This window comes from Panulirus ornatus, chromosome 66 (genome assembly GCF_036320965.1).
Source record: "Panulirus ornatus isolate Po-2019 chromosome 66, ASM3632096v1, whole genome shotgun sequence".
Lineage (NCBI taxonomy): Eukaryota > Metazoa > Arthropoda > Malacostraca > Decapoda > Palinuridae > Panulirus > Panulirus ornatus.
Genome location: NC_092289.1, coordinates 15,629,918 through 15,774,096, shown reverse-complemented (window position 1 = coordinate 15,774,096; position 144,179 = coordinate 15,629,918). Strand labels below are relative to the sequence as shown.

The 144,179-nt window shown below is 42.1% G+C and overlaps 3 protein-coding genes across 7 annotated transcripts in view; all 3 read right to left on the bottom strand.

Moving 5' to 3' along the window:
• The window catches only part of LOC139746711 (inactive CLIP domain-containing serine protease A3-like), a 54,810-nt gene extending 33,403 nt beyond the window's left edge, over nt 1-21,407 (bottom strand). Inside the window, exons 1-2 of one of the 3 annotated variants that reach the window (XM_071658194.1) lie at nt 21,163-21,407; nt 20,238-20,339 (exon numbers count right to left, since the gene is read on the bottom strand). The gene's annotated coding sequence lies outside the window, so the exon portion shown is untranslated. Of the gene's footprint in view, nt 1-20,237; nt 20,340-21,162 lie in introns of those variants that run through there. The other 2 variants (XM_071658195.1, XM_071658193.1) reach the window with 2 other exon arrangements.
• A 19,954-nt stretch (nt 21,408-41,361) lies between these two features.
• Nucleotides 41,362-120,610, bottom strand: LOC139746835 (transmembrane protein 104). 2 transcript variants are annotated; one of them, XM_071658430.1, is made up of 12 exons: nt 120,426-120,610; nt 113,534-113,655; nt 77,981-78,065; nt 63,098-63,218; nt 62,583-62,672; nt 60,467-60,566; nt 58,264-58,363; nt 58,047-58,140; nt 54,755-54,939; nt 53,300-53,458; nt 48,162-48,401; nt 41,362-43,269 (listed from the first exon to the last, which is right to left on the bottom strand). In XM_071658430.1, the coding sequence occupies exons 1-12, from the start codon at nt 120,471-120,473 to the stop codon at nt 43,081-43,083; spliced, it is 1,533 nt and encodes a 510-aa protein (XP_071514531.1). In that variant the 5' UTR covers nt 120,474-120,610; the 3' UTR covers nt 41,362-43,080. The 2 variants fall into 2 exon arrangements, with proteins under 2 accessions (XP_071514531.1, XP_071514532.1); XM_071658431.1 differs by lacking the exons at nt 77,981-78,065; nt 113,534-113,655; nt 120,426-120,610 and adding an exon at nt 77,759-77,974 and having other exon boundaries at nt 42,932-43,269.
• A 6,609-nt stretch (nt 120,611-127,219) lies between these two features.
• LOC139746750 (actin, clone 403) lies at nt 127,220-130,045 on the bottom strand. Of its 2 annotated transcripts, none has more exons than XM_071658254.1 (3): nt 129,751-130,045; nt 128,632-128,769; nt 127,220-128,340 (listed from the first exon to the last, which is right to left on the bottom strand). In XM_071658254.1, the coding sequence occupies exons 2-3, from the start codon at nt 128,755-128,757 to the stop codon at nt 127,336-127,338; spliced, it is 1,131 nt and encodes a 376-aa protein (XP_071514355.1). In that variant the 5' UTR covers nt 128,758-128,769; nt 129,751-130,045; the 3' UTR covers nt 127,220-127,335. The 2 variants fall into 2 exon arrangements, with proteins under 2 accessions (XP_071514355.1, XP_071514356.1); XM_071658255.1 differs by lacking the exon at nt 129,751-130,045 and adding an exon at nt 129,039-129,199.
• Between the last annotated feature and the right edge of the window lie 14,134 nt (nt 130,046-144,179).

Below are 144,179 nucleotides of genomic sequence, written 5' to 3'. Positions count from 1 at the left end.
TGTTGACGAGGTTGAGGCGCAATTGCGGCCGCCAGTGGCATCATGCGTGAAGGCCAACACAACACCAGCCCTCCGGGAGGAGGAGTTGGGATGGTGGTGGTGAAGTGGTCCAGTTTTTATCACATCCTGTGTATTGCGGAGGGTCGAACCGAGACTAGTCTCCGATGGGAGGGGAGGAAGGGGTGTTCGTGGAGAGAGAGGCGTCCCTCGCGTCTCTATGTTTTTAACTTTAAAAATTTTAAGATTCAAGAACAGGGAGAGAGAGAGAGTCCAGGTCACCCCCGACGGTGTATATTGTTCTAGTTCAGGTCCTCCCACGGTACATCGGAACTCGCCCAGGTCCTGAGGTGTACCAGTAGGGGCTCCTCCCATCTCGACTGCACAGAATACACCGTCCCAGTGGTATACCTGAGCCGCACAGCGCTACTCTCGCATGCTGGGTTGAGCACAAGGGGCTCCAATTACGGGGAAATACCAGTGAGCAAATCCGCTGTGGTGAAGGCTTTGTTTATCTTTGGTTTCTGGACTTCCACTGGAAATTACCTGCAGCTGTGAACACCTGGCACGACCCTGGGGGGGAATGATGGTGCGTCCATTGAGCAAGAAGGGGACGACCGACCCGGAAACCCTCCACGATAGACGTGACTAAGGGGATGCTTGAGAAGAAGAAGAAAAAAAAAGAATAGTATCCAACACGACTAAATCGGGACGACATTTTGATGCAGGAGGAGGTTATCTTCTGTTGTTCTCTCGTGTGTTTGGTGTGTACTGGACCGGAGGGAGGGTCACTGACCATCAGGCATAAGATGGTCCATCCGGGTTTACAACACACACACACACACACACACACTATTACATTCGTAGGTGTTACTGGACTCTACCTGCTGGAGGTTACAGTGAACAGTCGACTTTTTTACGGGGCTTCATCATCGTCAGTTGACGAAAAGGAGTACAAAGAAGTCCATTGCCGTCCCCGTTGCAAAGTGGAGCGCAGCCTGACGCCGAAGGAGCCTCTGGGAAAGTGACCATGGAGTAAAACCAGGGCCCTTCAAGTGGTATATATATGTACCGTGTCCTTATTGCTAAGCATGTGTATTGAGACACACACACACACACACACAAGCCTAAGATAGGTACCCATCTGTCGACCAACACTGATGGGAGGATGAACACCTGGGTTGGTTGTAGACCGATTGCCACGCCCAGGATTCGAACCCATGCCGGTCCGACCCCAGGCTGGCCCGTGGTGTCTCATGGTCAGTAACGTGTGTGTGTGTGTGTGTGTACTGTCTGGTAATGGCCTCTATTCACTAACGTCGAGTAACCAAGTTGGGGGCTTTTTGATCTTCGACAGTTACACCTCCTCTGCACTATCGTGTACGATCCTAAGATACGAGCCACAGTGACCACTGGCGGCAACAGTATGTGTGTGTGTGGAGAGAGAGAGAGAGAGAGAGAGAGAGAGAGAGAGAGAGAGAGAGAGAGAGTCAGAGTTCTACGGGCCTAAGATAAATGGCGCGCAGAATTTGTATAGCTTGCATATTAAGTTCGCTCTTCCATCTACCTCCGCTTCTCTCCAACTCGACGTATGTCTCCCTCCCTGTGGTCAAATCCTCACACAAGCATCTTTTAGACGGTTATACTTTGTCTTCGCTCCAGAGGACGAGTGTGGGCTCAGACATGTCGCCCAGGGACCAACATTTTCCGCCACGCTTGGCAGGTAAGTTTATCCAAGTCTTGTAGTCGACATGAAAGTCATTCGGAGCAAATGGCAGTGTATATCCCGTCTGTGGCCTGCACGAGTTTTAGAAGGTACACAGTCAGTCAAAGGCAGTTATATATATATATATATATATATATATATATATATATATATATATAATCCCTGGAGGGATAGGGGAGAAAGAATACTTCCCACGTATTCCCTGCGTGTCGTAGAAGGCGACTAAAAGGAGAGGGAGCGGGAGGTTGGAAGTCCTCCCCTATTCTTTTTTTTTTTTTTTTTTTGATTTTCCAAAAGAAGGAACAGAGAAGGGGGCCAGGTGAGGATATTCCCTCAAAGGCCCAGTCCTCTGTTCTTAACGCTACCTCGCTAACGAGGGAAATGGCGAATAGTATGAAAGAAATATATATATATATATATATATATATATTAGTACAGGAGGATCTATAAAGGAAGGATTACATATACACTACGAACATCGAGCAATGTGTGACTCAAAGACCTCATTTTCCACTTGGATGATGCTCATAAAGGCGATAATCCTGCAGGTGTACCATGCTGTAACGACCGGCCGCCGGCCCCGTCAGATGCGAGAGTGACATCACTTTATGGGCCGCGTGTGTATACGAGCACAACCGAAGAAATTGCGAGTACAATCATCGCACACCGTAATAACCTCGTTTGGTATACACGCCGAGGCGTACCTCAAGGTTAAACATTCCTTTTCGTTTTGATGTTAGGAGCTACAGACTCTACAGGCTACGGACGTAGCTCCGGCCGGGCTCCTGTTGGCAAAGATCGTTCCTGACGAAAAAGAGTTAACTCAAACGATCCGTTGGCGCGTCGTGCCATCATCAGCCTAGCCAGTGTGTGCACTGGCTGATCGACGGCGAGCCCCGACACACCCACACACACCACACCCACACACACACACCACACACACACACCACACTCACACCCACACACCACACCCACACACACCACACACACACCACACCCACCACACCCACACACACCACACACACACACACACACCACACCCACACACACACACCACACACACCAACCACACCACACACACACACACACACCACACCCACACACACACACACCACACACACAGAGCTTCCAGCTTGTGGCTTCGTCGTTACCTGAGGAACTCCCAGGGAACTCCCCAGAAACTCCGCCATCCTTGATCGCTACCTCGTCAGCAACAACAGTTGCTGCCTCCTCCTCCTCCTCTTCCTCATCATCCTACTGCTCCTCAAAACGCTCTCTCTCTCTCTCTCTCTCTCTCTCTCTCTCTCTCTCTCTCTCTCTCTCTCTCTCTCTCAACGAAGACCGTGTTAAGAAGTTTTGCCATCGCTTCCCCCGCCTGTCCATTACTTCTTCACATTCCCACCTCCTCTGGGACCACTGGATCAGTCTAAACAAAACTTGACAGTGACGGATCTTCTGCGGTTCCTCCACCCCCAACATTCAATATGGCCGCTGTTCCTTAAAGATGATACTTCTCAAGATAGCCACAATGTCGTCCTTTAAGGTCATACTTGACCTGTGGTTAGATACATTCTGAACAGATATTTGATGTATATAGTACAGAATCAAGTTTATTTAAGAATCTTTGATATATTGTTTCGCCTATTTTGACCTATTTTGTCAAAAAAAAAAAAAACCCTAAGTCACTTTACACCAAATTGGTTAGAGGGGGGTCCGTGGACGGTCCTCTTTCAAAATTGTGTTAGATGACTCGGAGACCACCACCCAATATGGCCACTGTTGGTAGAAATCTGTCACCAAACAGCCATAACTATTTCGTCTTTCTTTACGGCAGACAACGAGCCATGACTTATGTTTCACGGCAGAATATGGCCCATTAACTTGATGCATGGCGGAACTAAACATTAACTCTCAGTTCCATGAGAGAGAGAGAGAGAGAGAGAGAGAGAGAGAGAGAGAGAGAGAGAGAGAGAGAGAGAGAAGGGTACTTCTCACACCCCAGGTCAGTGTGAGAGGAGAGTACCTCTCTCACATCCCAGGCCAGTGTGAGAGAGAGAGTACCTCTCTCACATCCCAGGCCAGTGTGAGAGAGAGTACCTCTCTCATATCCCAGGCCAGTGTGAGAGAGAGAGTACCTCTCTCATATCCCAGGCTAGTGTGAGAGAGGAGAGTACCTCTCTCACACTCCAGGCCAGTGTGAGAGCGGAGAGTACTCTCTCACATCCCAGGCCAGTGTGAGAGCGGAGAGTACCTCTCTCACATCCCAGGCCAGTGTGAGAGAGGAGAGTACCTCTCTCACACACCCCAGGCCAGCGTGAAGAAGGAGAGCGCATCATGTATCCTATGTCTCCAAACTCATTGTAAACCACCACCAGCCTCCCACACACCCCTCGCTGGCCAGCCACGTCCCCCTTGCGTCTGGAACCACCATGGGGGGGCCGGGAAATTGCTGTACACAAACGAGATACCGTACAACACGTCCCACTTTGTCGCCCAGTGTCATGACGCCTCACGTCATATGCAGGAATCCATGAGGAAACGCGTCACAGCCAACACAGTTATGCTGTGCATACAATGGCGTGGGTGGTGAGTGTGTGTGTGTCATCCGCAAAACATCTCGACTTTGGCACGTTTCTGCTGGTAGTTCTGAGAGTGTATTTAGCAAGGGATGGGGGGAGGTCGTGCTACACACACACACAAAGCTCCTCCTCTCCATACACAAAGAGAGGAGAAAACTCTGCAGGTGGTGGTGTTCTGTCATATCCGTTTCTTGGATCTGGGTGAAGTGCAGTGTAACCCACATTTCTATTAACCTTTCTGCACATCCAGTTTATTTCGTCGTACAACAAAGATCTAAAGCTCACGTATACATAAAGCTCACGTATACATAAGGCTCACGTATACATAAAGCTCACGTATACATAAAGCTCACGTATACATAAAGCTCACGTATACATAAAGCTCACGTATACACAAGGCTCACGTATACACAAGGCTCACGTATACACAAGGCTCACGTATACATAAAGCTCACGTATACATTAAGTTCACGTATACATTAAGCTCACGTACACATATTTAGACTATACGTTTCACGGTTGCTAATCTAAGCAGATGTTTATTTCTGTTAGACATTCTAAGCAGAGAAAGTAGGCGAAATACATGGACCTAGCAACTAAACTACACTCCTCTATTGAACACGTCAACCAGCAGTACTACCGTCACTTCTGTAACAACCCATAATGATACAGACGCAAGTCTCTTTTCACGTCCACTGTATCTGTTACAGCGAGTAGGCAACTTAGGCACCAAACGTAATCTTTGCACTAGTAGAAAAAAAAAAAAAGTGGGAAAGAAAATTCCTGACGTGTGCTGTACTGTCTACATAAAAAGATATTTCATCTCGGACAAACGTAACGTACCATTTTGTAACTTTCGTCATGTTCCGACACCACACAAATCGACATGCATGACGTGAGCAGCTTTGCCTCAGGGTCTGGGTGGACAGTGTCCCTCTCGTTATCGTCCACGTAACGCGAGTCTTTGTCGCAAATGGTCGTCGTATCCTGTAGGTCAGCACAGGTGTGGGGAGTGCAAAAATCTCAGCCAAGCCAGCTTACCACGGCTTGTAGAGGGTACAAATAGATCGGGGGCTTTGACCTCTCTTTTTTTCAAGCCCACATGCAGGGAGAATCATGTTTATCACTTGACGCGGATGATAAGGTAAAGATTAGAGAGAGAGAGAGAGAGAGAGAGAGAGAGAGAGAGAGAGAGAGAGAGAGAGAGAGAGAGAGAGAGAGAGTCTCTATCTCTCCCGCGAGATGTAGGAAGGGTTGACAGGTCCCGAATCCATGTGAATATCTGGTTCCGATCCGGCGTATTAGAAACTCCGTGTCACAAGGCTGCAGTCTTAGGCAGCTGGAAGGAGGAGGAACGCAAGCACGAGAGGATGAACCCCCCTTCTCATGGTGACGTGGTGCGTCAGCAGCTGATGCTCATCAGCACGTGGAGCGGATCATCTCACGAGAGCCACCTGTGGTCGCCTCCTTCTTGGAAGTCGACTACACTGTGCAACAGAACGAACGTTCCCAACCAGCCACAACACGGACCTCACGGGGGTTTTACTACACCTCCTTGAGGGGGACTTTTCCCTTTGTGAGGAGGAGGAGGAGGGTTCCCGTTCCCGAGGGTTCCCCCAAGACTTTGATGAAATGATCCTGCGAACTTTTGTATAAAGTTCCTGTTTTGACTTCAAATTTTTTTTGCAGCCCCGTCGCAGCCAGCCAGGCCGTAGTAGTGGCTTCCTGCCCTTCCCTCCCTCTCCTCCTCCTCAGGGTGCTGGCCAGAGGTTAACTATAGTTGCACTCCTCACCGTCCGTCTCTCCCACCCGACCCACCCCAGCTAGTACACTTCCTCCTCCTCCTCCTCCTCCTCCTCTCCCTCTCTCTCTCCTCCCTCCCTCTTAAGCGCTGCCCGGGATTCCCTCCGCCACACCTCCACACGCCTCCAGCCTCAGGTCACACCTTACGAGACCATCCGTCGATTCACTGACCCTCCACCACCTGCAGCGAGTTCTCCGCTCAACTGCCCTCACGCATACAACGTGCAGTCCGGGGGCGAGTGCTGTTGGTGGGAGGCTGTAGCTAAGCCCTGTATGCAGTCCTGACCCAACGTGGGTAACTCTAAACAGGTCCCCGTGCATGGCTGTATCCCTGTGCATGTCTCTGTCCTCGTGCATGGCTCTGACCTCGTACATGGCTGTGTTCCCGTGCATGGCTCTGTCTCCATGCATGGCTCTGTCCCCATGCATGGCTTTGATATCACTCGTTTCCCTCTTTCTGGTCACTGTCGATTGGTGGACTTGACATCCGTTGAATGGCGATGGTTCCTCAGGTCTCCCTCCGTCCACATGCAGTCTCGACCTTCCAGCCGCGCCCTTCTTCTGGAGAGGTGTCTTCCAGCACCCGAGAACGTCTCTCTCTCTCTCTCTCTCTCTCTCTCTCTCTCTCTCTCTCTCTCGATGAGGCAGAGTCTTTCCTTCCTCTCTTCATAGCTCGCTCCACTCAGGTACCAACCACTCTGTGTGCATTCCTTTAGGCCAGTTCCAGCAGCAGTTCCACTTCGGCCTCCTTAAGTGAGGTGGTCGAATATTTTTTTTTTTTTTTTGGCCTCCCTCACGATCCTCCCCCCTCAGATGAAGTGCTGGAGACGTAGTGCAGCGTAAATGTCAACAATCCTAAGGGAGGTCCCCGTCTCTCTCTCTCTCTCTCTCTCTCTCTCTATCTATCTATCTATCTATCTATCTCCTGCCTCGTTCGGCAAAACCGTTCACAGCGGTGGTCTCAGCAACCGAGCCCCTGACAAGAGAACTATCCATCCTCTCTCTCTCTCTCTCCTCCCTCCCTCCCACATGCCACCTCCTCCCTCCCTCCCCGATACGCAAGGCCTTTGTTCTCCTCCCACTTACGCACCAGTCAAGTCACCCGGAGTAACAACATGTTGGTTACAGCTCACCATCTCCACTCTCCTTTGAGGGGGTCGAGTATCAAAAAAGGTTTTCTTGGAAGACCGAGAATTAATGAAGGGTCCCACCTGCCCAGTTTATCCTAGGTTGTTGCTCACACACGAACCCGAGTAGATTCGTGACGAAAGATTCTCTCTCTCTCTCTCTCTCTCTCTCTCTCTCTCTCTCTCTCTCTCTCTCTCTCTCTCTCTAGCTCTCTCTGAATCCGTATCACTTCCCACTGCGGCAACTTGGTGACTGTGGCTAGCATTAGTGGCGATAGTGTCCGCCCACTGTGTAACGTACTTGAGTCATGGTTATACCATCACATACGAACCACTGTGACGACGAGCACAATTGCGAGAAGGTCTTCTCCGGGTGTTGTCTTACCCCTCCCCTCTCAACATCACTCGCTACACACAGTTACGCATGCCCAGGTCCCCTTTATCTTGGGGGGAGGGAGTTGCGCTCCCAGCAGGAACAGAGTAAGACAGGCTTCCTGCTAAGGGGGTAAGAAAGTGGTGTGTGTGTGTGTGTGTGTGTGTGTGTGTGTCCGTCCTTCGTTTGATGATGATGACGATGACGTCCCGTTCAAGGCAGTTCCTCGCTCGCGGGGGTCACCCTTTTTTGCAGGTAGTTTCCGTAAGTAGAGAGAGAGAGAGAGAGAGAGAGAGAGAGAGAGAGAGAGAGAGAGAGAGAGAGAGAGAATCAGCAGGCAGAGACGTCGCGATCCCCGGAGGCGCCGGCAGGTAATTAACTGATAGAATTTTCCTTGTTGGCTCCGTCGACGGAACTGCTGCTGCAGCAGCTGCTGGTGGTGGGAGGGAGGAGGAGAACAAAACCAGGTGTTCCGTCCTCCCACGGCCGTCGCCCAGGTATTCTCCGGGGGACTTTGGAGCCGTCGTCCATCGACGCCAAACAACTAATGGCTGGGTTCTGCACACACACACACACGTCGAGAACCTGCCACCCCCGGAGGGCGGCATGGCCGTGCGAGGCCATCGGGTCCCTCAAGCTATGTCTTCCCCCCCCCCAGACATCACGGCGAACTCCACCCGTAGGGGAGGGAGAGACGCATATCAACTGCTGCAGGAGGACGGAAGGCACCTGGAGAACTGACGCTACGAGTCATGACGAAATATATTCGAGCTTTTATTCACTTAGAGAAAAAAAAATGAGTTTTTGACGATAAACTTCGCTGTCTTTTTTTTTCCCCTACAAAACTCGAACGTTTACTTCACTTAAGGGATATCGGCTTGCCTCCAGACGTGAAATTTACAAGCGATCCTGAATCTATCAAACACACACACACACACACACAGACACACACAAAAGAAGGAACATATTCCGTGGGTGTTGTTGGGGAAACATTTCCGTGCAAACGCGAAATCTGCATTGTGTGCGAGTCTTTAACAATTTAACAATAAATTAACAAATCACAAAATACCCTTGTGTGTGTGTGTGCGTGTGTGTGTGTCTAGCTACAGACATACATACAGATATAATAGCATTTAGACAGACCACTTTGTACTTGTGTCACGAAAAGTTTCTAATATTTGTGTAGAGGGAGGAGTGACTCGTTTTGTAAGTAGGTAGATAGGTGGATAGGTAGGTAGGTAAGTAGGTAAGCAGGCAGGTGGGTTGGCAGGTAGGTGTGTAGGCAGGTACGTAAGCAGGCAGGCAGGTAGGTAGGTGTGTTGGCAGGTAGGTGTGTAGGCAGGTACGTAAGCAGGCAGGTAGGTAGGTAGGTAGGTGTGTTGGCAGGTAGGTGTGTAGGCAGGTACGTAAGCAGGCAGGTAGGTAGGTAGGTAGGTGTGTTGGCAGGTAGGTGGGTACGTAAGCAAGCAGGTAGGTAGGTACGTACGTATGCAGGCAGGTAGGTAGGAAACCAGGTAGGTAGGCATGTAGGTAGGTAAGCAGTCAGTTAGGTAGGTAGGTGCACTTGCTCAATGGACCCAGCGGCTGGTGGGAAGCAGCGATAATGGGACTCTGGCAGGGTCCCAGCCACAGACCCAGGTAACTGACCACACAGCCACAGACCCAGGTAACTGACCACACAGCCACAGACCCAGGTAACTGACCACACAGCCACAGACCCAGGTAACTGACCACACAGCCACAGACCCAGGTAACTGACCACACAGCCACAGACCCAGGTAACTGACCACACAGCCACAGACCCAGGCAACTGACCACACAGCCACAGACCCAGGCAACTGACCACACAGCCACAGACCCAGGCAACTGACCACACAGCCACAGACCCAGGCAACTGACCACACAGCCACAGACCCAGGTAACTGACCACACAGCCACAGACCCAGGTAACTGACCACACAGCCACAGACCCAGGTAACTGACCACACAGCCACAGAAAAGACGAGAGCAGAGAGAGGAAGGTAGAGCGCCATGTCATTGGTCAACATGAATCTGTTCACAGCCTTAAAAAAAAAATGAAGGTTCTGGCAGTCTTCTCTTGAGGCATTCCCCAAAATTGGGTTACGTTCAGCGTTGTTCTTTGTTTTGTCCTTAAGAAGGGATTATGTACTTAAGGTCGCACCCTCTAGTGCCCGTAAGAGAGAGAGAGAGAGAGAGAGAGAGAGAGAGAGAGAGACAACATGGTAGTAAGAACGTAACGAGGGCACGATGAGGGAGAAGAGAGGGCGCGCTCGCGGAAGCACACACACACACACACCTGGCTCCCTAGCGTTAACAGCTGCTTGTACCAACGGGTGTGTGTGTGTGCCTCTCTCTCTCTCTCTCTCTCTCTCTCTCTCTCTCTCTCTCTCTCTCTCTCTCTCTCTCTCTCTCTCTCTCTCTCTCTATCTCCTCGAGGATCCGAGATTTCCGAATGTCTTCCGCAACCCAGCCTAGTGCCCGTCACACAGACACACGCACACCCTCCAGATGCTTGCTCGAACGCTCTCTCGCTGGCCCATCAGGTGCGCCTCGCGGGCACACGTCACAACAATGGTAGCTCACACGTCATCAAGGCAGCTGGAAACAGATGTTTGTGGTGTGTGTGTGTGTAAGGCGAGGTCGTTTTACCTGGAGAGCCGCCCTGGGCATCGCAATCCAGCGACCTCTCTTATCTACGTAGGCAGAGCACCGGAGCACTAAAGGCACGAAAACCTTTAGTCCATGCCAAGCCTCGGGGTTGTGTCGTCGTGATCAAGGGTCGTTCAGCGAGCGTAGCTTAGCTATGTAGTGACCGTCACATGACGCATCACATGCGGGTCCAGATACGTGGGAGGGTGACGGAAGGAGACATGAGGGGGGGGGGGGATGGGGTCTCAGGACACATGGGTGGGTGACGGAATGACACATGAGGGGGAGGATGGGGTCTCAGGACACATGGGTGGGTGACGGAGACCAGAGGAGGGGGTGTCTCAGGACACATGGGTGGGTGACGGAGACCAGAGGAGGGGGTGTCTCAGGACACATGGGTGGGTGACGGAATGACACATGAGGGGGAGGATGGTGTCCCAGGACACATGGGCGGGTGACGGAATGACACATGAGGGGGAGGAGGGCGTCTCAGGACACATGAGTGGGTGACGGAAGGACACATGAGGGGGAGGAGGGCGTCTCAGGACACATGAGTGGGTGACGGAAGGACACATGAGGGGGAGAGAGGGTGTCTCAGAACACATGCGAAGAGCGACAGCAGGACACAGGAGCGTCTGGGGTCGTCCGGTGACACATGGGAGGGTGATTTTTTTTTTTCAGGATACACGAGAGAGAGAGAGAGAGAGAGAGAGAGAGAGAGAGAGAGAGAGAGAGAGTTAACAGTAGCACACTTAAGGACAAGGCGAGAGGCAAGATATTATCTTAGTTATATGTCTCAAAAGTCGATAGCACAATACACCCTGGCTTCCTAGCCGGTCCTTCCCTCCACACAAACACACACACACACACACACACACACACACAGACACATCGCTGCTGCTCGTGTTGGCTGGGCGAGAGCAGCAGAGCCAAATAAAACATCTGTGTCACGGTGGACCACAGCCACTGCTCGCTAACTTCCGGCACACTGGAGCGTGGCGCATAATCATCACACACACACACACACACTCACTTTCCTCTTGTTTCCTCCCCCCCACCTCTCTCTCTCTCTCTCTCTCTCTCTCTCTCTCTCTCTCTCTCTCTCTCTCTGGGGAAACATCACCTCCACCTTCCCCTCTCCCCCCATGGCGGGAGGCGAAATGACAAGGGTCATTGTCCATGCTACCAATCACCAATTGGGGGAGAGAGAGGGGTGGCATTTCCTTGGAACAAATTGGATGACGTGTAGTAACGAAGGTCTTCCTGTGATTAGAATCTTTTTTTTTTGTTAATGCAAATGTATGTTGTTTTCACTATTTCCCCAGTTCAAGCCTGGCCTGTTCAGGGTCTGACTCATCGGTGTAACGAGTAATATTCTCTCTCTCTCTCTCTCTCTCTCTCTCTCTCTCTCTCTCTCTCTCTCTCTCTCTCTCTCTCTCTCTCTCTCACACACACTGGAGGCGAGGCCATGAGACAGACTTGCTCAGCGACCCCAGCGAACCAGCAGCAACGAGGCCTTCAAACCAGTATCTTCGCCCCTTTTAACAACCATCCCAACCCCCCTTAACAACCATCAAAATCCCCTTAAACACCATCCCAAGCCCCTTAACAACCATCCTACACCCCATTAACCACTATCCCACGCCCCTTAAACATTCCAAGCCCATAAATCATCTGCAGCCCATTAACAACCATCCCACGCCCCCTTAACCATCCCACGCCCCCTTGAACCATCCCACGCCCCCGTAACAACCATCCCACGCTCCCTCCTCAGCACCACACCCCATTAACCACTATCCAACGCCCCTTAAACATTCCAAGCGCATTAATCATCTGAAGCCCATTAACAACCATCCCACGCCCCCTTAACCATCCCACGCTCCGTAACAACCATCCCACGCCCCCGTAACAACCATCCCACGCCCCCTTAACCATCCCACGCCCCTTTTAACCATCCCACGCCCCCGTAACAACCATCCCACGCCCCCGTAACCATCCCACGCCCCCGTAACAACCATCCCACGCCACAGTAACAACCATCCCATGCCCCCGTAACAACCATCCCACGCCCCCTAACACCCATCCCACGCCCCTTTAACCATCCCACGCCCCCCTAACACCCATCCCACGCTTCCTCCTCAGCATCACTTACCCAAACTATAACCCGAGTCTTCAGTGTACCTTCCCGCCTCCCTCTGGTCAGTCAGGTTGTTGCATCGAACATTCATATTTTGTTGTTACTCTCGCGACAGCTCTATTTACACCTGGAGCACGACGGTACGACCCTTGTGCACGACGGTACGACCCTTGTGCACGACGGTACGACCCTTGTGCACGACGGTACGACCCTTGTGCACGACGGTACGACCCTTGTGCACGACGGTACGACCCTTGAGCACGACGGTACGACCCTTGAGCACGACGGTATGACCCTTGATCATGAACGGTATGACCCTTGAGCACGATGGTACGACTCTTTTGCACGACGGTACGACCCTTGAGCACGACGGTACGACCCTTGAGCACGACGGTACGACCCTTGAGCACGACGGTACGACCCTTGAGCACGACGGTACGACCCCTTAAGCACGACGGTATAACCCTTCAGCAAGAAGGTACGACCCCTTGAGCACGACGGTACGACCCTTCACCATGAGGGTACGACGATTTGGCACGATCGTATAACCCTTAAGCGCGACGGTATGATCCGGCACGACGGTTGTAAACCAGCACGACCGACAGTACGACCTTTCCCGCACGACCTTACGACGCCTGTGTACGATGGCCTGCATGGTGGTCCGTCGATCCGATCCTCAAACGCCAGATAGAAAAAAAAAAATAAGTGGCTATCGTGTCCAATATAACGAACCACACCACTGCCACATGCAAATGAAATGTCCCCCCAGCAAAATCAGGACCAGACTCTACAATCAAACCCGTCCCATAAAGTGAGCGCCCGACCATGCCCTTAGTCGAGTGTACTCAGACTTACAAAACACACGCGCGCGTGCGCACATACATACTACTACTACTATTTGCAGGTCGACACAGCCGCCACCATGTGTTGTATCCTTTCCTACGTTGGAGGCTCCAGTCACGAACAGAAGTCCACATCGAGGACGCATCTTTACCGAAATGTAAGAGGAAGATTATGGAAGGGAAATAGAAAGAGACATGGGATAGTATTTGAGAATTTTGGAGGAAGTGAAAACCCTGTCTTTTAATATGTGCCAGGTTATAGTATGGTTATTGGGAAAGACGTGTAGAGTGTTCCAAAACTTGGAGGTGTAGGGAAAGAAACAGTTATCAAAACAGCCACACTACGTGACGCAGTGGCTTGCCAGGTATCGCGTGGTCTAGCTAGTGTTGAGGGGGGGTGGCACACAAGCAGCCAGCTCTCGGGTTCAAAATCCAAAGTAATACCTATGGAAGAGGAAAAGTGAACCAACATTGCGGCGTAAGACAAGAGGGAGGGTCAGGTTTGGAAGTTAGCCTGGGCGAGCTTACGAGTCGGACCGCTTTCGACTTGACACTGTCGAGTAAGAATGTAAAGCTAGAACTATTCCAGATTTGAGGGCAGTACTCCACACGAGGATGGATCAATCCTTTGTATCAACGGAGAAACTGTTCAGATGAAACGAAAGTTCGACATCGTGAGAGGACACCCAGTTTCTTAAGAGGCAGACTCAGCTATTTCCGTAATATGGGGTTTCCAAGAAATTACTTTCATAGAGTCGACAGGTGGAGGTACAAAACAGTCAAAGGAGAGACGAGAGTCGTGAAGAGTCTTCGATAGAGAGATGGGTAGAAACTGAGTCTTGGAGGCTTTAAACTCAACTAGATTTCGTCTTCTTCACCGAGATTACTTACTCCAAATCTAAGTTTACCAAGGAAGCTGTATGTTCGGATACTTCGTGCGCACACATCCCTCCGCTCCTGTGTACGAATGAAGGTCACCTGTACGTGAACGGTGTTCTTATCTCGGCGGTTCAGTATAGCCAACACGACCCAACATCCTACCGGGGTTCCCCAAGGCTGGCGTCTGTACCCTCTCTCACACCAGTCAGGCAACACCACACCCCCCCGGTAACCCCACAGGTCCTACAGGCTAGCAACCAAGAGCAGTCCAAACAACAACAACAATCCCCCCCAAACCCCGCCTTGCCCCTACGTGAATACCCCGCCACGCTAATCTGCTGTACCCCCCCTGCCTCGCACAACTTTCCGGGTATAGGACTGCCACTAGGGGTAGACACCCGGTATGGGAGGATTGTGTCGTCTGGGTCAGAATTCATGAAATGCAATGTTCCCGTCGACCGTTGGATGTGCCGTGTGCACCACCTGCACACCTGCCCCCCCACCTCATTGCTCCCACGGGGCGTCCCGTGGGACCGGAAGTATACCCAAGGGTCATTGGGGGCAAAGCCCGAAGCAAGCCCAAGGGTCAGGGGGGCGACACCTGAAACAAGCATTTGGTTCAGGGACAACGTCTGAAGAAAGCCCAAGGGTAAGGGGGATAATTCCTGAAGCAAACCTCACCCCTACACATCCTTGGAGAGCAGAAACCCTCTTGGATGACCTACTGTGCATACATTTTTATAAGACTGGGATGCTATAGGGTTCCTTGCACTCGCTGGCGTCCCCACACACACACACACCACCTTCAAGTGACCGAACCACCAGGCAGATTACCAAATTCAGTAGTTACCCACCGCGCCATCGAGGCTTCAGAGTCACCGACAGTGGAATGTTGGTCCATCATGGAAGATGAGGTAAAATGGATTTCGATAATGACCCCCTCTGCTCCCTGTGGCGATTCCTCCTCGCGCGTTCCTTCTTAAGTTATTCTGTCGTAAGTCCAGCTCACCCATCCAGAGAATAGAGTCCCACAACCCTAACACACACACACTCACCTTAAACCTTGTCATCAGCACTTTTTTTAAAAGTACGTTTTCCCGTTGTCTGAGTTACCCGCCTAAATTTAAAAAGCTGCATCACGAAAGGTAACAGAATTCGCAGTGAGCAGCACAACCTCATACAAATTATCATTCTACCTAGACGATACATCTGAGGCTTTGCATAAAGATTGTAAGTATGACTTAAGTACAAGAAATGTCGAACTACTTAGAGACTAGGTTTCCTAAAATGGACAACATTCCTCAAACCTATGTATTTTAAAGTCGACCATCTTTTCCGTCATCATTCTAACATTCCATGTACAAAAACAATCATATCCTATATCTCATATCATTCATGTAACATAACTCCCGGTTCACAGCGAGCCACTTACATACAGATAATGTAAATATAAGAATTATCAACACCTTAAGAAATGCGTAAAAAAAAAAAAGATATTCTCGGTTGGTGGATGGAACAGCTTGACGTTGACGGCAACTGTTGGACTTCAATGCCACAAGAGCCGACCGCTCCACGGGAATGACCCTTCCCTCCCTCATGACATGACATGAATAACGTCATTTCACTCTTAATTTTATTTTGTTAAAAGTGACAGTCATAACCCCGGTTCCAATCATTTGTACAGCTTTTACCTTAAAAGTTGCGTCACACATATGAGAAATAATCTTTTGATTTAGTTACGCACAATTAGCCATTTCTTTGCTTCTAGCACATACACACACACACTCGAAAAAGCTGACTGATATGGTTCAGGTGACCTGCAGCAAAGACTGACATTGGATGAAGTTGGGTTCAGACCTGGTAAACCATACGAAACGAGTGCATTTCGTCCTCATTCTGCGGCAAGAATCCAGAGGTGATAAAGGCGTCTGACAACCAAAGGGCTTGGTGTCACCTTGAGCGTCCTCCCTTCCCCCACCCGCACAAAACCAGATCCCGGGCGGCCACCCCCATCCCCCCACTATAGTCTTCCACTCACCACCGCCTCCAGTCTAGTAATTTACCTTGGCTGAAGTGCCGATTAACTTTAAGATGCACCCACTGCTTATAGCTTCCAATCTGGTAACGAGGAAGATACTCGGAATTTAGGAAAAATTTTAAAGTGTGTATGCAATTATGATAAAGGTTTTTGATAGAGGTACCCTAATCTCGTAAATCTATAGCCATACAATACTTCAAATTTTTTCTATTCATCCAGCAATATCACCTTCCCAAACCAACTTATTCCATTCATGAACAACTATACCACAAAAATACTTTACATATTACTGGCACAATGTATTATGACCTTTGGTTTTTTTTCATCTTTCCAAGAACTGTTTACATCATGAAACTGATCTGGGAACTGAGTTTACGGCCAAGTTCCCATTTACTCTCGTCTCTTCCATGAATGGCAAGTTTGTGGCCACTCAACTTCTCGCTTTACCAAGTTCTCTTAATTTTGGTACCATCTTTACTGCCTTTCTCTAGCATAGACCTTCTCTATCATTGGCCTGTCTATAGAGTACGCTCGTTTTCCACTCCGTCACTCTGCCTCACTTTAGCGTCTATTGAACAGCATTTCAATTGAAGAAGTCTGTCTTGTGCAAGTGTAAACATCTTCAAAAGATGGTGAAACTTCATCAGAATCATGAGTTTTATTTAATGACTCAGACCTCTTAGTGTTGATAATGTCAAGTTTCTTTCCTCCATTTTCATCTCACTAGTGATAAGGCTATAATGTCTTCCACCTTGAAAACACTTGAGCTTGTTATTCACTTCCTCGACATATTCTTACTCATCCTCAATTATTGTTCCCTGTGACAGATTCCTTAACCTTTTCAAGTGACAGTCTATTACTGACGAAGTTATGGAGAAGTTTTGGATTGCCATCTTCCCGTTTCCAAAATATTCTTTTGACAATTCTTTGTTCCTCCTGTCTTCGTCCTGGTAAGGTGGTATGGGAGTGTAGACTCCATCTCTTTGCCAATGCACATCTTGATGCTCCTTTGCATTTTCAAGTCTCTATATACCATTCTTCCATCTTTCATAACCTTCCCTCTCTGTAGTTGAGGCTAAAGATACACAAAGTTCCCACTCCATTGCAAACTTCACGGAACTTTTTGCCACAAAACAACGTTTTCAGTGTCCTCCTTACCATGCTTGTTACTTCGCACAAAAAATCCCGTATAATCTTGTTACAATATACATAACACCAAGAAAAAAAAAAAATTAAAGATCCCTAGACCCCAATCTAATTCAATGATGGTGGCTGTGTTTACAAAAACTCCCTGATCCCCCTAGACCCCAATCTAGTTCAATGATGGTGGCTGTTTACAAAAACTCCCTGATCCCCCTAGACCCCAATCTAGTTCAATGATGGTGGCTGTTTACAAAAACTCCCTGATCCCCCTAGACCCCAATCTAGTTCAATGATGGTGGCTGTTTTGCAAAAACTCCCTGAAGGTGTCCGCTTCCTGTGGGGTGGCGGGGGGAGAAAACGCTGGGCCCGTCAAATGTTGTGACGTCACTTGAAGGCAATACGTCAAGGTTCGACTACCCAGGACAGGAAATCGAGGCATCCAGTGTATTTTTCAAATACCACACACACACACTGCTGCATTGAATGGCCATTCTCCTTCACTCCTCTCTCGTGAAAACGACTTTGAGAGCCTAGTCATGAAGAGCTAATTTACCAGCTATTTATGAAAGGTCTCTAGGGAGAATAACATTATCTAACACGAACAAAACGACCCTTCCATGGAAGACGAGTTAGAAAAAATAAAAAATCAAGAATGGACACTACTCAGGGGTAACATTACTCAACGGAACAGCCGTGTATGCGTCACTATGACGGACTTGAATGTAAACTTGGGAAGTCTTGTAGAGGGAGTTTGACCTTGAAGTATTTAATACACCTTCAAGTTTTAGAGCATTTATGATATATTGAATAACTAATATCTCTGGAATCAGGTTATCAACCTCCCAGTACCGCAAGCATCACACCACAACCATAAATGACCATCACAGAGCACCACAACATATCACAATCCCTACCAAACCACCATGCGAGCAGCATTCAACACACCATCGACCGAATGGAGATTCCTTATGTTACCTATAAACCGCCAAATACTGGCTGCAACCTGGATGACAGTTCGTACAGTTTTCTCTTTCTCGAACTATGTAATCTACCAGTGTTCGAATGAAATTAGCAATGGTCACGTCTAGTATTCATTTTTTCTTTGTCAAATTGATCAGCAAACGTTGGTATAGTAAGTTATTACGAGCATAGTTCGTCAGTCATGGCTCACTGGTTGAATTACCCGTCACAGTGACGACACAGATGTACGGCGCCTACACGATTGGCCGACATCCTACATAGTGCCCACGAGTCCGTCCCGATGATTGGCTGCGATCTCTGCATTCGCTAAGCGACTGGATGACATTAATAGTGACGTCACATAGGCCACATGCATAGTGAGTTATGTGGTCTTGGAATTATCTTTAACACCTGAAGAACGTGTTAAAGTTTTTTTTTTGTGAATGTAAATTAGGTTGACAGCCTTAATGAATGACCCTGGCAATTGATAGGCTTAAAGCCCAAACCACCAATCATCAAGGGTGTTGGTGCAAGACCGTCCCATTAATAGGGCATGATCTCCCCATCTACTGACCCCTCCCTCACTGCACTAGACTGATTTACCCCTTATATACCTCATCTTCATTACACAATCCTCATACCATTTTCACAACCCTTCATTACATACCAATCATCCTCATACCTCCTCTTCACTACCCTCTCCTCAGACCTTTCTTAACCCTATCCCTATCTGTCCAAAACCATCACCCTCATCTGCATACCTTTCATTTATCTCTTCCCTTGTCCTTTTGCGTTAAAACCCTCACGCCCACATTTCTCATCCTCGTAACCTTCAAACTTTCCTTGTTCACACACCTCTGTCTCACCGATTGCTTCACCTTCCCATCCTTTATTTCCACAAACCTCACCATGACACAGACCCTTGAATACCTCGTACTCAAACTTTCCAGGCAGCACCGTGACAAGCCATTTCACCTATCGATGTTCACATATAAAGAAATCTACTTACACATCTGATTACGACCCACAGAAACTGAAGTGGAGACTGCATGCGATAGGAAGCGTATACGTTACACACCATCCGTAAGCTACCCACTATATATATTATCCCTGGGGATAGGGGATTAAGAATACTTCCCACGTATTCCCTGCGTGTCGTAGAAGGCGACTAAAAGGGGAGGGAGCGGGGGCTGGAAATCCTCCCCTCTCTTTTTTTTTTTTTTTTTAATTTTCCAAAAGAAGGAACAGAGGGGGCCAGGTGAGGATATTCCAAAAAAGGCCCAGTCCTCTGTTCTTAACGCTACCTCGCTACCGCGGGAAATGGCGAATAGTTTAAATATATATATATATATATATATATATATATATATATATATATATATATATATATATATATATTACTGGATAGCTGGAGTACAGGTACTTAAAACACGAGATTTCCCGCACCGGCTAGGATTACCCCTTACCCCTTCCACACTGGTAAGTGGCTCTATACTTTAATTAAAACAACCCTCTGCCTATTTGAACGTAGCCACTCCTTCCCCGTCCCTTACAACTAGGTCGTCAAATGCGCTTATACTGGACTGTAAATACACAAGGTATCATTGCTAGTGTTTGATATCTTGGAGAAAAAAAAAATTGGTGGAATCAGTGCCGTGGGGTTGCAGAATAATTTCTTATTCCATGACTAACAATAGATCAGTCTCTTGTCTTTTCCTTTTCCCTTTCTTTACTCTATATTTCAATCAAGGCCTGGCCTTGACGTGGACTATTGTCTAACTGGAGCCTTCGGGGGCGGGGGAGTCCAGCCCAACACCTTTCCATGCATTTTCATATCTTTCGCACCGCATCTCAAGGAACCCCATCAACAAATCGATACCAACACATTTCCAACCCCTTAAAAAAAAAAAAAAATAGAATTTTCCTTCCTGCCAAGTCACCAAACAAGAACGATATTCAATACCTTTATCTCCGGCCGGTAGTCAAGTGGATAGCGTTCTTCTGTGACTGTAGGTCCTCTCCAAGGCTACTTGGTCATGTCGCGGGGGGATGGTGTTCCGGATCCTGTGACAAATGTCTATATAAACATAGGAATCATTCAAGTGATGCTTGTAGTTGTATGTCTCAATCTTTGGACCAAAGAGCAATGTCCAGAATTTTGGACAGAATACTCCTTTTTCTTTTTTTTTTGGTTGTCATAGTTTACATCCGATATGAAAGATAGAATGACATTCATTTCTGTATTATGTAGTCATATTCACTACCATATTCTACCGAAAAAAAAATATGCATTAGAGGTTAACACGTAAGTATATATATTTTCTACATTTAGCCCACTGAACATACCTAACCTAGAATACAAATGTGATAACAGCTGTTCACCTGCGTCCCACAAAATGCAAGACAGCGCTACAATGAAGAAAAAATTCACATACTCGAGCAAACACGATTTGCAGCAATTAATTTTATAATTAACCGTAAATTGAAAGCTTTTCCGTCAGTGATGGAAAATAATACTCGATACGGTAACGTATTATTCTACCTTTAGATTCCATACCTTAGAAGGACATGCTATTATCTAAAGGCTAGAGAAAAGTTAGAAGCCTCTCAAATGAAGCGTTTAATCAATACATTCATAGAGGGAGCAGGTGAACCCACCTTCCTGTAGGAGGAGCACCGGCACACTGACGAACGGCCGTGAACTCATTACGAAAAAGCAAGATTCCGAAAAAAAAAAAAAAATTAATCTACATACATCCATACTCAGAATAACCTTCGGTATTAAATGTCACTAACTGTAACCCGTACACGATATAATACGTAGCATATATCGTACAACGAGCAACATGTTATATAAACAGATGCTGTCCTGTGCAACAGACACTCACGTTTAACCCCGACGCTGGTCCACTGTCAGTCGTCTGCTCGGGCTAAGGATATCACGATCAGTTTTTCTCTTGACGCGCCTATGTAATTTCCGTAATGTCCACCTTGTTCGAGGCTGCCAGTTGATGAAGTCGATGAAATATGCTTCGCAGACACGATCAAAATGGCGGCTGGTTCCAATGATATGGCGAAAAGTTCCGCTAATCTTCACCCCGTCACGTATTATGGGGGTTTCTGACGGTAACCACAGGAGACGGACTGTGGTGGTGTGAGACTCCCTTCCCTACCCTCCAACCACAGTGCAGGAACCGTAGAAACAATCGTTCGCCAACATACAAACGACTGAATTGCTGCTCGAGATGCTTGTTGCACTTCAAATTACAGGAAACCATAAATATATCTGAAGATTGCATGACAACACACGCACACATGAGTGGTTTGTCTCCCCTTTTTTTTTTTATTTAACACTACTAGGAATTTATGCTCAAAGTTGATAGACCAGTTTTTCTTTCTGAAGAACGACAGGAACTTTGGTGCGTTCAAGCTGACACACGAGAGCGTTTCCATAACTTGCAATTTTTTTGGTCACGACGTAAAATACATTCTTGGGACCGGCGGCTGGCGAGAGTAACATCAAATTATTCTTTTACCTAATTTACTTTTTCCAGTTTAAAAGGACTTGCACTTGCTTATTCCACATATTCTACCAATTTCAAACTAAAATTTCTTAGCATTTTGAAACTACCGCAATACAATAAGAAATCTCTGCGTACAAACATAGGCTTTTTAAACAAAAGTGTCTTTTAAATAAATGCGTTGAGAGGTATTAAAATCTTCTCTCTCGGGTGGGTTAAACTTAAAAGAACTTTTATTGTTATACGCCATTGGCTGAAACAAAAATTATCAAACGATAATTGATACTACTAATTTTCTGAGTTATTTATTTTCATACTAGCTGTTTATGGATTTAAAGATATAAATTAGATATTCTGTGAGGCTTGGAAGAGGATGGTAGGCCTCAGGTACATGACAGGCAGTGGATGAGTATAATTGAGGCCAAGGTTGGATTGTCCCTGACGAGATGTCCAATGGTCATTAAGGCGGGAGAAACCATTTTGAATAAACAGAAAAAAATAGGAAATCTTTAAATCTCTAGTAAAGCAATTTTTTCGGCATTTATATTTTTAAATGCTAATATGAACACAGTTATCACTTTCTTTTAATTTAACGAATTCTGGTTGAATAACCCTACCTAATACTAGAAATCAAATCCAATAACATATACACACATACAGGACCTCACTACGCGTCCTACAGATCACCACTTTTTTCTTCAAACACAATTGCCTATGAACTGTTATTATCTACCAGTACTACTACACACACAATATATATATATATATATATATATATATATATATATATATATATATATATATATATATATATATATATATATATATTCATGAGTCTGGATTTTTTTCTCCCATTTGTCTTTAAGGACACCGTCCATACTAGGGTATCAGCCAAAGAGACAGACGGAGACAGACATAGAACCAGTGATCAATGATTCAATCGGGTTTTGAGAATCGTTTGACCATCATATATGAGGCGGTCGACTCCGCCTGCCCGGGAGGTGGGCTCAGTACAACAGTACAAGGTTAAGCGGAAGATCTGATGAGGTTAGTACACCAGAGGCGTGGGGACAGTGAGTGACGTAAGCCGAACACCGACGTGGCTTGACGCTAGAAATTTTCTTGGGATTCAACCCTGGAAATACTCCCCCGAGTATTACCTAAACCGTATTACCTTTTATTTCTGGCGTAATCTTTGCCAGAACCTCTTATCTAAGCCAGACCCGAGCATTTTATTTCCTCTCTTTCTCTTACATATTCACAAGAAAATCACGTACAGAGTCTACTCCATCACATACAACGCCGGAAAAAAAAAAATAATTCTAATCAGTAGAGGACAGTGAAGATATTCTCCAGGATTACGACACCAACAGCCGCCTGGTGGCCAGCCCAGGCACCTACCTGGACTTCCCCAGGACGAGTCTTCCAGCACCGGCACCCGAGAGTGTTGCCGCCACCGCCACCACTAACACCTCAGACCAGGACGCCCACCTTACCCCTTCCACTGGGTATAGAGTCTCCCCACTCGTTGTCGGGGCTGTTTCCATGCCTCCGCCACTGTCATGGCTCCAGGGAAATAATAATTCTGTTGCATAACTGTGCCAAGACTGTCTAGTCATTGAAACCCCCATGGCGGTGGTCGGCCGATGATGCCACACCTTAAGATTCGATTGCTCCACGTTCCTCCTAACTTATAAATCCTTTTTCTTTTTCTTTTTTTTACGTTTTTATAACGATTTCTCCACGCCCACTTCAGTGGGATTTACCCTCCAAGGGCAGTATTGACTTGTGATACAGGTGTGTGTGTGTGTGTGTGTGTGGTTATAGGCTCGAGGCATTGGTAAAACTCAGGTTATCAGGCTGGAGCCAAGGGTTGAACTTAAGTTACAGGCTGAAGTCACGGGGGGCAAAACTCAAGTTACAGGCTCAAGTCATGGGCTGGTCTTAGGTTTGAGGCTTGAGTCATGGGTAGAACTCAGGTTTAGAGGCTTGAGTCACAGAATGAAAAAAAAATGAAAACGCGAGATGAAGAAAAGAGGTGAACTAAAGGGGGGGGGGGGGGGGAGAATGATGTACTGTGTATGAGTAACTTGGATTCATAACAAGTCGAACATGTTTCAAAGTGCACAGACGAAGCCAAGTACATTACGTTCCAAAGGGCACATACGAAGCCTAGTGTTCTGCGTTCCAAAGTGCACAGACGAAGCCAAGTACATTACGTTCCAAAGGGCACATACGAAGCCTAGTGCATTATGTTCCAAAGTGCACAGACGAAGCCAAGTACATTACGTTCCAAAGGGCACATACGAAGCCTAGTGCATTATGTTCCAAAGTGCACAGACGAAGCCAAGTACATTACGTTCCAAAGGGCACATACGAAGCCTAGTGCATTATGTTCCAAAGGGCACAGACGAAGCCTAGTGTTCTGCGTTCCAAAGTGCACAGACGAAGCCTAGTCAATGTTCTAAAGTGCCTAGTATAATAATTTCATGCAATCTTGCAATCAATGGAAACTTAAGACGAATCAGTTCCCTAAACTCCTACAACTTGCTGTCCTCGTCATGGTAAAAAAAAAAATGAATAAAAAACTATGAGAAACATGAAGCATCTGTTGAGAAATTTAGAGATTGACTTTCAAGGTTTATACTCCAGCGAAGCCCAAACTAAGCGTCCAATGATGTACAATGGACAAACAAATGCCAGTTAACGTGTTTACGGCCGCATTGTCAATTAAAAGCACACATTATGTGACAGCCAAAGGCTAGCCTTGAATGTTTCACCTGAGAATGATTGATACAAGTGTGTCAGGCTTGGAAGAGAAACGAAGGTGAGCGTGAGTGGGGGAAAGTGACCTGGATATTCTTCCAGACGTTCACTGGGATGAAAATGACTAAACAAGGGTGGGTTTGTATGTCACTGTTTTGTCTTGGAGTAGACAAATGAGTAACCTGGTAGTATGCAATATATATATTTTTGGTCTATCAAAAGCTGGACTCGAACTTGGTCCCTGACACGCACTAAAAGAACACCATTGAGCATGAAAGTACGATCGCATGACCTTTGACCTGACCCTAAAGGATCTGGTCACACCCGTCGTGCTTCATAGGTTGTTTTCTCATGGCGGGAGAGACAGTCCGGCTCAAATGCCATTTCATGACGAGCACCACCACGAGAACAAGGGTTCGCATCCCCCGCGGCCGCATGAGAGCTGCCAAGTCCATTGTTACCCAGTGTATCATTACCGTCCATCCAGTGGTATGAGGTTCCATATCATCAAACAAAAATTACGCTGCATTTTAGACGATATTATATGGGATTATCATTATTACTTCAGGACTACTTTATCAAATGATTCTGGTGTTACCTTCGGACCCATTTTTCTCAAGGCTTCTGTAGCTTGAAGGCCGCGCTACACTCAGCAGCAGAGACAGGATGGACTCCTTTTAAAACAAGTGTTGTAATGAGACTGTACTTTATGTCGACTGACAATGATGAAGTCATCAAAGGTGTAAAATCTCGAGCAGGACGAGTCCGGTAACACCAGAACGTGTGTTCTGAATAGTCGATATTCCTACATACCTTGTTGGCAGTGCTGGAGACAGGCACATGAGGTCGTGGTGTGTTCCAAGTCCCTCACTTCACTCTTTAAGTAGGCAGAAGACGCCGCCCTCACACTGGTCGGTCAAGCATTCCCGAGCCTTCTCTCATATCAAGCGTCTCCTCTCGTATGGTAATTTGCCAGTCACTTTTACAGTGTAACTACTGTGACAGGTAAATACCTTATTTTACGACAGATTTTCATATTCCTTTTTGTCTTGCTGGCAAACAAAAAAAAAATCGTTTTTCTCCAGTAGGAAAAATCTGGAAGGCCAGAGAATGCACCATATATTATTACTCATCCTCTGAATCTGTTCAGGTCCGTGACTACGGTAATGTCGCAGAAGGTAGAGCTTTTGTATGTTTGTTGTCTCAACCTTAGTATGTGGACGAGGCTTAGGGAAGCCATCATGAGGGCGAGATGTTATGGCTACCACGACGCGACGCTGGCTACTAGTGGAGGAGGAGGTTTCTGAAGATGCTTATCGGAAGGATTTGTCCCCAAGACCAGTACCCCTACTAGGTGTTACTGCCATCCCCCATCCTCATCCTCTAATTAACATATATATTCAGGAGAAAGTCATGTCTTAGAGGAGTACCAGTGAAGTTGCAACGAGAGCTGGGGGCGCCAAACGAGCAAAAGTCCACTAACCACTCGGCCAACGGAGACGCTGACACCGAAAACCTAGTCGTTTTCATGACTTCACCTGTTGATACTCACCCTGAAACCTTTCTTCGATGCATTCGTATGATGGTAGGGAAACTGTCATATCCTCAAGGGACTGCGGCTGGTGATCTTGACTAGATACCCAGAGGGATGGCTCCAGTTTGGGTTAAGCTGTACAGATACGGCCACACGGATAACGGGAGTTTCCTACTTGACAGGTTGGGTCTCTTACCACATTCTTGGTTGTAGACTCACTGGAAATGGATATAAAACAACTTGAATTTGGAATCCACCGACCCATGCTCTGCCTCTCTTGATGTTTTCCTGTCCTTTCCAACCAATCTTTTTTTTTAGATGATCTATCCGCATGTAATGCGGTCAAGGTACACCATGGACTTATTGTTGTGCTTGGTTGTGTAGCTAGGCGCTGGTTTCAGAAATGTATGCTTGAGAGGTAAGAGAATGGGTGTATGCAAATTAGACCATTGTCTCTGTGTTCCCTATGCAGCACTCGTATTCACAACAATGTATAATGAACTGGGCATAGGTTTATGAGTGATCTTTTTATCCTTGTGTAACTTTATACATTTCAGAGAGAGATTTACAGCCCCAGTCTTTTGTTATACCTGTACCATATGTGTGTATGTTTTAAAGCAGTTAGAATTTCCAACTGGTGTGTGCACAGTGTATATGCAGAAGGACGTCCAATCAAGTCATCTGCAACTGCAGAAAACAAAGCAGGTTTGTAATAATAATTCTGGACATTTCTGTATCGTGACAAAATAAAGCTTGCGAATTTCGTTTTGTTTACTGACTGAAGATCTGCGTTAGACTGAGGTGCCCATAGGGTTGGGAGAGGTGGGTTCCTCTCGTTCCCATTACTGTCCTAATTTGTGGTGGACCTTGGGAGGCAGGCTCCCATCTCAGGAATGCTCGCACCCAGACTTCACGAACGTGGCGAGTACTGAGGTTAGCAGCTAGTACTTCATTCCCAGGAGGGTCTACATTAGTATATTATAGTAAAACTTGATCATATCATACTCCAGCTTTTTTTCTTACTGACTTCACCTTCCATACAACTCTTGTTTGTATGACTAACACATATCTATCACTAGTATTTTTGTAATATAACTATTCTTTGTCCATTTTCCTTTCGCTCCAAGTGATTCCTTTTCACCTCCTCTTTCGGGTTTTGAAGCTTTTTTACATTGCTGACAGCACCTCTCAGCTGACAAGGTGAACGTGGTCTAGTCAGATTAACGTCTGTATGCAGGTTCTTTGTGGGATCTACACTCTTATGGGCAGCAACAGTTCTGCTGTATTTGTCGAACGCCTTAAAGTGTCACTGCTTACACCCCCCTAACTAACACGGGTTGGCAAATGGTGACACGTGTATAATAAGGTACAATGGGCTTCGACTGGAACTGCTTAAAACAACCGGTCAGGTCAGAGGTAAACTCAAGTCATGCCCAAAGGATCGTACCGTCGCGTTCAAGAGGCCTCGATCTCTTTTGGACCAGGATGTTGGAACATAAATTATCCTTGAACATTCACTGGTCTTAACCGTAGCATATGACTGCTAGCAAGGAGGTGCTCAGCGTATGCTGTCGTTGTCCTGGGTTGGCGGTGTGTGACTGTTGATACTGATGTGACCAGAGCACCATAACAGACGCGTTCGCAGTGAGTCAGAGCGACGTCAGAAGTGATCCGTAAAGTCTTCAAGCTTGGGAAAACGTAATCATCACTAACGTCTTGATCTTCAGTCTCCTTGGTTCTTTGTGTTTACATCCTTCCTCGCTCGGGCGTAGGCCAAAGCTAAGAAGGTAAAGAAAAAGAAATATATGTAAAGAAGGAAAGCTAGGACCAGGTAATGACAGTGGCCTAGGCACTATATAGTGGGTTCGACGACGGGGCTACAAGCCTACGTCGCACAGCAAGAGATGTGAACAAAAATTAAGATCATACCAGCAACCTAGACTGATGGGGATCCCACGACGAAACATCCTGGACAGCAATAACCAAATCAGAATCATCCATATCAAGAACATCCAAACTACAAATATGCTAACCAGAATGGGTGCGAAACAACCAGAACAAGAGATAAGTCCTATGGAGAAACAAAAACACTCCATGGAACAACCATAGCAAGACAAAAATAATCAAGCTAAAACAACCTATAGAGCAACTGCGACAGCAAGAATAGAATTGAAGTAAAAACAAAGTAAAATGGAGAAGCATCCACAACATGAAACAACCTGAAGACAGAACGCAACCTGAAAAGCAACTAAAAGTAGAAACAACCACCCTTGAAGCAAACAAATCAAGAAACAACCAATGAAAAAAGAAAGTCAGATGAGAAACAAACAGCGAGACAACCTGAAGGAAAGCAACCAAAGCATGAAACAATCTGACGATAAACAACTCAAACAAGATACAAAGATACACAGCTAAACAGAGGGAAACAACAGATAGAAACACAGTAAGAAACTATCCAAACGCGAAACCTGAAATAAACAGCTGAAACACGGAAACAAACCTACAAACTATGCAAGAAACTGCCCAAAGAAACAACGAAGAGACCCAAACAAAGCCAGAATCAATCTGCCTAGAGATATCTCGTTAGACAAACAACCTCAACATGAAGAATGTGGCTATACAGCAAAAGCAAGAAACAACATGTACTGAGAATCCCAATCCACTTAAACAACTTTTAGAAAAACAACTGGAGCGGAAACAACTGTGCAAGATACATGATCAAAAACAACCACGGACCTGATACAACCTTAGAGAAACCACGAAATCAGAAACAAGAGAATATGAGGGTGAGGTCATGATCAGTGAAATAGGATGATGAACACCAATAATGACAAGAACATAAAGGAAATGAAAATGTACGCTTACAGGAGGCGGAGTCACCATCACGATGAGGGTGAGGATAGGTGTTTCCCATGGTGGTTCAGCGTCCAAGGTCCCTACAAAGCTGCATACAATGTTTCCTTGTTAAGAGAAGACAGACAGCTAGAGAGTGACGAGGCAGCATAAAAGCTTGCTGGTATGGTTTAACTATGGTGGTTGATACATTGAGAATCCTGAAAAGCAATTGATCTTCAAAATTATTGCATTTCATAACTTTTGAAGAAAAAAAAAGTTAGATAAGTTTATGTAGCATTTGTTATTATTATTCTATTGTGTTGCATTTCTCTGCGTTCGTTTATGATTTTCCAAAAGATTAATTACAATAATAATAATAATAATAATAATAATAACAATAATGGATAAAGTACGAATTCAGGTGAATATTGACTTTTGCTTTGTTAAACTCTTCCAGTAACAATGTGGTATATTTGATGATACCTGCTGCAAAATATCAAATTATTTGAAAAATAAAATAACATTATCCACAAGAGATACCACAAATAAGGAATATTTCCCCGGTGGTAACTTCCGGCAGAAGTATGGGACTGCAGGAAGTGAGTCACCCTTGGCTCCCTTCCTCCAGCAGCCATCCTATTCTTCCACCATCACCACAACACACCATGCTCAACAGGCACTAGACCACCAACAGCACACCTTCTTCACCCTTAACAACCACCATCACTCTCAACAAACACCAGCACAGCTCTCTTAAAATCCACAAACACACTTCCCTCAGCACACTTTTTAACACCCACCCATTCCACAACAACCACTAGCCTACCTCACTCAGTAAAACCATTAGGACATCTCCCAAACAACTACCAGCACATCTAATAGTCACCATTACACTTTTGTCAACAGTTAGTAACATATCTCCCTTAACAAACACCAGAACATGTTCCTCAACATCCATCAGCTCAAGCAATCACCAGCAAACCTCCTTCAACAAACACCAGCAGACTTTCCTCAGCATCCACCAGCACACCTCACTTACAGCCATCTGCATACCCTCAACAACCAGGAACACCTTACCTATCATTCATGAACACTCCACATACAACCCTCTCACAGACAAGAACATCAGTACACCTACCTCAACAATCACAAGCATACCTCCCCATCAACCACTTGAACACCTTAACCACCACCACCAGCACACCTCATAGCTCCCACCGACCTGGTACTCTGACTAACAGGTAGTATACCTCCTTAACTACTAATCCACCACCCTCTCCACTGACCACTTACCTAAAGCTTTCACAATCAGCTCACCTTCCAGGTAACAACAAGCTCATCTGTCTAGAATAAGAAAGGCTATTTCCTCAACAGTTACATGCAATCATCCCTGGCAGCTACCAGACCACCTTCCCAATAATCACCAACTTAAAAACTTTGATTATCATCAGCCAACACCCATAAACTATCAACTTCATTCCCATAAGAACTTAGGGCACGTCTCTGCCAATAACTTTCAGCCCACATTCTCAAATTATAGACCCCACCTTTCCAACAACTCCCAGCCCACTTCTTTAAGCAAGAGGAATCCAACTTCCTCTGCAAATACATGCCAACCTATCCATACACAAGTGGTTCACTGGCTTTACTAACCATTCCTATTCACTTATTCTCATCAGCAGCTCACCCACCTCTTACATCAAGAAGTTTGCAGTGGTGACAGAGGTGTTGGTGAAGGTCGTATCGGCATAGGTGGTACCTGGTAGTGGTACCTGGTAGTAAAAGACATGGTGGTGGTCAAAAATTCTAGCACAATACTTAACACATTGCTTGCCAATGCTATATGAAAAAAAGGTAAAATTCATACATCTCAGGTGAAAATCCTACATTGGAGAGTTTAAAGAAATAGGAAAGTGGATTTGAAAATGGTGGAAAAGATATTAGTGTTTAGTAAAGGAGAGCACTGAAGATCTTGATTAAATTTTAGGAATATTTGAGGGGAAATTTAGAGATGGGAACTTTGGCAAAATAGCCATCAATGGGAGACATTATGAAGTAGTCCATTATATGTATACATCCTAAGAAGGTATTTGAAGCAGCAGATAATTCTAAATAATCAGTCAGTCCTAAGAAGGAATATGACAATAAAACTGTATAATTTCCAGGATATATTTATACTGAAAATTATAAAAAACACACCTGCATATGTACTTAAATATACTATAGGTTGCTACATATCACATAAATTGTCTGCTGTAGGTACAGACGGGTGCTCCATCAGGCTTCTCATCACACACTTCATCTTTCTGTCTAGTGGAATGTGAAATGTATGGCACTGTATTCTACCATATACAATGAGTTCAATTCCTCAACTTCAGTAATCGTTTCAAAATGTATAACTAAACTTAAAGACAAAAAGCGTGACATTACCTTGGCCTGACACAACAAATGTATTTTATCCAACAGCAACTATGATGTAACGGAAACTCGTTAGCTTTATTTGAAGTGTATACAACTTTCATGATCATTCTTTCACTATTACCTCATATATTTCTGACCTTACTTACGTTATATTTCAATTATATCATTGTAACTATAAGGGCAGCAGATTCTAAAAGCCTATATGACCCACATTCTAATCCTGTCTTTCTAGGACAGGTTTCTATTTTATTCTGATAATTGTTTTTTAATTTCTGGAAGGGTACGTATGAAAAATAGCAAAATATTCTAATGCAACTATATACATTCCTGAAAGTAAGTTGTAGCTCTGATTTTACAAATACTGGCCTAAAAATCAACAAAATGCTACATAACTAACAAAATGTAGAGTGAAAGTGGCTTTCTTTAATCTATCATAAAGCATGGTTTAATCATTATGGCTTAACAGTACATGTGAAATAGCAATAACATTTAATACATCTCTCCCAATGAATACTGACAAAATGTTTTTGGCACCATTTTAATACAACACATAAGGCCATACAGAGGCCTCTTCTTTCTGAGAACACCACTCCATAAGATTGCGAAACCTGCAATTACAGTGATAAACTAACTCTGTATCAATATGAAGTAACTATGATTGAAAAGAAAAATGAATTAGAATATAAAGTATAAATATACCTACATGTATTTTTTTCATATATATTCGCCATTTCTCGCATTAGCATCAAGAACAGATGACTGAGCCTTAAAGGGAAAAATTCTCACTTGGCCCCCTTCTATGTTCCATCTTTCGGAATAGCAAAACAGGAGGGGAGGATTTCCAGTGCCCTGCTCCCATCCCTTTTAATCGCCTTTTACAACAAGCAGGGAATACATGGGAAGCATTCTTTCTCCCCTATCCCTAGGGGTAGGATGTAGATTTTTTTTCACACATATTTGCCATTTCCTGCATTAGCGAGGTAGCGCTAAGAACAGATAGATAGAAGGGGGCCAGGTGAGGATATTCCCTCAAAGGTCCAGTCTGTTCTTAACACTACCTCGCTAATGCGGGAAATGGCTAATAGTATGAAAGAGAAAGATGTGGTGACAAGTGTCTAAATATGAATATGGTGAACAAAAAGTGAATATCAACCACATATGCAGAACAGAAAATTCTCATTTCTGAATAAACTGAGTATCTTGTACCCACATGGCAAAATAAAAACCTGAAATATTTAATTTACAACAAAAGTGGTTTCAGTAGTAAAAATAAAATGTTTAACTGCTGAGAGTAGCTACCACATTGAGAAGTCCTAAAAACAGCTGAGTTCAGAAAGCAAAGAAATCCATTTTGAATTACAGCAGGAAATGCATTCTATACAATTTCCAACACGTTAATCTGAAAGGTTTACACATTTTTCTATTCATTTATGGGAATGAATAAGAGCCACTGGACTCAATGGAATGATGTAAATGGTCATCAGCTTTGCTAAAAAGGATGAATTATAAACACAGGATGCAAATCAGGAAGTAAACTTACTTTCTGATATAAGAATTGAATGTATGAGAATCTGATAGGTGAATATGAGCAAACATATGTACAAAATAATATGACTACATTTAAATTATAACAATACTTCTTTTTTAACCGGGAGGCTCCATTCATGGAGAAAGTCCAAATCAAGGTTAATGAAAAGGAAAAATAAGAGACAAGGGAAAGTATGTACGAGTTTCTGAGGAAGTGAAAAAACCTGTTTTTTAAAATGTACTGGCTCACAGATAATGGTAAAGACATGAGAAGGTAGAGAGATCCAAAGCTTTAAGGTGTAGGGAAAAAAGTTTTCAAAACAGCCCACCCTTGAGTTGCCAATGGCCACATAGTAATCATGTGACACAGCAGTTTGCCAAGTATTGCATGGTTTAACTAGTGGTGGAGGCACACATGCTGCCAGCTCTCAAGAACAAAAACCGAAGTAATACCTACTGAGGAGGGAAAGTGAACCAACATTACAGCATAGGGCAAGTGGATCAAGTATTTAAGTTAGCCTGGGAGAGATGATACGTAAGACCGCTTTTGACAACTCTGTCAAGTAAGGACACAGAGCTAAGACTATCCCAGACGTAAGAGTAGGACTCCATACAAGGACGGATCAATCTTTTATATAAATGGAGCAACTGTTTAGATGAAAAGAGAGTTCGACATTTTAATAGGACTGCCTGTTTCTTGAAGGCAGACTTGGCAACTTCCATACTGTGGGGTTTCCAAGATATAATACAACATTCATTAAGAGGTGGAATTACAGAATCATTAAAGGTAAGAAGAAATTTGAGAGGAATTTTTGATAAAGAAATGGGCAAAAACTGGGTCTTGGAGGCATTAAATTTAACCAGATTTCATCTATCCCATTGAGATATCCTGTCCATGTCTGAGTTTATTGAGGAAGTTGTATCAGGATGAGATGCAGGAGTGACAGAAGGATAAGCAGAATTGAAGGATATGGAGGAATGCAGAGTTCATTTGTCAACATATGAGTGTATCTGAATATATGTAGAAGAAAGGAAACTTTTGGTAAAACGGAGAGTACCAAGTATGCTCACTGAGTTAAGAAGTGGAATTACTGACCCAATGAATGAGAAAGGAAAGGTATGATGAAATTTTGAGAAACAGATGGCAGAAACTGAGTCTTGAATGCAAAAAATTAACTAGATTTTGTGTACCACATTAAGATATCCAAGTATGAGTCTCACAAGCAATTTGTGTGAAGACAAGATGCAGATTGAATGAGGGAAGAATGAGCAGAAATGAAGAAGGTGGAATAATGCAGTGTTGAGTTGTCAATAAATGAGGGCTTTTATTATTTGTAAAAGAAAGTAAATTGTTAACAAAAATGAAAAAGATGTGGAGACAGGACAGAACCTTGTAGGACACCACTGTTGATGGAGAAAGGGAAAAAGGCTGATCCATCAACAACTACAGGGATAGATTGGCCAGAGTGGAAGCTAGATATGTGGAAGCAGAGTAAGGGAGAGCTTGGACTGTGATGTAACACCCAGTCAAGAGCATTGGATACATCAAGCACAACTGCAAAGTACACCCCAAAATCTCTCAGGGATGATAAGACATGAGTAAAACAGGAAACAATATCAACAGCAGATGTTGCCTTACAGAAGCCATACTGGTGATCTGAGAGAAGACTGCAAGATTCAAGATGTCTAAGGATATGGGAGTTGAGGAGAAATTCAGACTTTGGAAATGATAGATGTCAAAGCAACAAAATGTAAGAATGGTCACCCTTCTTATGCATGGAATGTACCAACTCATGCTTCCAAAAATAAGGAAAAGTTCTGTTTTTTGAACAGAGATGGAACAGATGAGCAGGCACAGGTACAAGTTCAATGGCACATCTTTTCATTATATGTCGATGGATGCCATCAGAACCTTAGCCTTGCTTGTGTCCAGAGAAAGCAGAACTTTTTGCAAAGTTTGAAAAGAGATTCCACAGAGAGGCATAGGATTAGTAAGAGGAGCATCAGGGGATGAAGGAATGTTACAGTCATCAAAGACAGAAAGACAGCTATAATACTGTAAAATGGAAAGGTAGAGTGACAGCTGTTGTTAGTGATATCCACAGCTAAAGAATAAAAAGACCTATCAATGGATGAAGGGTAGACATTTTCACACTTCCTTTGAATAAATGAACTTTTTGCCACCTGGATAACAAGTTTACTGTGATTAAAGGCAGTGATAAATGGTGAATGGAAGTCAGAGGAAGGAGAAATTTTCCAAGCCCAATATACCTGATCCCTTGCCTGAATGGCTTAAGAACTAGTTGACACAAGGATTGGAAGAAGAGGTTGTTTTGGACAAAGAGGGGATAGGTGCTTCCATGCCCGCACTAATGGCAAAAATGTCAAAGTTTCAAAATCAAATAGCTTTTGGTGATGAGAGTCCACATATGTCAGGTGTCTTTCAGAAAACTCTTAATATTAACTGCCAACCTATAACCATATAACATTAAAATATTAGTCTCATGGTGACATCCCCATTTAAACTGTTCATAGTAGCAACTTCGATATTTTCTATTGAAGTGAAACTGAAACATCTTTGTCATGTAATAAATACTGGATATCTTAGTAAGCTGTGGAAGAACACCCATGGACACGGAAAATCATGACATAATCTTGATTCTTCTTTCTTTCCACAATCATTAATGAAAATGTTGCTTTTCATCTTCCAAACAATAGCACACTTGACATTCTCCTTGTAGGAATCATAAGTTTTAACATCTGTTTGTACCTCTTAACCGAGTTCTACAGACAGTCTTCTTTTTCACCTCCCCTCCTTTTATTTCACATAATCCCTGGTCTTGATTAGGATTAACGTCTATGACTGGAAGTTTCAACACGAGAAAAATCATGTGTACGTGTAGGAAGAGAGGAAAGTGATTGGTTCTCAGTCAATGTAGGTTTGCGGCAGGGGTGTGTGATGTCTCCATGGTTGTTTAATTTGTTTATGGATGGGGTTGTTAGGGAGGTGAATGCAAGAGCTTTGGAAAGAGGGGCAAGTATGCAGTCTGTTTTGGATGTGAGAGCTTGGGAAGTGAGTCAGTTGTTGTTCGCTGATGATACAGCTCTGTTGGCTGATTCGTGTGAGAAACTGCAGAAGCTGGTGACTGAATTTGGTAAAGTGTGTGAAAAAAGAAAGCTGAGAGTAAACGTGAATAAGAGCAAGGTTATTAGGCACAGTAGGGTTGAGGGACAAGTCAACTGGGAGGTAAGTCTGAATGGAGAAAAACTGAAGGAAGTGAAGTGTTTTAGATATCTGGGAGTGGATTTGGCAGCGGATGGAACCATGGAAGCGGAAGTGAATCATAGGGTGGGGGAGGGGGCGAAAGTTCTGGGTGCGTTGAAGAATGTGTGGATGTTGAGAACATTATCTTGGAAAGCAAAAATGGGTATGTTTGAAGGAATGGTGGTTCCAACAATGTTATATGGTTGTGAGGCATGGGCTATAGATAGAGTTCTGCGGTGGAGGGTGGATGTGCTGGAAATGAGATGTTTGAGGGCAATATGTGGTGTGAGGTGGTTTGATCGAGTAAGTAATAACAGGGTAAGAGAGATGTGTAGTAATAATAATAAAAAGTGTGGTTGAGAGAGCAGAAGAGGGTGTTTTGAAATGGTTTGGTCACATGGAGAGAATGAGTGAGGAAAGATTGACCAAGTGGATATATGTGTAAGAGGTGGAGGGAATGAGATGAAGTGGGAGACCAAATTGGAGGTGGAAAGATGGAGTGAAAAAGATTTTGAGTGATCGGGGCCTGAACATGCAGGAGAGTGAAAGGCGGGCAAGGAATAGAGTGAATTGGATCGATGTGGTATACCGGGGTTAACGTGCTGTCAGTGGATTGAATCAGGGCTTGTGAAGCGTCCGGGGTAAACCATGGAAAGTTGTGTGGGGCCTAGATGTGGAAAGGGAGCTGTGGTTTCGGGCATTATTGCATGGCAGCTAGAGACTGAGTGTGAACAAATGGGGCCTTTGTTGTCTTTTCCTAGCGCTACCTCGCACACATGAGGGGGGGATGGGGATGGTATTCCATGTGTGGTGAGGTGGCGATGGGAATGAATAAAGGCAGACAGTGAGAACTGTATGCATGGGTATATATGTATGTGTGTGTGTGTGTATATATATGTGTACATTGAGATGTATAGGTATGTATATTTGCGTGTGTGGACGTGTATGTATATACATGTGTATGGGGGTGGGTTGGGCCATTTCTTTCGTCTGTTTCCTTGCGCTACCTCGCAAATGCGGGAGACAGCGACAAAGCAAAATAATAATAAAAATATATATATATATATATATATACATTTTCTACAATGGACTGAACTAGGGTATATGAAGTGCCTGGGGTAAACTATGGAAAGGTCTTTGGGCCTGGTTGTGGAAAAAGAGCTGTGATTTCAAGGCATTACAAATGACAGCTAGAGAATAGATAAGAGCTGATGTGGCCTTTGATTGTTTCTTGTGCTACCTAGCTGGAGCTAATAACCTTGTTTTTATTCACATTTACTCTCTACTTTCTTTCACACACACTTCCAAACTCAGACACATACTTTTGCAGTTTCTCACCTGAATCTGCCAACAATGCTGCATCATCAGCAAACAACTGACTCACTTGCCAGGTTCCCCTCATCCCTACAGAATGCACACTCATCCCTCTTTCTAAGATCCTTATGTTTACCTCTCTCACAACCCCATCCATAAACAAATTAAATAGCCATAGTGACACTGTATACTCCTGCTGCAGACCCACCTTCACCTGTAACCAGTCATCCTCCCCTCGACCTACTTACACACACACACACACACACACACAACCTTATTTTCTTGATAAAAACTCAATGTTTCTAATAGCTTCCCTTCCACACCATTTATTCCAAACATCTACCATAGACCACCTCTATCAACCCTATCAAGTATTTCTCAGACATACTTTAAAGCAAACACCTGATCACTATATCTTTCACCACTCCACAAACCACATTGTTCTTCCCTAGTTTGATGATCTATACATGCCATCACTCTTCCATACATCTTTATTGGCACACTCAACAAAGTCATAACTTTCTAATTTGACCACTCACCTATGTTTCTCTTGCCTTTATATAGTGGCACTATATATGCATTCTGTCAATCCTCAGGTACCTCACCATAATCCATATTTACATTGAAAATACTAACTAATCAGTCAACAAAAGTTACCTCATATGTTAAGAAATTCAACTGCAGTACAATCCACACCAGATGCCTTGACACATTTCGTCTTACACAAGGGTGAAGAATGAAAGAATGCAAGCTAATCTAGATTGTGTGGAAAGGTGGAGGAGAGGACTAAGATAGTGGGGAGTTAGTATAATGCAAAATATATGTTAATACAAGGATATTTTTAGCATGTTTTCCTATAGGGTATGTTCTTGTACACAAGGAATGGCATAATAGATATCACTTGAGTTATGATACAAGATTACTCTTGGTATGTACCAGGATTAATCCTCTCTGCTTATACATATGTTTAGGGATCAGTGTTATCTAACTAATTTTCTATTGGATACACAAATGAAAATCTTCCACAAGTATATGGATTTCCACATTTTTTTGCCACCACAAATGTTGTCTACATGAATTAAACAAATAAGGAGAAAAATGGTGGAGGGCTGTCTTCTACAACATCGTGAAGATTTCTTTATATTTTGTTTACATGTTAATTAACAGCAATTCTTGTTTCCAATTTCTCTCACCAAAAATAAAGCATTTCAGTATGAGTAGGAAAAATGTTCAATGTTTTATAGCAAAAGAGGAAGTCTGCATTTCAAGTTTCTTTCAAAGGCTGGCAAGAACTCTGTCTTCAACACTCTTGTGACTCAACTTTTATATGTAAATAAGCCTATTGTAACACGGTAAGCTTTTTACTAAACAAAATTACTTCTAGATCTTAACATTACATCTAATGTTATGCTGCATGTTACCCTAATGTTTGTAGATTGGACTAATTTAGATATGTCCTGTCTTTTACAAATCGAATATTATGGTAAACTCTAAAAAAGACAAATAAAAATAGATGGCATTTTCAGTATCTAAAATGAAGCATAAAAGATATATGAAGACTAACAAATTACCACTGAATGAAGAAATCATTAACTTTTTGTTCATACTTTTAAAGAATGCACATGTTTACTTTAATAACTTTGTGCTAAATATCATATTTTGACTAGGTACATAATATAATACAATGTTTACAAAGAAAAAATCAATGAGCTTCATCCCTTCATTCCCTAATAGGGGCCTTACTTCTCTATCCTTATAGGACCTGAACATCCCCCATACCCAGTCTATTCAAATTTCATCTTGTGCCTTGAATGCTTGATTATCAGTCATAACACCTGTTTACATAACTGGGTACAATATTTAATTATGGAACCCCTGCATAAAGCGTAAATTCAGGGCTAGCATATAATAAAGCCAGAAGTTACTAATGATCCTTCATGTGTAGAGCTTTAATACAGTTAATACTAAGATAGTGCTCGATTCTATTACACATCATAAAATGAAACTAATAGCAGGCATTTGTGGTATTGTTTAAATATTTCTATTCATACTGTCATGGTTAATATGAATACTGTTGCCATTTGTACATATTATATACAATATTTTGACAATATATTACATTCAAAAGTCTTGGGGAAAATCAAATTCATATCTTAACGAGCTATGATAAAAGAAGTCAACAAAATCACTACATAATATCACTTTAAGTGTTAATACTGTACATATGATACGGATGCATAAATGACATTAACATTATGTAAGCATGTCTCAGTAAAGCTTTGAATTCAACCTACAAAGAAAACTTGCTTTCATGAAAAGGAGACTTCAATGTCTTAAAAACCCATTGCCCCTCTGCTTAAAAGTCTGCCAGAAGTGCTAACCATGCTGTTGTCTTTGGTAAGACATACCATTCCCAGACAGGGAGGAAAAATGCAAAGACACTCCCACACCAAATTTTCAAAAGTGCCACAGATACTTGTCTGTTCACCAAACACATGACTGATGAAAATAACAGTATGAAGTCCCTTTGGGAATGAGATTTCCTAGTCAGAGAATATGGCATCTGCACCACAGTAGGTTTTCCCTGCATGCCAATCAGCACAATTTGTACAATTCCAATATCATCCATTTAACATAAAGAAGTTTGAAGAGAATTTTCAACTGTCAAGCTCAAAATAACCAACAAATGTGTAGAAATAGAATCTTATCATATTAACTCTGCATCATCAAACTTTTTTGGAAACACCTTAATACATGTATATTACTTGAAAAACCTACTCAACATTAATAATCAGACTTAAGTGTAACAACAAATGAGAATCTTTTCACTGATGTCATGGTTGGAGAAAGGCTTGGTGCAGGTGATCAAAAACAAATCACTTTTGATGCAGCTTAAAAAAAATATATGATCTTAAAAAAATGCCAGGATTTTGATCTACCACTTGCTTTTCATAGGATAAGCTGGGATGGCTTTGTAAATGATATGGATATAGCTAGGAAAAATTGAGAAATATATTCAAAGTAGGAGCAACATGTACCAATGCATACTACACACCAAGAGTCATTTTTTAGAAGTCAGCAAAAATAGTGGAACATAAATAAGGATTTGCTTGCTCTCAATGGTAGCTGTCTCTTCTTTTTGCTTCACCCACAGGTGGACTACTGGCATTCTGTCCACAAACATACAATCTCTCCTTGTGAAACACAACACTTGACATCACTAAACTCACTCAGCTCATTCTACCTTTGGCAAAATGTTAGGAGCATTAGATAGAAGTAGTAGTTAGGAACATTTAGGCTGAAGCATTAGGTAGAAACATTAAGTAATAGCAAGGAACATTAGGGTGGAGCAATAGGTAGATGTAGTCAGTAGGAACATTAGGTAGGAACCTCTGCAAACACTGTGGTGAAGTTGCTCTCTGCAGTGGCAATAGAGCTCACTAGTTATGGAGACCCTATTGCCATGGCAGCTTCCTTGAGGGAGTTCCAGTTGGAAACAGGAGTCAGAGATACAGACAGATAGAAAAATCAGAGAACAATAACCAACATGATAGATTAAATTATACAAACACTTTTGCACTCGAGGGGGGGGACCTCCCACTACTTCCAAAGTAAGGTAAATGAGGCACATACTGCGCAGCATAGTCAACAACATGTAAATGTTTATGATAATTATACTGCAAATATGTGATAATGAAATTGGTTTTAAATTTTGTTATTGGCATTTGTTTGCCATCAATCGTTCTATAATACTTTATACACCAAATAGAAATCTCAAATCAGCATCACCATTACAGCCAGTTTGTTGAGATACAGGCTATTCCTCACATGTAAATGTTTACCATTAATCTGAACTTGAGATGCTGTTACTGGTCTTTAATTTTTTCCAGTTTTTCTTAAAATATTTTTCTGTAATTCTGTATACATTGAACAGTAATCTTTTATCATCACCATTATACTGAGTCCATAGAAATGTATCCTACTTCAAATGCATACATACTCATGATAATCATTAAAGTCTAATGTTATTTTAGGTCTAACTTTTTTTCACATGCACTTGTTCATAAATGATTGCTCTGCAGTATCATGTACATCAAATAGTAAATCTTATAACACCATATAAAATGGGTTTGTTGAGATGAATGCCACTGCTAACACATGAATGTTTATAATCATCAATTTGAGGTGTCATTTTTGGTCTTACATTGTTAATTTATGCACCCGTTTGTAAATATTTGCTCTATAATATCATATACACCAGCCAGTAAATCTGAAAATGAATCCCTTACACTGAGTCACCATTAAAGTGAGTTTGTTGAGATTTTGCTGATTTTGGTCTAACAATACCAGTTTCCCATGCAATTGTATACAATAATTATCAATCAGTGACTTTGTTTTTGGCCTTACATTATTTTCTCTACAAGAATTTGTTTGCAAATAGCAAGCAAGTATGAGGAATGAATGTATACTTTTCCCCTAAAATTCTGATTTGCTCTCCTGTTATTTATGTATTTCATCCCAATAACACTTCCATCTAAGACTTTATATTCAGCTTTTTTTTTGCCCTCCATTCACTGTTATTTTCTGGCTGAATTATATGTGAAGATTTTAATACTGGTCAAAATCATGAAAAAATGCAAAGTACTGAGGACTTAAAAAAAACTGCAAAGAGACCAACACAAAACAGAGCAGTGGCCAGACCAATGGGTACTGAAATTTAACCCAGAAAACAAAAACTGGAAAGAAGTTAAACATTCAAAAAAATTAATAACATCCTAAGTCAAACAAATTACAAGAATCATCTTGTGAAAACTGATATCTAGCTTAACTTGTCATCAGAGCATTATGTTAGAAGGGTAGGGAGGAAGACAAGCTTATTTTGCTTGATTTCAAAATTCATTAGAATACTGATCTCAGTGGAAAAGTCACACAGGAACTATACCAAATTTCAATGGAATGAGTTATACAGATAGGAAAGAAGGGGAGACATGAAGGATAACTGGATCATGAAGAACATTAATACATAACAGTTCTTTGGAGACAGAAGAGAATCCAAAATAATGGGAGATAATTGGAAATCAGGCAGAAAAAGTGGAAAGAGGGACACGATGAAGCAAAAGACTTTCAAACACATGGAATACGCTAAATGAGGAGGTAGCAAGTACCACTGGAAAATTCAAAAACCTGTTATAATAGTATAGCAAGGAAGGAAGATATGGATCCCTATGAGTGTAAAGCTTCCTTCCCATACACACAAACAGGTGACAACACAAACAACCACACAAACACAAATTTGAAAAAAAAAAATCTTCACTTTACCAGCCTTATTTCTCAAAGAAATATGTTTCTTACATATTTTATGTACTATTACTTGTTGCTTGTTGAGGTCACTTGTATTAAGGTATTTCAAGTTAACTTGCAGAGTAATAATGTTTCATAGCATACTTGATACAAATCATTGGATACATGAGCATCAGTAGTAACTTGTTTCCTTATAGCTTACCTTGTATCATATTTATAATACATCAACCACTTGAGTATGTGTATAAAATATAATTCTAATTATAAAAATCTAAACTATCATTGTTAATGTAATTATTATCATTTTAAAAAATATCAACAACTATTTCTCTCTATGCTCCTCAATTAAGTAAATTGTGACAAATGCCTGACACAATGCAGCCCACACACAAATCATGATGAGCCAAGCAGGGTGTTGCAGTGGTGAAGAAAATGGGTTCTTCACTCCCATGCCAATATGTTGCAGTGTCATCTTGCGAGAATAGTAGACCAAGGTGGCTGGCACAACATACTAGAAGAAATGACAAAAGGAGAGCACTTAAGATTCTTCTTAAAATATATGATATAAAGAAATGTTTACATCAAACTCCTCCTCCCATTAATGGTTCACCTAACCATATGCAAGACTCATCTGCTCTAAAAATTCATTTACAGCAACTCATACTGCTCTTAAAATTCATTTACACCATCTCATCCTGAAGTATTAAAAAAATTGATTTTCATTTATCTTACATAAGTAGATGTGATGACAGCTGCTGCTACTTAGTTTCTGTCACCTTAACTTAGGGGAATTACGTGACCATATTCACACGACTTTTCCAGTGTACTAATTTCCAGTGTACTCATGTACTAACTTTCTGTTTTAACAAAACTCTTTTGCTGGGATTATGAATGTTGCAGTATGATCTCTGACAATGCGATTTGCTAGCAAACCATCTGTTCAAACTTAAACTTCTTTTTTGGGGGGGAGAAGGGGATACTGTTGCTCTCATATTCTTTCAATACTTGCCCACCTCTCACCTGCATACTCTCATATAATGAACTTGCACCACCTTAGTTTTGGTCCTCTTCAATGTAGAGTCAGCAATAAAGCCTGCTTTCCCCAACAGTGTTAAAAAACAAAAAAAAATTTCAGACTAATGTTCTCCCATCTACCCTTCGCTGGCAGTCCTGCTTCTCTCGTTACTGTCATTCGGCAGATCATTTTTAAATGCATAACATAATACAAGAAATTTCTGTGATTATCTACTGAATACAGCTTTAAAATATGAACAGGAAAATGCATCATGTCACATTTGTTCTTGGATGATTGAATTTTTGAGCCATATAGTTGTGTTATGATAAAAAAGATCTTGAAGTTACTCTTATTGTTTTATAGGTGTGTTATTTTCAATATCAATATCATAATTCATGGGAAAAAGAGACAAGGTTCAGATAACAGTTTCACTTTAATAAATGATATAAGCATGCCAATGTCATCATCATTCACCCTCTGAGGCATGGATGATACCAGCTCCTCTGTCGAGGTATGTCCAACCGGCTTTGTAGGCCTTCCCACTCCAACATCGCATTAGCTGTGCACCAGCTACAGCAGTTATTGTTGGACAAATTTTGGCCAATTTTTGTTTACAAAGGCTGCCTAGACATTTTCTATTGGGTTCAGGATTTCATTGGATGTGGCAACAGTGTAAATTCTGGGTGCAGCATGAACGAGTTTTTGACAACCCACAATGAGTAGACAGGATTATTGTCTTCAACCAGGTAGAAAGGTGTTCCTTTCAGGATTATCACTCTCACTGATGGTAGAAGACTTTCATCCAAAATGTTGGCATATTTCTCTCCTGTGAACTGACCGGGTCTGACATCTAGCAGCCCTCCAACACCTGCTGAATGAATCCAACTGAACATCATAACATTTAATCTGTCACTTCTGTGGGTTCCACAACATACTCTGAGTGAAAGAGTGATGGAGTGAAGCTGTAAACTAGCTTACCTGGTATCATTTTGGTGCCAAACTTGATTCATCTTCCCTTTGTCTGTGCTGCACATCTTCTAGTCAAAGAAAATAACAATTTCCCAAAAGTCTCCTGGCTTGTCCACATATTTCGGAGCATAATCCATTCACTTTTCCATTTGCCCTTCTTTCAACTTGGATTTCTTTGCTGAAATACAGCTATGGAGATCTACTGTATGCATTCTGCTTCAGATGGGTTGGGTGTGCAACAGATTCCCTGGTAGTTCCTGATGGTGGCAGCAGCAAAAGGAGCAATGGTGATTATAGCTACTTGTGATCCTGCTCACGCATTGTGCAGCGAGGTCAACTGCTCTGAGGCTGACTGTAGATGCTGCCCACTTCTTCAAAATGCCTAATCCATAAGCCTACAGTAAGCCTTAAATCATCAAGGTGCTTTGACACCTGAGGCCTTGATTGCAAAGAGCAGTAACTGATGTGTGTGTGCTTGGCAAGTTTCTGTGTAATAATGACACTATCTTGAAAGGAAATGTTGAGGTTGATTCTGATTGTCACAGCAATGTTTCAAAAGGAAGAGCATATCCAAAGAAAAATGACAAAAACATTCTAACCTAAATACCTGTATTTTCTTACCAAGTAAATCAATTGTGTATAGTATATTTCATTCATCATTCATTTTTTTCTTTGTGGCTACTGAGATGGATTGTGGTATATGTTTTGAATTCCAGCAGTTTGATTCCATACAGCTGAAGCATGATGAACAAGGAAAGAATATCTATAACAGTGACAAGAAATAAACCTTGTAATCACCCCAGTGTATTTCAAAGATATCTGATGCCTGTTCTGATTCACACATCTCATGATATTACAGATTTGTTCATTATTCATTAAATTTCTACTCATTTAAAACCAATTTCCTGAAGTTCAAACTTAAATAAGAAAATATGATGAAAAGTATATATCTAAGTTTCCTGTTTCATCAATGTTTATGATCCTTTACAAAATGGTCTTACATATAAAATTAGTGTAAATCAATGAGAAATTGGTAGATTTCAACAATCAAGAATATGAACATGACTAATACAGCAAGGTATTAGTGCTCATTTCAAAATGTACCTGACCCTGGGGGTAAAGCTCATTTCTTACTGATTGAACAACTCTTGTTTCTATTGTAATATTCATCATCACTCTGTGTCTATTCTTTCTTCATGTCAATGTTACTTTAATGGTTTTTCCTCGTAACCTACGAGTTTCTCACCTGCATATTTCACATTTCCTTTGAATTCACTACACTCCTCACTTCAAAACACCCCAGAATTGTACCCAAACAAAAGACAATCTTGTCCACCTGATTCTGTACCATATGTTCGATGTTTTATCCCTATCCATTCTTACCTTCTCTTGCTTTTAAATGTATTCATATTAAATTTCTCTTCTAGCTCACCATCATTAAATCTTATATATTTACTCCAATGCAGCAATTTTGTATAGATATAGACTATCTGAACTGATGAAGTCTATATGACTTCTTTGGGTTAAATTTGGAGCAAGGTAGAGATGCATTATTTCACCATACAATATTTTTAGTGTTGGTGTAGCGATGAGATAAGGGCACCTAGCTCTAGTAAAAGAGTCTTCATCAATGATGAAAAGGAGCAAAGTCACCCTCCCACTTAAATGGAAAATAAATTTCACTGTTTGTTGCCCCTTTACAACACTGTATTACTGCTACATTCTAACATCTAGTTTTCTAGATTACTCAATACACTGTTCACCTGGCACTAATTCAAAATAAGAATCAAAAGATGAGGTGAAAGTGTACTAATGCTAGTGTAAGTGTTTAGGCAAGCTCAGGGAGTCTTTAATACTCTCATTCTCACTATCACTCCTCTTTTTTTTTATTTAGCAAATTTATTGATTTTTTTACTACACTGCAGGCTCCAGCCATGGTCAAAAGACCAAATCAAGGCTGGGCCTTAATTGAAATATGGAGAGGTTAAAGAGAAGGAAAAAGAAGAGACAAAGGAAAGTAATTACTAATTTTAAAGGAAGTGAAAAGCCTGTCTTTTAGAAAGTGCCAGGTCATAGCTATCAGGAAAGACATAAAAGGGTAATCTTCCGAAGCTTCGAGGTGTATGGTAAGAAAACAGTTATCAAAATGGCCTCATCTGAGTCACTAATTCCATATAAGGGTATTTTACAATGCTGCAGGATTGTAACACTGTTGTGCTTTATGTCTTGACATCTTCAAAAAACAATGACCTGTAGAAAACTAAATATATAGACTTATTGCATGATAACACTGCTTAGGTGATAACTAGTTGGAAAGAACTTGTTTGGTGGCTTTGCTGCAAGCATGTGGAATTAAAATTTTACTGATTGTTTATACACAAGTCACCAGCAGAGAAATAATAAATTTCTTATAACTATGGGTCATCAGTAGTGACAGGTTTCAGCACCTATATAACAGCTATATTTTTTGTGTTAGTGACATTAGACAGCCAGCAATATATTCAAACTGAATCTTAGCATGATGCGGAACAGCCTTGATTCATGATTTGTGCTACATTCAGCATATCCTGGATGAGCATTACAAATTCACAAAAACTGTCAGTGCATTTGTCAGGATCTCTCTCACTTGGATTACCATGTGCTGCTTGTGGCCAGGTTGTAAACTGCTTAACAAACTGAATATTTCTCACTAAAATGTATAAAGCTTGAGCTAATAGGTGTAAAAGACTTATGTGTGCGACCCCACCTTGATTTCATACAAGCAATTAAGTATATAACCCCTCTGAAGCACTTGCATAAGTAAGCTCTCCACTACCCCCCCCCAAAAAAAAAAAAAAATTTCTTTAGCAACATTGTGAGTCAGTCTCCAATTGTAACTGCTCTGCTGACCAAGGAAATAAATAGGGCTCCTTAACGTGGTATTGCTGATTTTCTTATAATCTTTTTAAGAGAAAAGCAATTTTTTCTTAACATGCAATATGGCACTTCATATGGAAAGGGAGCTGTGGTTTCGGGCATTATTGCATGACAGCTAGAGACTGAGTATGAACGAATGGGGCCTTTGTTGTCTTTTCCTAGCGCTACCTCGCACACATGAGGGGGGAGGGGGATGGTATTCCATGTGTGGTGAGGTGGTGATGGGAATGAATAAAGGCAGACAGTGTGAATTGTGTGCATGGGTATATATGTATGTGTCTGTATGTGTATATATATGTGTACATTGAGATGTATAGGCATGTATATTTGCGTGTGTGGACGTGTATGTATATACATGTGTATGGGGGTGGGTTGGGCCATTTCTTTCGTCTGTGTCCTTGCGCTACCTCGCAAATGCGGGAGACAGCGACAAAGCAAAATAAATAAAATAAATAATGGCACTACAAGTCAGTTATAGAATCATAAGATAATCCATGACTTACCTGTATAAATGAGCCTGCATAGGCACCAGTAATGCCAACTAAGATCTCCACATCCGATGTAATGAGACCTACTAAGGTAGGAGGGATAATGGCTAGGAGTGGAAAAAGGCAGCGTGTTGTGAAGAAAGAATATCGACGGCTTTCACGTAGGCACAATCCCTTTAGGTTATTACGCAGTGTAATTGCAATGATTGGAAAGTTTGTGCTCAAGGTGAACACAGGGAACATCAGTAGAAACACCTGGAAATTGAAGAGATAAAACATAATATTACCCTTTCAGTTTACACTGCATTTATACAAGTTGACATCCATGAATACATAACACTGAAAGGTCATCAAAAAGGAAATTAACTGATTTTAAGAACCTTTTGATTAAGCTTCCATGCAAATTACAGAGGAAAGAATGTTGCTCCAGCAGCTGACTTGGGCAGGTGGGTGACATTATGGACTGTTGCAGTCACAGACTGACTTGGGGGGGACCATGTGAATGAGGAAATAGTTGACCCTATGGGAGAGAAGTAATCAAAATGGCGGGGGCTTTGTACCTACCATAAGATCCCATGTAGTGATGCTTTAAGAAGTGGCATCTCAAACTTACAAAAGTTGAGAATTATGGCACAAGCTCATATAACGACTTGTGAGACGTTGTAGCTAAAGACCTGAAACTACGTTTTCAATGCATTAAGCATTCTTCTTTCTTCAATTATAATATATTTCTGGATAATCAAAGCTATTTCTAAATGCATCATGCATTTCACAATAATGTCACAGTAAAATGATTTTCCATTTGCATCCAACCCATTGGCAAAATGCATTTCAGGTTGCATCACTCCCAGCAGTTTTCAGTTTGCACACAAAAACACCTCTCCATGAAGAATGTTCTTGTCATGGTTTGTCCTACCTCCAAAATAAATGTAGCCATTCAAGTGTGTCTACCAAGAATAATAAAAGTGATCAGAGGAGCACAGGATGTAAGGCAATCACACTAGATGTGAAGTTACAAGTATGTAAAAGGTTTGATTACAGCCAGAAACACATGGCTATTGCTAAGTCTATGGAGCTTAATCATTGAACTGTAGCCTATCACTTTAGTTCAACAAGGACTAAAAGTGTAACTGAAAAAAAGATAAGGATAAGGTAGAGATACTTGAATGGTTGACTGAGAAGCTCTGGTAAGCTGAGAGTGAAGCATTAAAACAGATGCTACAGATTGTGCAAAACAGTAAGGACATAATGAGCAAAAAAAGGGAATTATGGTGGAATAAGGATTTGAGGATATTAGCTGATGGAAACAAAAGCTTGGATAAGGTTAAACTCTACAGAGAACAGCGATAAATCAAGAGAAGAGTAAAATCACAGCCCTATATGGAATAAAAACAAAGATCTCAAACAGATAATAAAAGCATTTAAGAGAGACTGCATTTCCTCGTCTGTTTCCTTGTGCTACCTCGCTAAAGTGCGAGATGGTGGTTAAGTATAATAAATAATATCTATTTATTTTGCTTTGTCGCTGTCTCCCGCGTTAGCGAGGCAGCGCAAGGAAACAGACGAAAGAATGGCCCAACCCACCCACATACACATCCACACGCAAATATACATACCTATACATCTCAATGTACACATATATATACACACACAGACATATACATATATACACATGTACATAATTCATACTGTCTGCCTTTATCTATTCCCATCGCCACCTCGCCACACATGAAATAACAACCCCCTCCCCCTCATGTGTGTGAGGTAGCGCTAGGAAAAGACAACAAAGGCCACATTCGTTCACACTCAGTCTCTAGCTGTCATGTAATAATGCACCGAAACCACAGCTCCCTTTCCACATCCATGCCCCACAGAACTTTCCATGGTTTACCCCAGACGCGTCACATGCCCTAGTTCAATCCACTGACAGGACGTCGACCCCGGTATACCACATTGTTCCAATTCACTCTATTCCTTGCACGCCTTTCACCCTCCTGCATGTTCAGGCCCCAATCACTCAAAATCTTTTTCACTCCATCTTTCCATCTCCAATTTGGTCTACCACTTCTCCTCGTTCCCTCCACCTCTGACACATATATCCCCTTGGTCAATCTTTCCTCACTCATTCTCTCTATGTGACCAAACCATTTCAAAACACCCTCTTCTGCTCTCTCAACCACACTCTTTTTATTACCACACATCTCTCTTACCCTATTACTACTTACTCGATCAAACCACCTCCCACCACATATTGTCCTCAAACATCTCATTTCCAGCACATCCACCCTCCTCCACACAACTCTATCTATAGCCCACGCCTCAACCATATACCATTGGTGGAACCACTATTCCTTTAAACATACCCATTTTGGCTCGACATCCACACATTCTTCAACGCGCCCAAAACTTTCGCCCCCTCACCCACCCTATGATTCACTTCTGCTTCCATGGTTCCAACTGCTGCCAAATCCACTCCAAGATATCTAAAACGTTTTACTTCCTCCAGTTTTTCTCCATTTAAACTTACCTCCCAATTGACTTGTCCCTCAACCCTACTGTACCTAACAACCATGCTCTTATTCACATTTACTCTCTGCTTTCTTCTTTCACACACTTTACTAAACTCAGTCACCAGCTTCTGCAGTTTCTCACACAAATCAGCCACCAACGCTGTATCATCAGCGAATAACAACTGACTCACTTCCCAAGCTCTCTCATCCACAACAGGCAGCATACTTGCCCTCATTCCAAAACTCTTGCATTCACCTCCCTAACAACCCCATCCATAAACAAATTAAACAACCATGGAGACATCACGCACCCCTGCCGCAAACCAACATTCACTGAGAACCAATCACTTTCCTCTCTTTCTACACGTACACATGCCTTACATCCTCGATAAAAACTTTTCACTGCTTCTAACAACTTGCCTCCCACACCATATATTCTTAATACCTTCCACAGAACATCTCTATCAACTCTATCATATGCCTTCTCCAGATCCATAAATGCCACATGCAAATCCATTTGCTTTTCTAAGTACTTCTCACATACATTCTTCAAAGCAAACACCTGATCCACACATCCTCTACCACTTCTGAAACCACACTGCTCTTCCCCAATCTGATGCTCTGTACATGCCTTCACCCTCTTAATCAATACCCTCACATATAATTTCCCAGGAATACTCAACAAACTTATACCTCTGTAATTTGAGCATTCACTTTTATCCCCTTTGCCTTTGTACAATGGCACTATGTAAGCATTCCAACAATCCTCAGGTACCTCACCATGAGTCATACATACATTAAATAACCTTACCAACCAGTCAACAATACAGTCACCCCCTTATTAATTAAATTCCACTGCAATACCATCCAAACCCGCTGCCTTGCCGGCTTTCATCTTCTGCAAAGCTTTTACTACCTCTTCTCTGTTAACCAAATCATTCTCCCTAACCCTCTCACTTTGCACACCACCTCGACCAAAACTTCCTAAATCTGCCACTCTATCATCAAACACATTCAACAAAACTTCAAAATACTAACTCCATCTTCTCACATCACCACTACTTGTTATCACCTTCCCATTTGCCCCTTCACTGATGTTCCCATTTGTTCCCTTGTCTTACGTGCTTAATTTACCTCCTTCCAAAACATCTTTTTATTCTCCCTAAAATGTAATAATACTCTCTCACCCCAACTCTCATTTGTCCTCTTTTTCACCTCTTGCGCCTTTCTCTTGACCTCCTGCCTCTTTCTTTTATACATCTCCCATTTTATACATTTCCCTGCAAAAATTGTCCAAATGCCTCTCTCTTCTATTTCACTAATAATCTTACTTCTTCATCCCACCACTCACTACCCTTTCTGAGGTAAGACATGGATATTGTTGAAATATTATCAGAGTTTAGGCAAGTGCAGATTATATGTAAGAGGAAACCATTAAAATGGAGGTGAGAAAAACAGCTCTGCTCCAAAAGGTAGGGGTACAGTTGATACGGAAAGACAAGTGAAATAGTATTGATTAGACATGAAACCATAGTTGAAAGGATTTGAAAACTGTGTTTGGAAATATGGAAAAGTGGTTGTTTATTTGATGGCTGGATGATGGAAGTAATAGTTATGCTCTATAAAGTGGAGGGATAGAAGTGTTTGTCACAATTACAGAGAAATAAACTCTGTTAGCACACCTGGTAAGGTGGATGGTAAGGCTGTGATTGATCATGTTTAAAGGGCTATTCAAACTTTTATGGGCAAAAGATAAGGTGAAATATGGAGGAGAAAGGGCACAATATAGATTTCTGCACTTAGGCAGAGGGAGAAGAAAGAATGGAAAGTATTCAATGATGAACAGCAATGTGGTGGAGTGGGGGATATGAAAGATGTGGAACATACTCTACTATAAGCATACAAAACCTGTCATATTAATATATTGGTTGATGATGTGTATATGGGTGACACTTTATTCTTAAGAGATTATGAACCTGGCAAGGGTGAAAAATAATGGAAATCATATAACCATAGATAATATCTGAAAATGTAAGAGTACTAATGTGGTACAGTTATTTGAACATAATGGATGTGGAAAGCATGACTTAAGAAATATAAATAAATAGAAATATCTGCAAGGCCATCAGATATCATTACACAGGAAAACACAAGGTAAAACAAAAAAAATGGAAAATTAGTCAGTAAAACGTTCTAAGAGATATATCTCACAGGAATAAAAAAAAAGTTTCATACATATTCGCCATTTCCTGCATCAGTGAGGTAACGTTAAGAACAGAGGACTGAACCTCAGATGGAATATCCTCACTTGGCCCTCTTCTCTGTTCCTTCTTTTGGAAAACTGAAAACAAGAGGGGAGGATTTCCAGCACCCCACTCCCTCCCCTTTTAGTTACCTTCTACGACACACAGGAAATACGTGGGACGTATTCTTCTCCCCTATCCCCAGGGATAAGGAATAAACATATGTAAGCATCAACTCTGGAGAGCAGAAGCAGTTCTTCATGGCTTGCTTTCCCCTTAAAAAAGTCATACAGAATACAGAATGACTAAAAAAGAAATCCTTGAATAAAATAAACAATGAAGAATGAATTATACAAATTTCATTAAAGAACAAGAATGGTAAGATGATTTAAATCATTACCTGCAAACAGTAAACTATAACAGATGTTTCGCCACTCTTGCATCTGTCTGGCTGAAAGTTGAGGGTGTAGAGGTCATTGAGGTATGAAAAGGCAAAGATCCCAGTGAAGGCCAAGAGGTAGTAGAACATCAGGATAAGCAGGTAGTCAGCTGCTAATAGCTGTAATGGGAAAGCATAATTTCTTTGTCATAAATACATTAAAAAACAAGCCAAATCTAAGATCAAAATCACAACAGAGTACTTGTATATGGCTCTCAAAATATTAAGTATAATGCCAATCTTTCAACAGAATCATAGACTACACTCAAATATGTTCGTGAATGATGCTACAGACATGAAAGAAGTAAAGAATGATGAGGATTGCAGACACCTTACAAATTCCAAAACCATGCTCATGCATGGTTAATGAAATTCAATCCAAGCAGATGCACAGTAATAAAAACAACAAATTGAAAGGCCTTGATAGGAATGTCATTTATTAGGAAATACATATGCTGTGGGGATCTATGTAAGAGAACTTGAGAATTCACATTGTACCTGATCTGCTGTCAAAGTTCAGCCTTAAAAGTACTATGGAGGAGACAAAATGTCTGCTAGCAAATATTAGAATTTAAGTACATGGATAATGGAATGTAGGCAAATATTAAAATTCTAGTACATGGACAGTGAAATGTTTGGCTAACTATTCATCACATAATTCATGTCAAAACTACAGTATGATTCAATATCTGGTTGCTGAGCCTTAAGAACAAATAAATAATAGAGAAGGCCTACTGAAAGGCTGAATTACAGTAAATGGGCAGAGGACATAAGTTTGCACATCATGGAAGAGGAAAAGTAAGGCATATGTTGATAACCATCTTCAAGTTTCTTAACCAGTTTGATACTGATGGAACAGTGCTTTGATAGATGCAAAAGCTGAACAACCAGAGACTATAATATGAAACTAGGCAATTATCTTGATGGAAAAGAAAATGAAGAAGTACTCACTTCCAGAGTAAATGAAGAAGAGAATAAGCAAAAGATGAGGCCCTGAGTGCAGGGCATCCTCCTCATACTATGAAAGTAACTGTATGCACATACATTATAGTCACACACACAAGCCTTCTGTGTGTTTACAGGGTGAGTGACAATTCATATCTCCAGATTACAGAAACAACAAAGCATTTAACATGTTTTCTTGGGATGTTGATAATATGTCTTTCAGTACTCTTGAGCTTTTCTCTTATACTCTGATGCTAACCCAAAAGGGAGTGGTCACTCAAAAATATGGGTGCTTCCAAGCAAAATCTCTATAATCATATTTAGACATGAAACTTAAACAAAAATGGTATCTGGCTGAAGGGCACCATGCAATTGTCTTCACAATCAGATATGAAGAATGACATTTATTAGGATGGTCCAACACTCAAATACTGTGGAGGTGATATACATGACTGTTTTCTTAAAACTTACCTTTAATATTGATCTCTTTTCACTGATAGGAGTGATGAGTGCAGGTAAAGAGTGGTGACACATGAAACTGTAAACACACACTCCAAACAGCTGTGGCAATTTAGTAATATCTGCTGTTGGTGGATGACCATCACCCTTTTTCTCAGCTAAAAGCACAATAGCCCATGCGATCATGATGCCCATTGCTGAGGAATTGAAATTGTGTAACTGGTGGTTTTTCTGGGAAAGACTATTGTGAAGGGGTATTAGGAATACAAACAAAACATTACGAAATTTAAGGAGTGGTAATGGATATATCATGAGTTTAAAATTTCAAAATCATACTAAGAATTATCAAAACCAACACGCCATAACAGTGCACAAGTGATAAACTACATCTTGTCTCATTTAAAGGTAGCCATAAAATTTCCTAGAATTACTTGTATTTAGACATTAATCTAATCTGCTGAAAATGTGACCCCCAATCTGCCACCGACGAAACTGACAACAAAGAATGGTACTTCATACTTACCCACTTTTCCTGTTTTAGCGGACATAGTCTCCAGAACATACTAACAATGGACTCATTTGCACACATCCAGTCTATATCATGTTTTATGTACTGAAACCTGAAACTACCAACCCCAGCCAGGTCCTACAAACTATCTTATGGTTAACCTTAACTGCTTCATAAGCCTTGATTCATTACATTGCTCCAACACAAAACATGGCTCCAATTCATTCCATCCAATATATGCCTCTTCAGGGTTCAATATTTTATGATATCTTTAACTCCATCCTTCCATCTTCTCAGTCTTCCCTTAACCTTTGCTCCCTCCACTTCTGACTTGTAGATTCTCTCTCAGTCAATCTATGCTCATCCTCTCCATGTACTTAAACCATTTTAGTACAACCTTTTCAGCCCTTTTAATCACAGTGTGCTTACCATGTACCTGTCTGACAATATTGTTTCTTACACAGTCAATCCACTCCATGCATTTAACCTCCAGCAATTTCAACCTCTTCTTTTCTTTTTGGTTCAATGCCCACACAATGCGGTTAAGACTGCAGCGACCCACTGTCGTTCCACAAAGTGTCATCTCACTGATGATGCCTTGACTGAGTGGCAGTTGATGGAGTGTGACCTCACCTGACCTAATAATCCTCAGGGAAAGTGGTTGGTGACCCAACATTGAATATGGACACCCATATTCAATGTTCAGCAGTGACAAATCAAAAGAAGCAGTTGTACTTATAGATGACCAAACCTTTTCCATATGATGAGCCACTCTCAGTTACCAGCAAGGCAGTCAGGCAGTTGACTGGCTCTAGATAACTCTGGTACCTAACTCAAGACTCATTCTGCCCTTAAGCAACTCCTCCATCAGTAGAAGTCACAAAATGACTCCTGACATTTCATCTTCCAGATAGGTTTCATTGTGATGCCTCATCTCCAACATCCATCTTTGGCAAGAATCCTGTGGGACATTGTCTCCTCCTATCACGAGGAGTAACTGCAACAACAAGAGACCTACAGCCAAACCCATGGCACTCCTGCAGCCAAAGCACAAACCAGTAGCTGATGCACACTCCAGGAGCTACAGTACATGCTGCATCCACCTCCTACAGGAACTCCACATAGACTTAGCAGACATGCACTTCTCCCATGCACTCCTCCTTCATTTGGTGTCCACGAGCATCAAGGGTCCCTGCTAAGCCTGTCTCATATTACTTGACCTGCCTTACTTTACCTTTCTTCACCTAATAGTGCACCTCCAGTAGCTCACTGTCCCTGAGCTATCTCACTTAGCTGATCTTAAACAATAAAGCATTATTGTTGTTGCTTAAGTTTCCATGTCCCTCTCTCAGTTATACACACTCTAAGGTGCAATTTTACTGTACTGCAATGTATATGTTTTGTTTCAAGAAAAAAAAAAATTCTAATGGTTAGGTAAAAAAAGTAAATACACTTGTATAAAAACTGTGAAGTGCCTTTGTGCATACAATGTTTCCAGGTGTTCCATACACATATGCACTACAAAGTGTAAATATGTATGAAGAGAACATTTATCACTGACAAGAGGAAAATAACATAATTGAAGAGTGAAATGTAGCATAAGAAGGGTACATTGCTCTTGTGTATGTTATTTGTTTCAAAAAATTTACTTTCAAAAGGGTAAAAAAGTTATACACTACACTGCAGAGACTGTAATATTTTCCTGTGCATGAAAAAATTTGTTTTGGGGGGGTATGATAAAAAAAATCTATTGAAAATGTATGAAACAGTGTAAGCATATGTGTATCTATATAAACAGTAGACCTTATATCAACACAAAGTGGAAAACTATAACACATTTGCATAATGAAATGTGTATATATTACATAGTAAGGGGGTTACATCATATAGGTAGCTAAGTCACAGTCTAAATATTTATTCATTATGGAAGCTCACCACACATAGATAAATGTTTGATCTTATACATATGTTTAAGAAAAAAGTACTTTTCTAATGAGTGAATAAAATAGAATAAAGATGATATGTAAAGATTCTGGTGTTCCACTGTGTGTACAACAAAGCTTCTGGGTGTACCACTCACAAAGACATTTCTGAAAATATGTACTTAACACTAAAAGTAGGTAAATATATATTCATGTATGTAAATATATGAACTGGAAAATTGTACAGTATAAAATAAATGCATAGTTGCACCCTGAATATTTATTCATTTGGGAAGCTCACCACATACATTAATAAGGTTTTGCTATGTTGTACACCCCCTTCCCAACATACTTCCGAGTTCCATTCTGACCAACCAGTCAGATCTCAGGACACAAGTCGGACACATGTCAACAAAGCATGTAGAACTTGTATACCTGTATGGCATTCTTTTATCCAAATCAATTTCTATCATGATCATCTCGTTTTTATTAACCAGCTTTATCATGTGATCCTGTAGTTTATCTTAAAAGTTTCATTTACAATTCTTTAGTTCATATTTCATAATTCTTATCTATATTTTTTCCCAGTCGTATATACGGATGATCGTAAGTCACTTATGTCATAAGTAGGGGATCAGGTGTGTATGTCATTTCTTTCAGAAAAAAATAGCTATTTGAATTGATAAGGCAAATAAATCAATAGATTTTTCTTCCTGAAATAAGCTGCTCATGGGGTACATATTATTTGCTTCAAGCTACTGAAGTTAATGGCTGAAATAATGGTGGAAACAAAAAAAATTCATCTATAACCCAGTGTAATTTGATGATGAATTTTTCATTCTGCATGAATCAACATAAATGTATCTGGACTCACCTAACCATCTAGTAAATGTAGTCAAAATTTGCATATATTTTGTTTTCGTAAGATTGCAGAATACAAATGGACCCATGACACCAACGAAGGCTGCCTGAAATAAGCATAAATAGATTGAAATATAATGAACAACTAAAAATCATAACATTATTATCTTCTATATAATCAGGATCCCCATACAGCAGGTCAAAGTAATGTCTAGCTACGAAATACTTACAGTGCAGAGTCTGTACATTTCTAATCTTGTTAAATCCGAATCCTTAAAACATGGATCCAAATCTATTAGCTCCTTTGTACAATTCTTTGGTACGTAGTCACTGTTGGGAGAAGAGAAACTGTAATAAATCATCAACATAAAACTGCTTTGATTTACATCAAAATGTGCAATGTACAGCAAAGAAATAATCTAACCCATATATCTAATCCTATTACATCCGAAAGTAGCTTCTGTCAACTGTATCTACAATGGCTTATTACCATGGTCACCGGGATATTTACATTCTTTATGTATGAAGCTTTCTTTCCCTTACTGGCAGCTCAACAGTACTCATCTGTTTCTTGGAATCTTCATCTTTCATCAAACCAGTCAACATACAACCTTGTGCTGTTTTATTACATTTTCTATGAATTTTCAATGAAAAACATGGGCTCATCACTGTGGCAAGATTAGTGTATTAATCTATTTAGAATACATGTTAGAGTGCATGCAGACATATACAGTCTATGGGTCTACATGGACCATTTATGTATATGTACTATACTGTAGTGACTGATTACAATACACAACACAGAAACTCTCTAACCCAAAATGTGGGAAAAAAAGGGGAGATTGATTAAAAAAAAAAAAAACTATTCAGTGTAAGGGGAAAGCTGTTCCCAGACCAATATGCTCATAAAATCAGGGTAACACAAAATTTCTGAGAAAATAGTGCAGGTGGAAGGTGACAGGTGCTGAAACTTTTTCAGCATTTGTAAGCAGTTATAATTAAGAGAGAATTTTCTAAGTATGACACTACAAAATTTATACACATGAAAAGAAACTTCTTTCTATAATGAGACTGTACAAACTAAAAGGACTATGCTTCTCATCTTTGCTAGGTCTGGCTCTACTGGTCAACCAATGCCTAGAGAAACTATTGATATGAACAATTAATTTCTCTAATTGCTTAACTACCCATCAATGAGAGGACCAATAAGAAGCCAGTGTCTGAAACCTTCATGTCAAAATCCTACCAATCATGCCACCAGCCAACCTTAAGTTGTTTTTCAAGATACGGTTCATGGCCAAAGAAAACAGATGAATGTCCCATTCTTTCAGGTTCATACAACTTTGTTGTATTTAAGAGAAAGATAATGACCTAAAACAAATCTGAACATGCTAATAATGCTACGACAGTTTATTCTTACAAGCACAACCTGCCAGCATTTTCGATTAAGCATGATAGAAACTAACACCAACCCAACATTAATTTTCTCCAACTCAAGGTGTAATACATATGCTGACTTTTTTCATTTAAAGGAAATTCATCAGCTGGTAAGTTAAAGAAGAGTGAAGAGTCAACAAAAATGACGTATTACATAACCCAAAGAATGGTTAGCTGGGAATTGGAACTAGGCCCATACTCTTCTACAGTTTCTATAGATTTTTGTTTTTCATTCAATACAGTCTTAGTCAATATAGCTTATTTTAAAGTGACTGACTTGAAACTAACCTGGTGATATCTATACTAACCTTTACATTCAACAGTCAAGAAATTCCTTGTAATATTCTTAAAAACAGCAGACATTCTTCTCTAGATTATAGTTTATTCACTAAGCAGTTGGTTACACTTCAACTTAAAATCACAGATGTTTCACACTGAAGCACTGAAAGGGAGTCCCATACACATCAACAAACTTCACACTGTACTTCAAAAACTGCCATTTCTTTTTTCTGTCTTAAACTTGATTAGCTGCTTTTACTTTACCCTTCATTTATTATATAACTTAAGGAGTGATCACAGACTGTGAAGTAAATGCTGGAGGATGCTCATTTCTGTGCAACCATTTTCATTGAAAAGAAATGCATATGATAGAAAAAGTTATAAATAATGTCATATCTTTTATGATATAATATGACAATAATATGACATTCATATAAAGAGTTTGTAAGAAGTCTCCTATTTTCAGGTTTGAGTAAAATATTTTATGAGAAAAATTTTCTTTCAATACTTGATAAAAATCATATGAAAAGAATTATTCTGTATGGCACATACAGCATAGTTTGACATAAACTAACGAGATTCTGTTAGGCAATGACTGTTATGCAATATATCTATGTGGGAAATTAGCATATTGAAGCATAGAAACTGTACCTAGGGCAGTCATAACCAAAGCCACAACAAAGGTTACTTGACAAAATTATCAGATTTGATACTCACCAAATTATATCTCGGAGAGATTTTGCCACAGCAGCCTCATAAATAGCCAAGTCTCCATAAAGGTATATGCATAGCACAACATAAAACACTTTATCCCAAACTGAAATGAAAAAATTCATGATGCTGTATCTAGGGGGTAAATGTGTACAAAATCCTTAGACATAATTTATGATTCAACTAAACAACCACAATTTTTTTGACTACCCTCACTACTTAATAACCTTTACAGAAATATAAATTCTTTAGTTACTTATAAAAAGGTACATTCTATTTATTTTGTGTAATATGAAGTGTAGCAGAGCAGCAGGAACGGAGAGGACTAACAGAGTTTCTCAAGAAAGGGGAGTGACACTGATATTGACAAACTAGTCAGGGTTTTCAATGATTGTATCATCCAAGGTGAGATTTGTGAGGACTGGCAGAATGTTTGCATAATGCCCATATGTAAAGGCAAGAGGGACAAAAGTGAATTATTCAATTACATGGGTACAATACCATTTAGTACATCTGATGAAAAATTATGGGAGAATGGTGAGTGAGAGGATGGTAGCTTGCACAGAGCATCTGGCCAAGGAGAAGCCATGGGACTTGAGTAGTACTGGATGTGTGGACAGGGTGTTTGCGGTGAAGAACTTGAATTTGTATGCTATGAATATAAAGTGTGGGGGAAAAGGTACCTTAGAAGGGAGGGTTTTTTACCAGCAAAGTTAGGGCAAGTGCACAAATGGGAAGGAAGGAGGAGCGGTTCCAGGTAAACACAGGTCTGCATCAATGGGGTGATAAGGGAGGTAAATGCAATAGTTCTGAAGCAAGGAGCAGACTTACAATATGATGCAGATGGATGGGGTGCCTGAGAGTTGAATCACTTTATATCATTTACAGATGACAGGGTTCTGGTGGCAGACTGAAGAGAGTAACTCTATAAGCCAGTGTCTGGTTTGAGTGTGTGAAATGAGGAAGTTAAGAGTAAGCAAGTAAGCAAGAAAAAGGTAATTAGGTGCAACAGGGGAGCAAAACAGGACTGAATGAGAACGAGAAGGACCTCTAGGAGGTAAAATCCTTTAGGTACCTGATAGAGGATATGGTAGCAAACAAAACCACATGTTCAGAAGCAAGTCACAAATTGGTAAAGCACATGGAAGGAGAGGTCAGTGTCTGTTTCGGCAAGATGAGTATGCTTGAAGGTGTTGTAAGGATATGAGTCATAAACCTTAAATATAAAAGAAAGGAAAAGCTGAAACATACTGGAGATGGCCAGCTCTCTCAATCACACTCTGCTTACCCACCTGACTCTTACACCATCTGTCGTTCCAAGATTAACCTACCTCACACTACATACTGTCCTCTGGTATTTCATTCTCAACACATACCCTCTTCCAGTCTTTTGCATTTAAAGCCCAAGACTCATTTTCATAAATCACTGTCAGGACTAGTGTACCTTCAAACTTACCCCATCTTTGCAGACACTAACCTCTCCTTCCACATACTCCCCAATGTACCCAAAAGGTAGTACATGACATGTGGACCAGGTGTTTGCTTTGAAAAATGTGAGAAATACTTGTAGAAAGAGAGGGATTTGCATGTGGCATTTACAGACATATAGATGCCTTGAAGAAGGTGCTGTGGGTATAGATGCAGTGAGGAGTTTTTACTGGGAGAGTAAGAAGGGTTAGTGAGTGGGAGGGAGGAAAGTGTTTCCAAGTGTAGGATGGTCTACATTAAGGGTGTGAAGTCATAATGGCTGTGGTTGGGGTGGTGATGGGAGTTAATGTGAGGGTCTTTGATAGAGGAGTGGACATAAAGTAAGGAAGGGGTGGAGATACATGAGAGGTGAGCCAGGCACTGGTTTCAATTATAAACAAGACAGCCAGAGAGTGGATGTTAGCAAATGAGGACATTCTTCATCTGCTCCTGGCACAACCTTGCTAATTCATGAGGAGTGAACAAGTTTGAAAAAATATAAGAATTCAACTAGCTGGGTTTTAATAAAATGAAAGGCACATAAAGGCAGGTAAGGAGTGAAGTAAATAAAACAATGTGACTAAGAAATCAATGAAGACAAGGGAAATTTTATACAGTGCTATAATCAAAAGCCTGATAAATGTAATTTTCTTACCTTTTGGGTAAAAGAGTTCTGCCATTTGCCCCATTTCAATCTGCTCCTGAATTGCATAATATTCACCGACTGTTCTCTCTATCACTCCCTCTGAAAAGATCAAAATCCAAAATTTTAAAAGAAACATGGAATATAATCAATTAAATATAAAAGCAATAGATGTTCAAGAAATTTTGGGGCCAGTTTCCAATAAGTATAAAAAACAAAAAATATCACATACACAGGAAAAAACAACCAAAATAGAATTAAGCAAAAAACTAGTTACAAAAAATATGAAGAAAAACATTTTCATGGTACAAGAGTGGTGGATAAATGGAAGGCTGAATGATGAAACCGTGAATGCGGACACATACAGAAGTTTAAAAAGTTGTATGACAGAAGAGAAAGTTTAAGAGTTGGGACCCGACATATGCAGAACTCCATTCCCACACAGTACAAATAAGTAATTACAGATGGAGAGGGAGTGAGTTAACTATACACACACACACACACACACAAGAAGGGTGAACAGTTACCTGCTATAAGTGGTGACTCTTCTTCATGTTCATCCTGGTCCTCTGATGTGTCAGTGGAACGTTGGTCAGCTTCAGCATTTTCTAATGTTCTGTTCACCAACTCATCTGCGACCTGCCCACGCTGCAATATAATCATGGTTAAAATACTGCATCTCAAATTTGATAATTCTCTTAATTTGTAAAGAACTGAAAAAGCACTCTATGTAAAGCAGGTATCTTAAAACAGCCTCAAGCATAACACATACAAACATTTCTGCATTTTCAACATACAATGAACAACAGGAAGTATAACAGTAAAAATGTTCAAGTTGTAAGTTTAAAGCAAAACAGCTGACATCTTTCATATCATCACCCCTTTTCTAATACGTAAAAGGGGCACAATATTGTCTCTAACCTTAGATCTATTTTTGGATGACCATACGTCTGTGTTTTTCAATGAGAATGAAAACTTGTTGGATGCATGGGTCACCAAAATCAGACCTATTTCTGATAAGTGTTACAGAGCTCCTTAACATGGCATAAATCATAAGCTGTTACTGCCATCTCCATCATATCAGTAGCTAACTCTAATTTTATCCAAATCACTTGATACTAAAATGTAAAGTGAACACCAGGTTGTGGGTTCAATTGCATTGCAAGAAACCAAAAAAAAATTTAGCAATTAATTGAAATAATATTGGAATCCTATGCACTGGAAAGGTGCTATTTCCTAATGATTAAGGACAGCTAGTTACACTGACTTCTCAAGATCTATGGTAAGTTCATAATTTTTGCCATGAAAGATGCCACATTACACCAAGGGGGAGATGCAGTAAAAGATGTTAACTGTTTCCCTTTCAAGTACTGGCTATAAACTACACCCAGGGGGAGATGCATTAAAAGATGTTAACTGTTTCCTTTTCAAGTACTGGCTATAAACACAGATGCATCACAGAAGCACACATGCATGTGTTCAGATGTATATGTGTGGGAGCATGTCTAACTCTCTGCAACCATCAACTAGACATCATTCAACAGCTTGGGATGAAAGTACAGCACCATAGTCACTAATGCCCCTTCTTACTCCCATAGATCCCTTCTTTGGAAGTTAGAGTTCAGCACAACTATTGGAGTGAACACAAATGAAATTGCACAGAATGTTAACAGAACAGTCCCATCACAACCACAGTGAACACTGTCAATAAACAGATATCTGTATTTCAAAAGACTTCTACACTTTCCCATTTTCATAACCCCTGCTTACTATATTTTCTGTCTTCAACATTTGGGTGCACTTAGTTCAGTAAGATACTACTTTTAATCACTATTCATCATCACATGTAGAAGTGAATACTTATCTGCATGCAAGGGAAGAGGGCTTCTGCATGTGGGCCACATCTCAATTTCTTTTTCATTTTCATGTTTCTTGGATTATCTATGGTCTCCACAAAAATGTTTTCTTCTCCTACTCCACTATTGTTATAGGTACACTTATTCTCAATTTTTACCTTTAGTTTCATGTGTGTCACATTCACAAAATATTCACCATTTATATAAAATCCACTGTCTCACCTTGCTGCATGTAAGTACCCTAATTTTGTTGAAATTTACTCTCTATATACTCCTTTCATATATTCTGCCACCACAGTTACATCATTTGTAAACAGCATGTGATTTAAATTCCACAACCACCACACCCCACATACCCATCCACAAACTAACACTGACTCTAAGACTCTTAACATTTATCTCCCTTATCATCCCATCTCTAAATGGATTGAACAACCACACTGATGTCACAGATCCTTGGCACAGACTCCCATTAACCAGGGGCAATTCACCCTCCATCCTTCCTACTCTCAAATATGCTTTACTCTCCCATTCATAACTCCTCACAGCATTATGTGACACCCCATATGTTTGTGGCACCTTTCACCTCTCTTTTGTCACCTCTCTCACATACTTTCTCAAGATCCATAAATGCCACATACAATTCACTTTTTCCCCCCCAAGTATTTCTAAGATAACTTTTTTATCACTTTTTTTCCATATACTCCTAAGACATCTTATGTAAGTAAACTTATGTTTAGTCCACATACCTTCAACTCTTGTGAAGCTACAATGTTCCTCCCTGATCACATGTTCCTGACATCCTCTCAATCACTTAATCAGGTAAAATAAACAAACTTGTACCTCTGTCATTTGAGTGTTCACTTTTGCCCCTCCACCTTTATATAAGAGCACTACGCATACACTATTGCCATTCCTCTGGAACTTCGTCCTGGGTCACTGAGATGTTAAATGGCCTGACAGACTAATCAATGGCACTGTGAACCAATTTCTAGAAAAAGTCAATGGTAATCCCATCTACTCCTGCCACTTTTCTGAATTTCATCTTATACAAGGCTTTTACAACTTCCTCTCTTTTCACCATATAATTCACATGACTCAATTGCCCATGCCACCTTGTCCAAAACACTACATCCATCAACTCTCCTCTAACACATTTGGAACTTTAGCAATCTTTTGAAATAATCACTCCTCTTTTTCATCTCTTCATGAATATGTTTCTAAACATGCATTTGCCCATTTGTTTCAGTATTAAAACCTTAACCAAAAGAGTTCAAACTCTTACGATTCTCGATGTACTTTTCTGTTGACCCAGCTACTATATGAACCTTTAATTCTCAAATGCCAGGCATGGTCCAGAAATTCCATCAAACAGTAGACAGCGGAAAAATAAAGGAATCCCTCAATTAAATGAAAAGTAAGAGAAAATACACATTATCACCTTTCTGATGGTCTGTTCCAGTGATATGAGAGCACCCAAAGTGGTATGAATGATGTGCTTGAGAGCTCCTGATACCAAAACATGGAGATCATGTTTCTGTGTTTCTATGAGCTTGCTTTCCAACTGTATTATGATTTCAAATACAGGAACATTATAAGGTGAGACAGACTGGCTGGCAAGTGTGGGTTGGATAATGAAGAATTTTGTTTGTTTCTATATAATGAGCACTCTATTCTAATTTGATACAAAGCTAGTGTTTTGGCAGTGAATTATGTGGATATAAGAGGAAGCATTACACATATCACACTGCAGTCCTCCCTTCTTAAACCCACTAAAATCAACTTGTATGTCACTTATTTCTCCATATTTCTTTCTACCTAATACATTTTTGGCAATCACCATGCGCACATGATCATGAGGACAATCATGCACACAAAATGGTGCTTATATTGGTAAGGAGAATAACAGAATTTTTCCAGCACTTTCCTAGCAATGGAAGAGACCTCTGTTGGATACAAATGATAAAGTAAGTCATATGGATATTTAAGCAGAGGCAGGAAACATTAGCATATCAATTGCTGCTGGCTACTGTTCTCCAAGAACACATTAATTACTGTCAGCAAATGTATGAGAGAGAGATTCCCTCATTCAGGTAAGATTCTTATAATTTTCTCTATGCAAGGTGGTGGTTATTATGTAATCTTATGGTACTGTGCCCTATCTTAAAAAAAGATGCATTATTTTGAAACAAACATAATTGATTACTTGTCTATCCCATGTCTGAGCCTACCTATACCTCTAAACATGGTCACAATCCTGAAAAAAAATTTCACTTAAGTTTAGCATTTTTGCAAACATTTAAATATGACTGGAAGTGCCTCATTAACACAAAGCAAGAATAGCAACACCATTAAAAATATTCCTTGAGGGACACCACCAGTTTTTAGCATCTGAAAAGTTATTATGGACATGCACCTAGAAAAGCCTTCCAATTAATTAATCTTTGATTCCGACATTTACAAAATTTCTTCTGATACTGTATCCTGACAAGAATTTCATGCCCATTTTAGTTTACTAAAGAAGTTGTTCTGATGTGTAAAGTTTCCCTCTTTTGTGTTTATTTGTGATCATATGTTCATACATTTTGGAAAGCATTCTACACTTATAAAGCCCCACCATTTTCCCTTAAGCTCTTTTCAGAAACTCTTCTAAGTTTTCCAGAGTGCTGTTTTCTAATGATAATCAGATGGTGGTAAGTCCCTGCTTGGAAACTATTGTTTGAAGAGTCAAGTAATTTCCATGTGTAAATGTCTTGTCCTAACACTGCCTTCATTGGGGAAGATCCTTGCTATGTCCTAACACTTATGTCCAGGCTTGCCTTCTGACAAGTCAAATTTTCCTTTTCAAAGTCCTACTGCCCTATAGTAAATTACGAGTAAAAAAATCTTGCTAAACTCATGCTGCTGCTTGAAATTATGTCATTCAATCCATACAAAACATGCTCATGTTTCATGACAATGTAAGGGGAAATACAGCCTTCCTGTCACATGCTATAAGCAGGAAAAACAGCCACTCCATATATCACATGTCACTCTAAACATACAATCCCCTAATATCAAAAAGTAAAATTTATAACAACTTATTTACAGTACTTATATGAGAATTTATGAATGCCAGTTCAAAAAGGCAAAAATATGACAAAGCATTTATGCACAATGCATTTATAAGTAAAACCTAATTAACTTTCACCAAGCATGTAAAGTATGCAAAGTATGACAAACATTATGTGATAAAGATATTTACAGACTTTCTGATATCTTTCATTTATGATATGCTACGGTTCTTACTTTTTAATGCAAAAACTACCATATTCATATGCAAAATGCAACTTTAAATAAGTACATATATGTACATAAATTTACATCACAAAATTTACAACTACTTTAAATACAATTTTGCTTGAATATAAATTAATGAGACTTTAAACTGGTCCTTAGCTTCATCAAAAGGATAGCAATTAACATTTTACATAGCTCATCTATAACTAGATGCTTCATTTCATTATTGAAAAATAAATAATGCAGACCAAAAAGATCATGTAATGGGATGATAAAGGATGAAGGTGGACTATAACATGCAAAGTAATAGAAGACAGTTTATGGAAAGGGTGTGTGATGCCTTACTACACCATGGAAGTCAAGACTGTGCCAAACAGTTGTCGAGATGTCAAGAGTCAAGTAAACATAACGCTGGAGTTATCTTCGAATGGTTCAAGTAAATAACTTTGTTGTACAGGTGTGCAAAACTCAGGTGCAACTTGTTTACCTCTATCTGCATAATTCTAATTAATAATTATTCATATTCTAATATGCCTCCTTTAACTATATAAAAGTGGCTTACGCACTGCCTCCTCAGCATTTTTTTCGAGCTGATCTTAGAAAATCTCTTTTCTTATGCTACAGATGGACATATTATTCTTTTGGAGAGAAAAAGTGGATGAGATAAAGTGTGGAACTTGCATGATTTATAAATTCTGGCCAGCGAGAAAATGTGAGAAGTCTGTTTTAAACAAACAACAAAATAAAATATAAGCCAAACCAAGATCACTAAACAAATGAGAAATACAGCTAGTAAATATGAAGGACAAGGGGAATGCAAGAAAAATATGTAAATGAAAGAAAGGGAGATTGTCTGAAAGGATACCCACATCTTTGTCACTGAACAAAAACCTTACACAGAAGTTACTAAGCATTCATAAGAGTAAAAAAGGAGTAAAGTAGCATAAACATAATAAAAGAATACACATCCATTCAAAGACACCAACAAACATTATCTATTTCAAGATTACTATATGCTAATCACAAAGTATATAAGGAAAAAGGGAAGTAAGAAGAAAAAAGTCAAGCTAAATGTAACAATAATACACTTATGGCAAGTGACAGAAGAAAAACTAATCCATAACAATTATGTAAATCCTAACTGTCCTACATATACAAAAATGCAAATTTCTTTTGTTCATATCTTTAGCTAAACTTTCTCATGGTATCCTTGATTACTTATAATATTTCAATCATCTTGCATTATGCTTCCATTTTCTAAAAACAATCATAATAAAAGCAGCCTATTTTTCCTTTGCTGAACTTCTTTATTCCTATATCTATATCTCTGACACCTGTTCCAACTGGAACTCCCTCAAAGAGGTGGCCACGGCAACAGACTCTCCATAACTAAAAAACTCCAGTGCTGCTTCTTAGCCTTTAGTGCCTCATCCTTAACAGGTTACTGGCAAAGGGCAAGTCAAGTGCAGTGTTTGAAGAGGCTCCTATCTAATGTTCCTAATGACTACTTCTATCTAATGCTCCTTTCTACTGCTTCTCCCTTATGTTTCTGTCTAATAATCCTATCTACTACTTCTCTCTACAGCTCCTACCATTTTGCAAAAAGGGGACTAGCAAGTCAAGCTAAATGTAACAATAATATGCTTATGGCAAGTGACAGAAGAAAAACTAATCCATAACAATTATGTAAATCCTAACTGTCCTACATATACAAAAATGCAATTTTCTTTTGTTCATATCTTTAGCTACACTTTCTCATGGTATCCTTAATTACTTATAATATTTTAATCATCTTGCATTATGCTTCCATTTTCTAAAAACAAACATAATAAAAGCAGCCTATTTTTCCTTTGCTGAACTTCTTTATTCCTATACCTATATCTCTGACACCTATTCCAACTGGAACTCCCTCAAAGAGGTGGCCACTGCAACAGACTCTCCATAACTAAAAAACTCCAGTGCTGCTTCTTAGCCTTTAGTGCCTCATCCTTAACAGGTTACTGGCAAAGAGCAAGTCAAGTGCAGTGTTTGAAGAGGCTCCTATCTAATGTTCCTAATGACTACTTCTATCTAATGCTCCTTTCTACTGCTTCTCCCTTATGTTTCTACCTAATAATCCTATCTACTACTTCTATCTACAGCTCATACCATTTTGCAAAATGGGGGCTAGCGCATAGTGCTCACCACAGGAAAATTTAGAGCTACGAAGAATGAGCTGCATGAGTTAAGTGTTGCCAAGTGTTACATATGACAAGGAGAAATTGTATGTTTGTGGACAGAATGCCAGTAGTCTACATGTCAGTAAGGCAGACAGAAAAGACAGCTACCTGGGTTATAGGAGTGCAATTTCACAACGAAGCAGAAGTCATGAACCCTACTGATACTCAGGCGGGTAGCACTGGTAATATACCTCCCTAGCCACTGGCTGCCTACCAACTACTACTCACATCACCATCTTCTGCACTTACAAATAACAAATGACTTAGCACAATCCATACTCATGAATGCAACCTAATATATATATATCTGACAAATTCTCTTTTTGAAGTCACTATTTCTATCTACTATAGATGTCCCTATTTGCAGAAGAAAACCTATGTCTTTGTTATTCCCTTAAATGTTCATAAGGCATACAAAGATACCTCCCAAGTCTGGATTAATTGGTATGAAAGGGTGTTGGGTTTGATAGAAAAAATTGCACACAATATTTTGGTCGATATGAATAAGGCTTTGACAATAAGGCATTTCAACCTTGTGGTGTTTCATTCTGACATATGATTATAGAGATATCATCTTAGCTACCTTCAGCATCTCAACAAAACAGATGGCAATTAAAATTAAATCAACAATTCTGATTGGCACTGCAGGAAAAACTAATAGTCACTGGAGGATTTCTTGCTCTTTTGAAAATCCTTTTGGGCATTCCCTTATACCTATTTTGGGGTTAAAAAATCTCGATTTGCAGGGCTTTGGTTGATCCAATAAAATTCATTATAATCATGAAATTCCTTCTTTCCCCAATAGTCTTATGTGCATGAACAAAAATTACCTCAGGAGATTTAATGCCCTATGAACTTGCCCTACAATATCACACAAAATCATATGGTATAATTCTAAACAGATGCAAAATTCAGCCTTGAATGTGTAAGCCTACAAAAGATAACATCTGATCCTAGATAAGGATGCAGTATTAAACATTGTATCCCTATAGTTAATGGGATGAAAAAAAATTAATTATCAGTGTTCCCACTTACTTTTGAAATAGGGGCTTCTACACCCCTTGCACAGCAAAGACTGGTAAAGACAAATTACTGGGGTCTACTTTCTGAAAACATTACGAAACATGCTAATACTGTATTCATGTCCACAGCTTTATTCATGACACTTCACCATATCATACATCTAAGATATCAAATTTGAGATAACACACTAAAAGTGTTGTGCTATCATAGTCCAGTTCTCTGCTGCATTTGTCAATTAATGATATGTCTTTGTACAGCACAGGAAATAAATGAAATTCAGAACTGCAAGCATGCACGGAATCTGAATTTTCACAGGAATCAGAATTATGGTGTGATTTACTTGTAATTCTGAGTAAATGGATATGCTGATCATTATTAATTTCCTGTAGAAATACAGTTTAGGCAAGCAAAGCAACACCAATAGTATATATGGAGAGCAAAGTAAGTAGGTTTAAATCAAATACAAGGTGAAGAAGTGCTGGAGTAAACTCATGCACCTCAAAAAACAAAATATCAGCACAAAAGACAGTGATGGGAGCTCAAAGCAGCTTGTTAGAAGGCTGTCTGTGAGCAAGAGAATGTAATGCTCTGTGTAAAGTAACGAGAGAGAAGCTACCCACCACCTTGCTCAGGAGCTAGCCACTCCCTTCAACCAATGTGATGACTGATGCATCAACTAGCATGCCACTTGTGACTCCAACAACAGTTACCAAGAAACAGACCCATTAATAAGTAGTCTAATACCTCGGCTGCAGCATTACCAACAAACACAGCCATCAGTGCATGGCATGCACTTCATTGCCAGAATTGCCACCACCACCTCCACCTAAATGGAATAAAACTAACAACTTCATCCATGCTGTTGCATGAGCAAACCCCAACTTGCACTCAACCAGATGGACAGCCACCTCTGACTATGCTGCCTTGTGCCACATTAATGTATAAAGTGCTCAACTCTATTCATAGGAAACATTACCTCACTTCCTACTGTTGCAATGCACATCCCTCACATTGCTACAACCTCAAGCAGTTCCACTGTTAATCCTCTTAAGAGTTACAGGGCCCTAAAACTGTTATAACCACTGAAGCATTGAACCAGGTCCCTAGCACTGTTACAACTTCTGCTACAGCTGTAGTTACACTCTCGAAAGAAGTACCATACAACTCCAGCATCACTAATTCCTCTGCTGCAGCCTCACAAGACTTTAAGATCTCTACCTCTTAGCTGCAGTCACTATTTTCACTTCAACCTTTACTGTAGCACAACAGGACTCCAGAAATCACTATCTCCTCTGCTGCAGTGTTTAATACTTCAGCTTCACTACTTACTCTGCAGAAGTGTCACAGGTCCCTAGCTCATTACAATCTTTGCAAAAATTTCACAGGACCTCATCATTGCTCATTCCTTGTAGCAGCATCAAAGGGTCCCACCATCTCTGAATCCTCTGCTACAACATCAAAAAGCCCTAGTACTGCTGCCCCTTCTGTTCCAGGACAAGATCTCATCATCAATACAACCTCTGCTTCTCCATCACAGAACTTCAGCACCACTTCATCCTCTGCTGTATCATCAGAGGAGTTTTTCCTGTAGCAGCATAACAGGATCCTTGCAATGCCTCATCTGCTTCGGCACTACCTCACCCTTTGCTAAAGTTTTAGAAGAACAAGGCAATATGCCTTCTGCCTCTCTAGAAGCACAATGTGATTCTAAAACTGTCTAACCTCCCTTTCAGCAGAAGAGTTACTACCAGAAAACTAACCCGCACAAATGGAAGGCAAGTAGTTCCAAATACAGCAATATTGTTATACTCCTCATCATAGGTATATAGGCCTTATAACTATCAGATGAACAACTGGAAAGACTAAAGCCTTCTACAACTTGATTTCCTCTTAACTATGAACTATACAGCTACAATGAAATACCCAACAAAACAACAGGGTACAGGTGTATTTCATTCTTATGACACTTGAGAAATATGGTACTGCCTCTCTAGAAGCACAATGTGATTCTAAAACTGTCTAACCTCCCTTTCAGCAGAAGAGTTACTACCAGAAAACTAACCCGCACAAATGGAAGGCAAGTAGTTCCAAATACAGCAATATTGTTATACTCCTCATCATAGGTATATAGGCCTTATAACTATCAGATGAACAACTGGAAAGACTAAAGCCTTCTACAACTTGATTTCCTCTTAACTATGAACTATACAGCTACAATGAAATACCCAACAAAACAACAGGGTACAGGTGTATTTCATTCTTATGACACTTGAGAAATATGGTACAAACTTGCATTATGACACAATGTTTATCCTTCGTAATTCTGATATACAAAATATTTTTTCCTTTGATACTATCTTTTTTCATAAACATTCACTACTTTCTGCATCAGCGAGGTACCGTCAAGAGCAGATGACTGAGACTCATCATGCATCTTATAATGATGTCACAGAAAAATACCCTTCAAATCACATCCAACACATAAGTAAAATACACTTCAATTCATATCCCATCCACTCGAGGTCAGCTTATAAACAAGAATGTGTGATCAAATGCTTCTTCTTGCCACATCTATCCCTGATGTTATCTACCATTTCCCACATACTTTTAGAAAATGATTGGGTAAGGAGGATACACATCTCAACTTGTGTTTAGTAAGGATAAGAACAGCTTATTGTGGAAGAAAATGCTAACCAAAACATTCTATAGAAGAGATAAAAAGTGCTCCAGGGATCAAGGTCACCAAAAATCATTTAAGGCCTCTACTGGGATGGAAGGAAATGTTAAGGGAGATTTAAGCTTAAGCCCTTGCTAGTGTTTCATTAAAAAAAATCCCAGGGCTATGTAGCATGCATTACCTGTATTACCTGAAACTAAGCTGTCTCTTACTAAGAGTCATTCTGCCTCCTCCCTTGTCTTCACTTTTCTTCCTTGCTACCATGGGTTCCTCTGAACAGAACAAATGAGATCTTATCTCTTTAGTAAGTTTTGTCTCTACAACAATATTAAGTGTATTTTCCCTAATATGATCCCTGAATTCCAAATCTTTATCACTACCTACTAATCCATCTGTATTCGTATACATTACTTTCAGTCTGACATTACCATCACCTGACACTTCTGCTTCTCCTTCCTCTTGTCTCACTTTCTCATGATATCTTGTTTTTTGTCTTCCAACTGTATTCTCTGTGTGTTTGAGTCTGTGAAACTACCTACTTGTATTGCACTGTATGGTGGAGCCCTACTTTTTGAAGCATCCCTACTACCACACAAATTTTTTAACATCTGTACACTGTCTGCTTCTACTATATCCAATTCACTTTATTTCATTCATCCACAACTCATACTAAGTACTTCTTTGCATTCTTTAATTTCATATTATGACCTCCAAATGATCTATTCCAAAATTTTTTGAAGAGCTATTCAGTTAACACCATCAATCTCTTAAAAATTCAAGAATGTAATCATTCATTCCTCTGTCTTCTTTCTTCCTGCCAGGGCAAAATATAGGGCTCAAGCCTTTTCTTGTAACTTAGCTCTCTTGTCCTCTGGACCTTCTCTATTAGCTTCGCAATTCTTTAGGCTGCATATTTTAGTTTCAATCTTGCTTAAGATAAGAACAGCTTACTGTATATTCCTTATCCATATCCTTGAATGTTATTCTACTTTTAAGCAGCACTCTGTTTTTCTCCTTTACCATTCACATAATGTGGAACTCTGGTAACAGGTTAGGGACAATGTCATCGCCAAATCCCTCTTACACACAGACTCCTGGAGCTATTTCCTGCTAAGAACTGTGTCCCTTCCTCAGTAACATGTTTACTAGGAATGAATTTCATCAACCAAGTTTCAGACCAAATATAAAGTCTAATGTAATCCATACTTTTAGTGAGTACTTTACATCAGTCAAGAACAGTAATGGTCCCAGAACAGAACTCTGTGCCACTTTACTAGAAATCTCTACCCATTTCAAGAAGGCTCCTCTAATGTGCATCTTCTGTTCCCTTCCACAGAGATATCTTCTATCTACTGAAGAAATCTTCCCCTTATTTCTTCTCCCTGATGATCCAGCTTCTTAATCAGCCTCCTATGTACACTACTGTCAGATGCTTTCCATATACAAACAATCCACCCAGCCTTCCCTTCTGTGTGCATGAGTGGAAGACTGGATGAAATATTTCTTATGAGCTTGAGCTCATGTTTTATCTTCTCTACATTCGTTTCATTCAATCTAGTTTTTCATTCTTCTACTGTATTTGGTAAGTTCCAAAATGAATGTCCACATTTTTACACAAGTTTTTCAAAACCTTTGAACTTCCCACATGCTAAGACCTTGATGTTATCTACAATATTAACCACATAACTGACACGTACATCTAACAATTAGTAATGCTACAGGTGAGTGAAGGGTTTTACTGGGTCATTATATTCTGTCTACTATATTTCATCACAAACTCAGAATACCCTGTACTAAATTCACTCATGGCAGAATCAAAAGATTACAGCAATCTTTCCTCATTAAATGATCCAAAGGGTCAGGAAATACATCTCTCTCAAAATGAAAGTAACTGCAACAATAAATATCATAATCTTAGAAACAAAGTCTAGACAAGGATCAACGTCTCTTCTAAAAATTAAAACAATCTGTTTTGTAAAGAGGATAAACAACAAACAACTAATTTTTCTAGTGATATTCAAAACCAACAACAGTGCTTTTCTTGTAGCACATCTTGACAATAAAACATGGATTTCCTTAGTTGGAGTCTGTGACATTATAACTGCTAAAGGCAGGTACCACAAGAACTACTGGTACAAGACTGCATACAAATATGCCACATCAAAAACTGAAAAGAAATGCACAGATCTTGCACTGATATTTCTGCCATGCAACATCAGCATGTTAATTAGGCAAAACAAATCCTGATGAGTACTATAATGAATGGATATTTTGGCCTTCAAAGGAAACATTCAGACATTTCATAACTGCATGAATCCATTTTCCACTTTGTCTTTTCATTGTATGTCAAAACGGGAACCATGGCAAAAAGTATTTGTGATGAGAAGACAACCAAGATGCTCAGTAAGCCATCCAACAAAGCAGATGATTATTCTTCTTCTATTATATATCAAAATTCAAATTTTGTCATGCCATACAAGTCATTGTAATGGTCAATGTAGATTATGTGACAGTTTACAACGGTATGAATTTGTTATATGGTGGTCAATCATTAATTGACAGCAGAAAGATTAAAAGCAAAGAAACTTAGGAGATGCATAAAATGAGAGTGTTAAGTGCTGCACCTTAAGCTTAGCTTCAGTTGGTTTCATGCAACTTGCTTCATTACTGTACTGGTTATGTATACTGTAATTTTAATCAGGAATCACTGAAGTTAGTGGCAACAGTTATCTTCAATTTCTGAACATTCTTAGCTCACTGTACAGCTTAATTATGTTATTTCTAAATTAAACAAGGTTATACTGACAAAAATAGCTATGCAGCTATTTTTCTTCTTAAGAAAGCATCCATCCTTTCATGTAATTTCTATACCATCTTATTATTTCCATTAAACTTCATTTTCATTAAACTTGAAATTTGGTGTGAATCTTTTTTAAAAGTTTGTGAAGTTTATAACTCTTGGATAAACCCAAGACACACATAAAAGCATGCGACTTTTCTGAAGTCATGTGAAACTTCTTCACTATATATTTTGAAGGTTGCTCTTTAAACTTTTTACCATCAAAACACAAGAAAAGGTAATGAATAAAGATGTCTGTCCTTTTACAGTAATAGGTAGCAAAGATATATCTGCCTTAATCAGCCCATCTGTGTATTCCTCCAAGTCATATGTGCTGTACATCTCAACAATCATGTAGGACTTTAGAGGCACCTGATTTGATACCTTCAGTTATAAAAGCTACTGCCAAGATGATAGAGTAAACTGGCAGCAAGCAGAATGAATGTATGACATGAATGGAACATCCAATTCAACACAATGCACCACCTGTGGGTTCTTGGTGGCCAATGGATAAGGAAGAAATCACTATTAAGTGATACCCTAATGTTAAAGGGTATTGCCACTTTTTATATCAAAGGCTTTATCAAACAGATCTTTGAATTCATTGGCAAGTAATGAATCGCATAAATCCCCTAAAATTCAACCACTAATGTTATCGATGACTTTAATGAAGATTCAGGTGTCTCCTATGTATAACTCCACTTTAGAAATGCTACAGTAGGTATATTTCAAATCAGTGCAAATTTCCTATATCTGTATGACATGATTTTTTTCAGACAATACAGGTCAAACATTTTTGTGATCTGATTAGCATAACCTGATTCTTGATTACTGGATTAACTATCTCTTCTCTAAGGTTATAAAGGTGTGTTATCATAGCATGACAATTACATGCATGAAAAGCATTTTCTTTTCTGAATACTGTGTACAAATTTTAACAACTACTTTTGCAAAGGCTGAAAGTTCCAGTCTATATAATATTCCACTTTCTCATGAGCATTGTATCACCGAATGGCATGAGGGGATATGTATTCATGCATATCTTGATAACAAGAGGCGTAATTGCTTATTTCAGAACTTTTAGTTTGAAGCAAATCCATCCAACTTCTACACCAATAAGTTTCAGAGATATCTAGTACGACTTTTATAATTAACTAATAAATAATTCCATGAATAATACTTCACGAAAAAGCAACAAACTTCTAAAATAAGCATTTGTGTCACAGTGGGGGAGAAACGACTAACAACCACAAGAATGCAAAAGAACAGACAGCAGTTAAGAAAGCCCAAAATACCAAGATGGATGTCATCGAAGTCAGAGGGTCGTTAGCTCCATCCTGGGGACATGGTGAGGCTGTAGCAGTACAGGTGGCAGTTAAGGTGGAAGCAGAAGTGTTGGTGGTTGTGCATAAAGACTGTAACAAGGTATCTGCTGATGGTGATGGAGGTGGGGAAATGTGTTGGAGGTGATGGTTTTGATAACGAAGATGATGGTCTGGAGAGGAGGCAAAAGGCACCTTCTTGAGCTGCTTCATCCGTCGCCAATGGTTGATGGCGTTGGCGCAGGCCATGCTCTCTACCACCCATGTCGTCGTCATGAAGCTGAAAAAGATGTAAAGTTATCAAATATGCAGTGAACATGAATACAATATGCTTACAGGGTTGTTTCACAAGATACTTCTATTATACTTATCAAAAGTCCAATCAACAATAAAACAAAGATCATGTGAATTCAAATCATATCCATTACAAGAACTCCAGAAACCAGGTTAGGTACTTGAATCAAAACATGAAACATCGTTCATTAATCTAACATCCTCCACTGATTTATGTCAGTGTTTAGGGTTATGAGATATGATTGAATCATGCTGCTTAATTTTGTAGCCTACAAGAAGACATTAAAGTCATTGCCTAAATGAAGGATATGACTTCTACACTCCAATTTTGTAAAAACATCACTCATGGAGTTCTGTCTGGGAGAATCAAATGGAATAAGTGAAGAAGTGCCCGAGGAACAAGAATAGATCTCAAGTAACTGAAGGCTCGAGGAGAACTATCCATTTTTCTTTATCATATTATCATCAAATCAAAGAATCACCCAAAACTGCTACATAAATTCATTAAAGCTAACCATCTATAGGTCAGATAAATGGATTAATCATCAACTATTACCACTATTATGTTACAGGTAAGATGGAAGAAAGACCCTGGAAAGCAGTGACACCAAAAGAAAGAGCAAATAAGCTTTTGAAGGAGCTGAACTTATACAAGACCTGTGAAGCAGATGATACCAGGTAGAAAATACACCACAGGTGCCAACCTGCTAAAGAATCCTAGGAGTTCACTTAAGACCCGACTCATTCCTAGAAAAATCATAGGAGAACTCTATTGAAGGATGCAAACCATACCCAGTTAAAAGTACCTTTAAACCTATGATTAAGAAGAGCATTCTCAAGGTCTTGATAATGTAAGTTCAACCCATGGTAAAGTATCCATTAGGTTAGCTTCCTGACAGGAGGAAATGGATAGGAATGCAAGGAAAAGTCCAGCAGTATGCGACAAAAATGGTGGCATAATTCAGAGATGAGGAACGGTGGGAATGGTGCCTGACTTAAAAGGGTGAATTATAAGGGAAAAAGCCACAGGACTGCTCATACAGACAAATTCCATAGTGTTTTGTTTTTATTTTACCGCTTTCAGTCAACAACAAATATATCACATATGCTTAAGCACTCTGATCAACTGCATGGAATATATTACGTGACTATCAAATAATGACAATATGGATAAAAATAAATTTAAACAGTTGAGCATTATTCATAATGCTGTACATCATACATACAATATATAAAACTAATCTTTCAAGTAATTAACTTTATTATCCCAAAAATTTATGGCTAATATAACAACAATGCTAATCAGTAGATATATAAATTCTGTATCACATTAAAACTGCACTATCAATATGAGCAGTACTAACTGACAGATCCTGTTACTTTGTCAATACTTTTTGAAATACAAAATTTTACAAATACGCAATTCAAGTAATGCTAAATGCATAATTGCAGCAACAACTAAAGTATGATGCAAAATATAGTTAAAGAAAACTTCTGATCATGAACTATCAAGTTACATTGCTAGACAATAGCATCCCAAACACTAATTTCTTGCTTTTACTTTCACTATAGAATTTTTCCAGCTTTTATCTTTTTCTCTGCTTTTAGGTACTTTTGTTCTTCCTTTATTTCATCAAATCGTATCACTGAATCCTCCATAATTCTAGTCTATGGAGTATCTATCACAGTATCTATCAAGGATTCATGTCACGTACTCATGAAATATAATTCAATTCCTACTACATCTCATCGTAGGCAAGAAGCTGCTCCTCTTAAAGTCTCTTTACATCTTTTCTTGTTTGTGGTCCTATGACTTACAAAGAAATCATTTTCTAACGTTCTTACAGCCTTATCTTCCTTTCCTAATTCCTCTTTATCTTCTATTTATGTTGCTATATTAGATATGTTTAACAGAGGAACCCTTACCATGTGCAGCTGTTATACTCCACAACCAAATACACCGATACACCATCAATGGAAGTCATTTATGAAAACCACTACACCAGCTCAGGAACCACGACTCAAACCACCACCACCACCATTACAATGCCTCATCAAACCACAACTCGTATACCGTATATCATAACCACTTCACTAGTCTCAAGAACCAAATATGTCACACACACCACAACCGTCAAACTGAAATACCAATCCCGAATGCCATACAATGTACTGCGAACAACCACACACCGCCTCACCAGCTAAGTAAGAGTTATTGATCACAATCACCACACCCTGCATATATATATATATATATATATATATATATATATATATATATATATATACGAACATAGTGCATAGAAACGCGCACCCTCATAGAACATACAAACCTCCAATAGCCAGGATCGAACTCGGGACTCCTGTGCAAGAGGCGACAATGCTATCCGATAGGCTATGGGCCTGGCCAAGAGGAAATAACTATTCGAATACTATGTACTCGAATACCATTCGTCTCACGTTGGTGAGCAATGGGGTCTACACTATGCACAAACATAGCGCATAGAAACACGTTTCTGTGCACTATGTTTGTATTCATATACCTCCGCGTTGTACAGTTAGGTTAGGTAAAATGCTATCTGCTGGCTATGTGCGCCTGTTGGGAAATGACCGGTGTAGACCCCGTTGCTCACCAACATGAGACGAAGGGTATCCTAGTACATAGTATTCGAATAGTTATTTCCTATTAGCCAGGCCCATAGCCTAGCGGTTAGCATCCCCGCCTCTTGCACAGGGGTCCCGGGTTCCGTCTTGGCTGTTGGAGGTTTGTATGATATATATATATATATATATATATATATATATATATATATATATATATATATATATATATATATATATATGACAATTCAAACAGCATCAAACCGCACCGCTGGGTTCTAACAAGACTATCTGTGATCGTGACCAGACTGATGTAAAAGGACAGATTTTAGTGTCGATTGGATGAACAACAGTTGCACAGGTGTTCATGCACGTCTGACCGCTGGGTTCATGAAAAGGCGCTTCACAACCGGGTAAAAGTCGGTAGATCATCACCGCTGGGGAGATTTGCCAGTGAATGCATCAGATGTGAATGTGGCTGAGGTGTGAGCATGACGACACAGGGCGGGGTGAGTGGCTGACCTCAAGGGGTCATTACACCATCACCCGCCACTGACCGGCTGCCCTCCCACCGGCCAGGCGGGAGGAGGGCTCCTCACGTCGCCTTACCTAACAAATCACGAAAAAACAACAACTGAATCTTGACCACATACCCAAATCACCAACATAACTCATTCAACGACTTCAAATATTTTTCAGAAGTACCGACATATTCATTTCCAAATGCTGTATTCTTCCGTCAGCCCTAAATCTAATAGGTATCTGCCTTAAAAACATCTTGTAGATATACATTACTGGTCGTTCTCCCTGCTATGTAATGGCATGAGCCCCTATATCAACCACCCTTATTCAATTTCTGCTTTCATAACGTTGTAATTTAATGCTGAGGAGAGAGAGAGAGAGAGAGAGAGAGAGAGAGAGAGAGAGAGAGAGAGAGAGAGAGAGAGAGAGGTGACTACCCTCACTGCTGGCTGGTACTTAATGTGTCAGCCTTGCATTTGTTGATTCTTACCTCTTAGTACACTGTATCACAAGTGAATCAAAAGCACAGACTCATGACAGTGGTTGGAATCTTATGCGGCTAAACATCTCTAGGTCAATCTACTAAACCATTTGATTAATAAAAACACTATTCCACAGACATATAAGGAGGAGAAAAAGGGTTTTAAAGTCATCCTTCTGATGACGCACACAGTACATACATACATACATACACGCAGCCCAGCAGAGTAACCTACTTTCAATGATCCTGTCTTACACTATACGGGCGACGCGTCGGTGATTTTATATATATATATATATATATATATATATATATATATATATATATATATATATATATATATAACGAGGAGAAGTGGGAGACCAAATTGGAGGTGGAAAGATGGAGTGAAAAAGATTTTGAGTGATCGGGGCCTGAACATGCAGGAGGGTGAAAGGCGGGCAAGGAATAGAGTGAATTGGATCGATGTGGTATACCGGGGTTGACGTGCTGTCAGTGGATTGAATCAGGGCATGTGAAGCGTCTGGGGTAAACCATGGAAAGCTGTGTGGGGCCTGGATGTGGAAAGGGAGCTATGGTTTCGGGCATTATTGCATGACAGCTAGAGACTGAGTGTGAACGAATGAGGCCTTTATTGTCTTTTCCTAGAGCTACCCCGCGCACATGAGGGGGGAGGGGGATGGTATTCCATGTGTGGCGAGGTGGCGATGGGAGTGAATAAAGGCAGACAGTGTGAACTGTGTGCATGGGTATATATGTATGTGTCTGTGTGTGTATATATATGTGTACATTGAGATGTATAGGTATGTATATTTGCGTGTGTGGACGTGTGTGTATATACATGTGTATGGGGGTAGGTTGGGCCATTTCTTTCGTCTGTTTCCTTGCGCTACCTCGCAAACGCGGGAGACAGCGACAAAGCAAAATAAATAAATAAATATATATATATATATATATATATATATATATATATAAATATATATATATATATATATAATGTTTTGAGGAAAATATGTGGGGGGAGGGATTTGATCAAGTAATCACGGAATGAGAAAGATGTGGTAAGAAAAGCAAGGCTGAGAACTGAAGAGGGTGCGCTGAAATGGTTTAGTCAAAGGGAAAGAATGAGCGAGGAGAGGCTCACAAAAATGTGTCACAAGTCGAGAAGAGAATCAGTCCAAACTAGAGATGCAAATAAGGGGTGAAATGGACGAGGCCTCGCCATCAGCTAGTGTGAAAGGCCAATACGTAATACAGTGCGCTGGAGCAATGTCTTATTCAGAGGTGATAATAATGGACTGAACCAGGGTATATGAAGCAACCAGGAGGGAGAAAGCCTGGAAAGGTATGTTAGGCCTGATTATGGAGCTGTGATTTCGGTGAATTACACGTAACAGCTAGAGAATGGATGTGAACCAATGAAGCCTATTCTTCGTTCCTGGCGCTTTGTCGCTCACGCGGGAAACTGTGTGGTAGTACTATTAGTGTGTACGTTTACACATGAATTCGTGCTAGGGTGAACGTGTTGGCAATAATGGTCGACACACACATTGGCAACCAACATCCTTGTAACCTCATTGCGTCTGGCGAAGAACATATCGCCACCTGCACCTACGTATAGATTGATATGGTCTTTCAACTTCAACACTGAAATCTAGTGAACAACAAAACGATTTTATGATAATCCACAAGAAGATGCTTGAAAGAAGTATGAATATACAAAAAATATATACTAAATATGGGAAACAATTGTTTAATAAAACAATAAAAATCATGTGAATTTCTCACATATTCAGGATTTTCAATACCGGCTTCTAGAGCATTGACGAGTGGCCAAGTCTTGAATCATGGATGTGGTGGAAGGGGGAAAAGTATCAAGAAGGAGAGTGAGCAGCAGAGTGACTGTTGCATGGCAGGAGGCGGTGGTGGTGATGATGGAGGCAACCTGAGCCACACGGTGGGGGATATACCAGTGCTGGGAATACCTCTACCACCGAGCCGACACCAACATGGGCAAGGGCGGCCAACAACACACTAAGCGCCATCGAGAGGGGGGAGTAGACGGAGTTTTAAAAAAAACTCCCTGTTAATGGTGACTGAGTAATTATATAACTTCGCTTTAAATCCTCATCAATATCTTGGAAACATACTAGGTTGTGACTAGGCTGTGATTACTTGTGTTTAATTGATGCTACTCTAGAATATCCTGGAGCTGCCATATACCTATTCATTACGAGGCGAGTGGAGGTGCACTTCCTTCGAAAACCAATTGAGAAACACATTAACAAGTGACATTTCTCTACAGCTACAATAACTACCCTAGTGTGAATTCATCTAACCTATTCCCCACATGAAAGTGGTTTTAGAGGCATTATATCCTTCTTCCACGGCCTGCATTCAACTCTCATCTTCATAAAACGACCAGCTATAGGCAGGTACCAGCATGAAAGACGAGGTAGGACGCGCGTAGCAAAGTAGACCAGCAGCCTATCTCACACCACTCGTGACGTCGACACACACCACCACCACCACAACAACAATGTTTTCCTGTCTCGTCATTGTGTTTTCAGTATCAAATCCTTCTTTAAAATGAAATTCATTTGCAGACAGCAAGAATAACGAAACATCAATGGCTCAAGCGACAAGCTAGAGTGGAGTGAAAAATTAAGAAGGACGGGGAATGAATAATGTATAGACCGTGATAAGGTCGGGGGGAGGACGAGTCAGGGAGAGTAATGCACCTTCGGAGTTACAGTCCTCTCTGGGCAGCCAAACTCGGGAAAAAGAAAACGTACAGACCCGCATGGGTTCGAATCTTGAGTGCGGCAGTCGGCTCACAACCAGTCCCAGCTGTTCATCCTCCCCATGAGGTCAGCTTCAGCCGACACAGGAGCCAGGGCAACATAAATACATACAGGGGTCCCGGGTTCGATCCTGGCTGTTGGAGGTTTGTATGTTCTTTGGACGTGCGCATTCATATGCACTGTATTAACACACACAAACACACACACACACACACACACACATATATATATATATATATATATATATATATATATATATATATATATATATATATATATGTTCAAGAAACGGGGCACCATGAGTGTAAAACTTTCTCCCTGTAACACAAAAATAGCTATCACACTGGCTTTAATGTTCCGTAAGACTTGGCCCTGGGATCATTGCTCTTTCTAGATCTATGTAAATTACTTGCCAGGAAGTAGTGCTGGATTCATACCTGAATATGTTTGCGGATGATACCAAGATCATGAGGGAAGCAAGTGTTCAGGACTCCATCATCAACAAACCAGGGGATCCAGACACACTCGAGCTGGTATGAGACGTGGTTGATGAAATTCAGCTCGAGTCAATGCACATAAGGATGGACGGGTCATCAGTAAAGGAAAAACTGCTAGTCAAAAGACGTTGGATTGTGTGCGCAAAATGGAATCGCCAAAGTAACTTAAAATGTCGCCAAAGCCGGACGGACCTTAGAACTGTGCTAGAGACAAATATGTCGGCTGGTAAAGATCAAAATCGCATTCACGAACAGGGATACAGACGTATTCTGCAATTTCCTCATCCTACAAAAGACCAAAACTAGAACATACTTCTCAAGTTTGGTCGCCGCACTTTTAAGACACAATGAGAACTTACGGAGAAGGTCCAGAGGAAGACAACACAAATGACTGGGAAAAGAAAAGTACGATCAAACAATATAATGATGTCAATATAATAATGTCAGTAATGACTCTTCAAGAGTTCTTTGAAAGATGCCAAGAACAACTGGAAGCCATAATATGAATCTGAGCAAGAACCTTGTAAAAAAAAAAAAAAAATAAAAAAATACGCACAGCACGTATGTTTAAAAAGTTGTACGGTTAGAGTATAAAGTTTCGAGAGATGATGTCCCAGCAGTGTAGAACTACCTCCCCGCACAACATAAATAGGCAATTACACATACAAACACACACACACGTCTCTCTCTCTCTCTCTCTCTCTCTCTCTCTCTCTCTCCCTCTCTAAAAGACTGGGGGGGGGGGGACCATTACTACGAAAACAAGTCTTCCGTGTTCATCTGAGAGGCAATCAACCTCCTCCCCTGGCTACCAAGACGTTCTCGAGACCATGAAAACGACAGGCTGTCAAGCGGCTAAGTAAGGATCCGTGGCATTACCGTCCGTCATGCTAGGCTTGCCTTATCCTAACCCCCCCAACCCAGTTGCCTCCCGCAAAACTCGCCAAGCAGACCATGTGTAGCGATTTGTGGCAACTCATTCCTATCTCGGCGCTACAATATTTGATCTCTGTGTAACACGTATGATCTCTTAATCCACAGATTTCTCGATAAAACGCAACTTAGTATATGTTATTCATTCTGTAATCTGATAACATACCACTTCTCGAGTTTAACAATAAACATCAGCAGAATATTTGTGATCATAAGACACAGACAAACACACACATCTATGTCTGCCAATGATGCAATAGTGAAAGAAGCCTCAGTATCATTATGTTGAAATAAATAAGCTTCAGAGTTCTGTGTGTGTGTGTGTGTGTGTGTGTGTGTGTGTGTGTGTGTGTGTGTGTGTGTGTGCGCGCGCGCGCGCTAGGGGAATGGGACGACGGGAGAGTTGAAATCGTCCCAAACCTTTTCCCCCAAAAGTCCTACATTAGGAGAGCATTACAGGAGACCATCCGTCTACAAGCAAATATTAGAGAAGCTTTTCAAGTACAAAGATAAGGAAACATCCATCAGCTGCACCTGATGAAGGACAAGGAAGCTATAGAGACACAGTCCAAAGCAGGGCAACATTTATGGTTACCAGAATTAAGAGAGTTATAGGGAAAAAAAACCTTGAACTTTTAATCCTGCCCACCATGGGAGAGAGAGAGAGAGAGAGAGAGAGAGAGAGAGAGAGAGAGAGAGAGAGAGAGAGAGAGTGTTGGATGACCTTATCACAACCTTTTAAGTTTTCAAACCAGATTATATGATGTAGACAATGAACAGATCTACGAAAGATGTAGGGATAGGATGGCCAGAGGAACATAAGCTGAAATTAAGCAAGAAACGTCAAATCAAAATGTCAAGGATTACTTTTACATTATCATAGAGGTAGATTTGGGAATTACTTGAAGCAGAGGATGTGGTAAATGAAGACCGCATACAGATGTTTAAAAGGCTGTACGTTTTAGAGATAGGGCCATGCGAGCGTAAAACTTCCTCTCTATACAGCACAAATAATAAGAAATAGGTACTCATATTCCGATAATAGTAGAAGAGATTAAGTAATGATATTGTAAATGCAGTTAATATACATCTGAAAACACTGTGATAGGAAGGTTGGACACAGGTCCCTGTACTAAATAAATATGTACTTACACATAATATATATATATATATATATATATATATATATATATATATATATATATATATATATATATATATATATATATTTCATACTATTCGCCATTTCCCGCGATAGTGAGGTAGCGTTAAGAACAGAGGACTGGGCCTTTGAGGGAATATCCTCACCTGGCCCCCTTCTCTGTTCCTTCTTTTGGAAAATTAAAAAAAAAAAATGGGAGGATTTCCAGCCCCCCCGCTCCCTTCCCTTTTAGTCGCCTTCTACGGCACGCAGGGAATACGTGGGAAGTATTCTTTCTCCCCTATCCCCAGGGATATATATATATATATATATATATATATATATATATATATATATATATATATATATATATATATATTACCTAGAGTTTATAAACATCCTAATCAGTATCAATTTATTTATATACTATGGTTTGTAAACGCTTGTTTCATGGTGTTTCGTGCATCCAGACGAGATATAGGTGCCTTCAGATGCCGATACATATATATATATATATATATATATACACGAAAACCTACAAAGTATGACGCCATAGACTGCGAAACATCACCCCACTCCCCTTCCCCAGCAACCTCCTCCCCACGATGGCGTCCGATTTCGTAGAACTCTCCAAGCGTCTCCACCCATCTTGCTAACTTCTATATTTACAGTTTACAAAAGGGATATGCATTTGTCTCCTTCTATAACAGTTCTCGACCCAATCTCTTTCATAGAAACGGTACTGGCATAATAGAATCCTCTTCCAACACGGTCCTCATAATTTAATAGATTCATCGGTTTATTTTCAAGTAACTTTAAAATATATATACTTTATCACACGACGTTACAACAAAATGAACACACTGTCCGTCTGGCCTTCGCACGAGTCTTCTGCAAATCGTCATCGTCTAACCTGGCAATGACGTCATTAGCCCACGCGCCCGATTGGCCAGTTTTAGAAAATGCGTCACCGATCACGTGGTTGATTCCATGCGTTTCGCCATCTCGCCCCGACAGGTTTCCAGGTTTGCCGCCACATGACGTCATCCACTGCTACGTGATTGGCCAAAACCAAGGCTTACGTCACTGATCAAGATATAGGGAGAGAGAGAGAGAGAGAGAGAGAGAGAGAGAGAGAGAGAGAGAGAGAGAGAGAGAGAGAGAGAGAGAGATTAATAGCGGCGGTAAACCCTTATCTCTCTAATAAACACCTACGGGATAGATAACAGGCGGCAGGTCTTATCTATACCGCCATAGCTGTTACGATTACAAATGAATTAAAAAAAAGAATACAATGAATAAATCGCAGCAGCAAAAAAAAGAACATGGGTTCTTTCGCCTTAATGGAGTGGCTACTGTGTAGGGGCCGAAGCCTAACCATTAACTACCTATAATACATAATTTATACACACACACATACACACACTTAATCACATCCTCTAAGTTGTTATACCCTTTTAATGAAGTAAACAGTCTTTCGAAAGATGTACGGCCTGAACAGCCTACGGCTAACATGCAATGTTTATATGTGGTGGATCAACAGAATGAACCGAGTAAAGAAAATGGGAACAATATAAACAAAAGTTTAAGAAATGAGATATATAAGCTTACAAACTGGTAATTACGCACACACACAAACACACATATGTATATACAGGTCCTAGCTTCGTCTCTTCGATGTATATCAATTGACTGTTATATTTCTCTCTTGTGTTTTCCCTGATGATGTGATTATTACACGAAAGTGCACTTGGGAACTTTTCGTGTTTCATTTTCCCCGTGGACTCATAGGAATATCTTGATCACGCGCAAAATTGTGATCCTTTCCAATATATATATATATATATATATATATATATATATATATATATATATATATATATATATGTGTGTGTGTGTGTGTGTGTGTGTGTGTGTGTGTGTCAGTACACAAGAGTCATCCTCATTGCATTTACCCAGTAGCCGCCTACGTGTTGGTCCCTTCCCCAACCAACTCTGGCCTTCACACACACAACCCACACTCCTATCCTCTTCCACCCTACTATTTCCTCCTATCCCTTCAGGCTTTCTACCCCCACACCCACACAGACACCCACACACTCTCTCCCTTGTCACAGCTATCCTCAACTCGCCCCACATCCCCTCTCATGGCATCCATATCCAACCCTTCTCATGGTGCCTGGCCATCAGTGGAAAGTTGAACTGGCTGTTTATTCAGACAGCTTAGGCTCGAATCCTCGGGGGGTCGAGTGGTGAACTGCTCGTACGAGTCACTATGCCTGTCTATGAATGGTCAGAAGAACAAGCACGTATCTCAACTTTTTTTTTTCATAACATTTCTAAGTCCTGATTTCCTGTGCATCCGGCAGCTGAAATGAAATCAAACTAGTTTTCTATTCATATTTTCCTACAGATCTTCCATGTCAGTATACTTTACACTACAAAGGTGTTGTTGCATAGCTGTTTAAACTGCCAGATGGTGTGGTGGGTGAGGAGAAAGAAGCCTTCTGCTTCTTGATCCTGTCTTCACCTAAGAGATCAGAAACGGAGGAATCCTGCTGAAATAAATACCCTGGTCATAGATCCTGAAGTCTTTGTTATCTTCCTTTCCCATATAATCCCCTTTACACCCTCATACCAGCTGCCTCATTCACCCTCACTCCATCCAAGAACTTCACCCTCATACCAGCCGCCTCCTTCACCCTCACTCCATCCAAGAACTTCACCCTCATACCAGCCGCCTCCTTCACCCTCACTCCATCCAAGAACTTCACCCTCATACCAGCCGCCTCCTTCACCCTCAACTCCATCCAAGAACTTCACCCTCATACCAGCCGCCTCCTTCACCCTCCTCTCACCACCCACCACCCCATATTATACCTTCCCAGGCCTCACCCACGGGCATAGCAGTGCCACATGAGCCATATCGCCACAAGCCACAGCCAGCCCTACCATGCACTGCTGCCCTGGCGCCTGGTGCAGGACGGAGGGGCGTCCTTCCGTCGCGTGGCCACCCGCCCACCACCACCAAAAGTGTGGCGCAGCGCAGAGTTACTTGGCTTCCCTTCCACACAACCTCCTCCTCCTCACCTCCTCACCCGTACCTCCCTCGCACACCCAATCAGGTTATAAACACAGGCCTCTTCTCGTACACCTCAAAAGTCTTCATACCCACGCTGGTCTCCATGGAAATCTTTTCCAAATCAACAGTTGTAGCACCGAGGGTTGGACACCGAGTGCATGTGTTCTCCGGCTGGGTGCACCGCCAGCGTCGTGGGCTGTGTTAAGGGGGGGCGCTCCCCGGTCGCCAGAGATGGTCTGCCTGCCCACGGGAGACTCCAGACTCCCCACCTCACGGAAATGATCCAGCAAGAAGCATTTCCCCCCTTGATAATGGACAGGCCACGACGATCCCCCGTCTGTCCTATACCCACTTCGTCCACCGCTCCAACCCTCATAGACAGTCGACCCGCTCCCTCATATACAGTCTCACTCCTCCCATACAGTTGACCCGCTCCCTCATATACAGTCTCACCCCTCCCATACAGTTGACCCGCTCCCTCATATACAGTCTCACCCCTCCCATACACTGCCCTATACCCAGTTTCTCCACTGCTCCAACCCTCACATACAGTCGACCCGCTCCCATATATACAGTCTCACCCCACCCATACACTGACCTATACCCAGGTTCTCCACCGCTCCAACCTTCATATACAGTCGACCCGCTCCCTCATATACAGTCTCACCCCTCCCATACAGTCGACCCGCTCCCTCATATACAGTCTCACCTCTCCCATACACTGCCCTATACCCAGTTTCTCCACCGCTCCAACCTTCACATACAGTCGACCCGCTCCCATATATACAGTCTCACCCCTCCCACACCCAGTCTACCTCTTCTCTGTCCCTCAATTACTCTCCTCCCGTCACGCTGTCGACAAGATACAGTCCACTGCCACGCCAGTCTGTCTGACTGTCTGTTTATGGGACTCCTGTCTGTCTGTCTGTCATACTCCTCCCACTGCAGCCATTACTCTCCCCCTGGGGACTGTAGAATCACCACCCCTCAAGGTCCCTACGTCTATGGGGGAGGGTGTCAACCCGGTCTGCTGCAACAGAGGAAGGCAGGTCGTCCTGGAGCTGTTGAGGGGTAGTGTGTGGCGTCGTCCCTCTTCCTCCTCCTTACCCCCCACACACTGAGGCTGTTACGACGAGGCGTCGTCCTCCACTGGCTGCCGCAGCCGCCAACCGAGGCGACTCGTCGCTCGCCACCTGGCGTCGCACGTCTGGGGTAGGTGGGCAAGACTGCGCGTTGCTGCTGCGCGTCTGAGAGATCAACTCTCTCTCTCTCTCTCTCTCTCCTTCGGGCTCTATTTTTCGTTCACCTTCGTCGGAATACAAACATGGGGCCAACGCCTTCCCTCGAGGAGAGAGGTTCACGGAGCTACCAGGACGAGGAGGAGGTGGTGGTGGTGCCAGGTGGCTCTATCCTGCCCGGCTGAGGTTCATCTGTCAGGACTATGTACACAACGCTCAGCGGGCGGGTCCTATCAGCCCTCCCTGGGTCCTACTTGCTCTCTCTCAGGGTCCTTTAAGCCCTACCTGGGTCCTTTAAGCCCTCCCTAGGTCCTATCAGTCCTATCTGGGTCCTTTAAGCCCTCCCTGGGCTGATAGGACCTAGGGAGGTCCTATCAGCCCTCTCTGGGTTCTATAAGCCCTCCCTGTGTCCTATCAGCCCTCTCTGGGTCCTTTAAGCCCTCCCTGGGTCCTGTCAGCCCTCTCTGGGTCCTTAAAGCCCTCCTTGGGTCCTATCAGCCCTATCTGGGTTCTATAAGCCCTCTATAGGTCCTATCAGCCCTCTCTGGGTTCTATAAGCCCTCCCTGTGTCCTACAGCCCTCTCTGGGTCCTTTAAGACCTCCCTAGGCCCTATCAACCCTCTCTGGGTCCTATCAGCCCTATCTGGGTCCTTTAAGCCCTCCCTAGGTCCTATCAGCCCTCTCTGGGTCCTTAAAGCTCTCCCTAGGTCCTATCAGCCCTCTCTGGGTCCTTTAAGTCCTCCCTAGGTCCTATGAACCCTCTCTGGGTCCTTTAAGCCCTCCGTGGGTCTTATCAGCCCTCTCTGGGTCCTTTAAGCCCTCCCTAGGTCCTATCAGCCCTCTCTGGGTCCTTTAAGCTCTCCCTAGGTCCTATCAGCCCTCGCTGGATCATATCAGCCCTCCCATGGTCCTATCAGCCCTCTCTGGGTCCTTAAAGCCCCCCTAGGCCCTATCAGCCCTCTCAGGGTCCTATCACCCCTCCCTGGGTCCTATCAGCCCTTCCTGGGTCCTATCAGCCCTCTCTGGATCCTATCAGCCCTCTCTGGGTTCTATAAGCCCTCCCTAGGTCCTATCAGCCCTCTCTGGGTCCTTTAAGACCTCCCTAGGTCCTATCAGCCCTCTCTGGGTCCTTAAAGCCCTCCCTAGGTCCTATCAGCCCTATCTGGGCCCTTTAAGCCCTCCCTGGGTCCTATCAGCCCTCTCTGGATCATATCAGCCCTCCCATGGTCCTATCAGCCCTCTCTGGGTCCTTTAAGCCCTCCCTAGGCCCTATCAACCTTCTCTGGGTCCCATGAGCCCTCCCTAGGTCCTATCAGCCCTCTCTGGATCCTTTAAGCCCTTCCTGGGTCCTATCAGCCCTCTCTGGATCATATCAGCCCTCCCATGGTCCTATCAGCCCTCTCTGGGTCCTTAAAGCCCTCCCTAGGTCATATCAGCCCTCTCTGGGTCCTTTAAGCCCTCCCTAGGTCCTATCAGCCCTCTCTGGGTCCTTTAAGCCCTCCCTAGGTCCTATCAGCCCTCTCTGGGTCCTATCAGCCCTCCCTGGGTCCTATCAGACTTGCCAGTCCTCCATGACCCTATCAAACTCCCTGGGATCTATCAGTCTCCTCCCTGGGTCCTGGGAGCCAGCCCTCCCTGGTGTTACCTATCATGGGACCTGGGCCTTACTAGCCCTCCTTGGCACCTGCCAGCCCGCTCTGGGCCTTATCAGCCCTCTCTGACAAATGCCAGCCCTCTCTGGGGGCTCCCCACTCGCCCTCCCTGGGTCTATCATTACAGCAGCTGGGGAGTGGGAATCAACACGCCTCCTCCAAGCGGATGTCCTGCTGGGCACCTCCTCCCTACACACACACACACACACACCCTGACCAGGCAGCTAGCCAGGCCAGACCGGGGTAAACACGAGACTCCACCACCTCCCACACCGCCGCCACCACCACCATCACCGGCCCCTTCCCTTCCCCACCAAGCACCACCTCCAGGTTCCGGGTGATTCACACCTTACTTTTCCACCCGGTGTATGGGTGTGGGGGGCACATTCCTACCAGTGCACAAGACTGGGTGTAACACGTGTGTGTAGTGGTAGTAACACGCGTGTCGTGGGACCGAGAGTAACACGCGTGTGGTGGACCTAAGGGCACCACGTGTGTAGTGGTAGTAACATGCGTGTAGTGGACCTGAGGGCACCACGTGTGTAGTGGTAGTAACGTGTAGTGGACCTAAGGGCACCACGTGTGTAGTGGTAACACGCGTGTAGTGGACCTGAGGGCACCACGTGTGTAGTGGTAGTAACACGCGTGTAGTGGACCTGAGGGCACCACGTGTGTAGTGGTAGTAACATGCGTGTAGTGGACCTGAGGGCACCACGTGTGTAGTGGTAGTAACATGCGTGTAGTGGACCTGAGGGCACCACGTGTGTAGTGGTAGTAACACGCGTGTAGTGGGCCTGAGGGCACCACGTGTGTAGTGGTAGTAACATGCGTGTAGTGGACCTGAGGGCACCACGTGTGTAGTGGTAGTAACACGCGTGTAGTGGACCTGAGGGCACCACGTGTGTAGTGGTAGTAACATGCGTGTAGTGGGCCTGAGGGCACCACGTGTGTAGTGGTAACACGCGTGTAGTGGACCTGAGGGCACCACGTGTGTAGTGGTAGTAACGTGTAGTGGACCTGAGGGCACCACGTGTGTAGTGGTAGTAACGTGTAGTGGACCTGAGGACACCACGTGTGTAGTGGTAGTAACGTGTAGTGGGCCTGAGGGCACCACGTGTGTAGTGGTAGTAACGTGTAGTGGACCTGAGGACACCACGTGTGTAGTGGTAGTAACACGCGTGTAGTGGGCCTGAGGGCACCACGTGTGTAGTGGTAGTAACACGCGTGTAGTGGGCCTGAGGGCACCACGTGTGTAGTGGTAGTAACGTGTAGTGGACCTGAGGGCACCACGTGTGTAGTGGTAGTAACATGCGTGTAGTGGGCCTGAGGACACCACGTGTGTAGTGGTAGTAACACGCGTGTAGTGGGCCTGAGGGCACCACGTGTGTAGTGGTAGTAACACGCGTGTAGTGGGCCTGAGGGCACCACGTGTGTAGTGGTAGTAACACGCGTGTAGTGGGCCTGAGGGCACCACGTGTGTAGTGGTAGTAACGTGTAGTGGACCTGAGGGCACCACGTGTGTAGTGGTAGTAACATGCGTGTAGTGGACCTGAGGGCACCACGTGTGTAGTGGTAGTAACATGCGTGTAGTGGGCCTGAGGACACCACGTGTGTAGTGGTAGTAACACGCGTGTAGTGGACCTGAGGGCACCAGGTGTGTAGTGGTAGTAACACGCGTGTGGTGGACCTGAGGGCACCACGTGTGTAGTGGTAGTAACACGCGTGTAGTGGACCTGAGGGCACCACGTGTGTAGTGGTAGTAACATGCGTGTAGTGGGCCTGAGGGCACCACGTGTGTAGTGGTAGTAACACGCGTGTAGTGGACCTGAGGGCACCAGGTGTGTAGTGGTAGTAACATGCGTGTAGTGGACCTGAGGGCACCACGTGTGTAGTGGTAGTAACACGCGTGTAGTGGACCTGAGGGCACCACGTGTGTAGTGGTAGTAACACGCGTGTAGTGGACCTGAGGGCACCACGTGTGTAGTGGTAGTAACATGCGTGTAGTGGGCCTGAGGGCACCACGTGTGTAGTGGTAGTAACACGCGTGTAGTGAGCCTGAGGGCACCACGTGTGTAGTGGGACCGAGAGTAACGCGTGTAGTGGACCGGGTTGTAACACAGATGTAACACAGGGTGTCTGCAGATGACTACGTGTGTGATGGGGTCGAAGTGTATAATCTGTTGTGTTGTGGGTCCCACAGTACCACGTATGTAGTGAGTCTGGGTGTTGTACCAAGTGTGTAGTGGGCCTGAGTGCTGTACCACGTATGTAGTGGGCCCCGGGTGTTGAACCACGTATGTAATGGGTCCCCGGGTGTTGGGGCATGTGTGTAGTGAGCCCGGGTGTCGTACCACGTGTGTAGCGAGCCTGAGGTGTACAATGTGTGTGCATAGCCTTGTAATAACATTCCTCCCTTTTTATTTTCCCTGCTCATCAACAGCGGCTTCCATTCTTAACCGATGCTTCTGAGGTTCACTTCACCTTCACCTCACGAGCCCACCACCCCATCACGCCATTAGCAGTGGCACACCAGTGTGGACCCTCAGAGAGCGCGGGCTGTCTATGCGGTTAATCACCCGAAAATCATAAAAATCTAAAATCTCTCAAAAAATATCTTTAAAAATCTGTTGTCTCAGTCAAACCAGCTAAAAAGGAAGATAAAAAAAAATGTACATCTATGTTGGAAAGGATCACAATCTTGCGCGGGATCAAGTCTATTCCTATAGTCCACGGGGAAAATGAAACAATTTCTGTGTTTCATTTTCCCCATCGCGGACTCATAGGAATGTACATCTATATATATGAAGACACATCCTTTCCCAATCATTTTCTTGAAGCACACTGGAATAACTGAACCTTAATTTCTGGTCTTCAATTACCAGATACAAACTAGAGATTTTGATTGTCTTCGGTCGCTAATTATGAACAGAAAGCTCAATAGCACCCAAATTACATTTTGTTATACCGAGTTTAAAACTTCAAAACATGTACCGTAAAAACCAGGCACAAACTCAGAGCAAATAACAGTCAGAATGAGACGTAAAAATACAAGAACTTTTAAAGATATCAGTAACTAATTACCCTATGACAAAAGTTTCACCTCACTGTAGGCCTAACTGCAGTAAAATCAAAATAAAATTTCATTTATTCAGTAGCGCTATTACTTTACTGTAGATGAAACGCACGGCTATTTCCTGCAATGGTTTTCATACTGTGACATTAAACAATGATTTATCATAGATCTACCGTTTTCTATAAAGCAGCTTGGTGAATACGTCATGACAATCTTCAGTATTCCTACACTTTCCGCAAAAATACATGTCCTACAACCTACGATTCATCTTACTGGAGCTGCTGGAGCTTCGATCGAGGCTACGCTCCATACAGGAGCAGAGAAATGACACGAAGGTCCTCAACGAGACTCTTCCTTTCCTGAAATTTAACGAAGCTACTAAAAGCCTAGCTAAAACGACTGGGCGCTCCCGAGGAAAAACCAGTAGGCGGACTCTCTCTCTCTCTCTCTCTCTCTCTCTCTCTCTCTCTCTCTCTCTCTCTCTCTCTCTCTCTCTCTCTCTCTGCGGCTTACTAAGTGCTAGTAATGCCTTTTGGGCAAACTGTCGGAGTAAGCGATTGTGTGTAAGCACTTTGAGTCCACAAACACACACACTCCGTTCCACAACAACACTAGACAAAACATTACACATGACTCATTTGTGACCATAAATTTTCCTGTCGTGTATATATATATATATATATATATATATATATATATATATACATATGTCGTAGGCGGCGACTAAAAGGCACAGAAGCGGAGGGAAGGCTATCCTTCCTTCCTTTATCAATACTTTCCCTCAAAGTGACACAGTAAGGAAGCCAGTGAGGATTCTTTTTTTTTTTTCTCTCTCTATCCAAGGCTCAGTTATCTGTTGGCTGGCGCTACTTTGCTAAAGGCGGGAAGCAGTGAATAAGCTACAGATGGACAACCCTCCAAGCTTTAATAAAAGTTCCCTTAGACGAGACAGTATTGTTTTTTTCCGCCAGCGGACGACGCTGCAGCCTAGCCTAGGGTAACATTTTCACTTGCGGTGTAACCTCGAGCAATGTAACTCTCTCCTGTGGGTAATGAGCAACCACCAACCAGGGAGGTTGGGAGGATATACCCATCTTGCATTGGTATACAGTGCATGAACACCCGTACTGGTATATTAAGATGGTTTAACATCCTCTTACCTACCCCCATCTCGTACCCTTTTAATAGCCACAAGTTCACGACCCACCAAGGTCCCAACCCATCACCCAGGCCAGTAACACCACACAGGTCATCACCACCTGACCTTCTGCTCTCTCAAGGTCAAGCCATCACCATCCACGTCTACACACACACACGACGCTGAGTCGAAAATCCGCGTCCGGGACGGGTATATATATATATATGCACATGTCCGCCACCCACAATTTATAACACTAGCATTGCTCAACAACAAGACAAACCTTGATATCCTTAAAAGCAAGATCTAAACAGCATCATCTCCACGAATAATAGAACCTTAAACATCAACACAGCCTTATACACACCTGAAACACTTTGGACAATCACATGTTTACCAAATGGCGTCCTAGCTTCGTCTCTTCGATGTATACGAACTGACTGTTGTATTTCTCTCCTGTGTCTCCCCTGATGATGTGATTATTACACGAAAGTGCACTTGGGAACTTTTCGTGTTTCATTTTCCCCGTGGACTCATAAGAATATATAAAATATATATATATATATATATATATATATATATATATATATATATACATACCATGTTTCTCCTCTCACTAACCACACTGACTCCTGCTCTACTCCTACCGACATTATACGTCCATCTCAATGATATTCTCTCCCTAAATGTCTTCACAACATCGCTCTACCACACCTCCCACCTCTACCTGTTCCTGACACGGTCACCATCACCACGAAGTCCTGCTCGCTTCCTTTGTTGTTGTCTGCCATGGCAATACTACCGCTACAAATTGTCGCTGTGCAAACACCACATCACATTTCTGATTACGTGACCAGTACTAACTGAAGACCTTCAATAACTCCCCCACCCATCTCTCTCTCTCTCTCTCTCTCTCTCTCTCTCTCTCTCTCTCTCTCTCTCTCTCTCTCCTCCATTAACAACCCGGCCTCTTCCGTCCCCCTGTCCAGCCACACACCCCAAACAACCGTCACACTGGCAACCATTCATTTCCTCACATCCCCCCCAACCCAACCCCACCCCACCCAAACCTTCGCCGGTTACGACTACCGCCCGTATACGCCTCCCCCAACACAACCCCACTTCCCCACCCCCCACTTAAACACCCCCCCCATCCACCACCCTCCCTCCCTCCCTTCCCACCGCGCGACGGTTACATGTGACGTCACCACCTCATCCATATTCCCCCGCCTCCTCCTCCTCCTCCCACCCCACCCGAAAGGATCCGGTAACGTTCGCAACCATACATCTTGCCCAGAGGACTTGCTCCGTCGTGTAGATGAGAAGGATAAACGCCTAAGCAAGCCTGCTACACCCACCAGACACCCCGGGAGGAGGAGAGTAAAAGGCTATAAATCACTGCGACTTGCCACACACACACACACGAGTTGGCGCATCTGAAAATGTCCTCCCACATCAACGGGCGGGTGGGCGGGAGCCTCCCACCGCCCCTTAGCCTCCCGTCCTTATCTAAGCTTAGCAACAACCGTAACCACTATCAAATTGCAACCATCAATTAATCAAACAACGATCCTGTAATAATCAGAGCGTATCCGTTCTATCAAATATGGACAAAATGCTCAAGATGAACGAGACGCAAGATGGCCTCATCAAGTCAAACCCACGGAGCGATAAATCAACTCAAAACAGAATCAATTAACGGTGGAATTTCTTCCAAAAATAATGGCGACACCCAAATACCAAGCAAACAAAAAATACTTTGAAAAGCTTTGAACCAGCAGTCCAACTGCCGGCAAGCGCAAACCCACGACTCCAGGACTGTCCGTGACGCAACACCAGAGTTGACCGAGGCTAAACAGGTGTTGCACTCCTCCCCCCAACCAAACCCCCATTGCAACACTACGAGCGTCGTCCGCCCGCGATTTAATTCCAACCGCTGGGGGGGGGGGGGTCCCAACACCCGCCACATCCTCCTACAGGATGGACTCAACACCTGCTCCTACCTACAAGTGCTGACTTGAAGAACCTACAACACCTGTCTTACAAGTGTTGATCCGCTGCCTGATGAACCCCACAACACCTGTCCCACAAGTGTTGATCCGCTGCCTGATGAACCCCACAACACCTGTCCCACAAGTGTTGATCCGCTGCCTGATGAACCCCACAACACCTGCCCCGCTCCGACTACCGCCACAGGTGACGGACGTCAAAATGGGTCGGTGAGGATCGGCGCAAAAGACGAAGACGTCTTCCCCGTCATACCCAAGCTGAGCAGCTGATGAACCCCGTGCTACATGCCGGAGGGAATCGAACCCCGTGCGCGCGCTGAGGGAATCGAACCCACACTTGGAAGCAAGTGACCGCTACGCCGTGACCTAAATTACAAATAGCTGTGGGGATGGAGATTGTTGCCTTGTTGACCTTCAGTATGACAGCGAGTGAGCGCGACGGCACGTGTCCCTTGAACGCGCACAGGATGGATCCTCCCGTCCCCAAAAATCTTGCCTCCGCGTTCAATAAGTCGGTCCCGTCGAGTTCAAGGGTAGTAACACCGTGTTCAAGGGCAAAACCCCGTGTCGCCGTCGTGTTCGTCAATGATGTCCTAACGTTCAGTGTCGTGCCGTCGTGCTCAAGGCGTCGTGTCGTTAACGCTCGAGGGATCGCAGGCGTCATACGAAATGCAGGGGGCCCAGATCCCAGTCCCGCTGGTGCATGCGGGCTGGACTCGGGCGGAAGACGTGCAGGAATCTATCCTGGCTCATGTGCCCCCCACAAGCCCCCCGCCTCTCCCCTGGTGGCTCCACTATACCCACCTCCTCCCCCCCACTACCAAAGTGGATGCAGACCCATCCTCCTCTCCCTCCTCCTCCTCCTCCTCCCTAAGTTTCCTACAAGCTAAGAAAGCCTAGCCACCAGTTACACAGCCCTGGAGAGGTACGGAGCTACAAAGTGATTTCCCCCCACACACAAAAAAAACCTTTGGCTCGTGCACCTCCGCGCGCACTGGTCCATTCCTATCCCGTCCCGTCCGTTCTTATCTGCCAGAGGAACGCGAACTCCAGTGACAACCGGAGGAACTGGCAGTCACAAACGGTGGCAAACCTTCGTCGGAGCCAGCGCGACACCTGGTGGAGAGCTGGTGTTAAACAAGAGGGAAAAAAGATGAGCAAGCACGGAAGGACCCGTCGTTGTAAAAGTGTGGAGTGGGTGTGGCATGGCGGAGAGAGAGAGAGAGAGAGAGAGAGAGAGAGAGAGAGAGAGAGAGAGAGAGAGAGAGAGAGAGAGAGAGAGATGATTAAGGGAGGGGGGAGGGAAAAAGCCCTGGGGTCAGCTGACATAATGTGTAACATTTTCCGTGTATTCATGAACCACGTATATGAATCATGAAATGTTATTTATTCATTGTGCGTTAGATCATGAGTTCGAAGGAGGGGTGGTAGTAGAGTGTGTGTGTAACTCGTACTGTTTCTCCTCACCACTCCCGACGGAAACAAAAAAAAGTCCTGGTCTCCCTTGCAGCCACTCCCTCTGCGCCTGCTGCAGGACTACCGGTCTCTCATCCGGACCCCCAACTCAAACCAAAACCTGAAGCACCACACCTCCGCCACACCCTGTAGGCACATGGTCAGCCGGCCGGCCAGAGAACGGACGGGCGGGCCCGGGCCTCCCAGGTGTGCAGAACCCTGCCTGGTTCCTGAGGCAAGGGGAGGTGTGTGTGTGTGTGTGTCTGTGTGTGTGTGTGTGGGCGGGTGGGTGGTTCCAGAGAACGTGCCAGGCGGTTGACGTCACATGCTGCACACACACACACACACTCTGACCAGGTGGGGCCGCCCCTAACCCGCGCCCACAACATGACCACAACCGTCGGGCCCCACCTCACACCACAGAACCTACGTATCAGTAGATTTATACAATACATATATATATATATATATATATATATATATATATATATATATATATATATATATATATATATGTCTCTTGATATGCACCACTAGAAAAAAAAAACACATGTACCATAAAGGTAATGCAACCACATGAAATTCTCAAATAAAGTACTGGTTTCTGCTTCATGTTATTATCCTAGTCTTGTACGAATGGAAGATGCGTAATACAACGAAATAATTCCTCTAAGAAATATAAAAAGAGCGGTTTCATTATATATATATATATATATATATATATATATATATATATATATATATATATATATATATATATATATTCCTACAGCTGCAAGGTTGTGACAACACTACAAAACCCGTTTCAACGTAGCCCCAACACTCCATCATGCCCACGACACACACACACACACACACACACAAAAACTTACAACTCAACTGCCCTGCATACTACCCCCCGCCAACACACACACACACACACACACATCACTCCCACTTTATTGACCTCCGCTCCCGTCTGGTGACCGTGGCAGGCTTCCTGAGCGCTGCAGAATACACATATACACAAAGGACTCCTGCGGACCGTAATAGAAGCATCTAGAGAAAAATACTCGCATTTTCTTTTTCCATTTGACTCGACACAGTTCGAAAACGGCGGACGAAACAGCGAGGTCGGGATATTCTTCCCGAACCTAAAAAAAGAAAAAACAAACAAACAAAAAAACAGCTTAAACATTTTTTTTTTCAAACTATTCGCCATTTCCCACGTTAGCAAGGTAGCGTTAAGAACAGAGGACTGGATCTTTGAGGGAATATCCTCACCTGGCCCCCTTCTCTGTTCCTTCTTTTGGAAAATTAAAAAAAAAACAAGAGGGGAGGATTTCCAGCCCCCCGCTCCCTCCCCTTTTAGTCGCCTTCTAAGACACGCAGGGAATACGTGGAAAGTATTCTTTCTCCCCTATCCCCAGTGGGAAGGAAGATCCCACTCGCTGTTAACAGAACGATAACCACTTCGCCTGTTAGGCAATACTGAGGGGGAAAAGAATCTCTAACCTTAACCCCCCCTCTTAGCCACCTCTTTACGACAGGCAAACCACACAATTGAAATATTTCTCTCTAGTCCATAATGATATTTACCAAAACAAAAAAATATAAGTTCCAGTGTCTCGTGTGATGGAATAAACGACATGCGTTTAAAATCGGATTTCAGGAAACCCGGGACCAGCCTCCATTTCTAAGTCCCACTTGAAAGAAGAACGTTCGGAAAAAGGCGGGGGTTTCAGCAAGCTCCCCCCAACACTGCAAAGCAACACTGTCTACACCCAAGCTTCATCCCTTGTTCATGCCTGAAAATCCAATGCATATGTGAGTGAACAAAAAGCACAAGAGGCGTCTGTCCAAACGTGTCAAAGTACCTGGGTGAGGGGGGTGGCTACTGGTTCATGGACAGCCACACGAAAAGCGAAGGAAGTTTGCTGCTGTTATTGTTTGAGACAGACCAGTCGTCCACGGTGCTGTAACTGCTGAGCTCTGGTGTTATGAAAAGGTGTCATGTGCGGTGTTATGATAGTGTGGTTTCATGATACAGTGTGGCGTTGTGGTAGTGTGGTCTTATGATACAATGTGGCGTTGTGGTAGTGTGGTCTTATGATACAGTGTGGCGTTATGATAGTGCGGTCTTATGATACAGTGTGGCTTTATGATGGTGTGGTCTTATGATACAGTGTGGCTTTATGATGGTGTGGTCTTATGATACAGTGTGGCGTTATGGTAGTGTGGTCTTATGATGCAGAGTGGCATTATGATAGTGTGGTTTCATGATACAGTGTGGTGTTATGATAGTGTGGTTTTATGATAGTGCGGCGTTGTGGTAGTGTGGTCTTATGATACGGTGTGGCGTTGTGGTAGTGTGGTCTTATGATAGTGTGGTCTTATAATACAGTGTGGCGTTATGGTAGTGTGGTCTTACGATGCAGTGTGGCGTTATGATAGTGTGGTCTTATGATGCAGTGTGGCGGTAGGATAGCGTGGTTTTATGATACAGAGTGGCGTTATGATAGTGTGGTTTTATGATACAGTGTGGCGTTATGATAGTGTGGTCTTGTGATACAGTGTGGCGTTATGATAATGTGGTTTCATGATACAGTGTGGCCTTATGCTGCTGTGGTTCTATGATAGTGTGGTGTTACGGTACAGTGTGGTGGTGGTGGTGGTGGCGGTGTGTGATGGCAGGGGGATGAGGTGTGTTACAAATGTGGCGCTGCAGTCAAGAAGGGGGTAGCTGGGGAGGAGTGGAGGGGGATAGTTATGGAGATACGAGGAGGAGGGTTAGGAGGGTCAAGGTTGAGTGGTAGTGTGGTTTGGACATGGCCTGGGGCCGGGCGGGGTGGGTGGAGAGAGAGAGAGAGAGAGAGAGAGAGAGAGAGAGAGAGAGAGAGAGAGAGAGAGAGAGAGAGAGAGAGAGAGAGCTGGTTACACCTTACCTCATCCTCACTTGGGGGTGGGGCGGGGTGTAGCTAACACAGGAAGAAGGGGGGAGGGGGGCGCGGCGAAACTTCACAACGAGTATAAAGGCGTCGCCTTTTTAGCCAGTACACACAGTTGTTTACTATCAAAATTTAATAAAAAAAAAATAAAGGCCATTCCAGGACAAAATTTAGTGCCCGACAGCAGTCCTGTTTTAGCTAAACATGAGGAGGAGGAAGAGGAGGAGGAGGAGAGGTTGCATCTCCCCCACTCCCTCTAACTCCTCCAGTATCTTTGCCCCTGAGCGTTATAACTCCTCATCCCACAACTATCACATGTTCCCGCGCCAGGTGCGCAGCGGGACCACACTCGGCTACCTCCCTCCCTCCGCCTTGGTCGCACTGCAACCTCCCTCCATCAAACCGCCCGGTTGGCCCTACATACACACATTTCCCTACCCACTTGGACTCTCAACTCACAACAGACAAACCATTCAAAATACGAAGACCTAAACCAATCTGTGACTCAAGGTCCTTATGTATATCTTCACAAGAGGATGGCACTGTAATGACCCAATAGTACTGTGCAAGAAGGGAGATTTTCCTCTCTGGGGGCCCCCCACCAGCGCTAGACAATACTTTCATGTAACTCTTAAAAACTTTATGTATGTTGTGTTGGCCAGATCATGCAAACACAAAGCCACATTTCTCCTACAGGAGACCTGATCCAATCCACGGACACGTACAGTCCCTTTCTCTATGACCACCCTCTCCCCACACACACACACACACACCAAGGCTATCTATTTCCACCCTATTCTCCTAAAACAAAATCAGGTCACGGTTACGTGTCAATGTCTAACCACGCGAACACAACCTACCTACCCCTTCCTTCAGCGAGTCCATGGGGCTCGTCCTAACCTGAGTGAAGCTGAATAGGTTGATTCTATGATTAGATAAGAACATAATGCGAGGCAGTTCCTCTTCACACCCACCCATGTTCTCATTCACGTAACCTCCCTCCCTACCGACGTCGTTCAAAATGTCTACAGTTTTCGCAACCGATTCCACTCACGAGTTTTCAGTCAGCCCTAATGCGGTTTAGAACCTACGCATTGTGTCGCTGTTTCCTTTATCGACTACTATTGTGGGACTCTGTAAATTGCCAGATAATCAAAATCAATGGCGAGGAAATGTCAAGATAAGGCTGCTGCAGCCATGACTTAATCAAAACTATCTCTTTGTATCTACATTTAATCCTACATCAATTGTAATGTAACACATTCCATGATATTTTCAACGCGGGCTCCGTGTTCAACTCACAATACGTAACTTAGTTCCCATTTTTCTAAGTTCATCTAGGATTCACTTACTGAATAACATCACATTCTTCTACACGAACAAGTGCACTTTTGTTAGACATTTTTTTTTGTAGCTTTCACTGTTTTGTTTACTTCACCGGACCAAACAATTTATCCTTCACTGACAATGGTATATCGTCAAACCTCACGTGGCGGCTCGGTAACATACATCCATTTCCAATAAATGTTTTGTATACAGCGGATTTTCCATTCCAGTACAAGCCTCTGTTTACAACAGATTGTTTCCAGTAACATCTTTTTTTTTTTTTACGACGGTTTCCAATAATGCGGACAAAACATGCTTCTCTTTCAAACAACCGACGAATATAGTGTGTCATTTCTGACAGTTCAAGACAGGGCAAGCTCAAGAGGGCGACTTGATCTGAAGATACGCGGAGAAAGTATATCTAAAGGGAAAGACTATTATGGATGGGTTGGGGGAAGGGGTTAGCAACAGAAATATACTAGGTCGAAACGCTGCTAACTTCCCTTGTCCTCCTCACCCTATGGTGTAAAAGTAATCACAAGCAATGACCAATTATTTTAGTAATTCTTTGAAGTGCTTTCGCGAAGGTGCTAAATTCTAGAAATTCTGGAAGTAATGTTAAATAATAATAATGTAATTTTTCTCCAGAGAACAGGCCCATGTAACCTCTGGGACCCCTCCTACTCTATATATAAATACATAAATCACACACACACACACACACACACATATATATCTTTCTTTCATACTATTCGCCATATCCCGCATTAGCGAGGTAGCGTTAAGAACAGAGGACTGGGCCTTAGAGGGAATATCCTCACCTGGCCCCCTTCTCTGTTCCTTCTTTTGGAAAATTAAAAAAAAAAAAACAAGAGGGGAGGATTTCCAGCTACCCGCTCCCTCCCCTTTTAGTCGCCTTCTACGACACGCAGGGAATACGTGGGAAGTATTCTTTCTCCCCTATCCCCAGGGATAAACACACACACACACACACACACACACACACACATATATATATATATATATATATATATATATATATATATATATATATATATATATATATATATTATCCCTGGGGATAGGGGATTAAGAATACTTCCCACGTATTCCCTGCGTGTCGTAGAAGGCGACTAAAAGGGGAGGGAGCGGGGGGCTGGAAATCCTCCCCTCTCTTTTTTTTTTTTTTTTTTTTTTTTCCAAAAGAAGGAACAGAGAATTGGGCCAGGTGAGGGTATTCCCTCAAAGGCCCAGTCCTCTGTTCTTAATGCTACCTCGCTAACGCGGGAAATGGCGAATAGTTTAAAAGAAAAAGAAAGATATATATATATATATATATATATATATATATATATATATATATATATATATATATATGAGTTTCATGTGGGGCTCTGAAATCCATACATTGGTGGCCTGTGCACTTATCCGGTACTGGGCAGTGTATATTGTCCCGGACATTTTACAAAGCATAAACAGATGAAAAGGACGATTAGTGTGACCGGAATATTCTTCATAAACCGAGATGACTATATCTAAATCTTAATCTTACCCCAATTCTTACCTAACCTAACCGAAACGGTTCCAACCTTAACTAATTTAACTGACCCATTCTCAGTTTTTAAGTATGCTAAAATAACCGAACTTCATCAAACCTTAGCCATCCTTAAATCAACTACGTAATCCAAACCTTAACTAACATCACCTACTGTAACCTAACCTAGCAGACGATACACGATTTTTGAAAGCAAATCCAGGATGCATTTAACCATTTTGCACATCTAAGTCCTTTAGAACGACTGTATGACCCTTGAGCACGGCTATAAACCCTGCCGGGGTGACTGGTCTGGCTTTTGACCAAACCCTTATGGAAGAAAAATAATGAGAAAGGGCAACAAATAGCCGGCAATAGAAGGAGTGGGTAGGTAGGTAGGTTGGGCCGAACATGGAAGTGTGTGAGTGGAGGCAATGACACAGTGTTGCCAGATGTGGTTGTGACACCCCCCCACAACCCCTCCAAAGGGTCACCAACTGCCACTGAGAGGCCCCTGTCAAGGGTGACACTCCAACGCTACTTGCCAACACTGGTGCTCCCTCGCCCTTTGCCCACCGAGCGACACCCTCGCCCTATAACGCTGGAGCCCACCCCTCTGACCACAGGGTGACACATCTGGGCTGCCTGATAAACGCTGCCGCCCACCGATGATTTCCAAACAAAAGGACATCGATACCTTCACATGCCGGGCATAATCACCATGATGACCTTATTGAAAAAGCTCCCCCTTCACCAGACTTCTTTTCACTATAGCCACACAGCCCCCACATCACTCTCGGGGTAATGACCCAAGAGAAACCCGGTAGCTGTAATATTCGCTTCTGGTTTACGAAACATCAGTATGAAACACAGAAACTGTACGAGGCAATGATACACCATGGCCGTCAAAACACAACAAAGTTACGAGCTACACTTGTGGAAAGTCGTGGAAAACTGATTCTGAACATTCCTGAGCTATATATATATATATATATATATATATATATATATATATATATATATATATATATATATATATGCCCTTCACCCATACTATCATTACATACTATCGTTACAGTGACGTTTATATAAGTATTGAACACGGGCACACCACGCAAATTTTCTTACGTAACCGTCAACATCACAGTGAATTTTGTAAATCAACTTTGCCCTGTGTTACACTATGATGTGTTTTCACTCTCCACCAGAAAAGTATGAGCCTGTTCCCAAAGAAGCCCTGAGACTCCTCTGTACATACATGCAAGTCCTGGGTTAGGTTGCTTTATAATACACCAAGTGACGTTCATGGTGTTCCTCCTTATCAGACGGGAGAGAGAGAGAGAGAGAGAGAGAGAGAGAGAGAGAGAGAGAGAGAGAGAGAGAGAGAGAGAGAGAGAGGGGGGGGGGGGGGGGTTAGTTCCACTGGCTGGCTCCCTTCCTGTATCGATGTATTGTACCCACTATGCACTCTTTCCTTGCCTCAATCTACCCACGGCCGTGTGCTCTTCGCCCACCACTGAAATCACTTGTCCGTGTGCATTATGACGAATAAAATCAAATTCAAAATTTATAAAATATGACAAAAAAAAAATAATCAAATTCAAAATTTATCAACCTGGTGCGAGGCTAACTGAACCAACCATCGACCTACCGCAAGAAAAACGTTGGTCACCTTGCCAGAACGATGCTGGGTCATCCAATGTTCAGTTCAATTTCCTCTGCAAGTGAAAGTTAACTTACAGACACAGGATGAGGCAGGAGCATGGGAAAAAAGAGAGAAAAACTGTAAGGGGAGTGAAGGCGTGAGAGAGAAAGGACGGTTCACAAAAGACTGACTGGATACCTTAGGAGAAATGGATTTTTCCTTTCAACTGATGATATTTCTGAATCTACATCAATGCTCTAACTTCACTTCCGTCTCTTAACGAAACATCAAACACGGGAAGTAGTCGCCGATATAATATTTTGTAATGTACAAACAGTGGTGGTAAGCTCGCTAATCAACTAATCAGACTGTAAAGAAATATTTCCATATATCGGTAAGAAGCATTTTTTCCTCCTTGATACAGCCTTCTGCTTTTGGTTCCCAGATCACCGTGTGCTTCGCAAACTATATCTAGTGATGGTATCACTTTTTGGGGTGTTTCAAAAACTTCTATCATGTACCCACAGGGTTTCTAGAGAAAACAGCTTTGCTCCTTAATGTTTCTCCCTATGGTTTGTTCCTTATTCCAAGAATTTAATCGTGTTACCATTTCAGGGCTCTTTCAAGCCTATCTAGGTCTCTTTCCTAATTTCGAGATCAGAACGGCAGCCTATTACTCTCGATGCGATAATGCAACCGAGTTTATAGAGGGTCAGTGTAATGTCAGTTGTTTGGATAAAGAAAGTTTCTTGCAATGAACCCTGACATTGTTTGCTCTTCTGAACAATAACTAAATTGCTTCGCATATCCTAGAGCACTGTTCATGATTAACACAATCCTTTATTTTTTTTTCTTGCACCACTACAAGTGTTATCTTTTTTTTTTTTCATCACTGAAATGTAATACCTTACCTTGGACCTTGGTCTACCTTGAGCTTCGTCTGCCACTTCACAGACCCAGAGTACAATTTGTATTTGGATCACCTCTTCAAATCATCATATCGTCCACATATCTCGAAGCGGGCTATTGGCTCTGAGCAGAGTATATCATTCAAGTAAAGCAGTCAAAGAACGTGGTAGAGACAATACTTACTCGTAGGTGTGACAGAGTGTATCAAAGCAAGCTTGGGGACGGAGAGATGGATCATGTCCAAGTAAAAAGACATGAGACGCCGAAATAAATGACTTGGCATGGAAGATGGTTCAAGTACCGGGACCTTGCGAGAGATGACGGCCTTAAACATATATAATCTAAAGCAAATACCAGCTTCCTATCTCCTTCTGTTGTTACTAAAGCAAGAATACCATTGACAACAAAACGCCCAGGGGATACTCTACTTGCATGGCTGCTGTGCATAAAACTCCGTAAAGGACGGGAGAGAGAGAGAGAGAGAGAGAGAGAGAGAGAGAGAGAGAGAGAGAGAGAGAGAGAGAGAGAGAGAGAGAGAGAGAGAGAGAGAGAGAGAGAGAGAGAGAGAGAACCGTAGTTACGCTTACAAGCTGTTACGTCTTAAGCCGCCTCCATAACGAGGCGAAGCCCTGACGTTGCTTAACAGTCCGTGATGCGTCAAGAGGCCAGAGGAAAACGTCGACCAACGCTGTTACGGTGAAGAAGTCCCACAGAGACCAACTTGACATTTCGAACATGGTAGGCCGAGAGGCCTACTGCTCTGTCTAATTTTCTCGGGGTATTCTTTTTATTCCCACAAATGTATTTGATTTTCAAATCGCACATATCACTCCATCTACACCTACTCCATCTATACGACTACTCACCAATTCGAAGCTCGTGTATCGTAAAAGATGTCAATCACATTACAGCATAAAATTTTTACAAGTGGGCCACTTCGATATAACGTTAACTTCCTCGTTCCTATTCAAACATTTGGGGCGTAATCAAATGCAGTTTTTTTTTTTTCTATTAAAGCAAGTTGGCGAAATAACTTTGTACGTGGTCAACTTCCTCGTCTAAATAGTTAACGGCAGGAGTATGCCTTGCAGAACATGCATGTTCACCTGACCAACACACTTCATGTTTACTGACTACAGTTCGAGGGTTGGTATGCAGAGGCTTCTTCGTACCTGTGCCATAACTGACTGACACTCAAATAAACAACTAGCATGTTTTTCTGGATTTTCACATTAAAACTACCAAAAACCGCAGCATTTTTTTTCTCAAATTCCATGACTGTATTATCAAAACACTGGAATGCTGGGAATTAAGTTGGTCCTGAGTAACACCCAAGACACTTTCAAAATGTTCCTAGGGTAATCATATATATATATATATATATATATATATATATATATATATATATATATATATATATATATATATATATACACTTTGTCGCTGTCTCCCGCGTTAGCAAGGTAGCTCAAGGAAACAGACGAAAGAATGGCCCAACCTACCCACATACACATGTGTATATATACACATACACGCCCATATACATACCTATACATTTCAACGTATATATATATATATATATATATATATATATATATATATATATATATATATATATATATTTGCTACCTTTATTCATTCGCGTCGCTACCCCGCCACTTATGAAATAGCATCCCCCATCCCCCGCGAGGTAGCGCTAGGAAGACAAAAGGCCACATTCGTTCACACTCAGTCTCTAGCTGTCATGTGTAATGCACCTAAAAACGCAGCTCCCTTTACACATCCAAGCCCCACAAAACTTTCCATGGTTTACCCCCAGACGCTTCACATGCCCTGGTTAAATCCACTGACAGCACGTCGACCCAGCGTTAGAGAGGTAGCGCAAGGAAACAGACGAAAGAGTGGCCCAACCCACACACACACACACACACACACACACATATATATATATATATATATATATATATATATATATATATATATATATATATATATATATATATATATATATCCACACTTTTTCGCAGTTTCCAGAGTTAGCATAATAGCGCCAGGAACAGACAAACATTAGCTTACATCTTTTTTCAATCAGTCACTTGCAATGCACCGAAACCTCAGCTCCCTATCCACAACCATGCCCGACAGACCTTTCCGTGGTTTCGCCCAGTTACCTTTTCTAAAACCACAAGTACCACAAATACTTTCTTATTTCATTTCTGGGCTCTTTAAAACATGCTCACATGCAAAAATTCCAATCCAAATTCTTTTCCTTTACTTAAACCTCCTTGTTCAAAGTCTACAGAAGTCCAGCAATCCCTTGTCTACAAACAAAAACATACCATTACCGTAACAGCTAAGCTAAGATTTATCTATTACTAACATGTTATAAGTTTTAATCCCTCTTTTCTTATTAAGCAATATCTTAATCACCAGCTTACACAGTCGTTTTAACATACTACCATATAGACTTTCTAAACCTATTAAACTGCCACTTCACCTCCAATCTTTTTACCATTTAACTCAGCACCCCATCCACTGAGTTTTTCTGTTTTTTGCTTACAGTACCAATCTTCTCAACCATCTCTGCAAGGTCTATTCGAGGACTGTCCGCACTATTCTAACTTCTATCCCCAAGACCCACATTTCTCATAATGGAAACAGCAGCTACTTATCAGCTCCTCAACACAGTCTCTCAGTCTCCCATGAACTTCCCCTTTCTCAATATATGCAATTCTACAATATATCCTCATTTCATGAATGCCTGTTTTTCATAAAGTACTCAGCTGCTTAAAACTTTGTAGGTAGTAGCTGGTAGGCAGCCAACGAACAGGGAGGCACTACCTTCCTGGGTATCAGAAGGTTTAGTGACATTTGCTTAGTGAGCCAGCACTTTAGCAGTTTTCAAATAGCACTCCTCTGACCCAAGTCTTTTCTTTCTGCTTCACTAAAATGTAGACTACTGGCATTCTGGCCACAAACATACAATCTCTCCTTGTCATATGTAACACTTGACAACACTTAACTCACGCAGCTCATTCTTCATAACTCTAGATATTCCTCCGGTGAGCACTAAGCACAAGCCCTGCCTTTTGGCAAAATGGTGGGGGCGGTTGATAGAAATAAAAAGTAGGTACATTTAGGCAGGAGCATTAAGTAGAAGTAGTAGGTAGGAGCATTAGATAGTAGTAGTGACTAGAAACATTAGGTAGGAGCCTCAGCAAACACTGCGTTAGACTCACCCTCTGCCAGAGGCCTGTTACGGGTGAGGCATGAAAGGCTAAGAAGCAGCACAGACAGATAGGATAGATAGCTTGAAACTACATAATTTTTTCCTATAACCTATATTTCAAACATTTTTCAAAAATTCAACATTTTTTTTAAGTCCTCAATCACTTTTTTCTTCTCAAGAGATACCCTCAAATCTTTGCTATTGCCAACCTTTCTTCACTATTTTCAGTCAGAATCAACTTCCAAGAAGCAAGAAAGTAAACTTTCTTACATCTCCATCTTATATTCTAGGATGTCATGTGGAGAGAGGCTGAACCTTGAAGGGGCCTGAATATACTGTAAAACTTGAATCGTGGGCCTAAAGGACAGTTTCTGACACCTTCAATGAGTAGGAAGTCTACAGAGTCATGAAAACAGTCATTGGTAAGAGACACCAAGTATTTGTCCATCTACGGACACATAATTGATAGAGATACACATGGCCTTAAACAGTACTATGCCAACCTAATACAAGTACTAAGCATTCATTGGCTGACTGGGAAGGATAAGGAACGAATGAGGGAAGCAAATCAGTAAAGTGGAGAGGACTTTCTGAAAAGGGAAGAATTGGTGGGTATGTGTGGAAAAAAAGTCATATGTGTGAGATCTAGCTTGCTAAGTGTTTACTGTTATGACAGAACAGTGCTGGGTTTTTGATGAATGAGCCTTAAGGAATGTTTGGCAATTTCAAATGTGCAAAATCTATTTCATTAGTTTTTGGGTGACCATGAAAAGGTTTTACTTTAATCAATTAGATATCTAGATATCCAGTAATGAAAAAGGAATTATAATTCTAACAAGAATTTGAGAAAATTATCAAGGAAAAACTCAGGGAAAAGTTCAAATTAATGGAAGATATCAATGGATGGGAAAAAGACAGACCAAACAGGAAGTGACGGAGACATGAGGTCCCGAGTGAAAAGAGCAACAAAGTTGATACAGCATCAAGTACTGTACCTGTTTGTACCTGTCCAAATGTAGCTTCCTTGCAGGTTCAGTAAGAATCTCAGTGCATTCAAATGTTTTCAGCCTTTTCTTTCATACCCAGTAATCTAAGTTTCAATCTAAAAGCTCCTTCAAGAGATGTTATATATATTCATCTGCTTTGCTGTGAGAATAACCCGAAGAACAAGGAAAGAACCTTCTACTTGCAGTATACCCCCTACGGGAAAAAAAAAGAAAATATGTTCTACATTTTCTGAACAGTACCCAGAACATACCTGACAGTGGCAAGCAGCAAGATGCCTACAGCAGAAAGGCCCCATCCTGCAGCTGCAAAAGCTGCTGGCAAGGTCAAACATCCAGTGCCGACAATGAGATTGAAGACATAGATCAACCCAGTCTGTTGGAGAGATAAGCATCATGAGAAACATGGTCAAGGTTTCTATAAAATGTGCACATTAGAGACAGTTACGATATAAAAAAAAATCAAACTGGAAACAAAGGCCAAACAAATGTAAGTTTTGAAAACTGAAAAATCTAACATCTCTAAGGCAGTGTCCCATGAGCTTGTGAGATTCTTCAGGATGTTTATTATGGAAATTGGGGTTAGGACCTCCTAACCCTTTGTGTTCTAGTGGGGAAAAGCTTGCCTTCCTCACCTTTGGTATCCACTCAATCATAGTAGGGACAGTTCACTGATTTCAGGCTAGCCTTTGGCCAATCAGAGACCACCACAGATGACATTATCATCCCACTCACTCTTGGTTGCCCAACAGTGCAGAATTTGCAGACTGAGGGTGTCAATTCAAAAGTGGTCAATATAAAAAAAAAAATAAAAAAAAAAAGAATATGGTACAAAAACCTGGAAAAAATGCACAAGATACCTTCTCAGACAGAAAAGTTTTTTCAATTTTCAAAACCTTTATTTCTCTTCTTTGTGGTCTGTCACATGGGAGCATGAAAACAAGCCCACTTGAATGAGGATGTTTTAAGTAAAAACTTTCTGATAGTTAACCTTAAAATATAAATATATATCTTCAATGGTTACTCAGAGGGTCAATGGCATATGCATCTCCAGAAGGAACAATCCCCAGAACCAAACATGGTTGACCAACAATGTCGAAATTAAGATACCAACAGAGCAAGGCAGTAAATAAATGCCAAATGCTAACTCTATCATTTCCTCCACAGAAAGGTTTCTCAGGAGAGCTGAGGTAATGGCCACCAACCTCACATCCCTTGTTGTACCAAAAAGCCCAGACTGAGCAAATAAAATGGATTTTGCTTGCCAGGAAGATATATTCCTTGCTGAAAGGGTTTCATGGTCCCTTCAATGATTTCATGGTTCCTTCCTTTCTTAAGTCCAAAAGGCCTTTATGAAGTTTAATCTGGGCATATGGCAAGATGTTCTCCTGATAAAACCTTCCAAGTTTTGATCTTAATAAGGCAATTTCTACATTTCACAATTTCATTTTTAGCCAAAAATCTTGAGTTTAGGTTTATTATGACAATAAGATATTGCCATCAAGGAGATTTTTGTGCACCAACCAAAGCTGAGAAAAATACTTTCATATGTAGCTGTTGAAAATCTAAACTGCAAGAAATGTAGGTTTTGAAGGGTGAAAACCTTTTCTCAACAAGATAATGTTCCCCGTGCATTTGTTCCTTGGAAATATATGGAGCAGGAACATTATAACCCTCAAACTCTTGATATGGCATCAGCCTTCGCTCCCCCTTTTCAAACTGCACTAATGTCTTTGAACCACTCACTTGCCAATACATCAATAAAGTTCATCCTCAGCCAATTGGTGGCAGCCGCTGGGTTGGACAGAGAGAAAAGGTTTTTAAAAAAAAAAAAGGAAAAGCAGGGCTGGGCAAGAAATCCAAGAAAAGTTGCTTGAAGGACATTACCTCGGAGAGGTCGAAAAAACGCATTGCTTCTCCAGTCTGTGCTACAAACATAAAAGCATTCATAAATGAAAGAGGAAGGTGTAGAGAAAAAAAAATAAATTTAATTCAAATGCACAAGCAAAAATAAATACCTAAAATGGTGAATAACAAGCATACTAGAATTTAACTCTCTTAGAGAAGGAATCCCCACAGGCACAGGGAGTAGATCCAAATTGTCTAAATTACGATCATGGGTAATGGAATCCCAAACCTATATTTTCTTTCGAAGAAACAGGGTTAATAACATGTTTTCTTAATTTTGCTGGCTCTAGAAAATCTAACTCTAAGATCCTTCTAAATGGCTTTAGAGGGGAAAAGAGAGTCACAGAAAGAGTGAGAATTGCAACACCCCTAACTATTTTCCTTTTATCAATAGAAGACAACCTGTCATCCACACTGTCGTTTAAGTATCAAAACCTGGATAAGTCTCTCCGCATGTAACTAAAAGCTGTTCAAGGTATGCCCCAAACTAAGGAAGTAGCCATTGTTCAAAAATCAAGCCAGCAGAACAAAGTGCCAAAATCCACCTCAAACACACCAAGAACCTCTCTGGAAAACAGAAAAGTCTTCAAGAAGTTTAGCTGTTATTGTAAACACTACATGGGGATCATCAGCTTCAATGTGACTTGGACAGTTATCAATACTGTTCTACACTTTGGTTTCTGTTACAAATGAAGCCTAATCCAGAGGGATACCCCTAAGATCCTCTGGGAAGGAAGATGATGCTCTGAAAGCTTTATCAAGAAACACAACATATAATGAAATGAAAAAGTAAGATACTCAAACGTCTCCCTATATCAAGGTGTAACTATCATTTCATGTCAGTGGGCAGGAAACTTTTTTCTCTTGTATTCAGAAGAGAAGATAAGCACACTGGGACAAAAAAAAACAGACCAGAATGTGGCACTCAAAATCTGCTGTAAAAACTACCTAACGTAGGAGCTAGTAAAAAATCTAATCTCCCAAATCCCAGGTGCTAGCCCCATTCGAATAATAAACCTCAGAGGTGAAGATAGAATAAGTTTTCCTAACTCTGTATGTAGAGCCAGTGATGTAGGAAAAGGGTGTAGGGAAGAGCAATTGCCTCATATGCTAGGTTCTGGGATCCTAAATCAATAACCTGCTTGCCCAGAATTTCAGCTATTCCATAAAGCTATAAACAACTTATATTTCTGTAATACACTTTTCAAAAATCAATAGAACCCATGAACACCTCACCTAACCTACCTAGCAGTCAAAATTCATCTTTAAGCTCATTATTCTTGTAGAAATTTGTCTGTCATACTCAAGGAGATGTACCATCAACATGATCCCCATTAGGAGACTACTATAATGTTGATATATTTCCACTGTAATTGCCTAAAATAGCTTTGCATAACCATTATCTTGAATCTTGACACCATGTCCTGCAATGCTGGTGCAACATTTAAAGAATACAACATTAGTCGCAAAGAATGATTTGGAGAGTCTTTGGAGAGTCCCATGTTACTGAACATCAAATTTGGTGACGAGTGAATGTATAACAGGGAAGACGTGGGGGTGGTTAATGGTAAAGTAGGTAATACGTTTTGCAAACACTCTGCTAGATATGCCCTCTGCTAGTGACCCATTAAAGAGTGAGGCACTAAAGGCAGCAGTAGAGTTCACTAGTTATGGAGACTCTATTGCCGTGGCCACCCCTGGAGGGAGTTCCAGAATGGAACAGGTATCAGAGATAGACAGATAGACACGTAGAAAAAAATCGAGAGGCATAACAATAGTAGAAATACACCAAAATCATCCGTCTCCTGCTGAGGATCATGTATCGTTTGCTGTGTCATCTGTTTCCTGACATCCAAAAACATGTTGGTGGTGCATTTTCAATAGTGTGACTGTTATTCTTTGCCTTGAATATTGAACATTAAGTAAGATCTTGAATGCTAGGTTTTCACTGGTTCTGCTGATTATTTTTTTTAGTATTACCTGCTTCTGCATTAATCGACCCCATAGTTTCCCTTATTTACTAACAATGCTTTATTTGATATCATTTAGAATCAGTTATAACAGATCAGCACTCTGCATGTATTTTATTATTACAATGGACTATATAATGCACTCATAACAGAAATAGCCATTTCCTAAAGCTAGTTCCAATACAGAGCTATAACAGACTTACAATATCTACTATCATTTCAGCTTGGTAAGGTTCTGATAGAATCTACTGATGTTCTCAATTTGTATGACATACGATTACATTAATTAGCCCCACAATATCCCTGATATACTTAACCCTTATCACCTTATTTCTAGTTTAACAGAATAAAATCCTCCAAATCATGCTCTGCAATTGTTACTGTAGTTACCAAACACCACTAACATTGCAGATCATAATCACCCAGCAATTAAAGATAATAGCATTACACAGCTATTACAGACACACTATCAAACATCATCACTAATTTACTGTCACATCAAAAATAATCTGGGTTAACATGTTTTTTCATAAGTTTTAACGTATCTAATATTTTGATGTGAAATATCTAATAGCATGTAGGATTTTGAGAAAGAGAAAAAATATTCATTAGACAAGTATGTAAAATATGTAAAGTATAACAATATCCAATCTAATCGTTAAAAAGGCATCTTGAAAATTAAAGTGATGCACACAGTATGTTCCATCTATTACTACTTAAATCCTCTATATTCAGAGGGTGCATACCATATTCTTAATGTCCAATTGTTGATGCTATTCATAATCTCTTTCTCCACCTCGGATGATTCTAACATTCCTTCACCCCGATTCTCCTCTTACTAATCCTATGCCCCTTCCAGTAATGTCTTTTTGTACTGTCCAAAAAGCACTTCTTTCTCTGGACACAAACAAGGCTTCTGGTCCTGATGGCATCCATCCCCATGTACTGATACAGGGTGCCCCTGAACTTGCACCTGCACTTGCTCATCTCTTCCATTTCTGTTTAAGAACTAGAACTAATCATCATCCTATTGTTTTGACATCTACCATTTCTAGCCACTGAATCCTTCCTCAACTTCCATACCCTCGAACATACTGAATCTCACTGTTTCCTCTCTGGTCACCAGTATGACTTCCATGAGATGGGATCCACTAGTGATATTCTTTCCTATCTTACTAATGTCTGGTCTTTATCCCTGAAAGATTTTGAGAAATCCTATGTAGTTGCCCATGATATCTCCAAAACTTTTGACTGGGTGCAGCACTGAGGTCTCATAACAAAGCTCCGTGGTTGTTGCTGGATCAGCCCCTTCCCCTTTCTCCTTCAACAATGACACTCCTTCTGGTTCTATACTGTTTCCTTCACTTCTCCATTTTTATCTTCCACAAACAACCAAATGCACTCATATGCTGATGACTCATCACTGCTTTTCTCCATATCCTTCAATTCTTCTTCTCTCACTCGACCTGCACCTCGTCTTGACACAACTTCCACAATAAACCAAGACTTGAATAAGATACCTCATTGGGATAAACAAAATCTGCTTAAATTCAATATCTCCAAGACCCAGTTTCTGCTCATTTTTCTATTGAAAATTCCTCACAACTTTCTTCTTTCCTACAAAGATTCTATATTTCCACCTCTTAACTCAGTGAGCATACTTGGCATCACTGTAAAATCCAGTCTAACTTGGACAACCACATTAGAGATACAGCCAGGTCTGCCTCTAAGAAACTGGGAGTCCTGTTTAGGTTTGAAACAGATTTTCTTCCAAACACATGCTTAGTTTATTGGAAACTCCTCAGCTTTCCTCTTTCCTAGTATGACTCTGTAATTCCACCTATTAACTCAATGAACATACTTGGCATTACTGGGGTGGTCCTAGACCTCCAACTTTACCTGACAGTTGAGTCAGAAGTGGTCTGACTAAACTCTCTCAAGCTAACCTCAAAACTTGAACCACTTTCCCTATGCCACAATGTTGGATGACTTTGCCTCTTCTATAGGTACCACTGGTTTTTGCTCTTGAGAGGTGACTGCTTGTTTATAATACTCAGCAAGCTCCTGCATCACCTGATTACAGGGTGACTGTTGGCAGCTGAAGAGTGGGCTGTTTTGATAACTGTTTCTTTCCCTACATCTAAAGGCTTTGGAACACTCTACCTTTTCATGTCTTCCCCAATAACTATGACCTGACACTTTCATCTGTGACTGGAGCCTCTAATGTAAATATATATATATATATATATATATATATATATATATATATATATATATATATATATATACATTCTTAAGGGTCCATGGGGAAAATGATACACGATAAGTTCCGAAGTGCACTTTCGTGTAATAATCACATCAGAGGAGACGCAAGAGAGAAACATAACACTCAGTTGATATACAACGAAGAGACGGAGCTAGGATGCCATATGGTAACCATGCAACTGTCTTGGACAATTGCATGCTTACCATATGGCGTCCTAGCTACGTTTCTTCTTTATATATCAATTCTCTTATATTTCTCTCTTGTGTCTCCCTTGATGATGTGATTATTACACGAAAGTGCACTTGGGAAGTTATCGTGTATCATTTTCCCCGTGGACTCTTACGAATATACTTGATCATGCACAAAATTGTGATCCTTTTTAATATATATATATATATACATATATATATTATATATATATATATTTTATATATATATATATATATATATATATATATATATATATATATATATATATATATATATATATATGCAAATAGCACATAGCATTGAGTGTACATAAGATGCAGGTAAAAAGACTTTGAATTTTCTGTTTCCCTGAAGTTTTACTTGCATATATATATATATATATATATATATATATATATATATATATATATATATATATATATATGATGAAAATTGATACATATCAGTCCATGGCCTCCCATCACCGAAGAGGACAAGGTTGCATTACTAGCACAATGGTTGAGGCATTGGCCGCATGGCCATCTTGCCTAACCTACCCACCTACCCTTCCGACCTGAGTATTAGGGTAACATGGGACAACAGATGCTAGTAGTTACCGTAACAATAACATGACCCAATTTATGAAGGAGGGCAATAGATGCTAGTCGAATTTACCATGTCAATGACATGACTCAACTTATGAAAGTAACACTTCGGCTATCATAGCAACATTTGCAACGTGGCAATACTATGCAATATAAACCGACTTGCCTTATTCCCGATATCGGGATAAACATACAATAGCTAACTTACCACGGAGGAATATTGCTCTCCTGGATGTAATCCTACAGGGTTCGGCATCTTAGTCTGTGGTGTTGTGTGACCTCGAACCTGTCAAGCACCCATCGAGTACAAATACAACCACAGGTTTGGAAGTGGTAGTGAACTGTCAAAACACTTTTCTTCACTTCACACCCTGTGGAAACAATTAACTCGACAAAACAGAAGTCTTGGTTTTCTAAAAATTCAATACTCGCCCAAAGCTTGACCTACTCTATAAAAATTGATCATTATAGACTATACCATACGTACGTTGTCATGTATTCTTTTCAAACAAATACAGACCAGGGGAGTATTACTGAGGCAAACTTTTCGCTCACTTGGAAGTCTTTATGATCTAGTACGAATCAGCTGACGCAGGTGTAAACAATGATAGGAGCGTCGCAGAGCGCATGACACCCTGAAATTAATCCATGATTCGCATTATTACAGGATGTAAAGTGATACAAACATTAACATACGTAGCAACTAGAAACAACATGTTGAAATGTAACAAAATATCATATTGTCATGAACGCACTCATAACTGTTAAGTCTGATTTCATTAACAGCTGGTCCTAGAAAATGTTTGTAGACGAGCCACAATTGAAGATGTAGAGCACAAAACAAATATCTTAATTTTTTTTCTTTCACTGGATGGGTTTATAAACTGGTTTTCTTATACAACCTACTAATAGTGTCATGAAAGCTCAATGGAACTATACAAAATCACAAAGTGTAATTTAATGTACTGAACTAGATTTTATTTAGTCACCATTTTGCACAGGTAGCCTTGATGGCAGCAATTTAAAAGACGCGTAAGCCTTAAAAGAAAATAGAATTTCGCTTATGGATTAAAGTTATCTGGTAAGAACTCTGCACAGTTTTCTAGTCGATAAAGTACAAAGTAAGTGTCTTTAATTGATTAATAATGAGTAGCATTACACATGTCAATTCCGAGAAGACAGGGCTGGCTGCATGAACAAAAACTCTTTCTTTTCTACCTTAGAGGCTCCAGTCACGGACAGAAGTCCACATCAAGGTCGGGCCATAATTGAAATATAGAAAGAATTATGAAAGGGAAAGACAAGGGAAAGTATTTACAAATTTGGGTGGAAGTGAAAAACCTGTTTTTGAAAATGTGCCAGGTCATAGTTATTGGGTAAGACGATGAGAAGGCAGAGAGTTACAGAGCTTCGAGGTGTAAGGAAAGAGACAAGTTATCATTCTTTTTATCAAGCCAACTGCTTCTCCCGCCTTCGTGAGGTAGTGTCAGGAACAGATGGACAACGGCCTCATTTGCATACGTCCACTCTCCAGCTGTCACATTTAATGCATCGAAACCAGAGCCAACCAACCACATCCAAGTCAAATAGACTGCTCTCTCTTTTACCTTGACCTGAAGCTTCATATACCCTAGTTCACCACACTGACAGCATGTCCCCCACCCAACCCCACCTCTTTAACTTGTACAATGATTTAATTTACTGTCCCAAATACGCATCTCTCCCATGTACGTTTAGGCCCCGATATTCCAAAACCTTTTTTCATTCAATCCATCTTCGTCTTGGCCTCCCCATCCTCTTTGCGTCCTCTACATCTAACAGTTTTTCTTCGCTCATTCTCCCCATACCTTTTAACTATCTCTGCACACCTTGGTCGGCTCTCTGAACCATATTTCACTGACAGCGACAGTCATTCCTATCACGATCAATCCAACTCACAACACGAATAGTCCTTAGGTATATCATTTCCAGCATGTCTACCCTCTTGCGTTCTCTCGCTTTTAGCTAAAAGACCCAGGACTCACATCCATAAAACGCTGTCGTGGCTGTTATACCGACAAATATTTTAATCCCCAGACCTCAAAGACAGTTGAATATTCCACACATTTCTCAATGCATTCACGATTTTAAGCCTCCTATCCAACCCTACGGCTCACTTCAGTCCTCACTGTTTCATTCCAGTGCTATGTTCACTCCCCCACGTACGGAAAGCATGAAACTCTCTCGACACCCTTTAAAAATTACTTTCAAACCATCCTGTCTGTTCCCGTGCTGGACCTCATGACTTTAATTATGTTCACATTTACTCTTTTCACACATTCTCCCAAACTCCGTTGCCAATTTCCGGACCTTATCCTCGGAGTCTGCTACCTGAGACATGTCATCTGCAAACAGCAGTTGATTTACCTCCCACACCCCATACCTCCAGGATACAATAGACCTGCCCCTCTCCCATGGGCCCTCACATTTACCTCCCACACTACCTCGTCCAAAATCAGATTAAATAACCTCAGTCACATCACTCACATCCCTGATCCACGTAGACCCACCTTCAACAAGAACCACTCATCCTCCTTCCTTCCCATTCGCACTAATGAGTTTTGGTAAAAATTCTCACGGCATTCAGCATCGTTTCGTTTACCTCATATATTTGTAGCACTTTACAGAATGCCTCACTGTCAACCACGCCACCGGCCTTCTTTAGACTCATGAAATGCCAAATACAAATACAGTCAACTTGCCTTTTGTGTTTCCTACACAAATTCTTTAAATTATATTACATATGTACGTATACTGACCACGCATCTCCCGAATGTAGCAGAAGGCGCCTAAGACAAGCGGGGGTGGGAGGCTGGAAATCCTCCCCTCCTGCGTTACTTTCCAAAAGAAAGAACAGAAGGAACCACGCGAGGTTTTTCACGCGGGAAATGCAACGACAGCGATCATAATTTTACAAGTAAATACATGATTTATACGTAAAAGAGTGACGTTCGGAAGTAGGGACGTGAACAAATGAGATACGGCTGTGAGTTGTGGAACTAAGAATCCTAATCGCTTGTGAAAGAGAGGGAGATGTATGGATCGTACCTGCGCACTGAGTGCGAGTAACTGAAGGAAGTAGAAGCGAAAGCCGTGGGTCAAGTGAAAGGGCCAAGAGATGATAAAAGGGCAGATGAAAGGTGGTGTCAGAGATGAACTTCAGGGAGAATAAGAAATGCTTTGCAAGTAGGTGAAGAGTGAGAGGAGAAGAGAACAAGGAGTAGTGTGCGAGAAGAGTAAAATGGGAAGCGGTAAAGACAAAGAGATGCGAATAATTTGAAGGACTGTTGAATGTGTTATAACGGAGTGGACGTGGTGTGTCTGGGGCAAAGCGGGATGCAGGGAGTCAAGACGAAAGGTATGGTGAGGAAAGATGAAGTATGGCAAAGCAGTAGGAATGGATGGATGGGATCCCAGCTAGGATTCTCCAGGGAAGAGGGACCGACAAATGTTGTTGATTCGTTAGGTTACTCGATGTTTGTATGGCTCAAGGTGAGGTGCCTGAGGACTGGCGGAGCTCATGTATAGTGTCACTGTACTAAAGCAAAACTGGATGTTAGAAATACATTACATACCTAACGAAGGTGTTTGGGAGAGTGGTAACATGCAAAGAAATGAGTTGGAGTATGTTTGGACCAGGAGTTTGCTTTGAAGAATATGTTAAGAAACTTTATGTGGCATAAATTATATTAGGATGAATTAGTTACCAAGTGCAAGAAGTTTTTACTAGGAGCGTAAGGTATGTATGTATATGGGCAAGAGTAGAAAGTGAATAGTTCCCCGTGAAGATGGGTTTGCATCTAGGATGTTTCATGTCACCATGGCAGTCTAATCTTTCCATGGGTGTTGAAGGAGGTAAATGCTGGGATCTTAGAGTGAAGGACGAGTTTACTGGAGTTTACTGGGAGTGTGTGTGTATGTGTGGGGAAGGAAGATGAATCAGCTGGTGTTGGCAGGTGACAGTTCTGATGATAGACGAGAGAGAGAGAGAGAGAGAGAGACTGAACCAGCATGAAGCATGCACCTCCTGACATTCAAGCCAAACTCTTAGATGTAGAATGAATGAAACTGCGACAATGTATTCCGTCTTAAGGAATTACGAAATGAACGAGCTAACGTTGATATGGTAGTCCTGTCGTACAATTTGACGGATAAAACGACAGATTACTGAGATGCCAGTAAAATCCAAACCCAATACGCAATGTCAAGTATACCGTTGAATACTACACTCCAGCTTGTCTATTCATATTCACTGAGTTACATACGACTTTCTTGTCTAATACAATCAGGTTATTAAGCCATTAATCACTTTAACAAAATCAGGTAATAAACAAACTATTAGTGTCCAACAAAATTAGGTCATTAAACCATTAATCAGCTTAACAAAATCCAGGCAAGAAACAAGCCTAGTTAGGAAGCATTATCTGTAAACATATTCATACGTTTACAGAGTTAAACCATTGGCTTGATCTTCCTTCTTAAGAGTGAACGTAATTTAGTGTTCCAGCCACGCCACTGAACAATAAGGCTACGTCAGTATAAATTTGCAGTGTTGTCAGATAAGCTGGTAGGCACCTATTATTAAGCTGTCCTGAAGGATATGATGAACCAACTGGCCGGTACGATACAGACCATAACGAATCATGGGAAGCCATGTGTTCTGGGGTTGTTAGGTACAACAACCCCAGCAGTTATGGGTGGGAGTTGCGGTAATGAATGACCAGTCTTGAGATTATTTTTGTCTCCTATATTGAGAGAAGCAAGATTCTAGACACACAACCAACTCAGCACCGAGCCCTTTGATAAATCAAGCTGAGGAAATACGTGATAATTTCTGACAATTCTAGTTTATATTCACTGCGCTGATACATTATGCAACTCTGAACACAAACTATAAATGATTTAACTCAATTCTTGCAGCTTCCATGAGAACGCCCTTCAAGTAGCTGAAGCATACAATATTGATGAAGATATCACATTTCCATGAGTGCTCACAACGCGGAAATAAGCGGCAAGACGATGATAAAAACCTCTCAAAATCTACCAATCTAACCCTAGTCCCTCTCCCTAACCACACTAAGTGTAATGTCGGGTTCACTCCGCAACCTCCTCATGGCAGTAGAGCGTAGGTAGGGACACAACCTACGAACTACAGACACACCCGGCAGTTGTAGGGATGAAAAAAAAAAAAAAAAAAAAAAAAACCTGTCACACATTGTTACCGTCACTGTTAAAGGTCACACAAGGCTGACAAGGTAAAGTTAACTATGACCTTCAAAGCACTTAAGGAGTCGTCGATTATGCTCTGCATTTGACAAGTTACTATATCATCGACTGCCATTACACCATGGCTTTCAGACTTCAGATCATAAGAGAACATTCACATGTTTAAGATATTCTATACATAAGCTTTTTATGCCCAGGATATTCTCTTTACATAAATTATGTCCCAAGATAAAGTACAACGTGAAAGTGACCGATACGTAACCTTTGTAAATTACACCTTTAAATGTACTAGCCTCCTCCAGTCTTGTTACCAATTACATGCACCTCAACACATTTTTTTCCTTGCATATCATTATATAACATTCCTGCGTAATGATTCTGTTGAATACATCTCATACGAACGATCTGGATATGACCAATATCATCAGTAACGGTGTTCCTAGTGTACAGAGGTTCCCACAGATTCCTTGAACCCAACCTTATTTTCCTGCCTCATATTAACCCTGCTATATACCAACATGTATTGTCTACTACTTTTTGAACAGAAATATGCAGTTGCTAATACACCAGAGGACGCATAGGATATAAATCATATCACAAAACGATATACAAAAACCCCAAGACAGCTCAACCCCTGCTATATACCAACGTGTGTTGTCTACAACTTTTTGAACAGAAATATGCAATTGTTAATACACCAGAAGACGCATAGGATATAAATCATATCAAAACTACATACAAAAAACCCAAGACAGCTCAACAAACTCGTTTTCAAACAATACTATGTTGAAATTCATATAATAAATCATGAAAAGGGTTTATGTATACGACAGCAGTCGTTGCATTTTAAGTACACATCCCTGGGGCCCCTAACATGGGTGTTCACGGAGTTAAGAGAAAAGTCCAATAGAGAAATAACCTTCCGCAAATTTCCTTTAAATAGACCTATTGGGTCGAGAACGGGGAGCCGCCTCCGAAAATACTACAACTGACGAAAAGGAGTAAAGAGCCTCCATCTCCCAAAGTAATCAGTTACCTAAGGGAGTAAAGCTTTGAAGACGAAACCCTGCATTATAAACAATTCCATTTACACCATATAAATACATATCGCTGTCACATTACCCCTTTTCTTGGGGTTGCTGCAGTTCCGAAAGGCTGCGCTACTTCATAATGGGCAAAATCATATCTTGTTAGCTAGCTTTCTGGTAAGTAACCTGCAATACAACCTCGGCGGTTGTTTGACGCTAGTATTCCGGCTAACATTTTTATATGTACGGGGGATACCAGTGCCTTAATGTCGTTACGGTTATTTGCGGGAGTTGATGAATCATCCGTCATTGAAATACAAAGCAAAAAGTTTCCAACATATTTGGCCTTCCCGTAAGGCTGTCTAATAAAATTCGATTGAGTTGGACTTGTTTACATCAAAAGCACCATACGCTGTCTCGATGCGCAACGAAGTTACCAATGTTTGCTAACAAATGTCCCACATTAATATTAAGGCATCAATTAGAATTGTAAGCACAATCCTAATATATGAATTCTCAACACCAACAAACTTTTCCGTCAGTTATCCAAAGATTTAATGAAATGTATTAAACCTTTTCAATGTTTACTTTAAATCCTTTCAGTCATTATAATCCTGGATTTGTGCAATATCTAACCATGGAATGTTCACTTGACAGAACACAATTCATCCACATACAAGACCAAACCAGGTTAAAAAAAATTAAAGTATTGTAGAAATCAATAGAAATCAATTTATTCCTTTAAATAACATAATCCTTATCACCTAATGGAATAATGTAAAAAAAATGGTTCCATGTACATTAACCTAAATGAAGAATAGGGATTTAGAAGCACTTCCTGTGGACGATGGATGGGCCAGATTCATCATATTCTTGCTTGCTGATCCACATTTGCTGGAAGGTTGACAGGGAAGCCAAGATAGAACCGCCGATCCATACAGAGTACTTGCGTTCAGGTGGAGCAATGATCTTAATCTTCATGGTGGATGGGGCAAGGGCAGTGATTTCCTTCTGCATCCTATCGGCAATACCTGGGTACATAGTGGTGCCACCAGACAACACGGTGTTGGCATACAAGTCCTTACGAATATCGACGTCACACTTCATGATGGAATTATACGTGGTCTCGTGGATACCGCAGGATTCCATACCCAGGAAGGAAGGCTGGAAGAGAGCCTCAGGACAGCGGAACCTCTCGTTACCAATAGTGATAACCTGACCGTCAGGAAGCTCGTAGGACTTCTCCAGTGAGGAGGAAGAAGCGGCTGTAGTCATCTCCTGTTCGAAGTCGAGGGCGACGTAGCACAGTTTTTCCTTGATGTCACGAACGATTTCTCGCTCGGCGGTGGTTGTGAAGGTGTAACCACGCTCGGTAAGGATCTTCATAAGGTAGTCGGTAAGGTCACGTCCGGCAAGATCCAGACGGAGGATGGCATGAGGAAGAGCGTAACCCTCGTAGATGGGGACTGTGTGAGAGACGCCATCACCAGAGTCCAGCACAATACCAGTGGTACGACCGGAAGCGTACAGGGAGAGCACAGCCTGGATGGCAACGTACATGGCAGGGGTGTTGAAGGTCTCGAACATGATCTGGGTCATCTTTTCACGGTTGGCCTTGGGGTTGAGGGGAGCCTCTGTCAGTAGAACGGGGTGTTCTTCAGGTGCGACACGAAGCTCATTGTAGAAGGTATGATGCCAGATCTTTTCCATGTCGTCCCAGTTAGTTACAATACCGTGCTCGATAGGATATTTCAGGGTCAGGATACCACGCTTGCTCTGTGCCTCGTCACCCACGTAGGAGTCCTTCTGGCCCATACCGACCATCACACCCTAAAGGAAGAAATAAAGAACATGAGAACTATAAACCATCTTAAAAGCCCCATCCCAAAAGTAAACCGCCAAACTACATGAACAAGTAACAGGAGACCCTGCTCAATTTCCTTGTCAAAATACAAAAGATTTTGCAAGTAGTAAATTTCCTATAGTGTCAAGTTATGAGGCTTGTGGAATCCTCAAGTTTAAAGGTAAACTCTGACACCTAAACATTTCAATTGCCAAACAAACATTGCGCCCTATGAAGTTTTTGATTTGCTAAACTATATCGCAGAAATGTTCACTCACCTGATGACGGGGTCGGCCGACGATGGATGGGAAGACAGCACGGGGGGCGTCGTCCCCGGCAAAACCAGCCTTGCACATGCCGGAGCCATTGTCCACAACCAGGGCAGCAACCTCGTCGTCACACATTTCGAATTATTACTGTAAGAAAAGGCTTGTATTAAACACTTAGTACCAAGTCTGTCGGAAGAATACAGACACGAACACGCGAAGTCCTAAAGAACACAAGTCTGCTGGATAGACACACACACGTATACAAGTCCACTGAATTACAGACAAGTCCACAAAAGTCGCTCTTATCACGTTACTCGTAGGTGAAGAATACACAAGTCCTTTAAATTTCCCAAGTTGATCGTATTTTCAGCTTATTTTTTTTAAATCCCACACGAACGTCCATATTAGTGTATTACCTAATTAATATCACAGTCACTGACTACGTGCGTTGCGGGACCTGCCCGGAGGGATGTGAACAGCTTCAGTACCCGTGTTGAACTGAGGTCCACGAGTGCCAACCAAAGGCTTATATCCCCCCACCCACCCCACACGTGACGTCATGAGCCACACTCAACAACCCCCCCACTTCTCTCAGACCCCCCCTGGCCGCTCACCACCCCCCCACCTCCAACACTGCCCAACGCCCCATGAGTTACCAAAATGAACTTTCTACTTTTGTGCTTTTTTTCCACCCCCCGGTGCTTGCATAGATAGGTTGACCCAATACACATCTCACACGTTCAAATACAGCCTTGCCACATGAACTTTTCGAACGTAATCTTATGCAATAACTTCAAATCCTTACCTACTTAAGCAACTCTTATTTCAAATTCTACACATTTCCACCACCCTCTTTCAAACCCTTGGCACCAGTACAAAGCTTAAGCCACTTGTTAACCACCTGTTCACCTGCCGAAAGGAACTTTAATGCACTTAACGAAATGAGCACTTCGTTCACCGGCTGCACTTCAACACAAGACACACCCCTAAGAATGCCGGTTACATCTAAATACATCATTATCACTTCGTCCGCAACTTCCACCACAAAAAACCTAATTACATACATTCTATAAACACTTCGGTACAGGATATAATCACCCTATGCTCCCACGTAACAAAGTTACTTACTTGGTCAGGACAACTGAGTATGCGACTGCGTTCCTCCTAGAGGCGATAGCGAGTGAAAGACGTGTGAGCCCTGATACTCCACCTCCAGCAAACTTCAACTTTCCAAAGAGGGGAGGACAGCTAACGTCAATATTTCATTCAAATATTATCGCTTCCTCGAGTACATTACATACACCAAAAGACTTCTACCGGTGACGAAATCCTTTTCTACACGCTATTTGCTATAGAGGTATCGTAAAAACGTCTTAACGAGTTGAAAACAGAATTTGGAAAGTGTCCTCCCCCACTATTTGCCGCAGTGGCCTCTCCTAGCCCCGCCCGGGCAAACGTATATCGCCTTATATGGACATAGCCGGAGCCTGGCCCGCTGATTGGTCGAGGTGACCGTTGAATGCGAGGCGGGAAGAAGAGAACACGCCGTCCCTGTTTACCTTAGTTCTATTCATAATGTTTCCCTTGAAAGGCGCAATTTCACGTCCACGTATTTGGCAACTCGCTCCCAGTTCTGGGATATCTTTGCTACTGCCGTGTGCATATCTTCGCCGTGAACCATTTCATGGTGCTAATTCCATGGGGAATGCGTACTTCAAGCATATTCAGGTACAGTTTCAGAATGCATCGCTCGCCCTGAAACAAAGTGAGAACAATGGCTGGAGCGACTGTACTGGTTCACGGCTGCCAACCGCATACGGACCGCCATGGAGTCGCGCTTTCAGAGGAACCCAAATGAAAAATCCTTGGGCTTCCTTTATTCGGTTACGGACTGAGCGAGAGTCTGTGGTAGCAGAGGGCTTTCATTTGGCCTCAAGTGTTTCCATAATACTCAAGTCTCCATTTTCTACCCGAGTTCCAAGTGAGGGGTGTGGAAGTTCCAAGTTTTGACACTTGTGAGCGATAAGATGGTATTCGCCGTTACAGACATGACCGGCAATATGAGATTTTGTGTTCAGCCTCTTGATTACAATGTACATATCGTGATGATGAATGTCCCTGTGAACTACGTAACCTCGTAATGTACACGTCTCGGGAAAAGGTGACGTGAAGGTATGGACCCATCGTAAATTTAATGCCTTCGAGATTCTAAGGGCAGGCCTCTTGTTTGACAGGAAGGGCTTGGATACATGGCCATATTTGACATTTCCTGGAGATACTGCTGTCGCACTTGCCGTGGAATATCATAATTTCCTGTGAATGTCTAGGGTGTGACAGAGGAGCATTCAATCTATATTCCACCTTTTCAAGTCATGAAGTGTCATTTCTAACCTCAAAAATGCCCGAGTGAATTTCTCCTGCCTTGGTGATTGAAACTCCCAACTTGAGAGTGCCAGAAGCTGCTGCAGTGACGACAGACGAACCTCGCAAATCTTTTTGCTATCGACTCATATATGGTCAGAGAGAGAGAAAAAAAATTAAAAACCCATCGATCGCGTAGTGGGACATAAATTCCCCCCCTCGTAACAGACTCGCCCCATCAGGGTGTGTGAATGAAGGCGGGTTGACGGTGCTTACTGTGTCCTTGTAGGTGTATTGGCGGCCCAAAATCCTTGATACAGTTCCTAGATGGAAGTACTTGCATGGTAACCCGAACAGATGACAAGCGGGAGGCGGCGGCCGAATGTCAGGTCACGTGGTCCAGGGGTTGTTGGAGGAGGGGGGGAGGGGATGGTAGTGGGGGGACGGCACAGTCCCCCCACTCCCTTACTCCTCCTAAACTACCAGTTATTTTCGCAATGTATGAAAGTATAATATAGACATGATTATGACTGAGGTGAGTTTCAGCTTCGTTCCATTCGAGCATGAGTTACGGTGTAACGAGGGCGAGTGGTGGAGTGACAGCTCTAACAACGGGGTTGGAGGTGGGGAGTGGCTGGGTGGGTTATGCGTTTGTATGTTTGCTGTTTGTCCGGTGCTCCCGAGTGCTACATATACATGAAGTGAAATGAGAACTGCTCATTATATGAGTTTGTCCAAGAAGTGTTCATAAGTTACTATTTCTTCAAATGACGAGCCATTTCTTTGGGGGGGAGGGCGTACGATCGTTCTGAAGACCAATTTAGGAACATGCCTGTTATGAATCCAATTTAAGTATTCACTGTATAACACATACATGTCGGTGCCTATATGGAGAACATGGTATTCTACATATGTAAGTGTAAAGTCTGTATCTGTGTACGGGTCCTAGAGTGTGATACAGGCCAAAGGTGTTCTGAGTAATTGTGTGGAAAGTCCAATAATAATTTCCAAATCAGGCCTAACATTTAAAGCCCATGTTGGTCATATATATATATATATATATATATATATATATATATATATATATATATATATATATATATCCACACTATCCCATGTACAGACCTGACTCACGTGTATAACACCCCCTCACATTCCCGGCTCCCTGTGTTCTTGCCCGGGTGTGGAATGACTGAGAGATCCGTCACATTCCTTTTATTCGAACGTGTAGTTGAAAGTTATTGATGTCGTAGCCAAGCACTGATCGTATCCTGATACGAGGCTGAACAGTTTAGTTAATATTCCAACTGGCAGGTGAATGTTCACATTAGCTTTGATGTTCACATTACAGTAGAATGCACAGGTACAAGTTCTTGAAACCCCCACCCACCCTTGATGCAGTAATGTTGTCAAAAGGAGGAAAATGTTCCATCTCCGTTCTCAAGATGGGTGTGGTTAAAAAGTGTTCATCACATTCCTATCCTAAACCTAGTCGTAAAATAAATAATAATCGTCTTATCTTACTTTCCATCTAAAACAATACTACGATGGACTGGAGATATTCTATCTTAAACCTGTGTCATTCAAAATGGCCTACGACAAAGAACAAAATTAAATATTCGTCAGTTCTGATCATGAGTAACATTGCTTCATGCATACTCTACTTTGACGTAAGCTAAGTTTAAATGTTAACTGGATCACACATCTTTGACAAGCTGTAACATTGTGAGCACCTATTGGTGGGGTTCTCTCGCTTTATTGATTTTACAAAATCAATGAAAATCATACGTAAATGATCAATTATTTATGCAGTAACTTTCCCCTCAAGGCACCTCCCACTTCACCACCTCGACACACCGCTGCACACTACAGCTTGAATGACCAAGACTGCTGTTTGGTGACCATTTTGAGAACTTGCCCTCGACGAAGCATGGGGTTCTTCCCACTGGGTGGCGAAAATAATTAAATTATGCTTTGGCACGGAGAGGAATCACGGTGAGGTGGAGGGTGTTGCCATGCGCCGGCGATCCTACCCCCACCACACCCCCTCCCCACGCGCTCCTAACAGTCATGCAAAGGAACTCTGGCTGAGGCTGGATTTCTCGCAGAATGCTGACTGTGCTGCAGGATGGCTGTGTCAAGCTGCTGTGCGCATGACAAGACTTGGCTTAGGAGGCTATCAAAAAAAAATGTAAGGTTTGGAAAGGCCCGTGTGACTCCCACCGAACAGGGTTGGAATACATGTAGGAACTTAGGAAGGCTGTTTGAAATGGTTGTTTGGTGCACACTTTAAAGCCGATCAACTACCATGGTCTACACCAAAAAAAAAAAAATCTAACCATTAAATTTGTTACGTGGCTCTTACTGAAAGGAACTATGAGGGCTTTTAAGAAATTACGACAGTGGGAGTGACTTGTGTTAGTGGGTGGAAATGTATTTGTACATTACCTAACAGGAGCTACTCTGCTGTCACACTGTGGTAAGGGGTAGTTTATGCTGGAAGGTCACGTTCTGCCGTGTGAAGGACTTAACCGTTGAGTTAAATCTGCGCTAAATGATTTAGAAAATAAAAAATATCCTATCGCTGGAGCGGCGCTTTAATTGAAAGCACTCCTACCCATCCTGTGGGGTTTGATGGCGCAAAAAAGAGGGATACAGAGTGCGCAAGAAGGTCCAAGGACTAAGAGCTAGCTTAGGCCTGTAGGGCAGGGAGCTTGGGTAGAGGATTACAACTGTATGAGTTTTGGACCAATGCAGCAGGAGACAGGTTAGGTTCCGCTGGGCTACGATGGTTTTTTTTTTTTTTTGTGTTGTTGCGCTACGCTGCATGACAAATTATACCGTGTGTGTGTGTGTGTGTGTAGGGGAGGGGCTGTGTTAAACCGCTCTTTGGGAACAGGTTTTGTCAGGTAGTGCTGCGAGAGAAGTCTCGTACTTGGCCAAGGCTGTGTTCCTGTATGCGAGTCCGATGTGTGGAGAGTGTGGTTTTGCAGTCCTGTGGAGAAAGAAAAAGAGCAGTGTGTTCCCTTGCTGTTATGCTCTTCGAACACACGACGGTAATGGGGTTGTGTTACGTTTCTGTTAAAGGAACACGACTGAAATGGGGCTGTGTTACGTTTCTGTTAAAAGGATCGGAGGATGTGAATAACATGTTAGTCTAAGAATATGTGCACAGGTGCACGTAGTGGCAGAAAAAAATAATAAAAGCCTGTTAAAGGCGACTTAGAATCGGTAAGAACACCCGGAAAGATGACAAGAACAGAATGTTTGGACGCGGAAGGAGGGAGGGAGGGAAAAAGCCGATTTCGAGCCAAAATGCTGAGTGTGTGAGAGCACCAGAGACGTGGTGACAAAAGGCAACAGGTTCCTCTCGGTGACACGTCACATGGTACAATGTTATCAACAAAACTTGCCGGATAATACGTATCGCATTTCTAGCCCCACATACACACACACACACACACACACACGCATACACACACATATATTATCTGCAACTATATCTCGTTCGTAATTACACATTCCTTGCACTGATAAGTTCACGGAATGATAATAGAGAAAAAAAATTCAATATTTATATATACTGCTGCATTCCAAAATAATACTTGATCCCGTGTGGGCAACAGTGCACAGAGGTGCCTTGACCTAAATTTTGTCCCATATATGGACGCATGGCGGCCGGGCTCCCACGGTTGCGACGCTGAGGTCGGGTCTGATGCCGACATCACCACGAGCGTCGTGTACTATGCGACGGTATTACTCTCCTGTCGCACCGGGTTTGCGTCGCAACTACACACGTATCGATGACCGAACCCTCCCCACCCTTTTTTTTAATTCTGGTTAATCCAGCGACTTTATAATCATTATTATTATTATTACTGACCTGTTAAACGAATCGGTACGTGAAATATCCCCGACCGTTCTGAAATGGCTACAGTGGCGCCCAGCGATACCTTCCCCCCAAGGCCTTGATGGGCGAGAAAGATTTCGACGAGACATAACGAAGGAAGAGGAGTGGGGTACCATGGCCTTACCTGGGCAACACCGACCACAAACTGTCCGTCTCTATCTTTAGCTTGTAGGAGTCGACGAAAGCTTTGAAGCCACCAACATGCACTGCTTAAGCGAAGGATATCTTGAGATTTCACTTGTGAAATTAAAGAAGTTATAAATTTCGATCAGTTACAGAACAGAGAGAGAGAGAGGGGTAATAATATGTCAGACTTAAGTGAACGGGTTTACAAAACAATTTTATGTGTTTAAATGAGCAATGAAATATATCCCAGGCATAATCAAAACTCCAATTTACGAATTCCGTGACCGGTTTAATAACGGCAATAAATTGTTAACGAAGAGGGTGCTCTGATTCCTGTTCACACACACACACACACACACACGCCTGGCATAAGCGAGGGTGTAATGTGCAGACATACACAGGGGTAAAGACATGGTACACACACACACACAAAGTTCAAGAGACGGGGCAACACAAATGTAAAAACTCTCCCTTTAATACACAACTAGTAATCACACATAGACACACACACACACACAGAAAAGGTATTATTTGATCATTTACCATGGCTTCACTTCTGTGATCGGCTGGGGCTGACCATGGACTACCACAAGGCTGTAGATAAAAATTTATTCAGTGACGCACCGCGTGTGGCTGTTCATAACTCGTATAATGAACATTGCAATAGTTTTTTTTTTAACTGATGAAACGCGGTTATGAACATTACATGTGGTGTATTGGATCACGGTTTCAGAAAATGGGGTGTTCATCACTGAGTCTGCCTTGTCCAGAGCTACACATGAACATTTTGGCAGCACCTGGTAAGTCATCTGTCGATAGCTGAGGCTAAGATGAACAAGTTTTGTCCTCACTACATCTGGCTTGTTCAGAACTGATGAACCATTCCCCCTGGCACTATATTCAGAACTTAATAAGATGAACATTTCACCCTCGCTTTCTCCAGATGGTCAAAGCTGGTGAGTATGATCCATCACTGGCTCCCAACACCACTTGAAAGCTGGTGCTGGTCATATGTACGTATGTTCAGACCTGAACATCTAATATGTGGCTGATTTAAGGTCACCTAAAATGTGGCTGTTTTAAGGTCACCTAAAATGTGGCTGTTTTAAGGTCACCTGAAATGTGGCTTTTTAAGGTCATGATAAAAAAAATCTTCAAAATTAGTATGGACATTTCCTCTAAGATTACGTATGACAGTTCAGATTTCGGCACTCCATCAGTGGACATAGCTTCATCGATGTTCAAATGTTGAACGTATTTCAAAAGCTGCCAGTTACACAGCTCATGTGTGGAAACTACGTAGATGTCTGCGTCTATATATTACCCAATACCTCTCCCTCTAATTCTCTCTCTCTCTCTCTCTCTCTCTCTCTCTCTCTCTCTCTAGGAATATATATATATATATATATATATATATATATATATATATATATATATATATATATATTCCTATGAGTCCACGGGGAAAATGAAACACATTTGTTTACCAAATGGTGTCCTAGCTACGTCTCTTCGTTGTATATCAACTGACTTGTATTTCTCTCTTGTGTCTCCCCTGATGATGTGATTATGACACGAAAGTGCACTTGGGAACTTAATGTTTCATTTTCCCCGTGGGCTCATAGGAATATACTTGATCACGCGCAAAATTGTGATCCTTTCCAATATATATATATATATATATATATATATATATATATATATACTTGTGGAGTTCGAGATGCACTGACCACGACGCTTGAGCACGGCACCCTCAGGCCCTTAAGGGAAGATGACTCTCCCTCCTTGGGATTTATGATGACTCGGTCCCTTAACTTGACCCTTGAGGTCTTAAATCAAGGTAGTTTAGGGCTCCTGGTGCGGATACTAACAGGTGGTTTCCGGGTGACAAAGAGAACCCGCAGGGAGTCTAAACAGGTGGTCACGAGCGGACCATCTGTGCTACAGTCTCAGCAGATGGTCACAAGAGGACCAGCTGGCCAGCAGTCTCAACACATGGCCCACTCGTGGACCAGCTGGCCAGCAGTCTCAAGAGGTGGCCCACTCGTGGACCAGTTGGCCAGCAGTCTCAACAGATGGTCATATAACTGGACCGCGTATCCCATAATCTCGATAGACCATCACCAGTGGACCAGCTGTCCCGAAAAGTCTATATTGGCTGTTACTCACCACACCAGCTGCCTCAATGAGTGTGATCAGGTGGTCACAAGTGCAACAGCAACCCCGTAAGAACTTAACAGATGATCCCGAAGATAACATCTGTCCTTTCGGATATCAACAGATGGTTCCGACGGAGGCCTAAGAGTTACGAGTGAACAGGTGGTTAGAAGCCAACCATCCATCACGTTGTAAGTGAAAGGGACAGGTAAGGTCCCTGCATCTTCTGACCACGACGGTACGACCCCGTTGAACAAGAGCCATGATGACCTTGGAGTTGATGGTACGACCATTGGGAATGATGGTGGTGATCTTTGACCTGACCTTTAAGAGTCAGGTCAAATATCATGATAGCACACTAAAGGGTCAGTGCCACTGTGCTCAGGGGTCGTCCCATCTTGTGCAAGGTCGCATGGTCGTGCTCAAGGGTCGTCCCGTCTTGTTCAAGGTCGCATGGTCGTACCCAAGGGTCGTCCCGTCTTGTTCAAGATCGCATGGTCGTGCTTAAGGGTCGTCCCGTCCTGTTCAAGGTCGCATGGTCATACCCAAGGGTCGTCCCGTCTTGTTCAAGGTCGCATGGCCATACCCAAGGGTCGTCCCGTCCTGTTCAAGGTCGCATGGTCATACCCAAGGGTCGTCCCGTCTTGTGCAAGGTCGCATGGTCATACCCAAGGGTCGTCCCGTCCTGTTCAAGGCCGCATGGTCGTACCCAAGGGTCGTCCCTTCTTGTTCAAGGTCGCATGGTCATAACCAAGGGTCGTCCCGTCCTGTTCAAGGCCGCATGGTCGTACCCAAGGGTCGTCCCTTCTTGTTCAAGGTCGCATGGTCATACCCAAGGGTCGTCACGTCCTGTTCAAGGCCGCATGGTCGTACCCAAGGGTCGTCCCTTCTCGTTCAAGGTCACAAGGTCGTGCGCAAGGTTCGTCCCGTGCTGCTGAAGGCCGCATGGTCGTGCTCAAGGGTCGTACCTTCCTGTTCAACGTCACTTCGTCGTGCTCAAGGGTCGTCCCGTTTTGTTCAAGGTAACATTGTCGTACATCCACCATCAAAATGTCGCTTGGATGCTTATTCAAACTTCAATGTCAATCAATAAATAAGCATGATAATGAAGTTATTTATAAAATTATTTCCGGTCATTTAAATCAACCAACAGTAGTGGCACCAACTGTTAACCTACAATAGTGGTGCCAAATGTTAACCTAACATTAGTGGTGTTAAATATTAACCAACGAGTGGTAACAAATGTTAACAAACAGTAATGTTACTTAATGTTAACAAAATAAATAATGTTAACAAACGACATTCTCCTAAATGGTAAATGTTAACAAGAAAAAAAAATGCCACCTAATGGTAACAAAAAATAGTTATCCTAAATGATAAATGTTAACAAAATGGCATTAAATATCAAGCAAAATTAGTGGTACCAAATATCAACCTACAATGGTGGCACCAAAATGTTCAGAAACGCCAATAGCACCAGATGCTCTTGTCCAGCCATGTTACCTGCCCCTCCCCCCAACACATACATTATACAGTATGTTGTACGTACGTATACAGGTAGGCAGGAACGGCCGTGTCCATACGGAAGCGCTGGTCTTTGCGTGTCCATACGAAAGCGATGGTCTTTGTGTGTCGATACGAAAGCGCTGGTCTCTGTGTGTCCATACGAAAGCGATGGTCTTTGAGTGTCTATACAAAAGCGATGGTCTTTGCGTGTCCACACGAAAGCGATGGTCTTTGCGTGTCCATACGAAAGCGCTGGTCTTTGCGTGTCCATACGAAAGCGCTGGTGTTTGCGTGTCCACACGAAAGCGATGGTCTTTGCGTGTTCATACGATAAAGCTGGTCTTTGTGTGTCCATACGAAAGCGCTGGTCTTTGCGTGTCCATACGAAAGCGATGGTCTTTGCGTGTTCATACGATAAAGCTGGTCTTTGCGTGTCCATACGAAAGCGCTGGTCTTTGCGTGTCCACACGAAAGCGCTGGTCTTTGCGTGTTCATACGATAAAGCTGGTCTTTGCGTATCCATACGAAAGCGATGGTCTTTGCGTGTTCATACGAAAGCGATGGTCTTTGCCTCAATACATGTCCTCACACTCCCTACACCATGGTATTATGACCCCCAACCTCCACAGAGAGCTGGTTGCGACTTTTCTGTTTTTCTAAATATACTTTTTTTCGTGCTTAAAAAGTTAGGTTCTAGAGCTTAGCAAAGAATAAAAAAATTCACAAAATCTAGCGCTTAACAAAGAATGAAGAATAATCCACAAAATCTAGCGCTTAACAAAGAATAAAAAAAAAATCCACAAAATCTACCGCTTAACAAAAGATAAAAAAAAAAAGAAAATCCACAAAACCGAATCAAATCAGAGTCTGGTTTACAAGCGCGTAGATGATACTCAAGAGCATACAACAGAATGGTCGCGCAGTCTTAGTATACAAACGTAGAGCTAGCTTAGATACGGTCATGAAAGAGGCGTTTAAATAGATGCGGTCATGAAAGAGGCGTTTAAATAGATGCGATCATGAAAGGCGTTTAAAAACATGCGGTCATGAAAGAGGCGTTTAAATACATGCGGTCATGAAAGAGGCGTTTAAATAGATGTGATCATGAAAGAGGCGCTTAAATACATGCGTTCATGAAAGGGGCGTTTAAATACATGCGGTCATGAGGCGTTTAAATACATGGTCATGAAAGAGGAGTTTGAATAGATGTGATCATGTGAGGCGTTTAAATACAAGCGGTCATAAAAGAGGCGTTTAAATAGATGTTGCCATTTAAGAGGCGTTTAAATATATGCGGTCATAAAAAGAGGCGTTTAAATAGATGTGATCATTAGAGGCGTTTAAATACATGCTCGTGAAAAGGCGTTTAAATAAATCAGATCATGAGAGGCGTTTAAATACATACGGGCATGGGAGAGGCGTTTAATTACATGCGGCCATGAGAGAGGCGTCTAAATACATGCTGTCATGAAAGGCGTTTAAATAGGTGTGGCCATTTAAGAGGCGTTTAAATACATGCGGTCATGAAAGAGGCGTTTAAAGTGGTATATAAAGTATACTAGCAAAGAAAAAGCATACAACCTATAAAAATATGTGAATCTAAGGTTACAAGTTATTTAGTGGACATCACTTGTCGGCATACAGGCAGAGTAAAAGCAGATTCAGAAAGCAAAGTTAGGTATGAGTAGAGTTTGCGTACGTAAATAAAAAAAATCATAAATAGAATTAGCGTACGAGCAGAATTATATGATCAACGTATATCGCCCTCAATCCACTTCTTGCATCTAGTCGGTATAATTTAACCATGTAAAACTATGTCAGCGTATGTACTGAAATACGAACTGTAACATCTTATGTAACATCCACCCACATTGAGGTGTCTGAGTAAGACACTTTGTTGACCCCCGCTCACAGGATGAGAGCATGGGGGGCGCACAATACACACTGGGCCGGGCAAATCAGACCATTCAACATCCTAAAAACGATACAACGAAATGCTACGTAACGAATTAGTGCAAAAATAAGTCATCAAAGACGTAGTAGGCACCAGGTTTCTGTGCCAGTCCTTAAGGAGCAAAGAATTGACACAGAAGCAGCAAACACTCCATCAGTGTGTGTATATATATATACACACACACTGACCCAGCGCCAACAGTTAATATACATCGACCCAGTGTCAACAACCATGACTGACAAAAAGCTCATGATATCTGCTATGAGATCCAATCTCATCTCTTATCTATCTAGCTATCTATCTATCTAAATCCCCTTCGCACATCAACTGTAAAATCAAGTTCACCTTCGCCTTATACACGTCTAGAACTCAGGGCGGGCGGAGTCGCATGCAAGAGTAACACAACGGTCTTATATCCTCGTAACGAGTGTGGAAAAACGCGAGTTGCACCCGCGAGTGTGTGTGTGTGTGTGTGTGTGTACATAACCTCAAAACTCTGGGACATTGTATAATCCAATACCGTCGTCAGTCAACAACTCAGGCTGCATAAGGGCAAAGGTTTTGATACAGAAGCGAAACGCCCCCCAAAAAATGACAAAAGAGCAAATATGATCCAGGCAAACACACTTTGCCGCTCTCGACCCAGTAAACAAAAGCGTTCCAATAGCAGGTGTCGTGGACGGCCACTCGACCAATGAGAACAAGCCAGCCCGAGCTGGTGACTTACACAGGGATGCGAGACTGGGAGGAGGAGGAGGCGGAGAGGCTGGCTGGCTGGCGCTTGCCCGTCTGCGATTCTGATGAGTGAAAGAATAAACACACAGGGAGGACTGGGGAAAATGCCAGTAATCTTCGCCTATTTAACAGATACGCGAAAAAAAAAAAAATAGAGAAAACGAAAAGAAATGGTATATCAGTGTAGGAAAACATGGATATGGAAGATCGTCACAAAAATAAATAAAATCAAAATCCGACTTATCAACTCCCTTCGTCTGACTTCACAACAGTTCTGTCACAATCCTACGTGTCCTACGCGCAGTGTTGGTTCTCCCTCCTTCCTCTTATACACCTATTACTAGTGGTCTGTGCCCCCTTTGGGGAACTGACTGGCCACTTGCGTGTTTCTGCCACTAACGTCTCCACCAGCGCCCACCAACCCGAAGACACAGGTGTCCCCCTTCGACGTCGGCAACGTCGTGTTTGCTCCGTCACCTCCCGCACAACTGAATGGTGAGGGCAGATGATGACAGCAAATTCAGTATTTACCTTCACAGAGCCAGCCAGCCTAATGCTGACACCTCTCCTCTCATCGTATGGCTTTCGATTTCCATATGGACAAGGGCGGCTACCACTTCCAACCCTTCCCCCTTACCGAGAATAAACAACTGGACTCGAATGCCTGAATCAGTCACACAAACAGACACACACACACACACACACAACATGATCATGACGAGCGCGCTCGTCCAGCGGTTACCGCTACATGAGCACCGCTTCATCTTACTGTTATGATCAAACCAGTGTCTGAATTGGCGGCTCTCTCAGTGCAGTCAGATGTCTGGGTTTTAGGTCAAGACATCTTGGCATGATGACAAATGCTAGCAAGTATTTGGCGCATCTATCTATCTATTTAACTATCTATCTATCTATGTGCTGAATCCTTTAGCATGCCAGTTCGACCCTAGAGCATGACGGTACGATCCTTGATAACGACGGTACGATTCCTTTGAACACGACGGTACGATCCTTATGCACGACAATACGACGCTCCTTGAGCACGAATGTACGGTCCTTGAACGCGACGGTGCGATCCTAGAGCACGATGGTACGACCCTTGAGCACGATGGTACGGTTCTTGAACACGAATGTACGATCCCTGTACACGAAGGTACGGTCCATGAACACGACAGTACGATCCTTGAGCACGATGGTACGACCCTTGAATACGATGTTACGATCCTTGAGCACGATGGTAAGGTCCTTGAGCACGAATGTACGATCCTTGAGCACGATGGTACGATCCTTGAGCACGAAGGTATGGTCCGTGAACGCGACAGTACGATCCTTGAGCACTACGGTACAGTCCTTGAGCACGAAGGCACGGTCCTTGAACACTACGGTGCGATCCTTGTGCACAACAATACGGTCCTTGAGCACGATGGCAAGATCCTTGAGCACGAAGGTATGGTCCTTGAGCACTACGAACAACAGCTGAAACATTTAGATCGTCAGTATAAACATAACCAGATGTGACCCTACCACCCTGAGGTGTGTGTGTGTGGTGTGTGTGTGTGTGTGTGTGTGTGGGGTTACTTAAAGACTCCTCCTCCGTGATGACCACGTCGACTATCGTCTGCCTATCCTGTCAGTCAGTAGGCTGTTGGGGCTGTGTAGTGGCAGCAGCAAAGGCTGTGGGACTCTCTCCTGTTCAGTTGTGTCGTGTATATATATAATAAGGCCCGCGACTCATCCTGAGAAAGTACAATGTCTAGTAATCACTTAAAGGCGACACAAAAGAATCTTAATAACATCCCTTTCCACACGTAATGTAGGAAGTGGTTCTTCAAGGTGATGTGCTCTTCCACTTCCCTCTTTCCTGCCAGTTCTTTTAGTAGCGTTAAGTACTTGTTGGTGCCTGTTGTGTCTGCAAGAGTAAAATTCTTCCTGCTGTATGTCTGTCGTGGTTGGGTTGTATCCTAGTTAGGTTGGCCTGGCGGGGGTTGTATCCTAGAAAGGTTTGGCCTGACGGGGTTGTATCCCAACCAGGGATGGCTTGGCAAGGTTGTATTCTAGCCAAGGTTGGGTTGGTGAGGTTGTATCCTAGCCAGGACGGCCTGGCGGGTTGTATCCTTGCCAGGATTGGCCTGGCGGGGTTGTATCCTAGCCAGGATTGGCCTGGCGAGGTTGTACCCTAGCCAGGATTGGCCTGGCGGGGTTGTATCCTAGCCAGGATTGGCCTGGCGAGGTTGTATCCTAACCAGGCTGGCCTGGCGGGGTTGTATCCTAGCCAGGACGGCCGGGCGAGTTGTATCCTAGCCAGGGTAGGCCGGGCGAGGTTGTAGCCTAACTTGGCGGGGTTGTATCTTTCCTGAGGATTGGCCTGGCGGGGTTGTATCCTTGCCTGGATGGCCTGGCGAGGCTGTATCCTTGACAGGGTTTGGCCTGGCGGGGTTGTGTTTATCCTAGCCAGGTTCATGAGCTGTTCAGACGACAGCTGCAAGAGCGAGGGAATGTGACCCCCTCCCTGGCTTACTCATCTACCGTGTGAACCAAGCACCCAGACAGACACAGCTGCCAAAACACACAGACACACACACATCTGGATAAATGTGCAGAGAGCCAAGCACTGTACACACAGTACTACACAGATGTACACCTATCCTACACGCATTTAATGTATAAAACAACTTCACGACACGACTCCGAACCCGCCACAGTACACCACTGCAGCTATCGCTTAGGCTGCATTTACCATACTACCACAACCACTACTACCACTACTACTACTACTACTAATACTACTACTACTACGGCTGCTACTGC

What these genes read in the sequence shown, in the direction of transcription:
- LOC139746835 (XM_071658430.1), bottom strand. Translation starts at nt 120,473, where the DNA reads ATGCCGAACCCTGTAGGATTACATCCAGGAGAGCAATATTCCTCCGTG. An exon ending in GAGAGCAATATTCCTCCGTG is followed by an intron (nt 113,656 to 120,425) that starts GTAAGTTAGCTA and finishes TCTCTCCAACAG; the next exon opens with ACTGGGTTGATCTATGTCTT. An exon ending in TCTCTCCGAGATATAATTTG is followed by an intron (nt 58,364 to 60,466) that starts GTGAGTATCAAA and finishes TTCTCCCAACAG; the next exon opens with TGACTACGTACCAAAGAATT.
- LOC139746750 (XM_071658254.1), bottom strand. Translation starts at nt 128,757, where the DNA reads ATGTGTGACGACGAGGTTGCTGCCCTGGTTGTGGACAATGGCTCCGGC. An exon ending in TCGGCCGACCCCGTCATCAG is followed by an intron (nt 128,341 to 128,631) that starts GTGAGTGAACAT and finishes TTCTTCCTTTAG; the next exon opens with GGTGTGATGGTCGGTATGGG.